Source organism: Bolinopsis microptera, chromosome 6 (assembly GCF_026151205.1).
Source record: "Bolinopsis microptera isolate Bmic1 chromosome 6, MBARI_Bmic_1.0, whole genome shotgun sequence".
Classification (NCBI taxonomy): Eukaryota; Metazoa; Ctenophora; class Tentaculata; order Lobata; family Bolinopsidae; genus Bolinopsis; species Bolinopsis microptera.
This window is the reverse complement of record NC_087077.1, coordinates 4111153-4254739: the sequence shown is the minus strand read 5'-3', so window position 1 is coordinate 4254739 and position 143587 is coordinate 4111153. Positions and strand designations below refer to the sequence as shown.

The 143587-nt window shown below is 38.7% G+C and overlaps 9 protein-coding genes and 2 long non-coding RNA genes across 13 annotated transcripts; 4 read left to right on the top strand and 7 right to left on the bottom strand.

Annotated features, from left to right (window-relative positions):
* The first annotated feature begins 20080 nt into the window (after positions 1-20080).
* Positions 20081-41224, top strand: LOC134816656 (uncharacterized). Its single transcript, XM_063825598.1, has 34 exons — positions 20081-20237; positions 20648-20849; positions 21113-21276; positions 24016-24130; positions 24258-24403; positions 24602-24776; positions 25043-25143; positions 27332-27429; positions 27596-27776; positions 28236-28351; positions 29091-29193; positions 30115-30258; positions 30537-30601; positions 30876-30981; positions 31268-31381; positions 32412-32517; positions 32653-32770; positions 33383-33541; positions 33683-33739; positions 33943-34071; positions 34207-34297; positions 34534-34656; positions 34877-35030; positions 35231-35328; positions 35492-35595; positions 36071-36188; positions 36342-36489; positions 36728-36803; positions 37012-37140; positions 38758-38825; positions 39036-39121; positions 39345-39533; positions 39682-40851; positions 40929-41224. The coding sequence occupies exons 1-23, from the start codon at positions 20198-20200 to the stop codon at positions 34891-34893; spliced, it is 2670 nt and encodes an 889-aa protein (XP_063681668.1). The 5' UTR covers positions 20081-20197; the 3' UTR covers positions 34894-35030; positions 35231-35328; positions 35492-35595; positions 36071-36188; positions 36342-36489; positions 36728-36803; positions 37012-37140; positions 38758-38825; positions 39036-39121; positions 39345-39533; positions 39682-40851; positions 40929-41224.
* Positions 35260-40221, top strand: LOC134817011 (putative adhesion G protein-coupled receptor E4P). The gene is made up of 10 exons (XM_063826084.1): positions 35260-35328; positions 35492-35595; positions 36071-36188; positions 36342-36489; positions 36728-36803; positions 37012-37140; positions 38758-38825; positions 39036-39121; positions 39345-39533; positions 39682-40221. The coding sequence occupies exons 1-10, from the start codon at positions 35260-35262 to the stop codon at positions 40219-40221; spliced, it is 1527 nt and encodes a 508-aa protein (XP_063682154.1).
* Positions 41225-41492: 268 nt separating the features above from the next.
* LOC134817010 (cell fusion protein aff-1-like) lies at positions 41493-43394 on the bottom strand. Its single transcript, XM_063826083.1, has one exon. The coding sequence runs from the start codon at positions 43392-43394 to the stop codon at positions 41493-41495; it is 1902 nt and encodes a 633-aa protein (XP_063682153.1).
* Positions 43395-43860: 466 nt separating this feature from the next.
* On the bottom strand, positions 43861-53292 carry LOC134816655 (uncharacterized). Its single transcript, XM_063825596.1, has 6 exons — positions 53066-53292; positions 52688-52863; positions 52410-52537; positions 51891-51992; positions 47230-47400; positions 43861-44277 (listed from the first exon to the last, which is right to left on the bottom strand). Exons 1-6 carry the CDS (start codon positions 53234-53236, stop codon positions 44156-44158), a joined length of 870 nt encoding a protein of 289 aa, XP_063681666.1. The 5' UTR covers positions 53237-53292; the 3' UTR covers positions 43861-44155.
* Positions 53293-54890: 1598 nt separating this feature from the next.
* On the bottom strand, positions 54891-57441 carry LOC134817033 (uncharacterized). Its single transcript, XR_010160462.1, has 2 exons — positions 57341-57441; positions 54891-57175 (listed from the first exon to the last, which is right to left on the bottom strand). It is a non-coding gene; the product is annotated as an uncharacterized LOC134817033 (long non-coding RNA).
* Positions 57442-61964: 4523 nt separating this feature from the next.
* Positions 61965-66323, top strand: LOC134816768 (uncharacterized). Its single transcript, XM_063825761.1, has 2 exons — positions 61965-62975; positions 65497-66323. Exons 1-2 carry the CDS (start codon positions 62025-62027, stop codon positions 65524-65526), a joined length of 981 nt encoding a protein of 326 aa, XP_063681831.1. The 5' UTR covers positions 61965-62024; the 3' UTR covers positions 65527-66323.
* Positions 66324-71365: 5042 nt separating this feature from the next.
* LOC134816367 (actin, cytoplasmic-like) lies at positions 71366-73974 on the bottom strand. Its single transcript, XM_063825180.1, has 4 exons — positions 73396-73974; positions 72988-73219; positions 72666-72853; positions 71366-71716 (listed from the first exon to the last, which is right to left on the bottom strand). The coding sequence occupies exons 1-4, from the start codon at positions 73895-73897 to the stop codon at positions 71511-71513; spliced, it is 1128 nt and encodes a 375-aa protein (XP_063681250.1). The 5' UTR covers positions 73898-73974; the 3' UTR covers positions 71366-71510.
* Positions 73975-75497: 1523 nt separating this feature from the next.
* LOC134816370 (glutaminase liver isoform, mitochondrial-like) lies at positions 75498-86800 on the bottom strand. 3 transcript variants are annotated; one of them, XM_063825190.1, is made up of 11 exons: positions 86655-86800; positions 86079-86190; positions 85764-85891; positions 85424-85553; positions 85134-85318; positions 84857-85024; positions 84407-84533; positions 76903-77118; positions 76524-76751; positions 76024-76162; positions 75498-75907 (listed from the first exon to the last, which is right to left on the bottom strand). In XM_063825190.1, exons 1-11 carry the CDS (start codon positions 86753-86755, stop codon positions 75735-75737), a joined length of 1707 nt encoding a protein of 568 aa, XP_063681260.1. In that variant the 5' UTR covers positions 86756-86800; the 3' UTR covers positions 75498-75734. The 3 variants fall into 3 exon arrangements, with proteins under 3 accessions (XP_063681260.1, XP_063681261.1, XP_063681262.1); XM_063825191.1 differs by having other exon boundaries at positions 86079-86181; XM_063825192.1 differs by lacking the exon at positions 86655-86800 and adding an exon at positions 86345-86518 and having other exon boundaries at positions 86079-86181.
* A 7419-nt stretch (positions 86801-94219) lies between these two features.
* Positions 94220-95822, top strand: LOC134816667 (uncharacterized). Its single transcript, XR_010160431.1, has 2 exons — positions 94220-94593; positions 95087-95822. It is a non-coding gene; the product is annotated as an uncharacterized LOC134816667 (long non-coding RNA).
* Positions 95823-99550: 3728 nt separating this feature from the next.
* On the bottom strand, positions 99551-101925 carry LOC134817009 (uncharacterized). Its single transcript, XM_063826082.1, has 3 exons — positions 101638-101925; positions 100187-101338; positions 99551-99604 (listed from the first exon to the last, which is right to left on the bottom strand). Exons 1-3 carry the CDS (start codon positions 101923-101925, stop codon positions 99551-99553), a joined length of 1494 nt encoding a protein of 497 aa, XP_063682152.1.
* A 2370-nt stretch (positions 101926-104295) lies between these two features.
* LOC134817232 (A disintegrin and metalloproteinase with thrombospondin motifs 8-like) lies at positions 104296-143281 on the bottom strand. Its single transcript, XM_063826365.1, has 6 exons — positions 143074-143281; positions 142432-142548; positions 139066-139236; positions 136591-136761; positions 104976-105341; positions 104296-104729 (listed from the first exon to the last, which is right to left on the bottom strand). Exons 1-6 carry the CDS (start codon positions 143204-143206, stop codon positions 104407-104409), a joined length of 1281 nt encoding a protein of 426 aa, XP_063682435.1. The 5' UTR covers positions 143207-143281; the 3' UTR covers positions 104296-104406.
* Between the last annotated feature and the right edge of the window lie 306 nt (positions 143282-143587).

Here is a 143587-nt window from a genome sequence, read left to right as displayed (position 1 = left end):
CACATTAATTGTGGACATTAATCTGTAGAGACTGGAGCGTACAACGCCAGTTTATTCAATTATTTGTGATAAATGTCTTGCTTAATGTCATTATCCAGCATTGACCTGTAAAAACCCAAAATCGCTGTCACGTGTCAATTACAGAAATATAGTTCACCTTCCCACCAAGAACCAGATCTCTAGCCAATAACTGCTGAATGATGTGTCGCAGAGAGTTTAAAAGTTTAAGGCTTGATAAAGAAATTTAAATGTTTATATTTTATAATATTTTGTAAATATTATTCTTGTTTACGTTTATTTCCCAGATTCCGTTGTACTGAGAATCTGGTTGAATTGATCATTGTTCATTATTATTATCATAGGGTCTATCTATGAATAACAATAAGCTAGGCAAGGAAAGACAGTTTTAGGTAAAGTTCATATTATATAAATAAAATAATATCACTCGAAACTTTGCCATAAGTATTTGGGCTATTTGGGCATAAATGACAAAATACGAAAAATTAGAATTGCATCGACAAAATTTTTTCGGAAATTTACGAATTTCACCTAGACTAAAATAACTTAGCTGTTACTTGTGGGCCATCTTTGAGAGGTTGAGTTTTAGCCATATCCTTATCCGTAACCAAGCCAACGGGTTTTGTAAATCCTGATCTGATGTACATGATAGTATATTTAAATTTTGTTTATATTAACACAAGCGGTGAAAGTATTAGCTTAATGCGCCGGTTTTATTTTACTGTTTTATTCTACTGTTCAAGTTTCTGGTGCACGCGAACTGTTTGCAACTTTACTTCGTTATATGATTGGTGACAATAAACACAAATTTAGAACCACCTGGGAACTTATTTTACCAAAAATACTAACGATTTTCAATTTTTTACTGAAGAATTAAAATATCTCGATTCGCGATGGTCTGAGCTCTTTCAAACCATCATTTACCATGTATTTTCCAGTGGAGTCATCGATGGTACGTCCATTAATAATCAAAAGGTTTTGCGACCCACAGACGTCAAGTAAAAGGTGTTTATTTCTATATTGGTGATTTTGTCCTGGCTGCTCATATTTAGAGGTATAAGTGTCACATCTGGTATCCCCATGAAGTCGGAAGACATGCCAGTTTCTGGAAAAAGCTCGAAATAAAAGGTGTTTATTTCTTTGCTCTCAACATCTGTGTTTTGGTGACCCTCAGGTCCTTTGATTACATACATTTTGTCCTAGAAAATCTGATTTTATCGGAGTCTTATACTTTTGAGAAAATTTAATGTTGTTCATTCATTGTGTAAATTTGTATGTAATTGATCGATTTGAAAGATTTCAATAAAAAAAATACCCCGGCACATCAGTTGAATGAATCAGAAAATGTTCATAAAATCCTAATTATAGTCAGGGTTTCGCCATATAAGAGCATTGCAATGCTAATAATACCGTCCTAAATATGTTACAATTGAATGGTGTGCAGTAGTTCCGCCGTTTAGAGAGTATCACAACAGCGGGGAAGTTGGTCGTTTAGCTCCGGACAGTCTATGCAACGTCTATGCAACGTCCGTGCAACAACAAAAGAACCGTCTATGCAACGTCTATGCAACGTCCCTGCACAATGAACACTCTATGCACACTCCCTGCACGGTCAGTCTATGCAACGTCTATGCAACGTCTATGCAACGTCCCTGCACAGTACCATATGAACACCGGCTACTAGCCGGCTACTAGCCGGCTAGTAGCCACTTTTGTAATAACAGCTCCTCAACTTCACATTAACAACCGGCTACTAACCGGCACTTGAAAAGTGGTCACTAGCCGGCTACTAACCGGCTACTAGCCGGCTAGTGACCACAAAGTGGCTACTAACCGGCTACTAAGCGGTCACTAGCCGGCTATTAGCCGAGCTCTAAAGCAGACCTATTAGTAGCCGGTTCTAAACCGGCTACTAGCCGGCACTTGAAAAGCGGTCACTAGCCGGCTACTAACCGGCTACTAACCGGCTAGTAACCACCAAGTGGCTACTAACCGGCTACTAACCGGTCACTAGCCGGCTCTAAAGCAGACCTATTAGTGCCGGCTAGTAGCCGGTTTGGAACCGGCTACTAGTAGGTCTGCTTTAGAGCTCGGCTAATAGCCGGCTAGTGACCGCTTAGTAGCCGGTTAGTAGCCACTTTGTGGTCACTAGCCGGCTAGTAGCCGGTTAGTAGCCGGCTAGTGACCACTTTTCAAGTGCCGGTTAGTAGCCGGTTGGTAATGTGAAGTTGAGGAGCTGTTATTACAAAAGTGGCTACTAGCCGGCTAGTAGCCGGCTAGTAGCCGGCTAGTAGCCGGTGTTCATATGGTACTGTGCAGGGACGTTGCATAGACGTTGCATAGACGTTGCATAGACGTTGCATAGACTGACCGTGCAGGGAGTGTGCATAGAGTGTTCATTGTGCAGGGACGTTGCATAGACGTTGCATAGACGGTTCTTTTGTTGTTGCATGGACGTTGCATAGACGTTGCATAGACTGTCCGGAGCTAAACGACCAAGTTGCCCAACAGGGGAAGTTGGTCGTTTAGCTCCGGACAGTCTATGCAACGTCTATGCAACGTCCGTGCAACAACAAAAGAACCGTCTATGCAACGTCTATGCAACGTCCCTGCACAATGAACACTCTATGCACACTCCCTGCACGGTCAGTCTATGCAACGTCTATGCAACGTCTATGCAACGTCCCTCCGTAGATGCGACCAAGGAAAATTATCTTTTCGTCCCAGGACACCTGTCATAACATGTGCTATTATAATGTCTCATAGCTTCAGTGTCCAATGTTCTCTCCCCGTTGTCACGTGACAGAGTCCCCCGTTGTCACGTGCCAGAGTCCCCTGTTGTCACGTGACAGAGTCCCCCGTTGTCACGTGACAGAGTCCCCCGTTGTCACGTGACAGAGTCCCCCGTTGTCACGTGACAGAGTCCCCCGTTGTCACGTGACAGAGTCCCCCGTTGTCACGTGACAGAGTCCCCCGTTGTCACGTGACAGAGTCCCCCGTTGTCACGTGACAGAGTCCCCCGTTGTCACGTGACAGAGTCCCCCGTTGTCACGTGACAGAGTCCCCCGTTGTCACGTGACAGAGTCCCCCGTTGTCACGTGACAGAGTCCCCCGTTGTCACGTGACAGAGTCCCCCGTTGTCACGTGACAGAGTCCCCCGTTGTCACGTGACAGAGTCCCCCGTTGTCACGTGACAGAGTCCCCCGTTGTCACGTGACAGAGACCCCCGTTGTCACGTGACAGAGTCCCCCGTTGTCACGTGACAGAGTCCCCCGTTGTCACGTGACAGAGTCCCCCGTTGTCACGTGGTAGAGAGTAGAACACTGCTACAATACCGCCACTTGAGCATGTCCCGTCGTCATATTTATACTTCAAATGTGCTTAATATGTCTTAATTTTACTTCACATGAGCTGAATGCACGAATGTGATAAGTCAATCAGCCGCAAATCACGTATTTTTATCATGCACGTCTTATTTGAAAGTCGATAAATTAGCATTTACGGAACAGATGCCAGATGTTTTATTCAAGAGTATAGAATAAGTGTTATATTGTAATAAAATAATATTCATTTACCATGGTCTTTGGTTTGTAATGCTGTCAAACTATTTAGTATTTGGAATTTTATTTTATTCGCTATAAACGATTTATATAAATAGATCATTATTTATGCCGAATACACAACAGACGGCTATAGTATTCAGTAACAATAACAATTACAAATTACAATTTTCAGCTGTCTCGTTATAACTTATAACCTATGTCCTTTTGTATAGGAAACATATTCCTTTAATTAATAACTTAACGACAATACGTCAGTTTTAGCCATGCCTGATTAGGAGATGTCGTTACTGCTACTAACTTACGACTACACGTGTGCTCAATACTTGGCTTAATTCCAAGTTTCCTAATTGAGGAGAAGGTTTCCCTATAATTAGCGATTATCCGATCTGTGCTGTTCTGTGGTGGTCTGTGTGCATACTTACAATGCTCCTGAAGTGATCCCTAGTCTCACTTATAATAATACGGTTATAGACTTTATGTCTTATTGCACTAGTTAGTGGTTACACTATATATCTTATAACTTTTATCAACTTTACGGTTATCCATTATAGACTCTATGTCTTAGAGAGGCCAGTCTCCCGCGCCGGGTTGTGTAACTAGAAGTCTTATAACTAACTTTTAAAACTGAATTTAGCTTTTACAGCTGGTGGTTTATGTTAACTAAAGACATTAATTTGGATTGCCACACTATTTGATAGTGTCTTAGAACTGCTTGTTTTTAAGTTCGGAACCGTTGTTATCGTTGGTATTATGACACTGGTCTACCTGATTACTTGATTACCCGTCCTTATTAAGGGCCGTCCTATTTGGTTCCCTGTCATTACGAAATATTAAGGATGATATTGCTGGGGAGGCGCCCGCGGTCTTCCCCCTGGACTGTACCTACCTATCTTGCTGGACTGTTAGCGCCGATTAGCGTTGAGGGGCTCATTGTCATCATCTGATTCATTATCCTGTATCCTCTAATTAATGTGCACCTCTAAAGAGGGCTGATCGGGGATATGAAGAAGGGCTAAGGTAGTATGTGTTGTCTGGATTGCTGGAGCCAGGGATAATGATAGTATTATTATAATAACACCCTCGTTAAGAGTACGTGGGCACGTGTTATACCACGTGGTGTGTTATCAGTATTAAGAGCAGCCTGGTAACAGTATTATCAGGTTAATAATATAGTATACCTGTTCTAATAAGACTACTATTGTGCAGGAAAAGGACAGTGCCCTAATGTACCAGGTCATCCTTCTGCGATGGGGTTAATATTAGCCCAGGAAATAACGAGATTTTGAAGTGTTGAACGTATAGTTTAAGCTCGCTCGGTCACTGGTCTAAGGGTCCAGGTCTTAGTGGTTGTCAATTTCGCAGCTATATTGTAGTGTAGTCGTACTATTGTGGCATTTTCTGGAGGGTCTCGCCTGGAAATTTACGAAGCAGCGGTCTTTGTCTCCTGGTCTTCGGAGGTTGATAAAAGAGGACTTCAATCCCACCTGAGGTCAAATTATTTTGTTTCTGTCTAGACAGGGCAGCGTGCTGTTGTAAACGACTTTGTGAGCTGCTTAAGTACCTTATTAACAATTAATTAGTAGTTGCGAGCATGATCTATAAATGTTCCTATTCATTGTCAGTATGAACACTGTTTCCCTTTGTTTAGGATGGTTTTAATCTCCTGCAAAGGACAGCGCAGGACGCAAGTCACGTTTCCCTCAATAAGTGCATTATTGGTATGTGAACCTCTCAAAGCACTTACTTTTTAAGAGCGATTGATCACTGTAATTAGGCATTCCTCGGCTTTGTCTCCCACTATGTTTTGTAGTTGTTAGCTTTTGTTAGTTGGTAATTATACTTACATATTATTATTAGTAGACCTTCTTGTGCTTGGTTTGTAGCCTGTATAGGGGAGCCTACATCTCTCTGCAGCTGAGTTAGAACAACGGTCCTGCAAATGTCACCCTCTTAATGGATAATTGGAGAGAATTAAACCATTTATGACATTGCACCAGAGAGGGTTTATTTATAGTTATGGTTATATCAGTTTTAAATGTCACGAAGATCTATTACAGTGTTTCCATGACTCGTGCATCTTTTCCGGCAAATTCAGTCACAAAGTTTAGGTCAGGTTTTAGAGTATTAACTTATTAAGAAACAGAATTATTTTCTAACAGAACGGTAACCATGAGTTATGTGTCTTACCCAATACCCATTTCTTTCACTCCATTAGAGCCGTGCAACGATGGAAGGGGGGGGGGGGGGGGGGGGGGTTGGGCAATAGTGTCTGGCTGAAACTTTGTTTTGCTATTTGTTCCTGCGGTGTTTTATTATTTCTTTAGTCTTCACTTGATGGTATTTTCTTAATTTTATGTGAACTTTATTGGAAATTATGATGAGCTCCTGAGAGGCACAGCATCTAGCTAAGTTCAGACTTCAGTCCCCTCTGGCTGGACGACTAGGGGTCCAGCTGTAGACACATTACGCTTATTTGTCGCTCATTGGTGATACTAGGTACCAACATTGTTGTATGTAAGCTTATAAGCCTGTACCAGTTCTTTAAGCACACCAAAATATCAGAGAACAGGCTGATTATCAACTGATATATATTTCATGCAGTGAAGATTGAAAAAACTATTCTAAGAAGACTTACAAGAAAACACAGGAAAAATCTCATTTGCAAGAAAGATGTTGTTTTTAATGCGAAATACTAGTGTTGACTATCTTGTCGTCAGTCAGCCGCAAACGGGAAACTCTGAAAATATCCAGTACTTAAGTAAATTATCCAGAGAAACTCTGAAAATTTCCAGAGATTTGTGTTATACAAATACAATGTTATCACTCATAACTCCTTCCTTTGCAAGTTGGACTGATAATGATTAATGATACATGATAAAGCCTCTAAACAAAAATCACCATGTTTCTTTAACCCTCCTCCAACCGTCATATTTTATATAGGATGAAGCGCTATAAACTATATCCAACATATTCAACGTGTGACTTAATTGCAATTGATTTCAGTGGCTGAATCACTGAACCATTTTGCACCTGACGTGATATCTAACATCAGCTTTTGTCGATGTTCCATGAAATGATTATAAAACTCCCTTTTAACACGTCAAAGCCTGAAAGCCAGTGGTATCTCACTTCAAAGACTGGCCGGTACCAGATGGCAAACCTAGAACCGGTCAAATTGATCTGAATTCTGTATCTCTGTTGGTTGATGTTGATATGGCCGTTAGTGGTTTGGTTGATTGTTCGAGTTGGGTGGAGGGGGGAGGGGGGTTTCAAGATTAGTGTTTTAGTTCCCTTGCACCTTTAATGTACTGGAATATAGAACATGATAATGCTGGGAGCTAGTAGAGATGTATAAACAATGTTAAATTGTGTCTACAGTCTGATTGGCGGTGGTTATGTAATTGTGCTAGTAACGTTGACTGCTGTGTTTTACACGAGGTTGGACTTGGATTAAGTAAGCCACACAGGATACATATTCCTACATGATATTTACCGGCCCCCTCCCTTCAGATCACTCACCTTTTTAAGCTCTTGAAGTTTTGACTAACGTTATTCTCGACTACACTCCATGTTGGATGTTGGTCTGGTTTCACGGTCTCACGGATTTGTAAATTAGTAAGTGCTGTGAATTATTGTCTATTTTTTCTCTATTTTTGAAATTACAATATAGTATCGAATCTTAACTCTGGATCTGATTTAAATTTCGTTTATCCGACGCGCCCATTTATTTGTAAAGTGAGGAGTAATTATTCGAGTATATTTGATGATTATGCCTATAATTTGTCGACCTGGCTGTTGATCCTATGAGAAGAGACTGATGAAATGATTTGCTAATCTTTAATCTATTACCTGGTGAGCCTTATTCATACATAACCTCTATCTGCAGGAACAGATCATAGCTGCTTACTTTGACATATTATAGATTTTCTTCTCGCTTAGGTTAGATTTTAAATGAAAAATTTGTAACATGATGCTTGCAATACGAATGTTTTGTGTCTAGTCTCGCAAAGCTTTGTCTCAATGTGATTGTTCGTGTTGATATTATATGATACAATAGGTAAAAATAAAATGGTTTGTTCCTCTTCACAATAGCGAGATACTGTGAATCTCCGGAAATATTTCGCACATCAATTAACATTGTATTCACACTGTGATATGTCTGATCTGTCTCAATAGTCAAAAACAGTAAAAGTCTGAAGTCACACGTGCAGCTCGACACTGCGCGGCGGTCAGCACGTGGAAAGAGCTCAGTTCACGTGCAAGTGTGTGGCTACTTCTTCAAGAAGTTGCCACGCACTTGCACGAGGCGGGCTCTGTAACGTACTGGGGCAAATGTTGACCACGTACGATTAATTAAATAATTAATTATATTTTCCTGACTTGCTGAAACATTTGCTATTGGGTAATCATCATTAAGTCATTATCAGCTGTATACTGACTCATGCTGGTGATTTTGGTTTCAGTTTTCATTGAAGATGATTGGAAAGACTAGTACGTGCTTTTAATTTAAAGACAGAATAGAGCTGCGACTATTCTCAGATATTAATAATTACCTTTACTCCAGGATATAGTTGCAACATTTTGTCGGCAATTCTTTCTCTATATTTATAGTGCAGGCAGCTTTTAATGCTATTGTTGATTGTCCTACCAATATTAGTAGATTTAGTCATATTCTCCAAGTAACACTGTGGAGCATATTTAATGTTATGCGTATAATAAAGCATAATACATGATATATTAATTTTATTTGATCCACTCAGGACTCTATCCCGCGTACTGTCCTCTAAATATAGTCTAGTATTTAGGGCTGCAGCCTGCACGATCGTTTAACGGGTGATACTCGTGAAATATTTGTTCCGTCGACGAGTCCAACTCGGCGCGCGTCCTGGTAGGTTGTAAACCTAGAACACGATCGTGTGCGAGGTATACATATTGTGTAATGTGTAATGAATCGAAGAGTTGAGAGACCATGAATTTTGAAACCGTGCAGTAGCAGTGGCGTAACGTTGCCAGTTGCCCCAGCCACCCCCCCCCCCCGCTGAAAAAGTGCCCCTCTGTTGGCGCCCTCCCCCCTTTTGGTGCCCCTCCATAAAATTGGACAAATCTCAGAAAAAGTGTGTTTGTAGAGCAAAACGCGCAGTTTTGCTAGTAGTAGTACCGTAGTTAAGTTTTTCAAAATTGTCCCACATTCAAACGACGATTTAGTCCCCCCCCCCCCCCTAAGATGGCCCCCCCCCCCCCCGCACAGCGGGGTCGGCGGGGCCCTTCGTTATGCCACTGTGCGGCAGCACCACCAACATATCGCCATATACTAGGAATTATAATCGACTGGAGGCTGGAGCCATCAATTGAGCGGTGAATATTCAGTATTTATTGACCTGTTCGTACCTGTTTGCTACCTGGTAGGAGGCATACACCGACAATTATATACTCAGCTCCCATTAGCAAACATCAAGTACATCTCGTTACAAATTCTACACGCTTCATCTACGCGTGTCATCTGATTTCAATTAACAATAGCCACTGTTACTTGTATTTTCATAACTTTTAGACTGCTACAGTGCGACTACAATAATATTTAAATAGTGTCTTGCCAAGCAGCTGCAATCAGATCACTGATTAAATCACCTTTTATCTGGAGATTTTCATATGAAACGGATAACTTATTGACTCACTGTATCCAGTTGTTTTTAATATAGTTAATGTTTCTTGTTATAGCTGATATGTGAATTTTTTGTTATCAGCTCAGTTACTTGACTGCTACCATTCTTACTACCATAGTTACCATGGTTACCAGTCTTACTACCATGGTTGCCAGTCTTACCACCATGCATGGTTACCATACCAGTCTTACTACCATGGTTACCAGTCTTACTACCATGGTTACCAGTCTTACTACCATGGTTGCCAGTCTTACTACCATGGTTGCCAGTCTTACCACCATGCATGGTTACCAGTCTTACTACCATGGTTGTGATGAATTTCTGGGCTTCTTTTTGTTGAAAAAATTCATACTAATTGGTAATGATTGTCATTATCTACAATCAACAAAGCTTAAACTGAGCTGCCATATTTGACATTATTATACATATTATGGCATACTTAATTAAGACCGGAAAATAGTTACCAGTCTACGTTCAGTTTCTCTAAACTCTAAATTAAACTATTTGGAGAGGGCCTCTACAAGTACAAGAGAGGAGCCCTCTCCAACTTTAAATTAAACCTTCTCCCGCGGTTATTATATTACTGTTCTCCTGTGGGACTGTAACATGAAATTGTGAAATCTGTATGCCTTTAAGCGTGTTTTAGGTTGTTCGGGACCAATGACTAGGTACTTGGTATCACAGTGCTGGCAAGCACGACCGTTGCATTTATTGTGGGTATACTATGTTCCCCATTTACTATTATACCCCCTTTACTATTATACCCCCTTTACTATTATACCCCTTTTACTATTATACCCCCTTTGGTACACGTTACAAGCCTCTTTTGTGCACGCGAAGCGTGCACTCCGGCCGGAGGCGGCGGCCGAAGGCCGCCGCCTCCGGCAGGAGTTTTCCAGGCATTAAGACTCATCGGAAGTCGTTCAGCAGATTTATTTTTAGTTCAAAACATTCTAATTTGATGTCAAAGATGACAGGAATAAAAAATAGTTATGTTCAGATTTTTAAGAAATTTGCATAAAATACTCGCCAGCACTGTTATACGAAATTCGGTAAAAAACCCAAAATCGCCATATTCAGGTGCCCTAAAAACCATGTTAAAATTGAGTTAGAGATCTGAAATTTTTCAGGGCGTCTAGACGTTGACCAAATTGACTGCAAAAAAACACATATACATACAGATATACAGATATATATATTCAGGGATAGACGCTTTGCCAGTCAATTGTAGCCTGTATTTAAGTGTCCATAGATTCAAAAGTATAAAAGATACAGCCATTTCCGACCACAGGTCTTGCAAATAATTGTTTACACTTTAGTTTACATTGTATAAAAAATTTATTTGACGTCATAAACACCCCTTGATGACGTCATCAAGTTAACCGTTTTTAAAACTTGATTTTTGACAAAGTAATAACTTTTAAAATTAATTTTAACCCATTAAGGAGTAATTTTATTCAAAATCTGAGGAAATTTTCATCTTAGATAATTGTTCAAGCATTCTGAAAATCTACCGGAAAGTTTTTCTAGCTTGCTCCTTCATAAAGATATTTGTCATTGAAGTTTGTGCTTTTTTGAAGAATTATTTTATAAAAACGTCAATTTTGCGATTTAGTATTCTTTGGTGTTGGGCCATGCCTTGGGTTGTGGAGCTCAGTTCTGCTTCCTATAGGTATAAATTGTGCATTAGGCTAGTTTTAAAGTTGAAAATCGAAAAGTTGCACACGTGGGGACACGCCCAAATTGATAGAAAATTGCTAAAATCACTGAAAATTGCTGTTTTCGTCATTTTCTGTCAACTTTAGAGTGCCGTTGTTATTACAGTTCTTCTTGAAATACTTTGAAACTTTGCATGCTTATCAAGCTATATATAAAACAATTACATACAAAAATTTACGGCGATTCAATATTGGATGCGCATGCAACGTCCGCTCAAAGTTTGCACGTGCGAAAGGTGAGAATTTTGCTCATTCGTGATTTCCAACAAATTCTGCTTTGCCACGACAGTTTAATGTCATTATATATGAATTTAATGTCAACTTGAATGAGTATTAAGTGGTATATTCAGTCAGTGATGGACCGATATGCTTACCTAAACACAAGGAAATGTTTTTAAAGGAAAAATTTCGAAATCGTTGAAACTTCCTCCTTATTATAATGAAGATATCAGTTTATATTTCGACTTTATAAAGTACCCTGACATTATAATCAAAAAGAAATGATATTTTACCAAAACCCATAATCATGGGTAGAGTGGACCGCTGCCAGTGTCTCTCTTTCCCAAACAAAAGGAAATGATATTAATTTGATTGACCGTTCTCAAATGCAAAATGATACCGAGAATGAAATCGGTCGCTCGCTTTTCCCATTCATTTACAATTGTAATAGATTAAGAAGAACTACCCAAAGGCAGCTGTACTCGGCAATAAAGATTCAATAAACTTCAGCTAATGCAATAAGTGATAACTACCACCCTTACCCCGAAATACTAGGTATCGACCCGAACGCAACCCAAAGAGATTTTTACAGCATCTGATTGACATGTAATCAATCGAAAATTATTACAATTCGTAAGCCGTGAATGAATGGGAAAAGCGAGCGACCGATTTCATTCTCGGTATCATTTTGCATTTGAGAACGGTCAATCAAATTAATATCATTTCCTTTTGTTTGGGAAAGAGAGACACTGGCAGCGGTCCACTCTACCCATGATTATGGGTTTTGGTAAAATTGGAACTAAAGAATAGTGTAAATAATAACTTGTTATTAGTCATGATATTCTTCCTCTATAAAATAATAGTTTGTTGCAGAGCTAGTCTTTTGTCCAGTAAGGCTACATCTCAAATATACCAAGTATTATGTTCAAGACGAAGTTGAAGATCCCCCGATTGTTCCTTTAGCCCCTGATCCTATTATTATATTCAATCTTTATACATGTATATATAATCAATTTTATTGTTTTAATTATTTTGATTGATGCTTATGAAGTAGCTCTGCAAGTTTCTCTCCATCATGACCACTCCTACGATGTTTTAACCTCGACTTGATCGAAACAGTTTAAAATTAATGGATATTTACGAACAATGGTCACATTCACTAACCGAGTTCAAATGTTGAGTAATTTACCAATTTCATCATTAAATGACTTATTTTCTCGCAATTACCCGTCATAGTTTCCGGATGGAGTCATTTTTCGCCACTAAACGGCTAAACGGAATGACTCATATTTATCCATCTGAGAAGGGTTGGTATTAGTGTTTCTGAGTACGTCTCTTAACTATCAAGCCGGTATTTCTTCTATTTTGCCATTATTTACTCTATTCTGAAATATATATTCAAATTTAGTTTTTCTTATTCCTGGTACGGTGAAAGACAGATAAATATCTCTACGAGCTTACTTAAATGTCGGCTGTGAAGTGTCATTGTTGTTTCAGAAACGGTTATAAACTTTTAAAAAGCGATGCTTCAGATTAATCACTAATTTTGTATTTATATCTGGCTGTTCGCGTCAAAACATCCGATCGTTTAAACAGATCTTTGATGTTGGCGTTAGTACGCGCGAGTTCAGGCCCTCTGGCACAGTGGCACCAGTTGTGACACGCCCCTCGCGGCTTCAACAGTCAGAAAAGTTAAAAAGTAAAGTGTCTGTTATAATCGTTCTGCATCTTAACTCTTGGAGTTGGATAGCTGCAAATGTGTTAACGCAAAAGTAAAGGAACTATAGTCTACGGGTGTAACTGTAAGGCTGTCAGAATGATGCGGCTGTCAGAATGAAGTTTTTATCAAAAATCAAATTACGTTGTTAGAAACTTTATTTTGGGCATATTAAACAGGTTTGCATATACTAAAAACACAAATAAACACTTCCATCACTGAAAGAAAGGCTAAAAATGATTTATTACTGAAATATTTGGAAATACACTTTCAAATTTTGACATTGCATAAATATGATATGAGGCAGTTTTGTGATCTTGTTGTTAAAGTTATCCCTATAAGACCTGGTACTGGTATATCAAACAACTCTAAAAGAATGCATTCATACCCTAAAAAACCCTCAATAAACATGTGTTAACAAATTAAAACAGAAAATTCAAACGGCTGTCAGAATGATGGTATGGCGGCTGCAGCTGTCAGAATGATGATATTCTGCATTCAAAAAAAGTTGATCAAAAACATCAGAAACAACCGATACATAAAAGAATGTGTTTATTTGTGTTTTTAGTATATCCAAACCTGTTTAATATGCCCAAAATCAAGTTTCTAACAAAGTATTTTGATCTTTGATAAAAACTTCATTCTGAGACAGCCGCATCATTCTGACAGACGTACTCCCGTAGATAGTCAGTATATTTATGACACATTGCACAACTTTTCAAACAGTAAAATATCCAAACAAAGCTGGGAAGAATTGCAACTACACTAACTGAACACTAACAGAACAATCCATGGTTACAAGCTCTCTCTCATAACTGCTTGAACTTCAATATGTTGGGCTCACAGAACAGCGCCTTAATAAACGCATGAATGGACACCGTGCTTCGGTTAAAGCCGGCAAATCCTCCTTTGTCCATGACCACTTTAATACTCCCGGTCATAATTTTCATGACGCCTCCATTCAAATTATTGATTTTATTGACCCTTCCTCTACTGAAGACCCTCGTCTGGCCTTAGCTGACAGGGAACTTCTTTGGATTAATTTCCTGAGCACTGCTCACCCTCTAGGTCTCAATGACAACATAAAAGGTTCTAGTAATATTTCTAAAAGCAACTTTAACGATATTTATTTTAAAAGTAAAATAAAAAGATATAAAAGAGGACATGGCAGAAAAAGAAAAACAAAAGCCATGAAGATAGAATATACAAAAGGACTCTCACTTTAAGAGAGATTGACAATAAATATGAAAGTTTAAAAAGAAAAATGTCTGAAAGCAAATATAATTTTTATAAAGATATAAGCAGCCTTCAAAAAGGCGAGCTCAAGCAACTTAGCTCTCATTCCCTCTGCAAATCTGGAGCCATTTTCCTTGTTATAAAATCTTTTGCTGACCAAGACAGCACTTCTTCTCCAAATATCACCTCTGTTAATAGCGAGTTTATCACTTTTCACTATTGTTCTAAAATATTTGATAAACTCCGAATAGAATCAGTCATTCGTGATTCTAGGATCTTGACTCTTCTCCCTCCAAACCTTACGCCTTTCCTTCCCTTAAAAGTTTACTATAAGTACGATATTCCTGTCGGGCGTAAGCTTTTTAATTATAATAGATTCCTTAAATCACTTGATAATACTACTATTTCCTCCATCTTGGAAGGTGATTGCCCCTGTTCCAGTAACCCTTATTGCTATCAGCCTCGAGGCCACATCATCACCGGTGACCTTGCTTTCATTGAGCACGAGGATTTAAGAGGCATCATGAGTTACGGTACCAAATTTAGGGAACCTGTGTCTGTTCCTCCTGAGCAAATCTTGGAGAGCCTCAACGAGTGTTCAGCCAACTTTGCCACCCGTATGGCTAGGAAACATGGACTTTCATGTTTGGAATTCCAGGATTGGAAAGATGAGGTCTCCCGGATCTTCACCAATCGCCTTAACTTCCTCTCCTCCTCCCCTAATAACTTCACTCCCTACATTTCCATTCTACAAAGGGATGATGTTAAATCTTATCTCGACAGTCTTTCTTCTTCTTTTATTATTTGCTCCGTAGATAAAGCTTCAAATAATTATGTTTTTGTCTGCAAGAAGTTTTATTTTTTAACCCTTCTCAACGAACTTGGCTACGATCTCACTTCTCTAGAGTGTCGTGGAAATTCTACTTATCATCCGGTTAACTCTGTAGAGGATGATATTATTCAGGAACATGTGAACTTCATTAAAGATAACTTTAATATTCGTGTTTCTGAGGACAACCTTTGTCTACCGAGAATCTTTTGGATTCCTAAACTTCACAAGAATCCTTATAAGTCTAGATTTACAGCTGGGGCCAGTAAATGTACCACTAAGCAGATATCAGTTGTAGTCAACAAAGCTTTAAAAGTTTTAAAAGAATACTTTTCCAAATACTGCAACTCTATCTACAACAATACTGGAATTAACTGCGACTGGAGCATTAACAGCTCTAAACAGTTCCTAGAAAGGCTGCCTAGACTAGAGATTTTTAATATGCAGGTATACGACTTTACCACTCTGTATACCAATCTAGACCTTCAGGTTGTACAGTCACTGCTTTTCGAGCTAATAGATCTCCTCTTTAGTAATACGAATAAATTTATTTGTGTTTCTCTGTATAAGAACAACAATTTTTTCTCTAAAAAGGAATATAACGGATACTTATGTTTTTCTGCTGATAAACTCAAAACAGCTATTACATTTATTCTGTTTAACACTTTTGTTTGTTTTGGGGATCAGATTTTAAGGCAAACGAAAGGCATTCCCATGGGAGGGAATTCTAGTAGCCAGTTCGCTGATCTTTCGCTAGGGAAGTGTGAATTCAACTACATGACACGCCTAATCAAAGAAAAGAAGTTCGGTCTCGCTAAGCTCCTCTCAAGAAACTGAAGATATGTCGACGACCTCAACACCATGAACTATTTGTATTTCTCTAACCTAATCAGGTCCATTTATCCACCTGACCTGCTTATGGAGAGGAGTGGTGACGACAATAAGTCCGTAAACTATCTCGACATCAACATCTCGATGAATAACTCCGGACACTTCGCCACCAAGCTTTACAACAAACTTGATGACTTCAACTTTCCTGTGGTCATGTACACCTTTCCTAACAGTAATATTTCCTCTTCTGTTGGTTATAATGTTTTTTATGGTCAGGTCCTTTGTTACTCTTCCATTATCTCTGACCTTGATTCTTTTCTGTGTTCTACCAACACCCTTTATAGGACACTTCTTTCAAGATGTTATAATGACAGACTCCTGAAGAGTAAATTCAGAAAGCTTCTGAAAGACCGACCTAGTATTCTGTACAAATACAGTATACTTAATGTCAGCGACATCCTTGACATCACATTTAACGTGGACAGGTGATCACTGACGAGTGATTGCTAGGGGGTCTTGGCACATTAAACCGGTACAGGTATTAAACCCCCGAAACCGGTGTGCCAAGTCATCTGCTGATGATGTTCACATAACATTCAATTTCCTCTTTCCTTTATTCCTTCCGTCTTTTCTTATACTTACAGTTCAGTTACTTTATTTCACCAGGTCTACCTAAGGATCAATTATTCTTTGGTGGGGTTTCACTTCTGGTATTGGCTTCATTCCCGTTCCTTTTCCTTATTCTTTATACTTATTTTTTTATATAGTTTAATGAGATTTCAAGCAGTTATGAGAGAGAGAGAGAGCTTGTAACCATGGATTGTTCTTCAAGTTGAAGTTGACAATAACATGCAATAAATATAACTGGGGGCCTAGTGCAGTAATTGGGGGCCAGCATTGGAAAAAAGTTGTGGTGTGTAAAAGGTCATACTTGTCAATTAGTTCATACACACAGCTAACATAGGCCCTAGAAATACCTCACAGCCCAATATATAAAATTTAAAAGTGTACTATTCAATACGGCTGTCAGAATGAAGGTTTTCTAAATTGCGATTATTGACTTATACCAAAATGCCAGGAATGTTTGATTTGGGTAGAATAACGCTGCAGATATGTGTTAATAACGATAGAGGGTCTAAAAAGATTCCTAGAGCCATGATGGAAAAATGGGGACAACTTTGTTTAGGAAAACTTCATTCTGACAGCCGCAGTCTTCCTTCTATGTTGTATAATTCCCCAAGAATAGTGATTTAGTTGACAAAAGAGGTGATATGGTATTGGTGTATAATTTACCTAACTGCCTGCAAGTCCAATATAAACCAAAAAGTTTTTTTTTGTAATGTAGCCCTCAAAATACAAAACTTCATTCTGACAGCCGTAGTCTAAAAAGGGGTATATTTCATGCCCATTTTTTTCCCTTTTACTGGCAAATTTTAACAATTCCAAACCCCGGGAAGGAAACTTGGTTCTTTTGCGATAGTCAAAACGCGACAACTAGCGCTGGATGGCGACAACTAGCGCTATCCAGCGCTAGTTGTCGCCATCCAGCGCTAGTTGTCGCTATCCAGCGCTGGATAACGCTGGCCAGCGCAAAATATATATGTTCGATAATTGTCGCTATCCAGCGCTAGTTGTCGCCATCCAGCGCTAGTTGTCGCCATCCAGCGCTAGTTGTCGCTATCCAGCGCTAGTTGTCGCTGGCTATGCGACACTGTCGCACGCGATAGTTTGCGATGGCCAGCGCAACTGGCCATCGCAGAAAACAGTTCGATAACTAGCGCTGGATAGCGACAACTAGCGCTGGATAGCGACAACTAGCGCTGGCCAGCGCTAAGCGATAGCCAGCGCTGGCCAGCGCTGGCCATCGATATCCAGCGCAAAATTTTTGCGCTATTACTCGTCAGCTAGCGCTGGCCAGCGCTAGCCAGCGCTAGTTGTCGCTATCCAGCGCTAGCCAGCGCTGGCCAGCGCTAGCCAGCGCTAGTTGTCGCTATCCAGCGCTAGCCAGCGGTAACCAGCGCTAGCCAGCGCAATGTATCAAAATCATATACTTGCGATATTACTCGGATGATGATTAATCACTTTACACTTGACTGTCACGTGCCTTTTTTAATCCATTCTCTGACTCTAGCTGGTTCTGAACGACTTTTCGAAACCCCAACCCTCTAAGTCTAATCTGATCCCAACCCTAACCCTAACCCAATCCTTAACAAAAACATATGCTGAAACCCTAACAATAACGAGAAATTAGACTAACTTCCTTATACGGTCATATCACGTGATCGATACATGTACAGTTTTTCGCCAATATCTCGTCAGGAGAGCATTTTAACCCTATGTCATGGGCCCATGGGGGTTGATTCGGAATTAGCGTCCGAAAATACATCGATTGAAGTTGGACACAACCATCGGGGGCCCTTTTAGAACAATCTCGAAGATCGACTGTAGAGTGATTTAGCACGCTCGATATTAGTATTACTCGTCAGCCAGCGCTGGCCAGCGCAGAATAGTTGCGATATTACTCGTCAGCTGACAGCTAGCGCTGGCTAGCGCTGGTTAGCGCTGGCTAGCGCTGGTTAGCGCTGGTTAGCGCTGGTTAGCGCTGGTTAGCGCTGGCTAGCGCTGGCCAGCGCTGGTTAGCGCTAGCTGACGAGTAATAGCGCAAAAATTTTGCGCTGGATATCGATGGCCAGCGCTGGCCAGCGCTGGCTATCGCTTAGCGCTGGCCAGCGCTAGTTGTCGCTATCCAGCGCTAGTTGTCGCTATCCAGCGCTAGTTATCGAACTGTTTTCTGCGATGGCCAGTTGCGCTGGCCATCGCAAACTATCGCGTGCGACAGTGTCGCATAGCCAGCGACAACTAGCGCTGGATAGCGACAACTAGCGCTGGATGGCGACAACTAGCGCTGGATGGCGACAACTAGCGCTGGATAGCGACAATTATCGAACATATATATTTTGCGCTGGCCAGCGTTATCCAGCGCTGGATAGCGACAACTAGCGCTGGATGGCGACAACTAGCGCTGGATAACGCTAGTTGTCGCCATCCAGCGCTAGTTGTCGCGTTTTGACTATCGCAAAAGAACCGGAAACTTTCCCTAGTTTTTAGGTGTTTGTGAAGTTTCTGGTTTAAAACAGCTGTTTTTAAAGATTTTGTGGCTTTTATAAAAACACCTTCATTCTGACAGCCTTACACCCGTATACACAGAAAAAGTTGCACAACGATGGATTCTTTCGTGATACTGCCAGTTCCCCGGGCCATTTACTTTCATCATTATTTTATACTCATGTATAATTTAGAGCATTTCAGGACTCTCTCTGTATATAAAACTTGTACAGTTCTACAGCGGATATCATTATTAAGGCTTTAAGGGGCTCAAATATACCAAATATTAGCCGCAATAGTCTAGTTAAGGCCCCAAACTAGATGCTGCCTTATTCAGCACCGTCCACGACTCCACATTGCACATCTTCATCAATTATTGCAGAGCAAGATCATTACTTGAATGCAACGTGAAGCTCTATAAAGTGAAGCTCAATACACTCTGCCTGTTTAAAATTCATTACTTCATTATCATGTTGAGGACAATTATTGCAATGCTAAGCCTAAATAGCTAAATAGCTAAATAGCTAAATATGCGCCACGCTGGACTTGTTTCTATATTTGTTGTTTGTTAATATCTTTATATAATTTCCATTCGTACAACAATTTCCCAATATTCCAATAGCTCAATAGGAATACTAGGGTGCAGCCCTGGTCGATTAGCGGATTGTTTGCAATTTGGCATACCCCCTCCATTATTAACCCACACTGCAGGAGTTAACCCTGTATAGATTGCAATTTGCAGTGCTCTGACGTCCCTGATGTTGCGATAGCTATTGTAGGCTTCTTCTTGCTTACAGGATTCCATAGAGGCTATGCAATATAAATACTAATTGCTTAATGTGAATTTAATGGGCCATTACCTCGTTCTAACGATTAAGTTATATCCAAAATAACATTCTCTAAATGTTCACTAACGTAGTTACTAGGTACAGGAGGTACTTTTTATATTGCCACATATTTGTAAATTCTTCTCGAACAGACTCTGAAGTCTGATGGTGTTATTGAGTCTCATTTGATGATTCTTTCAAGAAAGTTTTGAGAGGTGATACATATATTTACCTTCAGTAGAACATTATCATCACTGAGCTTATTCAGAAAATGTCTTGAACAATACAGATTCTGTTAAAATACCGTTAAATGCTCGACGCCTTCTACTTTATTAATTTCTCACTTCCTCTGATAGATGGAGCAGTTAGGTAGATTGTGTTGGCTCTCACTGGAATCCTGATACTTGTGGTACCGACCTTGGTTATCTTCCGAACTTACACCAACGACTAGTATTGGATCGGTCGTTTGACATGAAGCTATGTGGTTTAATCGCAATCTTTTCTGTTATCGGTAAGAAACTTTTATTTTCAAAATCTTTTTGTAAAAACTTATTGGTAGAAACCGTATTTCAAAAAACAGTATGTAACACTCCACACTGATATATCCTATATTTTATTCGATATGGCTCATTATAACTGATTAACCCCTTGATCACGAAGTTATTTACTGTCGTGCCCCCCTCCCCCTCTTCCGCATCATCTGGCAAAATTATAGCAATCACGATTGGTAATTTTTAAGGATTCATCGTATTTGTAACAACGGATTTATTCAATGGTGTTAATGACGAAAATTAGTTACGTTGCTGTTACAAATCAATGCACAATTAGCACTAAATCGATAAAGATAACTTGAGTCTGCTCTAAGTTGTTACCTTGCTTCTAACTCACTAACTAAGTTGTTACTCACACCCCTCCTTCCAGGAGTAACAGCAGGTTCCGAGTTTGTGTACGCAGTGTTCCCTATCAAGAGGCAGGTGGAATACAGAGTACCCCTGTCTAACAGTGGACTAGGAGAGACCAGGACCCTGTCGGAGCTGAGTCTCTGTGGCTGGGTGGTTCACTATAATGTGTATGTGAACCAGGACTCTTCTGTGATGACTGTGGGGGATCAGGGACAGTTCAGGTTACTTACTTACACAGTTACGAGCTACCAAGTTACCTGCTAAACTTTCTCTACCACAATATAACGCTTGCAGTGTCTACACTCTACTTTGCAATCGATTGATACTGACGCAGGCTAACCTGAAACCTATCTGTGTGCATGTTGATATTGAAGCAGGCTAACCTGAAACCTATCTGTGCAGGTTGATATTGACGCAAGCTAACCTGAAACTTATCTGTCCAGGTCGATATTGACGCAGGCTAACCTGAAACCTATCTGTGCAGGTTGATATTGACGCAGGCTAACGCGTATATAGATGTGGCTGGCTGGAGGAGTGAGATGATAGACCTGGTACAACCCAATACTGACTGGTACCACATCTGTGTAACCTGGACAAGTGTCCGGGGACAGTACAGGATCTACGTTAACGGACTCCTGCAACTCAGTGGTAAGTGTTACCAGGTTACCAGGTTACCAGGTTACCAGGTTACCAGGTTACCAGGTTACCAGGTTACCAGGTTACCAGGTTACCAGGTTACCAGGTTACCAGGTTACCAGTTTACCAGGTTACCAGGTTACCAGTTTACCAGGTTACCAAGTACAGGATCTACGTTAACGGACTCCTGCAACTCAGTGGTAAGTGTTACCAGGTTACCAGGTTACCAGGTTACCAGGTTACCAGGTTACCAGGTTACCAGGTTACCAGGTTACCAGTTTACCAGGTTACCAAGTACAGAATCTACGTTAACGGACTCCTGCTACTCAGTGGTAAGTGTTCCGTCTTTGAAACGACAGTTTCTCCCTCACTTCACCTCCATCATCTCCACATAGATGACTCCAGCTACCTCCTTCAGGGTAACCATACCCTAGAGGCAGGCAAAGCATCCTCATGTTATCCTTTAGTGAGCCGTCTAGGTCGAGCCTAAAAAAGTAAGAAAAAAAAGTTGGTAATCAAAAAGTCCTAGTTACCGTTGGTGGAGTTATAAGATACCTGCTTATAATAGCCGTGATTGCCCGGATTACAGTCGGTATTTCCGCGTAATCAAGTGTGACGGTAGATTAAATGACAAATGAGTTGTCAGGAATGAGGACATGGATTTAACAGTTACCAGGATAAGAAATGGGAAATATTATTTCACCATCTGAAAACAAAACGCAAACAGATTTTTTGAAGTGCTGTCAATCATAAATTCCAAATACAATTACAATTGCACCAACATCAAAATTGATTTCTTGTCTGCGTGATAAATATTGGTATCTGTCGAACCCTTCAGATATAATTTTAAACAATAATTGATATAATGCAATACTCTAGCAATAGCGTAGAAACATTCTATAACCTACATTGATCTGACAAACAGAGGAGATCGTGAGAATCACATGGATTGTTATTTACGTAGATCAGGGACAAAAGGAAATCGCGGCATGTGTGGCATCGCGATTTTTCCCATTCTTTGCGACAAATTTTATATGTCGTCTGTTTGGCTTGTCGCGGTATCGCGAGCTTTGGCCAAAACAATCGCGATTTTCTTTTGTCCCTGACGTAGATGCTCCCTACTGTATCATCAATAAAGACATGTTTCCATCCGAGGTTTAAACTTCAAGCTCGTGATTCGACCGAGAGGCGGTAAATCAAAGCTTGTCTGAATCTACTGGTCTTCTAGTGAATTATTAAGAGACGCATAGAAATATAATTATTTTTTCTTATAGTAATAATTATAACAAAAGATCAAATGAGCATTTCTATAATCTTGTAGGATCAAACTTTCTTTATGGATGGCTTTACAAATAATCCGGATTTTTGTCAGAACTCCTACAATAATTCAAAATGAGAAGATTTAAAATATCTAGACAGTCTTCAGTCTGATTGAGGATACAGGTCCCGAGAATTTATACAACCAAGACCACACTAGAGTCCATACTCTAGATGTGTCAATATAGATTTTCTAATACAGCAGGCTATTTCGGCTCAAATCAACATATGCCGGCGGTTTTTTAAATAATGATCGATAATAAAGATAAATAGCTGTTTATAACTCTTATCAGTTGCTCTTATCAGTTACAGTTTATTCACTACGTTTAAATTGACTACTTATCAGTAATCACACACTACATCATTGTTCTGTAATATAATGATATCATCGGTTAAATAGGGCAAGATTGAAAAATGTTTGAGAAATTGAATCTTTTTGAGTTGTTGAAAGGTAAGATTGGTAATGTGCCCACCCCTAACACTGCACTTGGAAAATCTGCCGCTTGTGAAAACAACGCCCGGCAACAAGGTCAAAAGGAAAGCGCGGCACGTGCGGAATCGCGATTTTTCCCATTCTCCTTGACAAATTTGTTAAGTGAGATTTGGAACAATGATAATATTGATCAATAGTTAAGACAATTAATCTATAATATAACGTTATAACATACCTTTGCGAACACAATATGGACAAAAACTCATGAGGGTAAAGGAAATATTGCTACGAACATAGTGATACTGATAATGAAAAACATATACAACGATGCCATAATGCTGGCAACATGCCGCAACCTCTAAGTAGCCACCTCTAAGTCGTACACACAAACCAACTAGCAAGTCGTCACCCTACAAACCAGTCTATCCCCAATTCATAATTCTATTTGTGCAAATACATTATCTTTTGCTGCGATTTTCGCCACGATTTTGCCTAGTTTGGCTTGTCCCGGCGCCGCGATTTTTGGCCTAAATAATCGCGATTTTCTTTTGTCTTTGCCTGGCAATCAAAAAGGCGGAGATAAACAAATCGGCAAACATCTGTCCCTAATATACAGTTTTAAACTAATAACAACACTACAAATCTATTATGTTTATTGAGTATTATGTAATGGGATGGCAGCGTTTCAACCAGGTGTAGCCAGTCCCTGGCTCTATAATATGAAGAATTTGTTTCACTTCTAGGTGAAAAGCTCGAATACATGGTTTTCAAATGATTCTCATTTTTCACAAGCCTTTCCTAGATAAATTGTCTTTCATCTGGGTCTTCGTCTGTCTTCTTGTTCTTTAAAAAGTTGTGCTCTACCGAACGATTTGATTTGATAAAGAATATACTAAAGTGATCCGAGTCAACCTCAGGTAACAGCTTTAGACGTGCGTCAACCGTGCGTCAATCAGCACTGCAGGCAAATTACCAAATTCCCTAATCTAAAGTTGTTTCAGGTTCTAACCTAGCAGCAGGGGAGTTGCTTGAAGACATAACCTCGTTAACTATCGGCAACAGTTCAGACAGTTATGTGTTTGCAGGACGAGCTTCTTACGTTCAGCTCTACTCAAGGTCTATTTTTAATGTTTTACTATTCCTTCCTCTGAGTTCCTGCTCATGAAATGCTGATTTGTTCAAGTTTTGCAACTCCGAATGATTCGCCTAAGTAATAATTGTTTCTCATTGAACATGGTCACAGAGTATTGAACCAGTCGGAAGTGTTGGAGGAGTCGTGCTCTCAACGGTGTGCTGCCTGCACAAGGTCCCTTCTTCTATCCTGGAATGAGATAGCTGCTCAAATATCCAGAACTGACAGCGTTTATAACGACGAGCACAGTCCGATCTGTGAGTTGAAACCTCTGATTATCAAATATGTATAGGAAACGTGACACAATCGTGGACATTAATTCAATTTTGTAGGGAACTTTACTCTTTAGCAGCAAATAAAATGACAACACTAGTTTGATGTACGATATGGTCCCCGTATTAATGTTATAAGTTTTGAATTTACTAACCTTGCCACTGATATAAGCCCGTCATCAGATCTGCCGCCTCCTTCTGGACTGCGAGTAGAGCTACAGAACCCCCAGAGTATCAGAGCCAGGTGGTCCCCCGTCAGCAGACAGTTCCAGTGGTACAATGTCAAGATATCTCCTTCTAACAGACTCCCCGCGCAACAGATAGTTTATACTACCGTCAAGGAGCACATCATTATCAAGTTAGTTCTTCGTAGATATTTATGAAATGGGCAGTATCCAAGAAACCCTACCCAGTTCGTGTACCAGTCCGTGGACTGGGTCGGGCTTCTTGGATACTGCCGTGAAATAGTGAAATGCACTTTGAAATCAACGAACCGTGCTTAATTCTACGGTGTATGTGTTATTACAATTTTAGTAAATCAGAGAAATTAGGAATAGGTGTTAAACTCGCATTCCTCCGAGCTTCGTTTTGAAGGGTTACGGTTATTAACCTTGTTTACTTCAGAGACCTGTCGGAAGATACTTTGTACCATGTGAGGGTCTCAACACAATCCAGATGTGGAACTGAGACCTGGTCTAACCCTGCAACTATTAGGACCATGGCTGGTAAGTAATGGTAATATTAGAGATAAGTGATAGTTAAGTGATGTAGTTTCCAGCTTCAGTATTTAGACGGTGTTTACCTGCAACTGCCCTGAACACTATTGTTAGAAGCAGTAGGTGATGATAGGTTAGAATAGCAGTCTACGCTACTATATACTCATATAAACGCAGGTAGGAGGTGCCGGCTATTTGTTAAGTTATTCCAGAGTCTGCGCATATTATACGTTTGGTGGCTGCATCTTGTTCAAAAAGAGCTTTGTCGTTTATTTTGTAATCATTAATATTCATGATTAAGTGCTGTTTAATATTTTCAAATTAGAAGAAAACTTTGTCTGATTAGGTTTCAGTTTTCACACTTTACTTACGTCACAGCAGCTTTACTTGGCATTACGTTACCATGTGCCCCCTTCCCCCTCCCCCCTCCGCTAAAATGTTTTGCCCCCCCCCCCTACTAGTTTGGTCCTTCAAAAAAAGAAAAGGTTTTTGGTGCACCCCTCTGGAAATGTACGTTACGTCACTGGATCACACTGACAGTGGACCTATAGACCTACAGGGGAACCAATTAGACTTGCGCCAGGCGTTTGGTGGGGTCTGTTGTGAAAGTGTAGCCACTGGTACTCACCCTGAAATCATTTAAAACTTGCACCAGCGTTTTGATGAGGCCTTCCGTGAAATTAGAGCTTTATTTGAAGTTATTATTTTGATGACTCAGAACTTTTGTTAGCAGAATTATCCTGTTTTAAGTATCTTGTTACACTACTGAAGCACTACAAATCATGAAAACATACCGCTGCACGTCCGAAAACGTCGGAATAATGCTTAATAATTGCAATCAGAAATTTAAAATATTTTGAATTTCGTCGCGTTGTAGTGTCCACGTACGTTTCAGTTCCCAAACTCGTAATAACTTACGACTTGTTGATTTCTGATAAATGGATATGACAAGAACAAAACCTGTTGATACTGATCTAGTCAGGTGATCTGTCATGGACATCGCATTTGTTTTGTCTTATTTGCGTGTGGTAACACAGCCATTCACAGTCAGCACTTTCCAATGCGGTGTGGAGAAAGTGCCTGTGTACTGTGCCTGTGTAAGATAAACAGTATTATTAGAAACTATCTTTTGAAACAGAACATTGTTATTCTAGGGAACAAAGGGTCATTATTGTCATGAGCCACTAGTCATTGTTATCAACTTAGCAATTACGGAAACATTGACGGCAACATTGACCGTCCCAACTGTTATCTTATTATCTATAGATTCTCCTATTTGCAACTTCGTTACTTACATGTTCAGTTTCAAACTTTTGGAGGCTTGAGGCAGCAGATCATGAAATTAGTGTTGTGTAAATCCTGTGAATGATACAAACGAATTTCCAGTTTTTTGAAGCACAGATTTACGTTCGCAGATACTTGTTTCCGTGCTGCAAAAATGTGAAACGGCATACCAACGCATGCCTGGTATATATTGGTTAGGTGCCAAAGATAAGTTTTTTGACATCTGTATATTTCTCCGGACTCGTTTATAGGAAATCAGGCTAGCTCCTTCCTGTTAACAACAGCTATTATTGTCCTGTTGTCCTGTCAAAGAGTAACTAATAGTAAACATATTCTGCTGCATGTCGGAAAAGGTATTTGTATACTAAACCTACCTGGCTACAGTTGTCACATCCAGCAGTTTCCAGACTTCAAAGCCGTGATAAAATTGTTTTCATTCTTAGTCTTACGTTTCAGCGTCCGAACTAGTTTTGATGATTTCTGAGTTTTGCGTTCGAGCTGAATACCAAACTTTAATTTTAAATTTATTATAAATACTGTTGAAAAGTTACAATCTTGAAATACTCTATTATTATTTTTCTATGTAGCCTCGTCAATCGTATGGTGATTCCAATCTTCAAGTTCCTTCTTTTGTACCTTGTTCAAGAAGCCCTCGCAAAGAGATCGGGTTATTATCCAGGTATTCATTAAGGACTTAGGACTCCTACTACAGTACTACAGTCATTAGATATTGGGGACCGTGTCATAAGTTTCAACCCCATTTCCTCTCATATTTTCTGACGGAAAATGACATATGTATAAAAAGTATCAATATGACAATTGAAGCTGTTCAGCCCTTTCCTTGTTAATCTATTTTTCCCTTTCCTGCCAGGTTATTAGATAACTAATGCCTGCTAACCCCTCCTCGCCTCAGTGCCGGATCCAGTGGGAGATCTGCAGGTATTGGGTACCACTAACAGTACTATAACAGTGAGTTGGAGCTCTGGTGAGGATGATGTCCTGCATTACAGGGTGGGTTCCACTTGCTACCCGGTACAGGGTTTACAGCTGTTATACTGACAGATTATTTGACATGTTGTACACTGTACAGTCTGGCTACTCATTTATTATTTCGAGATCAAGAACTTTTTCAATTCACCGTAATATGGGATTGATTTAAACCGGAATACCCCCACAGTCGGTAATATTTGCGACTGGGGACGGCTCCACACAGCGTCACAAGACCCTGAACAACACCTCCCTAAACTACACCTTCTCCGGACTCTACCCCAACACATGGTACACGGTGAAGATAGCCTCCTACAGCCTGCTCGGTATCGGGGAATACAGCGTCGTGACGGCTCTTACATCCAGCAATCGTGAGGAAATGATATAATCATATCACACTTTGTGGGAGTCAATGATTTAATATTTTACTTTTCTATTAACATTCTTGTTCTCATAAATTTATAACTGTTAAAATACGTGCGTGCACTTTCTGGTATGACAAATAGTTAAAATAGTCTAATCAGTAGTCAATGGCTGTCTCAAAAGACAATTGTACTGCTTCTCTTACCTATGACATATAACAGGCGGCGCTATGCTAAGACAAAAAAGATCCCCAAGTAAATTCTGGAGTTTTTAGCTGATATTGTAGCACTGAAGCACACTTAAAAGCTGCCTCTAAACGCAACTAAAAGCACTTTTATAAGTTTATCATTGTTTCGCGCGGCATTATCTTCAAAAGTTCAAAGTAACTACCCGTTTTTGTCGCCATGCTTTCTTACTTCTGTATATCAAAAGTCTTTGAGTGAATCCTAAAAAGCGAATCCTTTCAGCCGCTCCTGATGTCGACGTTACAATAAATATTGAGATATTGCCGGAGTTTGAGGTAGCGGTGAGCTGGGACGTGTCCGCGGATCCGAGCGAGTCTTCCTTCCTCTACAAGCTAACTGTGAGTACTGAGGGTAGTTGGTGACTAGGGGTAACCAGGGGTACGGTGAATAACTACTAACCAGGGGTACGGTAACCAGGGGTAACCAAGAGCGAGTCTTCCTTCCTCTACAAGCTAACTGTGAGTACTAAGGGTAGTTGGTGACTAGGGGTAACCAGGGGTAAGAGTGGGTAACTACTAACCAGGGGTACGGTAACCAGGGGTAACCAGGAGCGAGTCTTCATTCCTCTACAAGCTAACTGTGAGTATTGAAGGTAGTGGGTAACTAGGGGTAACCAGGGGTAAGAGTGGTTAACTACTAATCAGGGGTACGGTAACCAGGGGTAACCAAGAGCGAGTCTTCCTTCCTCTACAAGCTTACTGTGAGTATTGAGGGTAGTGGGTAACTAGGGGTAACCAGGGGTAAGTAGTAGGTAACTACTAACCAGGGGTACGGTAACCAGGGGTAACCAAGAGCGAGTCTTCCTTCCTCTACAAGCTTACTGTGAGTATTAAGGGTGGGATGCTTGCGGAGGGCAGTGATGTGTATTCTGCTTGTCACTGTGTTGACATGACACTTGTATCCTATATATACTTGTTATTGGCTAGCTAGCCTGTTATTGGCGCTCAAACACAGACACTCACGGAGTACCTAGTGAGAGTGATCATTGTACTGGTTATTGTGTGTAACAGGCTGTAATGTTAACCATAGTTCTATAAATATGACTGGGCAAAGTTGTGAAATATTCCAATTTATCAGATAAAGAAGCTGTCTGATAAATTAAAGAGGACCTCTTACTCCAAGCAGTTACCCGACTCTGGAGCAGAATTCAAGGTTGACGGGAAGAACACTCCTTTTATAGGTTGGTAAACTCCTGTCTCTCTTTTAACCCTCTCTCACTGTGACACTCCTGTCTCTCTTTTAACCCTCTCTCACTGTAACAAACCTGTCTCTTTTTAACCCTCTCTCACTGTGACACTCCTGTCTCTCTTTTAACCCTCTCTCACTGTAACAAACCTGTCTCTTTTTTAACCCTCTCTCACTGTGACACTCCTGTCCCTCTTTTAACCCTGTCTCACTGTAACAAACCTGTCTCTTTTTTAACCCTCTCTCACTGTGACAAACCTGTCTCTCTTTTAACCCTCTCTCACTGTGACACTCCTGTCTCTCTTTTAACCCTCTCTCACTGTAACAAACCTGTCTCTTTTTAACCCTCTCTCACTGTGACACTCCTGTCCCTCTTTTAACCCTGTCTCACTGTGACACTACTGTCTCTCTTTTAACCCTCTCTCACTGTGACACTCCTGTCTCTCTTTTAACCCTCTCTCACTGTGACACTCCTGTCTCTCTTTTAACCCTGTCTCACTGTGACACTCCTGTCTCTCTTTTAACCCTCTCTCACTGTGACACTCCTGTCCCTCTTTTAACCCTGTCTCACTGTGACACTCCTGTCTCTCTTTTAACCCTCTCTCACTGTAACAAACCTGTCTCTTTTTAACCCTCTCTCACTGTGACAAACCTGTCTCTCTTTTAACCCTCTCTCACTGTAACAAACCTGTCTCTTTTTTAACCCTCTCTCACTGTGACAAACCTGTCTCTCTTTTAACCCTCTCTCACTGTGACACTCCTGTCTCTCTTTTAACCCTCTCTCACTGTGACATCTTTGATATTAACTTCTAACGTGGTTCAATCAAATGTTTCAAGTTCTACATCGATCTTGATAGACAATATTTTAAATATTTTATCACCACGTTACCCCTGGTTACCCCTGGTTACTCCCCAGAGATAAAGACGAGTCTGAGAGCCCTGACAGTTAAAGGTCTGGTCCCCTACGCGGCCTATCACGTGTCAGTTGCTATCTGTCCGGACCCGACCTCCCTCTGTCTCCTCACCTCCCATCTTAATAAGATATACGTAGCACAAGCTGGTGAGGATACTATAAAACCAATTCGTTATAATTGTTTAGTATTTTAATATTTATAATTGTTTAATATTTTAATCTTTAATATTTATAATTGTTTAATATTTTAATCTTTAACATTTACCTGCATTAACACGTTGTCATCACTATTCAGAAATTTCTTGTAATTACCTTAACATTAATAGATCCAAATGTCTATTTCAACGAAATTGAAAGTTTTCATTTCCGTTGTATACGTAATAAGAATGAAATGTGCACGTTCTCTAAAGGTTTAATTCCCCCAGAGCAACACTACTACCAACAATTCTTCAGTGGAGGTCCTATCAGTCATAAGATAGTTCAAGACATGGTTAGTAAACTCTTTCTACATTTCATGTTTTCATCATTTGTATCCCAATTATTCCCACTCTTCTCCTACCTATGAACTTAACGCTATTTTATAACATCAACGAGAGTCCTAGTTCAAGAATACATTTTTTTTGTAATTAAACAATGAATGAGTGTTAAACTTTCAGTTAAATCTTTTTAACATTGGTAGAATATTTTATAACTTCATGGTAAAATATTTTCCTACAAGAACCCTCTCATTTGTTGTGCCACATACTACTACCCCGTCTCTCCAGGTGCAACATTTTACACAGAACAGCAACTTCAGCACACACTTCACTGTGACTAACATAGCCCCCACTTCCTTCTTGGGAAAACTCACATTTTCTAACCAGGAGGACGGTAAGCTATCAATACTACTAGTACTAGTAACTTATCAGCTATACTACTAGTACTAGTAACTTATCAGCTATACTACTAGTACTAGTAACTTATCAGCTATACTACTAGTACTAGTAACTTATCAGCTATGGTCATTAAACATGACTTATAATTTATATATTGATCTGTAATTTATCAGACTATTCTCGATCCTCATTTTAAATTATTATTACTTAAACAGAGACTTGTTACCCCCCCCCCCCCCCACCTCCCGCTCCCCTCCCCTAAAACTATTCTATCCTGCCAGGAAGTAACCTGACACAAGGTGAGATGTGGTACACTCTGTACCGGGCACAGGGCACAACATTCCAGGACCTTCTACTCGGCTCTTCCTTCCAGCTCTCTCCTGTCAGACCCTCAGGTACCAGCTCAGGATCATATTACTGTGTGATCGTCATGTGATCAGCTTGCAACAGGACTGTTAATCTTTTAGCCGCTATTTGTGACAAATTACAAATGAGAGTACGCTCTTTGTCCTGCACTTCGGGGGGGATGCAACGTCAATTAATGTCAGTATTCCATAAAAACCCCAAACTGACATTGACATTAATTGACATTAATTGACATTAATTGACATTAATTGACATTAATTGACATTAATTGACATTAATTGACATTAATTGACATTAATATGTCTTGAAATTTGAGATTATCATTATTTGATAAATATTCTAGATATTCACGTCTATGTAAGTTAGACCGGTTCAAAAAAACAAAATGTCCTTGAATAATTATGAGTATGTTCTTATCTGTTGATCCTTAGGTTCAAAGACCACCAAAAAAAATTTCAGCTTCCAACTCTTCCATCTTCGGTCCCCACCGGCCACGCCCATATTTTATTGGTTTCATATACAGGTAAAATATCTAGAATCGGCTTTTTTAGTACGAAGGAGTAATGTTAGCTGTTTAAGATTCGTTATTCAAATATAAATGTCATGATGGCATTTCGTTTAATGTGGGTTTTAAGTTCTGATGATGTTGAGAACCACGCCCTTGGATGGCCACGCCCATTTAAGAAAATTTAATTTCGGAAAACCATATTATTTTAGTTTTATTGTTTAATGATCTGAATTTTTTTCACATTTCACATTTCCATATGTGAAAGTAGTGAATAAATTGATGATATAAACGTTCTAAAGTGCTAAAAATATGGTAGAACTACATAATCTCTGGTCGAAAAATATTGTGTCAATTAATGTCAGTATTCCAAAATTTTGCAAAACTGACATTGACATTAATTGACATTAATTGACATTAATTGACATTAATTGACATCAATTGACATTAATTGACGTTGCATCCCCCCCTGCACTTCACTAGAGAGATATTTAGCTTTATTAAAGATCACTGGCCGCATTACTAAGTTACTAGTCGCATGACTCGCTCCTCAGGATACTGTGACTATCTAAACGACGAGGAGCAGGGTAGAGGTAACTTCACCTGGCCCTATGCCATGGAGGACACAATCACCACTTTACCTTGTAATCTTAACCACCCGTGAGTACTGAGTCATATATGTTATCGGGTTTTCCATTTAGATGCAGTGGTTAGAGATGCAAAAGTTGAGTTTTATTTTGTCTGTATCAATTAAAAATGGAAACTACTCTATAACAAGACTACCTGCTGTATCAGGAACCTGACAGAAGTGCGGAGCAGGAAGTGTGGTGTGGGAGGTTGGGAGGAGGAGGCTGACTATACACTGTGTCCCTACACAAAGTCTACTAGCGGGGACCTACAGCGACTACTTGATGTTAGTTTCAGTTTTATCAAACGCTATTGTAAAACCAGCATGTTTTAATTTGTGTCGGCAAACGAAATTGCACATAATACAGTGATATGATGTTTTGATTTATAGAAATAGGGAATTATTATTGGAACACCCGGGGGTGTTACACCCCTATGTGTAAGTGATAATTACATGAGTAATTCCCAGAAGCAATAAAATGCCTATTCAAGTATTCAGTAACTACAAGAACATTAGTGTTATTATATCCTGATGATATATTTCTGTAGGGGTGATCGTCCCCTACAGAAATACCTTCTAGGTGCCTGATTGGGGATTGCCTTTTAAGGATCACCCAAAAAACCTTTGAAGATATAAAATTCCTTTGAAGGAAGATAGACTTAGTACGCTAGTTTTAAAATGCGAATCTTTGCAATACATTAATTAGCCATCTGATTGTAACTAAAAGCTTGAAATGCAGACTGCACTGACATAACACCTACCTCAATGACTTATTGTTCCTACTCTTACTCTTATAGAGGTATCGACAAATGGTGAGGTGTAAAGATATAATTACAACATATTTTATATAAGTTATTATCATTGTTCCTCCCAAAGTTAAGACTTATCCTCCCCCAGACGGAGATAACGAACGTGGACCAAGCAGTGGAAGTGAGTAAGAAACTAACAGAGGTTACAGCGGGTACCATGACAACAGAGACTATCGGCATGGCCTCACAAGCAATCAGTCAGATAGTCTCCTCTGGGGTAAACCCTGATATTTCCTTCAGTGTCGACGTGAGTTCTGCTTTAGTGCTAAACCCTAAAAACTATGGTTCGGCTGATTAGTACTAGGCTGCTTCCTGTACTGCAGTGATCGTTGGTTTTTTAAAGCAATTGAAGGGTTCTTATTAGTAATTAGAATTTTCATCTTCTCAGGTAGCCGTTAATCTCGCAGGAGCACTTGGAAACATTCAATCACTGGATCGTGGTCAAGTGAGTTTAAACCTATTTTATCTTCCTATTATCATGAATTATAGGAACACGTTTAGTTAATTAGTGATACCTCTTTTGCGGATCAGTGAAATGGGAAACTTCTTGGTGCATTCGATTTAAAATTGTAAACGTATAAACTATACTGCTGCATCTATAGTCCTCTAATTCCTAATCTACAAATTCTAAATCTGTCCACTGAACAGCTGGCTCCGGAGGGCACTGCACTCGCTGCACAACAAATAGTTACTGATGTGGAAACTTACTGTCAGAACCTAACGGGGTCTGACTCAACGCTAGTCAACTACGCATCACCTGATCTCAAACTTGCTGTTGTAAGTATCTCCGCTTCAGTCTTCATTGTAATTTAGGTTTGTTAACTTTGTGTCTACGAGATCTGGAGACTAGACGAAAGTAAGTCTTGGCTAATTGTGCAAGTAAGCAAAAAATCCTCAAATTGTTCTTTCCAGGTAAAATTGCCCTCCGAAACAGATTCAGGCATTTTCATTGCAAGCAGTGCTGGTACCGACTCAGCGATGTCAATCGATTACAAGAAAAAAGGTATTTTATTGTTTATTAAATTCCACTTTGTATGATATTTAACTTCAACACATACCGTATGTGAGTCTAGAGCAAGTAAATGAACACAGTTGAGTCTCATATATTTAGATGCAGTAAAACTATCGGACTGCGACGAAAGGGGACTTGCCACCCATGGCAACATTAAAATATATCGACATCACTTCCTCAACAAATGTAATACATGTGTAGCGTTGCAATTAGTTTAAATCTGCCAGGTTCAGTCGGAGGAGCTGCTAGGAGCTATAAGTGTGAACATCCCCAACAAACTAGTCACTCCAGACTCTTACGTATTGGCAGTCATCTACAAGGACAAATCTATGTTCCCAGCCAACGACCAGGTTTAAAATCGTGTTTTAATGAATAATAGTGAGTAAAATAAATAATAAATAATATGAGAGATGGAAAATCTTCTTCAAACAGTTAAATCGTCATATTTGTCAGATCCTTCCCTTGAATAAATATTGATAAACTATTCGCTAAATATGACAATTTACATTATGGTACGCTTCCAATTTGTCTAATTTCCACACCAGGTTTTCTGAATACAACTTTTCTTAGGGGTTGTCTGGAGATGACTTCAACATCCCCATACTATCTTTGAGCGTGAATACGGTTAAAAAAGACTCTGAACTGGCGGAGGAAGTTGAGTTCAGTCTGACACTGAGTGGTACTGGACGAGGGAAACCTGTATGTGTTTACTGGAACACTGTTGGTTCGTATTAGTTTGTTAACTTCCTGTTTTTAGACATGTTTCCTCTCGATCGTGACTGCAGGTCTCCCAATGTTGAATCACTCCACTACACTTATAGAGGAGTAGAACTGACCAGTGACATCGAGTGTAGCTCATATTAATCATAAAATGATCACAGGCGCAAATATTGACTGATTTTTCAGCTTCAATTTTAATTTCAGATCAGAGTTGGAGTTCGGAGGGAGTGGTTATGGTGTACAGTGATGATAAGAGTATAATCTGTAAAACACAACATCTCACTAGTTTCTCTGCTATACTGGTACTTAGCCCCCCCGGCCCCCCTGCCCGGCCCCCCCCCCCCTACTTATCACCATATCTTGATCCTTATCATACTCCTTATCTCACTTCCATTCTAAATGTAGATATCTGCTAATAAATGTGAATACTGATAAGGTGAAGCTAGTTGATAACCACTATTTCAGTTACCAGCTCAAGACGACTACATCCTGTCTATCATCTCTCAGATTGGTGCTTCTATCTCTATAGTCTGTCTTTTTGCTACCGTCCTCCTCCTCTACATTGTCAGGTAATAATCCTTCCCGTTCATCTTGACTTATCAGCACTAGGCGTTCATCTTCACTTATCAGCACTAGGCGTTCATCTTCACTTATCAGCACTAGGCGTTCATCTTCACTTATCAGCACTAGGCGTTCATCTTCACTTATCAGCACTAGGCGTTCATCTTCACTTATCAGCACTAGGCGTTCATCTTCATTTATCAACAGGCGTTCAACTTGACGTATCAACATTCAACAGGCGTCCTTTATTTAATTAAACCACACGATACCGCAATAGCTGGGTTTCTAAAGATAAAGGAAATTCTTATATTCTAGGTGTACTTCAATAACTGTATGACAACATTGCCAATTGTTTAATAGCCTGAAACAGTGTGCGTGTGTACGTGTAACATGTGTACGTGTGTACGTGTGTGTACGTGTGTGTGTACGCGTGTACGTGTGTACGTGTGTACACTCCTCACTAACCGATGGTTGTTTATGCAGGTGCGTAAGAGAGTGTTTGTCTACAAAGATACACATCAACTTTGCTCTGGCCTTGTTCCTGGCACTACTCTTCTTCATGATAAACGGCAGTACAACTTACCCGGGCACCTATTGCAAGGTAAGAGTGTAGTGATGCCGTAATGCTCCCTACTGAACACTACAGGATTGTAGTCAGTGTTTGGTGAGTGGGTTAACATGAATGGATTTGGTACACAGGTTGTTAAATAATGTGTTGAGAGATATTATTTATCCTACCTACGTTCCCGCTCAGGTGATGGCAGGTATGACCCACTATTTCTTCCTGACTGCATTCTTCTGGATGAGTGTAGAGGCAGTGGGCCTGTACAGGGCGGTTGTTCTTGTCTTCACCAGCGCCTCCAACAATACCTTCCTCATCGGAGCTTCTATCATCGCTTGGGGTAAGTGAGGCTCACAAGTCACAACTCATTACTCATTATATGGATATGTTAGCTGCTTGGACCACTTCCAGATTTGTTTAAATTATGGGATGTTGTTGAAAAAATATTGGTGATCTTGATGAATGATTTAGCTTCGAATGACGATTTGGTATTTCTGAAGGACACCTATTTTAACCCTTGTACCTGGTGTCTGAAGATCAAATTGACTAATCTGGTTACTATTATATTTAATTTTCAGGATTGCCCGCTGTAGCAGTGATAGCACTGTTATCTCTAAAGGAAAACGTCTATCAGATACACACAAATCTGAATGTGTAAGTCGGGACACTGAAGCTTGTTTGTTCTTATTATTCTTCCTTCTTATTCACAAAATAAAGATAAAGTATTCTACGAACTGGTGGGCTTTCAGACTGAATTGTTTTAGCAACTTAATTTCGAGATAAGAGTTTGCCAACAAGGCAGCGACAACACCACTACAACACTACTAGTTACTACTACTATATTTACACCACTACTACCCAGGTGCTGGCTGTCACGTGACTGGATGTACGGAACCTTCTTCAGTCCCCTCCTGATAATGCTCCTCTTCAACTGCATCGTCTTCTTCAGAGTCCTCTTCACCGTCATGAGAAACAAACACTCCAGAACAAAGTTTGTAGTTTGAATTACTATCACTGATTCTGATTGTTAATTACCTTACTACTTTGTCCTTGTGTTCACTGTTCTTGTCTTGTACTCAGAAGTCGCATTTATAAGTGTCGATGTCCAGCCAGACAACCTTGTAACGTAACTGTGACACTGCGGCACTTGCGGCACTCTTATGCGGCACGTGCGGTTCCGCAGTGCCGCATTTTATACGTGATATAGTCGCCTCTATAACGCCTCTATAAGTGTGGATATCTAGCCCGTATAATCGCAGCTGTGGTATAACACCACGTCATACCTCAATCACCAGCACTTCCATCTCGGGGTATGTTAATCTGGGTCTGCTGAACCGTTATCTAATATTTTATCCACCAGATTACGTTATCTAATATAATTGTAATAATAATCATGTGATTATGGTAGCCCCTTATGGTAGCGGCGAACGGGCGGGTCACAATGAGGGGTCCCCCGCCACAATGCTTATCATAAAATGAGCAGTGGCGTAACGTTGGCGCCCCCCGCCGAAAAATCGCCCCTCTGTTGGCCCCCCCCCCCCCCCCCCCCCCCCCCTTTTGGTGCCTCCTCTCACCACCTGGTCAGCGGGGCCCTTCGTTAGTGTTACGTCACTGAACATGGGTACAGTGTGCCCAGAGCTCTGGGATGATTGTCAGATCTTTCGATTTAAAGCTGTTTTTATTGTGTCGATTTATAGCCCAAAATCTGATATTAATATTTTTATTTCTTTGATCATCACATCCCGACCAACTGAATTATAAAGCTGTTGCTAGGTTACAGTTTGTAAAGCTGTATATATATATTAGTAACATTTTATCTATTTATGAATATGATTGGAACCTGGAGTTACTGATTTATCAATTGGTCATTTTACTACTTTTATTTGATTCTTGAACTAAAAGCGTTAATATCTATTTCGATATTATTGGTAATAACTATGTATTAGTAAAGCTGGAATTTCTCGAGCTGCTGCCGTTAAAATGGAATTACCTACCGAATTAACGTACCACATTAAAGTTTTATTTTATCTGATAAATTCCAAGTCAAGTCAACCTGACATGGAGTTAACTTAGTAAATAGTTTATTGCTAATAATAATTTAACGTAATATCCAAATAGGATAAGTTAAAAATTTAACGTTACATTTCTGAGCACGCTTCTCCTCGCTTTCTTGTATTATTGAAGTGTTGAAGAGAATAGACCGCCGTAGTTCTTTGCTTTTCCTAGCCAACCTCCTTACATCATACATCGCTAGAATATATGGCTTGCAAAATTCAAGTAAAATATACTTTTGAAGTTGAAAGATGCTGCGAACTACTTCAAACTTCATTTCAAAAAAGAAACTTTTATAGATTTATCGAAGCTGTATCTCAAAGTATGCATACAAGAAGTCTAAGCAATTAGCAACAGTTGGTAAAAATCAACAACTCTGCTTCCTAAATCTGCCTAAAACATTTAGTATCATCGTATGTTCATGATCCATTTTTACGTTGAACAACAATTTATCTTTACGACAGCCCTGAAGTCTTGAAGGATTGTTGCTCTAAGTTTTCTTAAGAATGTTAACGGCTGTTTAATTAATGTGTAATATTTTAAATATTCCCCTCAGAGGTACAATGAAGCCTGGACAAAGATTGGTAGAACTGCGGATAATATTATCCATCATGACACTTCTTGGTAAATGAATATTTTAAATATATTTTTTAAGAGTATTTCATATGTGTCAGTCTTTTTAGATACACCTAATGAAATGTGAGTGAGTGAGAATAGTTAGTCCATGTACATTGTATGCGTGTCGAATCTATCTTAATAAAGAAAGTCAAATCAATTATTCATTTAACTGCAACGAAAAAAATTATAAAAAACGTAAAATAATTCTCGCTGCAGGGTTAACTTGGATATTTGGAGTTATCCAGATCTCTTATCCTCACATAGTCCTGGAATATTTCTTCGCTTTAACGAACACTCTGCAGGTACACATAGCTTCAGGAGCCTATTTATTTTAGGGTTGTGATCTTGTTAACACGTGCTCGGACTCAAACAAGACTTAAAACATCAGTGTTAACACTTAAAAAGACAACTTTCATACTTTATCATTTAAAGTTTAATGATTCCATGCGACAACATGATTTCTACTCTACCTCTCACATAGTTTATAACTGCTGTAAAGATGACTTCTAACTGAAATGACAACAGGGCGTGGCAGTGTTTGTGTTCTACTGTCTCTACAACCCCAGTATCAGACTAGCTCTCTGGAGAGTGGCTCATGGCAAGTCTATCAATGAGTCCGCCTCCAATAGTTCCTCTCACCAGAAGAAGAAGAAGAAGAAACGACTTAGTATCCGGCAAGCCACCCGTCAGAAGATCAGTATTGTTAAGGCGCATGTGAGTCACGGAGAATATTTTTACTTCCCTCTTTATTTAATTTGCATTAGAAAATATAAGTTAGGACTTTCCTGATACCAAACTCGACCCCCCTCCCCCCCCCCCCCCCCCCCCAAACTCTAATTCAAACGATAAACATTCCCCTTAGATTGACGGCAATCCATTCGCTTTCACCACAACAGAAGGTGGGGCCACGCTGAGGAAGATGGACAGGAAGAACTGGAAGAAGCTGAAGAAAAACGACATCCAACACACAAACGCTCAACTAGCTGATCCAATAAACCCTAGAGGAGCCACTGTGCTGTGTTCTACTGGCCCCTCCTCTATAACCATGCCCACTGCTCTTACCACCTGTTACTCTAGGGAATCATCCCCCGAGTTTAAAGAAATACCACCACCTAGCACACATGATGACGTCACTGCCCCTAAAGTTCGTGAGGTTACGTCTGAAAATGATGTCTCTCTAGAAAATATCGTAATGTTGGAGCTTGATAAGGACGATGTGGTGTTGCGGGGCTCAAGTGAACGGTGCTCAAGTGAACAGTGTCCAACCCCAGTAGAATCTCGACCAGAATCTCGGTGTTCAGATTCATCTCGCGAGCTGGATCAGTCTCAGAGCTCTTCGTATGATAAGTTGGAGGAGGATGAGGCTGCTACCATTTCTAATTCTTGTGGTCTAACCGTGTGAGACGTGCTTTTTATTGTAGATTGGATTCCGGATACACTGAGCAAGCGATATAAAATATCAAAAAAAACAGTGATAATCGTTGGAGTTTTAGTAACGGTTTAAAAACTTGTGGTTTCCGCTTTCTTTGGCTACGATACTCGATAGTGCTCACATTCGGAAACTTGTGGTGATCCATTCTTCCTTGTCACAGAGTATTGAGTAAACGATATTCATGACTAACGAATTACAACTGACGAAATGTATAAGTTATACTTATATGCTGTCAGAACCTGAACATATGATAACAGAACTGTTATGATAATTTTAAAAACTGTCTGAGATCAGTTTCAGATAGAACGTGCGAATCGCGCATTAGAGTTGTAACTTATGAAGTTCATTAACTTATAATTAATTAGAGTTGTAACCTATGAAGTTAATCAACTTATAATTAATTAGAGTTGTAACTTATGAAGTTATAACAAATTGGAGTTATAACTTATGAAGTTCATTGCATTGAGTTTTATTTGCAACTCATATTTTCTTAATTTGGAGTAACTGTACTGTTATGGAATGGATTTTTTGTGTGCTCCAATTCACTATCATTTCCAAGTTCCTACATAGTACATTATTTATCGCTTTTAACAAAGTTAAGTCCCCTGCTACACGGCATGTAAACAGGGATTGGCTAGTTAGAGGCGGTCCGTGTAGGCCTTACACTGTGCTTTCAGCAATACTCATAAGGCATGTGTGATTGTTTTAATTAGATCTATTCGATCGTAGAATTTGTAGACAAAAGAGATTTCAATTGAAGTTTAATGATTCCATGCCCTAACTTTCATTTCGATTAAATACTCCATAAAACATAATTCATTTGATTAAGTATTAATCCAATTCTTTCAATATACATACCACGGATTTTAAAACAAAAACCTTTTATCTCAATCTTTAATCCCGTAGAAAATTTAAAAACGTTTATTGTAAAAAATCTAATCTTGAAGAATTTAACATTTTACAAACATGCAAATATTTTGTTTCAATTTAGTGGCATTAACGGCCCATTCAAACTCATTACACGGTCGGATATTTGCCATAGAGCTGTAACTTTCTATCTGATAAGGAGTTATTACACATGGTGATATTCATTGCTCAATGTCCAAATCTTTTACAAGTTACAATCCTTTGTTCTGCATAATTCCTAATCTTGTCAACGAAACAAGAAGTATTGGTTCAGTGTTCACTTGTCATAGTTCGGTGCTTTCTCTTAGGAAACTGTTGCTCCTGATGCTTTCTCTTTAAAAACTGCTGTTTCTGCGATGCATCCGGGGTTGATTCCAGTCCTCTGATCTGCTTCCATCGTTCAGCATATCTTCCATGGATTTAGAAAACCCTACATCCTTCATATCATTAAATTCATCGAGACCCTCCGACTCAAAAAAGGATTTTATCCTTTTCATGCGCTTTCCATATACGGGATATCGTTCATCATCTGTAAACTGATCCTCCTTAGCACTTTTGACCTTCTTGTATACTTTAAACACGACTCCAACTATGATACCAATAGCTAGCAAGTAAGCCAGCGCCATGATTATTTCCCCTACCTCGAAGTACTTATCAAACCAGCTGGCAGGGTTTCCCATGTTGGCCCAAGTTCCCATCTTCAGGTAGCTCAAGTCCTCTATTTTCTTGTGAGCTAGATGAGCTGATGGTATTTTGAAGATATTTCCCTGCCTAGTTGTACACGATGGTTTCCGACAGGTCCGACGGGTGGATTCAGTACTGGGTGTTCTCAGGCAGACCCACAGTTTGGCTTCACATGCGGTTATAACTTCTTGCTTTATCACAAACTGTGAACTGAGACTGGGAACAGTAATAGTCAGATCCTCATCCACTTCCCCACCCTCAATCTTACCGATTATAACACCAACTGCTCTGTCGATTAACTTTATAGTAAGAATGTTGTTGCCGTAACTATCTTTTATTATCGCAGCTTCAAAATGACCAATCCTCGACAAGTCATGTAACCAAGCTGTTTCTGTAGAGTTCTTCCGGCGTGAATATTTCCCCTCGTACATTTGTCTATACGATAGGTCCACAGTAACTCTTCTAGAACTTTGGAGAGTCAGGTCAACGGAGCGGGAGTGGAATCCTGTGTTAACCTTCACTTCTTTAATCTCTGGGGCGTAGTATTGCTCTAAAGGAACGAGGTTATCAGTCAGCTTATAACCACTTTCACTTTCACTTTCTCCCAGAGACTCCTTGGTGTTGTAGTATCTCCCGTTGAACTCTACATCAGCGGAGCTGCTCCCACAGTTTATTGTCCTGATCTTCATAGCTGCATGGAAATCTGCCTCCCTAAACACTATCTCTCCTAGCTGGTTCTCTTTGTACCATCCTATCTTGCTCATATCATAACCGTGTAACTTGTTCAAACTATTTCCCAAAAAGTGGTGGATTTTGTCATTGTACAGGATATAGTCACCCGGTGAGATGGTTCTCTTTGGTGACCCGTCTAACTTCATTGTTATCTTGAAGAACTCGTCTAGTTCCATCTGAACACCAAGCTGACTGTCCATCAGTGGAAGTGTGTATTCTTCCTTTATGGTTAAGCGGTGTTTTAAATCTAGTACTGTTACGTTAAAGAGGAGACGAGATTCCATGGTGGAAAGCTGGATGACAGTAGCCCTCTGGTGCTGGTCTGGAGATATTGTAACCCTGCAACAGGTTGTAGCCTCTCCTCCCACCCAGACACACCCTTCTGGAGTCTGCCCTGTTGCCTGGACTACAAAACATGTCTCGTTAGTGATACCTCCAATAGTACTGGTCTTACAGCCACCCCACGCTGCAGAACAGTCCCGTCCTTTAGCTGCGGGACATACGCACATACACTCAGTCTCTATCACTGGTATTGAGAAATTGTAACCTATCTTAAAACCATAGCTCTGCTGTGTGCCGACGTATTTCACAGCATATAGTCGTTCTGCCACTATCTCTTCCTCAGGGTTCCTTATCTTTACTTTGTAGCACAAAGTCTCATTTAACGCTATCAGAGCAGAAGTTGCTTTAATGGTCCCTTTACGGTTGTCTTCATCCTGGAAAGAGACGTCTCCTTCAGTCACTGAAGAGGGCTGGAAACAGAAATCAGGAAAACTTGCGTTTCCTATGGTGAGGAGAAGTAGTAATACAGCACAATACATGACTATTAAAAGTAAAATGACGGTATTGTTAGGGCGTGGTATAAACCACAGGACGAGACCTGGCTGAAAGAAGCTTTTCTATTGTCCGGTCTAATGAAAAGGAAGATTGCATTTGTCGTGAGGCGTAAGAACATTGATCAGAAGACAAAGCCCATTTGTATCAATGGTTTATCAATGTCACGTGGCCTATTTCTCATCTTATTGACTGTACATGAAGGAAAAATTACATCACGTGTCATAATTGAGATTCAGAATCAATGGTCAATTAATCTCTAAAGTTAATTGTAGTGAGACTGATGTGTCTCGTTCACATAATTACAATGTCAGCCCTATTTGTGAGTATTCAATTAAATAATCTGGAAATAGCCAAGAGGCCTATGGTCACAGAATGATACGGTTAATGTGGGACTGAGAATAAGAAACAAATAACTTTTAGCTTATACTTATAGTAAAACAACTTTTTTACATTTAATTAACAAATTAAGACTGTGTCTATAGTCACTGTCACCTGTCTAAACAAATATGGTTGAGGTTCACCACTATTCAGATCTACAGATTGAGGCCTTTCGTTTCCTTTTTGTTTTTTCTAAAAGAAAAATATGGCGATCAGTTAGTCAGACATTTAACATTTTGTTCCAGAAAGTCATTTCAACAAATTAAAGCAACTACGCTACATCTTAAACATGAGGCAAATGATGCCTGATGGGTGACTGATGTTAAATTGAACCTCGTGTGTTTTAATTCGTACGCTCTAAGTTCCCTCACAAATTCGAGAGTAAAACTAAAAACATGAGTAATAAGAGTTGGTAGTTTAGCCAAGCACTATCTGATCTTGAAACGGTACCACTACCAGGACTCGTAGGACTTTCGTTTTCTGTTGGACCTGCGGAGTTTCAGAATTAGGAAAATCAAGTACCCCTTATTTCCCTAGTGCCCAGATTTACTCTGAGAATTTGTGTTCTTTGAGTTAATATTAATTAAACTAGGAAGTCCCAGTCCAAAACGATTAAACACGTAGAATGTAATTGTAAATGGGACAAGTAGAAATCTGAGATTTATAATTTCGTGTATAATATAGAAAATAATTGCGACATTATTAAACACTTCTTTAGTTCTTATATTGTTATACTTGAACTACAAGAGACTTCGACTGTTACGACTCTCTTAATGCACTCGGATCCAACAACACGCTAGAGATACGATGGATTGCAGCACACATCGGATTGTGGGGGAACGAAAAAGCAGATGATCTGGCCAAGCTTGGTACAACCAGTGAATCCACTTTGAAGTGTCCAATTCCACAATCCTACATCAAGCGTCAAATCGACAACAAAGTCAACAGACTGAATCAGGAAACTTGGTTAACTGACGGTCCCAGACACACCAAACTGACACTCGGCCACAAGCATGCCAAAATCATCAAAAACCTCAACACTACACTCAGCAAAAACAGACAAGATTACAGAACTGCAGTTCACCTCATCACGGGTCACTGCGGCTTAAACAAACACCTTCACACCATTTGCAAATCAAACACCAGTGCTTGTCCTATGTGCGGCGACGGAGAGGAAACTGTCTCACACTTCCTTGGACAGTGTCCAGCTATTGCCCAAATTAGAGGTCAATATTTCCAGGACTACTACCTCTCTGTCAATGACATATTCGACAACCAACACATCACCACAATTGTCAATTTCGCAAACCGCACCAAACGCTTAATTGTGCCGGAAGAGCTGGATCAGACCGGGGTGACTTAAAGTATTAGCTCATATGCTGTCTCGTCTCGTTTTACTTTTCCAAACCCAGCTGGCATTTAAGCGTATCATTTTGACTCATATATCATCTTACACCATCCTCCACCAATCACTCTGATTTCACCGGCAACCTTCCCCAAGGTTGCCACACCCCAGAGGTAGGCAGAGCATCTCAATGCTATCCTCTCGTGGGCTATCTTGGCCCAGCCTCTCTTAAAAAAAAAAAAAAAAAAATATTGTTATACTTGAAACTGAAAGAATTTTCATAATTTGTACTGCAGTAGCCTCGATCAGGCAAACCCCAGAGAAAATAAAGACAATTGTTTCAAGCAGCAGCTAATATTATCAACAGCTCTCGTTTGAGCTTCTCGAACATTATATTATCAATAGCCCCCTTCCTCATCTGTTCATCTGGGCCAGGGCTAGGCGGGAGTCCCTCAATGAGATCTATGACTTCTGAAAGTGAGAGAGGAGGGATATAACCGTGTAGTGGGTGCCAGGTCTGATCAGCAGATGTGAGGTTGGATCCTGAAGATGGTGAGGACACGTGGTCTTTATGATCGCACAACTGGTAGACCGGGGAGGGATCTCCTGTCTTGTTCGGCGTGAAGTTTGTCACTTCAAGATGAAAATAAGAAGGGGTGGTGTTATAGAGGGTAATTCCAGCAGGAGATAGGCAAGCAGAGGGATTTGTTGGGAGCCAAGATAATTCCCTCTGTTGTATCTCGGGGGAAAAGGTTTCGCTTTTAAGGGTAGGGGAAGATTCCAGAAATGAAGGGTCGATGTAAGAGGTCTGTTTGAAACAAGAGGAATTAGTGTTGACTGCTTTAGTAGAAGAACCATCTAAGTGGATAGCCATGTGTTTCTTCTTGGACGAGATATGACTGAAACTTTTGTCACAGTACTCGCATTTAAACGGCTTCTCCCCTGTGTGAGTCCTGAAATGCTGCTTCAAGTTACTTGACACGCTAAACGACTTGTCGCACCCACCAAAGGAACACTTGAACGGTTTGAAGCCTGTGTGAATCCTATTATGTCTCTTCAGGTTAGCCAAGTCTCCGAAGCCTTTGTTACAAACAGAACATTGGAAAGGTCTCTCGCCTGTGTGGGTCCTAATGTGGGTTCTTAGGTGATCTGGTTTGTGGAACGACTTATTGCATCCCTGGTAACTGCAAGTGAATCTCTTAGCCTGAGTTCTGAGGTGTTTAGGTGGAGGTGAAGAGGAGAGGAGCATCCGAGCAATTTGCATCCTCGACACGTCTGAGTTGTAATCATCAAACTGGGAGATAGAAACCGCGACATTGTATTTGTTGTTAACACTTTCATCATGATCCTTTGCAGACGTTATCATCTTTAACAAGAGTTGAACAAAAAGAAACTATTACAACGATGAATTGTTATTTTCACCATCTATTATTAAAGCTTTATACTTTTTTACTACAATTCTTGTCATGTTATTATTGGTTACAACCCACTCAGACGTTGGATCTTGATACAGAACTTTAACTTCAGGATTAGATCGTCAGGTTTCTCTGACGTTATGGCATGAGTTCCTGTTCGCTCCAGAACAACTAGGCTTGTTAGATTAGGTTGACAAGATCAGTAACCGGCTGATTAGATATGAGATCACCGGTATTTGGTGTAGAAACAGGGGTATTAGTTCAGATACAGGAGTGTTCGCTAATAAGAAACATGAGATTCCTGTTCCGGTTCGAAACTGTTCGGTCCTGATCAGGCCTATATTGCTGTTATCTTTATAGTCTCCTGTGATATGATATGGAGTCGAATCTATCCAGTTTGGTGATGTGAGAAGACGGCAGTGTCTAGTTACTCATGTCGAAGTCTTCATATATCTGTGTTAATATTTGCTCAGACTTTACAAAAGCCCAACAGGCAACAGCTAGCTAATTTCTTGAGTCAAGGCTCTTGTTTCGGTGTTACCTCGAGGCTTCATAACCAATAACTATCGAAGATTCGACGAAGAGAGAGGATGATGATTAATCACTCTACACTCGACTATCACGTGACTTGCTTGAACAGAGTGTGGAGAGGCTTGCATTAGTTATATATAAAAAACTAACTGTGGTTGCAGGAGGGTAGATCAGACAGTATTCCATCAATACACGTGACACCAGCTGGGCCTGACAACAAGAACCCTGTATTACAAGACACTGTGTACCCTCCTCCTGACTCCACCGTGGCTAGGCTTGGTGTGAGCAATCCCTCCGGTACACCAGGCTTCCCACACGGACCTGAAATAGGGACAATGTTATCAGGCAACTCATTGTATGTGATAACTGATTACTGAAGACTGTGATAATCGCCGAAATTAGGTAAGTTGTATGTTGTGAACATGAAGATATGTTCTCTAGTAAATAATAAATCATTCCTTGGCCTTGTTAATAATTACCTTATCGGACCTTATTTGGACGGACATTACATGAACGGACATAATTATGAACGGACATTAATATGAACGCTCGAAGGCATTCAAAACCATCAAAAATCCGAATTTTTTTGACTTTTTAAAATTTAAGCAAATGATTTTTAAATTCATTTTTTATACAGTAAGTAAGAAAAGCAGTCATTAAGCAGTAAAAATGTTAAAATATGTGTACATGATCAGTTTCTAATATCACATATCATCTTCATCAAATGGGTTTTCGTGCATGAAATAGTCCATGCTTAAAGCATCAGTGATTTCTAGCTTTATGGAAACCTTTTTTTATCAAACTACCCCGGTCCTGCATGTCAGTGTTAACTTTTACAAGCCATTCGGCGTGAAGTGGTTTTATCTTAGACAACTTATACTCTAGTAGCAGGGCATAGTTGAGTGTGCACTTCGATGTACACGATTTCTGACAACACAGGGTTGTTTGTTAGGTCATTCTAAACCAGAATCGTTTAGGTGGACAATTTGTTTCGCTAGAGACAACCCTACAGGGCAAATTTTCTAAATTACCCTCAGTCGCGTATACGGGATTTTCGTATTTCGGCTCCTAAAGGTCACAGAGACTTCATTTTTAGCGTAAAATTACCGCAGTGGCCACATTTATATACAACTTATTAATCAATGTATGGTCTAAAATTGTTTGTTCCCGAGATATCTGCAAAAACCTAATTTAAGCTCAGGCGTAGGCACCAATTTCATTAAATTTGTATCTCAGCTTCTGAAGGTCTTAGAGACTCAAACTTTGGCTTAAAATGACTGCAATACACATGTTTATATTGACACTATAAAGGTCACAAAGGTCCAAAATGCTTGCTTTTGGAAAAAATCCAGAAAAACTGATTTTCACTGGGGCGAGTGAAAAAATCTACTCTAGAAGCTAATTGAAATCGAGTGTGCAGTTTGGTGTCTACACATTTTCTAGAAACCAGGTCCTTTGTAAGTTCATTCTGGATCAGAATTGATAAGGTACGCAATTTCTATCAGTTATAGTTCCAACCCTAGGGGGGAAATTTCTCAATTACCCTCTGGCGCAAATATATGACTTTTGTATCTCGGCAGAACGTTGTAGGGGCCTCTCTTTTAGCTCAAACTAACTGCAAAAGCCACATTTACATACAAGCAATAGAGCAACATAGGGTTTATAGTGCTTAGCTTTGGAGATATTCATTAAAAACTGTTTTAACTTTCGTGCATCCTAAAATAGTAACATCAAACATGTTATTAATTTTGGAATCCTGGGCTAAAAAAGTCTTACAGACACTTTACTTGCAGAACAGCAAAATGTTCAGCATAAACACATTCAGATAATATTTATGGAGCAACACAATTAAGTTTCAGAAGCTCCTTCCAGCTATGAGCTATCTTATCTTATCCCCAAATGTATACATCTAACCATCTCTCTGGCTACTTCAAACTACTTCAATCCCCAAATTTATACATGAACATCTAACTATCTCGTTATAGCTACTACAAGTTGGGCTCTCTCCAGTACTGTTTGACTCTTATGGCCAATCAACTTCAATCCCACCTCATGAAGTAGAATCTACTTCTAGCTACCTTTAATTCTGCTACCTCTATGCCATGCCTATTCTACCCAGCTACCACCAGCACGTTATAATTTTAGCTCTTTCTAGCAACCTCTGAATGCTACCTCCTGCTCTATACAGGTACCACCAGTGGGCAGAAACCACCAATTCCAGCTCTTTTCACCTACTTCGGCTACATCTATTTAGCTACTACCGCAAGGCCCCCTGGCCCCTCCAACCTCTGCTCTTTCTAGCAAACTTAACTTAAGCTACCTCTTGCCTTTTATAGCACCGCCAGCAACAATTTATTCTGGCTCTTTCCGGCTGCCTCAGCTGCATTCAACAATTTCCAGCTCATTGAGGAAGAGGAAATCTGCTATTTCTAGCAACCTCTGAATGCTACTTCCTGCTCTATCTAGCTTCCACCAACATCCACTTATTGGTGTTAAGCTACCACTAGCACCTGCAAATTCTAGTCCTATCCAGCAAACTCAGACTACCTTATGCTATATCCAGATAACACAAGCACCCTCAAATTCTAGCTGGAGCCTGGAGGTAGCATGAATTATGTAAAAACAGATAGAATTTGAGAGTGCTCAACCAACTGAATATGGATGGATGTAGCCCGAAGTAGCTAAAATTTGTGGGTACCGTTTGCTAGTGTTAGCTGGATAGAGCAGAAAGTAGTCTGAGGTTGCTTAATAGGGATAAAATTTGCAAGTGCTGGCAATAGCTGAACAGAGTAGGAGTACGTCTGAGGTTGCTGGATAGGGCTAGAATTTGCAGGTGCTAGTGGCAAAATTTAAACAACAATTATTGGGTGTTGGTGGAAGCTAGATAAAGCAGGAAATAGCATTCAGAGATTGCTAGAAGGAGCTAGAGTGGAGGTAGCAGAATTGAAGGAAACTAGAAGTAGATTCTACTACATGAGGTTGGATTGGAGTTGATTAGCCATAATGGCCAAACAGTACTGGAGAGAGCCCAACTTGTGGTAAGACCGGGATCCCGGCTTAATCCCGATCCCTAATCCCGGTCTTAATCCCGGTCCTGGCACTTTTTCCCAGTCCCAGTCCCGGCCAAACAAGCGGTCCCGGTCGAGCCTTGGCTTTAACGAAATGGAAGCAACCAGGGAGATGGTCAGATGTATAAATTTGGGGATTGAAGTGGTTTGAAGTAGCCAGAGAGATGGTTAGATGTATATACATTTGGGGATACGATAAGATAGCTGGAAAGAGCTTCTGAAACTTAATTGTGTTGCTCCATAAACATTATCTGAATGTGTTCATGCTGAACATTTTGCTGTTCTGCAAGTAAAGTGTCTGTAAGACTTTTTTAGCCCAGGATACCAAAATTAATTACATGTTTGATGTTACTAATTTAGGATGCACGAAAGTTAAAACAGTTTTTAATGAATATCTCCAAAGCTAAGCACTATAAACCCTATGTTGCTTTATTGCTTGTATGCAAATGTGGCTTTTGCAGTTAGTTTGAGCTAAAAGAGAGGCCCCTACAACGTTCTGAAGCCGAGATACAAAAGTCATATATTTGCGCCAGAGGGTAATTTAGAAATTTCCCCCCTAGGGTTGGAACTACTGATAGAAATTGCGTACCTTATCAATTCTGATCCAGAATGACCTTACAAAGGACTTGGTTTCTAGAAAATTTGTAGACACTAAACTGCACACTCGATTTCAATTAGCTTCTAGAGTAGATTTTTTTCACTCGCCCCAGTGAAAATCAGTTTTTCTGGATTTTTTCCAAAAGCAAGCATTTTGGACCTTTATGACCTTTATAGTGTCAATATAAACATGTGTATTGCGGTCATTTTAAGTCAAAGTTTGAGTCTCTAAGACCTTCAGAAGCTGAGATACAAATTTAATGAAATTTGTGCCTACGCCTGAGCTTAAATTAGTTTTTTGCAGATATCTCGGGAACAAACAATTTTAGACCATACATTGATTAATAAGTTGTATATAAATGTGGCCACTGCGGTAATTTTACGCCAAAAATGAAGTCTCTATAAGCTTCAGGAGCCGAACTACGAAAATCCCGTATACGCGACTGAGGGTAATTTAGAAAATTTGCCCTGTAGGGTTGTCTCTAGCGAAACAAATTGTCCACCTAAACGATTCTGGTTTAGAATGACCTAACAAGCAACCCTGTGTTATCAGAAATCGTGTACATCGAAGTGCACACTCAACTATGCCCTGCTACTAGAGTATTAAGGTTAACCTTAACATCACGTGGAGCTTTCCTAGCACTGTTTCATTACCGCCCCTGAGTAATATGAGCTATAACAACGTCGGACAATGTCCTTGGCAACACGATTTACCGTAATATCTAGAGGCTGGAACAAGTTTGTCATGTTGGAACAAGTTTGTCATGTTGGCGGGGACTAGTTCATGAACTATGTTGTTGAGTGCCATAATTTCGTTGACTTTTTTCCGCCAAGTGACCCTTGAAAACATCATACACTACTACTAGTAGAGTTTTCTGTGCCTCCGGCAGACCAAGGAGAACCTTTCTGTCGTTAACTTACGGCACAATAAAGTTCTCAAAGTTGTCATATTCTGGACAAAAAGTTCGAAATGGAAAAATGTTTGACAAAATTTCAACGGACTTTAACTTGGACGGACATTAATTGAACGGACTTTATTTGAACGGACATTAAGATGAACGCTAGGGCCTCCAGCGTTCAAGTAATGTCCGTCCAAATAAGGTCCGATAAGGTAGTAAAGGAGCTAATTATAGTAATAGAACATACCACCGTGAACCCTGATCTGCTGAACAAGAGAGAAGCTATGAGTTGTCTTCTTGGGTATCTGATGGTGCATCCTCAATATACCGTCCTTACTGGACACTGGACCTGATAAAGAACACAATTCATTATTCAATCATTTACCTCACAAGCTACAGGAGCTGTTGCTAGGAGTAAGTGCTTAGTCCGAACACCGACTATATGACACGATATGTTTCTATAAGTATATATACCGTCCTTACTGCCACTGGACACTGGTGACTGGACCTGATCGTTAAAGTACACAATTCAAACATTTGCCTCACAAACCACAGGACGTTGCTAGGAGTAGGAGTATGACGTTTTGTAGGACGGGTTTCATTAGGAATCAGTGTTCAAAAATACCTCAATTTAATTTGATTTCAACTCCGTGAAGAGTGGTTAAATACGCTTTATGATGTGATGGCTGATGCTGCAATCCTCAGTTTTCAGCTATTACTTTTGAAATTCCACCAAAATACCAAATAACCACATATTTTACCGTACCCAGCCCATAACCCATCCTAAGATTTCCAGAGGGTAGATCCGAGTTGCTGATCGTATATTTACAGGTCATAACTCCGTCCACCATAGCCCCGTCTACTGCTCCTACCGCCACATTGGTTACTGGGGTTCTGGGGCGTTGGATCAGATCAATCTCCCTGGCAACCAATCAGCAGAGATACTGTCACAGCAACACAGCACGCAGTGAGTGTGACACTTCTGTATTATATTTTAATACATAGAGACTGAACAACGTCATAAGATTAAGATAAAGAACTCACCCCATTCCCTGACCCCTTGTAGGTCGCTTAGTTGCAGTGTAATTCTCACCATACTTATGACACACATACGCGGTCATACCCCCCATTCGACCAGTCAGAGAGAATCCAAAGGCGAGCCACAAGTCCGAGTAGCGAGGTAGGAGGTTATGTTCTGACCTGTTCCCTGATATCTGTATCTACGATGGAGAAGTGATCAGAAAGTATTGATGATTGATGGATGCGTCAAAAACAGATGCTTAACTTTAAACACTAAAGTGTAAAAATCACAATCTAATTTCTGATTTCTCATCGCACGCGGACTTTATCATGTACTACATAAGTACATAATAGATACTTCTAATAGTAATTTGTTGAGAACTAGAATATTACACCATGTACCGAAGTGGTACTAGCAGACTCAGCTTTGTACATCAGCAAGTAGCCACAATCAGCAGTGCAACCAGATGGTTCCGCTACACATTTCACTCCATCGTGGTTGCAGATCAGTTCGCCGAGTATCAGGGAGGGTAGCATAGTTTGATAAAACAAAAACCAGATAGACCCGGCCATTCTAAAAGAACTCGAGTAGAGAATAAAGTTAATTTTACCTGAGAGATAAATAACAAACTACATTAGTACAACATACAAATTCAGAGGACCGCGCGTCGATGATCAAGTGTACAATTGCAAATTGTTAAAATGATTACGTTTAAACGATCCCGTACTAGAATATGAAAAAAAGATCCGGCGGCTTAACAAATGAATGGTGATTAATTAAAATAGCATATGATGCTTGCGTGCAACACCGCCATCAATCATATAATATCATTACGGCTAAATGTATAACACTAACAGAGCATAAATGTACTGCTCAGCTTGAGCTATGCATATGGTTTGGACACTAGGCTAGATTACCTGTATACCATAAATAACATTTATCTATAGATAGGAGTTAGGACGTAGGAGTCTTATATGACATAAAAACCGAGAAAATATTCCCGATTCCAGGAGTGCTAGAATATTGTTGAAAAGTCTGATTAAAAACTAATCATGCAGAAGTTGACAATATTGGTAATACCAATGCTAAAGTAATAACGAGTTCATTTAGCTATAAAAACCTCATTAAAAGTATTTAATGGGATTTGGGCAACAACTCCTTCAGCTCAGTGTTAGAATGTAGTGACGAATTAGATTAGTTGCTATTTCTAATGCTCCCCGATCTCATAACAAACATAGCTCGCGTTGTTAGAGGTCAATATGCGATGCCAATAGTGGCGAGGTATTGTTGTGTACTCGGTCAGCTCAACAGCTAGGAACTAAAGATCTACAATTCCGAACTCTAGTGGTTAAGGTGTTTTATTAATCAACGAAATGTCCACACGTTCTAGAACTTGGTAGGTAATTAAATAACTGCAGTTTGGTATTATGCGGAACAGAGAGCAGTTGAATCTTAATTTAGTTGTCCCAGATGTTAATCTTCAGGGACAAAGTTAATGTGAGGAACATATTGTCCCACATCGAATTTCATCACGCATTAATTTGGTTTCAATTGTATTTGTAAGAATTGGTTAATTCTAAAAATATCAAAGTTCCAGACTGATTAATAATAATGTACCAGAGATTATTGTAGAGTGGATTATACAATTTTCTTTACTAATCTGTAACCAAGGACCTATTCGCAGAGTTAAGTTGTATCTTTTACGGTTTTTGCGGAAAGTCGTGTTAAAGGAGACAACCTTGTTACGTATTGAGGCACTGAGGCACTTGAGGCAGTACTTTGAGGCACTTGAGGCAGTACTTTGAGGCACTTGAGGCAGTACTTTGAGGCACTTGAGGCAGCACTTTGAGGCACTTGAGGCAGCACTTTGAGGCACTTGAGGCACCACTTTGAGGCCCTGAGGCACCACTTTGAGGCATTTGGGACAACATTTTGGGGCACTGCGGCACTCGAGGCGCCAATTTGCGGCACTCTCAAGTGTAAATATTTCCAAACATTGAAAACGTAATATTTAAATTTTAAACTACCCCATATTTATGCATCTTCAAGTTCAGCGGTGAAATGAATATCGTTCAACATTTGCCGTTAACTATTACATAATAGCAATACGCAGTAAGTAAGTTCTAATTTTGTAATGTTTATTTGTGGGTGTAGTTCACCTTGTACACGAATAAGACAATGGTTTTGAATATAGCGGTAAAGGAGTAATAAATAAAATAAGGCAAGTGAAGTCAAAGAATACAATATAATAATCACATCAATAATAAAAACATGGTATACTGTATAAACTATAGATACAATACGAAGTATGTAACACTTATAAATAGTTTATATTTGTTAGCACTTTGTCGAACACAAGAAATAACAAGTTTATATAATTAATTAAATAGAAGTATAATTTTAATTGATTGAATATACGGTACTGCCAAGTTAAAAATTTCTATCTGTCAGTAAGTTGCTACGATGAATTTGAAGTAACTTGAAGTTTTGGAAAGTATTATAACCAGTGAGCGAATGTTCTTAAAGATGTAACAAAAACAGCAAATTTAATCGAATGGTTGCTGGAGTGATACAGGGGGGGGGGGGGGGGGGGGGCAAAGTTAGTACCCATACGTTGGCCTTATCAGCTCGGTCACTGAGTGCAAAATTAAAATAATTCTTTCTGGTATAAAATACTACCAGTACCACCACTGGTCACCATCAGGGCACTGATGATTGGTATTGTTTTATACATATCATGATACGGATTGTATATAATGATGTGGAGGTATAAGACCCAACGTATGGTCACTGACTTTTGGCCCACCCTGTATATATTTATTATATATAGCATAATAATAATGATACATATGGGTCTGGGAAAACTAAAACATTCGGGACACTTAAGGAAGCCAAATCTCCAGTCAAGTTTTTATTGAAACTAACTTAATTAAAAGCCCTTTCAGAAATTTTACCCTGAATAAGTAAATGAATTTTCTATCATTTTAATTTTCTTCCCTAAAAGTAAAACCAGAAAGCCAGAATGTAAATGAATAATGAGTAAGAATTCCAACGTGTTACCATAGGTCTACTACAGTTATCAGCGGACAAATGCTGGTGCCTTGAAAAGGTGCCTCAAGACTTATCATTAGTGCCTCAAATTGGTGCCTCAACTGCCTCAACTGCCTCAATACGTATTGAGGCAGTGATATCTGTGTGGGATAGTGGTGGGTACTTTGGCTTCGCATGCAGTAGGTTAAGGTTCGATTCTGTTCACCACTAAACGAAAATATTGTTAGAAAGCGTTCAGATATATTTTAGTTTACTGCATGTGACAGAAATCTAGAAGATCAAAACGTATTATATATTATGTACTGTATTATGTATATTGTACCCGGCCATATATTATATAAATAATATTTATAAATTTAATTTGCGCGCACGTCACGTCACGCGCGTCACTGTAAAAAAAACCCAGCAGAGAATGTACTCGCGCGTTCCATTTCATAACTGGTTCCTGGATCAAGGACATAAAATGATTGCCAAAAATGTATCCTTATAATATAGATTTAAAATATCAAAATCACGTAGCCCTTTTAGAGAAACGTTGTTTGTTATTCTCAATCGATGAAATCATTCCAATCGATAAACTGGTACATTATTGAGATGACCTAACAGTTCTCGTTGAATCTCTTCACATTTCAAATGGTATACATGCTCGTTTGCTTGTAAAGGGGACATCTACTTAGGACGTCCGCCATAATTGCAGACTTTTTATACCACCTTCTCCCCCTGTACGGGTGTGTCCGAATTTACAAAACCATACGCATACATATATATCTATACACTAGATATCTATATCGTCTCGATTTATACATATATAGTAAGATATATATTCAAAATTTAAAATTTAGTTTTAACAAAAACACATTTATATTATATTTTAAACTTGACAAAATTCGCCCGGCAACGGGGAAGAAAAAACATTGAAAATCGACCAAAAACTGACCCTCTGGTAACACCAATTTCAGCTCACAAATGGAGTCGAAACCTCGCCATTTTTAGCAAGGTGTAAAAAGGGATAGGAATAGGATATGGCATTTTTAGAATTTTGATTAAGGCTTTAGATTTTCTATAATTAACGTCGGAAGTAAGGTGAAATATACGTTAGAATAATGGTGTTACTTTATCAAAGGTGTCATGCTTTATAAAACGTCATGATTAGCTCACATTTACGCTCAAGATTATTACTATTTATACCTTTGGTTGTGATTGATATCTTTTGATGCGGTAAAAAGTGTCGTTTAGGGAAACCGAATACTAACGACGTACATAACACTTCTTTCACTGGAAACGACTGACTATATTATAAATTCCTCTTGAAAACACTTCGACTGATTGATAGTTGGTTTTTTTGAGGGCTAAATAAGGTTCAAGAATCAATAACTTTATAGAACATCTATATCTCGTAGATTCGTTTTTCCATGTTGTTCACCAGAGTTAGGATAGTACATCATATGATTAATCAATGCCTGAGATTTAAATTAAATTAATTGAATTAGAAAATAGCAAGTACTCTGCCGAATTATCGACTAATCTAATAGCATATTAGCTGATCTTTATGTTTTTTACATTAAATATCATCACTACACCGTATAAATGACATTGATAACAATATAATAAAGATTGCAACTTACATATTCAAACTGGAAAGGGCGTTTTCGTGTCCTCTGTGCTGCAGTTTACCGACTACAGTCGCTGATACTATCCATAAAAGTAGAACCTGTTAGTGCAATGACATTCTAGGATAAAATTAGGGTTGAATATCTTGAAAGATTGCTCTGTCGCATCAGATAAGCATACATGTGCATTTTATATAATTATCTGTATTCTATTAGATACAACACATAAAATGTTACAATTTTCAGAATGTCAGAATACCCGAAAGTTTTGAATATTAATTGACATAATAAAGGTTTTCAATTATCAAGCCAAATGTGTGCAAAAAATTTGGAGTTCTTAGCTTAAAGCGTTCTCATTTTATGAAGACAATAGTGAAAAAGAGGGAGTGTCACGCCACGCCTACTGTAATTGGGCGTGGCTTACGAAACTTTCAGGAAATCTAAGTTTGACCCATATCTATAATCTCTGAAATTTTGGTGCAATTTGGAGACGAATTACGTGAGTTATTAAGAGGTTGCGTGTGGGTAGTCACTTATGGGCCACCCTGTATTATATTCGATTGAGGTGCCAAATTATGAATTTTGCTCATGCAGTATCATGGCAGTAATAAATAATTATAGTAATTCCAATAAATGAGACTTCGAAAATGATAAAATGATTAAAAAAAGTTGTATTAATGTATGAAATTGTAGAGAAGTAAAAGATTTACATACCGATAAGTTTTTAAATGATGACAGCTTCAACACTGCATTTCTGCATAAGCCGCTTTTTACAATAAATGTGAATAGTGAAAATACATCAAGAGCTCACGTCTTATACATTGTAAGACCTATAAAATTGGTGCTTTAAATAGGCAGATTACCTCAATAGTCGATACATTACAATAATCAACAATAACGTATTTGCTACCATAAGCTCACTTCCCTCACTTCTAAAGCGATGCTTCTATTCGGATTAGCAGTTCTAGTAGACTGTTAATTTGCAGCTTCCAAAAATTATCAATTAACAGTATTCATCAATTTATTCTATGCCGTTAATGAAAATAGCCAAAGTATAAAATAAATAAACAACTCGCTTTCGTAAGCTAAAATAAAAAACAAAAATGCCTTAAAACATCAGCTTTTTAAAATTATAAACTAACAACAATTAACAATTTATTATCGGCTGTTCATAAAAATTATTATAATAAACTACTCGCTTTCATGAGCTAATTTCTAAAACAAATTTCTAAAAACAGCTAATAAAAACTATCAATTAACAGCAATTACAAGTTTATTTCTACGGTGTTTACCCCGAATAAACAAATGATCAATACAGGGTGTTTCAAGACACGTGTTCAAATTTGAAATTATAATTTTCTATTTTACAAAAGAGCAAATTAAGTACCTGTCCCAAACCATCAGAAAAATCAAGTTTTGACCTCTTGACCCACTCAGGCCACTCCCTGGGGCCACGCCCATCCCAAAATAGCTAAAATCCAGGTAAAATCAAGACTGAGAATCTTTACCCCTGTATGGGATTTATGTTTCGTGGTATTTGAAACATGATTTGGTGATTAGATATGAAGAACCTGACCCAAACAATCAATTAAAAGGGGATTTGAAAACCGTGTCAAATCCCCTACAAATCCATACTAGAATCTTTACCCCTGTAGGGGATTTATGTTCCGGGGTATTTGGAACAGGTTTAGGGGTTTAAATAGTTAATACCTGTCCCAAACCATCAGAAAATCAAGTTTCGACCTCCCAACCCACTCAGGCCACTCCCAGTGGCCACGCCCATCCCAAAATAGCTGAAATCCAGGTAAAATCAAGATTGAAAATCTTTACCCCTGTAGGGGATTTATGTTCCGGGGTATTTAGAACAGGTTTAGGGGTTTAAATAGTTAGTACCTGTCCCAAACCATTAGAAAAATCAAGTTTCGACCTCTTGACCCACTCAGGCCACTCCCACTTCCCAGGAACAATGCACAACTATTTGTAGGGGATTTGAAAACCGTGTCAAATCCCCTACAAATCCAGACTGAGAATCTTTACCCCTGTTTATGTTCCGGGGTATTTGGAATATGTTTAGATGGTTAAATAGTTAGTGCCTGTCCCAAACTATCAGAAAAATCAAGTTTCGACCTCCCAACCCCCTCAGGCCACTCCCAGGGGCCACGCCCGTCCCAAAATAACTGAAATACAGGTAAAATCAAGACTAAGAATCCTTACCCCTGTATGGGATTTATGTTTCGTGGTATTTAGAACAGGTTTAGAGGTTTAAATAGTTAGTACCTGTCCCAAACCATTAGAAAAATCAAGTTTCGACCTCTTGACCCACTCAGGCCACTCCCACTTCCCAGGAACAATGCACAACTATTTGTAGGGGATTTGAAAACCGTGTCAAATCCCCTACAAATCCAGACTGAGAATCTTTACCCCTGTTTATGTTCCGGGGTATTTGGAATATGTTTAGATGGTTAAATAGTTAGTGCCTGTCCCAAACTATCAGAAAAATCACGTTTCGACCTCCCAACCCCCTCAGGCCACTCCCAGGGGCCACGCCCATCCCAAAATAGCTGAAATCCAGGTAAAATCAAGATTGAAAATCTTTACCCCTGTAGGGGATTTATGTTCCGGGGTATTTAGAACAGGTTTAGGGGTTTAAATAGTTAGTACCTGTCCCAAACCATTAGAAAAATCAAGTTTCGACCTCTTGACCCACTCAGGCCACTCCCACTTCCCAGGAACAATGCACAACTATTTGTAGGGGATTTGAAAACCGTGTCAAATCCCCTACAAATCCAGACTGAGAATCTTTACCCCTGTTTATGTTCCGGGGTATTTGGAATATGTTTAGATGGTTAAATAGTTAGTGCCTGTCCCAAACTATCAGAAAAATCAAGTTTCGACCTCCCAACCCCCTCAGGCCACTCCCAGGGGCCACGCCCGTCCCAAAATAACTGAAATACAGGTAAAATCAAGACTAAGAATCCTTACCCCTGTATGGGATTTATGTTTCGTGGTATTTGGAACATGGTTTGGTGATTAGATATGAAGAACCTGACTCAAACAATCAGAAAAACCAAGTTTCGACCTCTTGACCTACTCAGGCCACTTCCAGGAACAATGCACAACTATTTGTAGGGGATTTAAAAACCGTGTCAAATCCCCTACAAATCCAGACTGAGAATCTTTACCCCTGTAGGGGATTTATGATCCAGGGTATTTGGAACATTTTTAGGTGGTTAAATAGTTAGTACCTGACCCAAACCGTCAGAAAAATCAAGTTTCGACCTCTCAACCCACTCAGGCCCCCTCCCAGGGGCCACGCCAATGCCAAAATAGTTTAAATCCAGGTTAAATCAAGACTAAAAATCTTTACCCCTGTAGGGGATTTATGTTCCAGGGTATTTTGAACATATTCAGGTGGTTAAATAGTTAGTACTACCTGACCCAAACCATCAGAAAAATTTAGTTTTGATCTACCACCCCACTCAGGCCACTCCCAGGGGCCACGCCCATCCCAAAATAACTAAAATCCAGGTCAAATCAAGATTGAAAATCTTTAGGGGATTTATGTTCCGGGGTATTCGGAACATGATATGGTGGTTAAAAATAGTTAGTACCTGACCCAAACAATCAGAAAAACCAAGTTTCGACCTCTTGACCCACTCAGGCCACTCCCAGGGGCCACGCCCATCCCAAAATAGCTTGAAATCCAGGTAAAATCAGGACTGAGAATCTTTACCCCTGTAAGGGATTTATGTTCCGGGTTATTTGGAATATGTTTAGGTGGAATATGTTTAGGTGGTTACGTAAATAGTTAGTACCTCTCCCAAACTATCAGAAAAATCAAGTTTCGACCTCTCAAGCCACTCAGGCCACTCCCAGGGGCCACGCCCATCCCAAAATAGCTGAAATCCAGGTCAAATCAGGACTGAGACTCTTTACCCCTGTAGGGGATTTATGTTCCAGGGTATTTGGAACATTTTTAGGTGGTTAAATATTTAGTACCTGTCCCAAACCATCACAAAAATCAAGTTTCGACCTCTCAACCCACTCTAGCCACTCCCAGGGGCCACACCCCGCCCACCCAAAATAGCTGAAATCCAGGTAAAATCAAGATTGAAAATATTTACCCCTGTAGGGGATTAATGTTCCGGGGTATTATTTTTGGTATGACTTACTATCACCACTCATTCGAGGAATATGTTGAATCAAAGAATATTCATATTCATTTTTTCGAATGAAGGTTCATTATCGCATTTATTTGATAGTTTAGATAATCAAGTCGAGCCAAATTTTATAGAATTGTATTTGGCCATTCAAATTACGTTTGATCCAAAAAAAATGAGAGTTGTAGCTTCTCAGATGACCGAGATACGAGGCATAACGAGTTTATTCATTACGTGTGATCATGTGATTGGGTGACCCAGTTAAATTGCAAGGGAACCCAATTAGTAGTTTTATAGACCACATTTAATTTATTAACTTATCATACTTAGTATTTATTTTTTTGGTGACTGTATCACCTAGTTTTAACATTTGATAATTGTACAGTTTATTGACGACACATTGTGTTATGTATTGTATATTTGATATATATTGTTGATATATATTGTATTTGAATAAATGGTTAATTATATATTGTTCAGGTTTTGATGGGAAACTAGTGTATGACTTGTCCAACAATAACGCAAGCACATAACATAACATGGTGTCAGAAGTTAGAGGATTTTTCGAATGTACCCAGTATGAAAATGACCAGCCTTTCGACCAGTGGGTAGAAGAATTTGAAGACTCAATGCTTGCAAATTTTGGGGAAATAGACGACAGGCGAAAGAAAGCCATTTTGATGCAGCTGTGTGGGGGAGCCGTGAAAAAATTTGTATCAAGCCTAAGCAATGAAGCGAAAGCTTCATACAAGTTGATCAAGGTCGAGATCATCAATAAATTTAGACATACTGCAAACGAGACGGTAGAAAGACACATTTTTAACACAATGGACCAGGAAGAAGAGGAAACCATTGAAGCATTTCAAATGAGGCTTCGAATGCAGGCTAAGAAATGCAACTACACGATCCCGCCAAGAGAAATAGAAATCGATCTAGAAGGTGGAGAGAAGAAAAAGATCAAACTTGAAGCAGAGGACATATCAGAGAGCCTCATCAGAGACAGGATCGTAGTAGGAGTGTCTAACCGAGCCACGAAAACAAGGCTTCTTAGAGAACACAACCTCACACTGGAAACTGCAGTCAAAATTGTTAAAACCCAGGAGATGGCAGACAAGAGGATTCAAACACTGCTAGCTACAACTAACGCCAGCATAAATGCCATCGGGAGGAAAAGACCCAGACCTCAAAACGAACCATCAAAACCTCAAGTTAACAAGAGATACAAACCGCAAAACTCACAAGGAAAATGTGGTTATTGTGGGAACCAACACCAGTTTGGAAACCCTGAGCACTGCCCAGCGTATCGACGGACATGTTCAAAATGTGGAATGAAGAACCATTTCGCCAAGGTTTGCAGATCTAAAAGAAAGATCGACATGATCCACCAAGATTTTTGCGACCCTTCCGAAGAAGATCTAGATGCAGTGATGAACGAAGACGACAAAGATGACAGCATCTACACCTCGGAACTCAACATTGGTGCTATCTCGGTAAGTCAACGAGCAGTTGAAGAAATCAAATGTAGGGAATGGACTGAGCAAATTCTTTTAAATGGTAGAAAAACTCTTTGCAAAATTGATACTGGTGCTGAATGCAATGTTATCTCTAGTGTAGTGTTAAAATCGATTGTATCAAACCCCAAAATTAGAGATACTAGTATTAGATTAAAAGCTTATGGAGGAACTGGAATAACCTTTTTAGGTACTATATTGCTTAATTGTGAGATAAACGGTAATAAGCACAGAGCTGAATTTCATGTTGTACCATTTCTAGCCAGATCTATTCTAGGTTTAGAATCATTGATCAGACTCAATCTCATTAACCCGTTTGCGAGTGTACCACCGACCACAACCAGCTCGTCTAATCCAGTTCACACTAACCCCACAACACCTCATCACAGACCTTCACATCAATTTCAGGTTGATATTCTCTCTGGTAGACAAAGTCTAAGGGAGAAGAAAGAAGCAACACCCAAGACAAAGTCCCAACACGAAGATAAGATACGAGACCTGATGAAAGATCACGAAGATGTTTTCAAAGAAGACACGATTGGCTGCCTGTCAAACGTAAAATCGAAGATCAAGTTGAAAGACGGTGCACAACCAGTTCAACATGCGGCAAGAAAGCTAGCCTTCTCGATCCACACCGAAGTCCAAGAGGAACTGGAGAGGATGCTGAAGCTTGGAGTGATAACGAAAGTTGACGAACCCACAGATTGGGTGAACTCGATGGTGGTTGTAAAACAACCAGAGAAGCTAAGAATATGTCTTGACCCCACGGATCTGAACAGATGGGTCATGAGAGAACACCACCATTTGCCTACCCCAGAAGAAACGTTATCAAAGATAACAAATGCAAAATGTTTCAGCAAACTAGACCTCAAAAGTGGATATTGGCAGCTCCCCCTCGAAGAGAAATCCAGCAAGCTGACCACGTTCAACACTCCATTTGGAAGGTACCGATACCTTCGTCTTCCTTTCGGACTGAACAGCGCAAATGAAATATTCCAGAAGAGAATGACAGAAAAATTCGAAGGTTTCCCAGGCGTGTTGATAATATTTGATGATATCCTCGTATTCTCTAACACCTTCGAAGAGCACACGGCCAGGCTTGGAGCTGTGTTAGAACGATGCAGCCAAGTAGGAATAAGGTTGAACAAAAAGAAGTGCAAATTCCTGTGTGACGAGGTGAAGTATATCGGACACATTATCACACCGGAAGGACTCAAACCCGACCCAGAGAAGATTGTCGCGATAACTCAGATGCCTGCACCAGCAGACAAAAAAGGAATCCAGAGATTCCTGGGCATGGTAACGTATCTGGCCCGATATATTCCAAACCTCAGTGAAAAGACACACCACTTGAGGACCATGCTCCACAAAGACAAAGTATTCTGCTGGAATTTCGAGCAACAGAAGGCATTTGACGATCTCAAGAAGGACCTTACAGATGATACAGCTCTGGCACATTATGATGTCACTAAACCCGTTGAGATACACACAGATGCATGCCAAGCTGGTTTGGGAGCCTGTCTCTTACAGCAAGGAAAACCAGTAGCATATGCTTCAAGATCACTGACTGAAACAGAGAAGCGGTATGCAAATATTGAAAAGGAGCTACTATCAGTTGTATTTGGCTTAGAGAGGTTCAACCAATACGTGTATGGGAAACACGTGCAGGTATATACAGACCACAAGCCTCTGACTCCGATATCCATGAAACCAATTCATGCAAACCCAGCCAGATGCCAGCGCCTCCTGCTCAGACTACAGAAGTATGACTACAAGCTATCCTACAAACCAGGTAAAGATCACGTCATACCAGACACCCTTAGTCGTGCCACAGTTCCAATTTCCACTCACGACACTGTTTTAGAGCGAGAATGTGATCTTAATGTACACATGATTGTAGAGACTGTAAAGAGTTCGATGCAAATGAAACATAAACTTAAAATAGAAACGGCTAGAGATCCTTGTTTAGCTAAAATCACTGAATATATCACCAATGGGTGGCCAGATGACACACGGCAATGTGATCCAAATGTTACTCCGTATTGGTCAATGAAAGACCAACTGTCAGTTTTTGACGACTTAGTTCTGTTTGATGATAGAATTGTAATTCCAAAGGTTTTGCAAAATAATATTCTGAGAAAGTTGCATGACACACACCAGGGTCGTGTTAGATGTAAAGCTTTAGCTAGAAAGGGAGTATATTGGAGAAATATTAATTCAGATATCGACAATATGGTCGACAAATGTACTGAGTGTCTAAGTACACGGAAGCTTCCGATGAAAGTTGAACTCAAATCGCATAGTGTTCCATTGAGACCATTTGAGAAAGTAGGAGCAGATATTGTTACTGTTATGGGTCGGAAATATCAAGTTGTCATAGATTACTTTACCAAATGGATAGAAGTTAGCGAGTTATCTAGAAATCCGACGTCTGACCAACTTATTTCACATTCTAAGTCTATATTTGCCCGTTTTGGTATTCCTGATATAGCTTTTTCAGACAGAGAACCAATATACGCGTCGGTGGTAATGAGGAAGTTTTGTGAGAAATATGATATCGATAAGTGTTTTAGTTCCGCACGATACAGTCAATCTAATGGGCAGATTGAACGAGCTATTGGGCACGTTAAGAACATTATTACACGATGTAAAGGTAATTTAGATAATGTTAATATGTGTTTACTAGACTATAGAGCGACTCCATTGAGCCCTCAATTGGGAAGCCCCCATAATCTATTAATGGGAAGAGATGTTAAGACAAATTTGCCATATTTACAAAGCTCATTGGTAACTGAGAGAGACTGCAAAAACCGTAAATTATTACTCGATAGACAAGCAGCAAGTGCTCAATATTATAATAGAAATGCTACTAAATCTTTTGATATGTGTAACCCGGGTGATATAGTGATTTACAAAGACGGGAAATCTGACAAGACTTGGCGCCAAGCCAAAGTTGTGTCTGTTGACCGCAAATTTCGCTCATACACCCTTCTGAACAGTGTTGGAAATGTTATCACGAGAAACAGATCCATGGTAATCCAGGATAAAACTGGTAGAGGATTCTCGGCTTCTCATGATAAGTTCTTCGATACTCTTCAGACCCCCAGCCCACTGGAAGTACCAAAAAGTTGTGACCCCCGACTGATTCCAAAACCCATACTAGCGCCAAAGGCACAAACAGAAACTCCCAAACCAAACCCCTGCAGCACCCCAGCCAAATTAAAGAAGACCATTACTGTCCCTGTTACAAAATCTAATATGCCACCCGCGATAGCTAAGGAGTACAAACTTAGGTTATATGCCGAGAGGCATAATACTCAGCCGGTAACGTTGAGACGGTCTGAAGATTAGCGGGGAAGGCTGCCAAATAGTTTCTTTTTATAAGTGTAGAGTTAGATACGGTTAAAGAATCTAGTATACGGATGTTTTTATATTTATTACCATTAAACGAGACAATTTTAAGTAAATTCAGTTTTTAGTTTTTCCAGATTTTTAATTTATTTTAAATTATTTTGATTCCTCAACATTGTGTGTGCGAATAGATGTGAGAACAAAGAGATTTTGGAAAGGAGATGGAAGGCGCGAGCGCCTAACGCACTATTCCTGTGAAATTGTTGAAGGACGTAGGCACTTGCGCAGAGATAGCGCGCGCACGCGCATAGCGTGTGACGTGTCTTTATTTCGTTAGTTCCCAAAGAGGGAGATGTTATGTATTGTATATTTGATATATATTGTTGATATATATTGTATTTGAATAAATGGTTAATTATATATTGTTCAGGTTTTGATGGGAAACTAGTGTATGACTTGTCCAACAATAACGCAAGCACATAACATAACACATTGACTGAATGTTATTTTATATTCTAATTTATATTCTAGATATTTTATTTATTTTTCAACAGACGACAACTTCCTGTTTTTTTCTTCTATATTAGTTACTCATATCTCTTGTACAGACTGTTTTACAAGGACATTGACAGATGGTACTCACATTAGGCATTCATTATTGCATCTAAATTATTTCACTTGCATTAGGTTTAGAAATTTATTCTCTGGTTAACAGATTTCAAATGTTTAATTAATTTTTAGTATGACAGTAAGGTATATAAGAAGTTATTTAATTTTGCTTGGGCTATTATATTGACTATTGAGGTTTAATGATGATATGGAATTTGAATTCTATATAAATTTACACTATGTGGTTGGGGCATTTTGCATAGTAAATATGGTTACTACTCATATATATCATATTATTTGATTGGTATTCGATTTCTGATTATTTCTTAGGAATATGATTATTATATCTCAATTTGGCTTTAGGTAGGGTGCCCCGCTAAAAGAACTGGATTCTTCCAGGAAGCATCCCGTGCACAGACCTTGGTCTACATATATATTAAATTATTAACCATTCATTCTGTATGTGCACGAAAATTTATTTCAATTAAGGTGTCCTATCACACAATCACCCAATCAATTTTGTTAACGAGATACATAAAATGCTTGATAACTTCGTCATTTCAAATCCGTTTGGCCTCTTTTTTTTAGATCAGATGCAGCAACTAATTATCTACAGTAATCTGAAATAAATGGGCGTTTAGCATGTCCGGAAAGAATAATATAGGTGATTTAATATTGTGTGGGCGTAAAATATTCAAATTTTCGAACATTGGCGACGGAATCCTCAAATGAGTAGCTGTTACAGCATGCCATCTGCAAAGTTACAGGTCCAAAATATGAAACACGGTGGTGGTATAATACCCAACGTAACTTGTGCCACCTACCCAGGAACATAAATCTCATACAGGGATAAAGATTCCCAGTCTTGATTTGACCTGGATTTCAGTACCTTTGGGTGGGCGTGGCTCCTGGGAGTGGCCTGAGTGGATCAAGCGGTAGGAATTTGGTTTTTCTGATGGTTTGAGGCAGGTACTTCCTATTTAACCACTAAAACATGTTCCAAATACCAGGGAACAGAAATCTCTATAAGTGTGAAATCCCCTACAAATCCCCTACAAAAATCGAGGAAACGTGCTCTCATTTAGTGACATCTGCATTACAATGTGCAACGAAACAATTACTATCAAACTAAATATACGGTGTGAGCATTGAAGCTTTATGCTATGAGCGGCAACAAAAAGAGATGCGACCGAAACGTATCAGAGCATATTTGATATGAGACTAAAATTGGCGCAACTAAAAATTTGGTTAAATCTCCATATTGCGATTTCGAAGTGCGCGGCGTAGCGCGTACTTTGAAATCCAAATAAAAATTATTTTGGATTGAAATATTGGACAACAAAATTACAGCATAAGACAAATCTTAAGTAAAAAAATGTGATAAACAATATTGCTCTATCCAGAGCCCTTGCGCTTGCAGTAGCGCGCGCCCGCCTCACGGCGGTAAAAAGGGCTCTAGCCATGAACACACCCAACGATTTTGGCACCACTGTACAGTGGTGCCAAAAATTACCCTTTTCTTGACTTGTGAAACAAGCGCGCCCGCAGCGGCGCGAAAGCACATGGTTAGGTGAATAAACAATATGCTGTAAAAAAATTTCGTCAAAAATTTTAAGAACACGATGCCCCGCCCAATTTTCTGAGGTGATAATTTTGGGACTTTGACGGGCTATAACTTTCGCTAGGAACAGCCATTTGCCCAAAACTTGGTACCAAACGACTTTCCTCAATGAGACCTTTCCAATGATGTATAATATGTTGGGTTTTGAGACATAAAATGTTCATCCGCAAGTTGACGCTTTTAGTACTTTGTACTTGTAGCGCGATGCGTTACTGTGCCGCGCCGCGCACTCAATGAGGCTTCTCACAGCGACTGGAGCTAGATCGGCGAAATGCGCTACTGTGCCGCGCCGAGCTGCCATGAATTGACATCGTCAATTAAACTTTGACAAACCATAATTCGCCACCAATCAAGTCAAATTTTAATTTTAAAATATCAAAAGAAAGTAAAAGATTTTGCCAACACGAAAGGGGACTCCTGCCAATTATGTTTAATTATGAATAGGGGTCGGGGTGCACCATAAAAATAAACTTGCTCGGATTTAAAAAATTTTTGTACCATTGTTTTCTATACTAGAGACTGTGAGAATTTTCACAATACCAAATTTGTCAAAACTTTTTAAAAAAATCAGTGAGTTTCGCCTAGGTGCCATATTTGATGGTGCGCGGCTTTTGGAGCAAAATTAGCTGTAAAAGTCGCGTAATTTGACCAAATTTGACCAAATTCGTTGATTTTTGTCGTATTATTTGGATATATCTTCAGTTCCTTGAATGAGATCATTCTGAAAATTGGCGACGACCTTTTAATAGGGCTTTCACAACTGTCCGAAAAATTAAGTAGATATCGGAGTTGATATAATGATCAAAATGGGGCAAAATACGCTGCTTTTAGCTGTAACATAATGTTTGATGGTTGGATATGCTGGCCGAAATTAGCACTAAAAAACCATCCTACAGTCGGCACGCGCGGCTCACTGTCGATGGCGCACTACCTATAATATGAATTTGGTAAATCACCTTAATATGTTTTTTAAAACAATGCTTTAGGTGCATTACTTGTAGCTATTAATCTCTTGAACACAAATATAAAGTTTTATCAAGATTGGATGAAAATTGGCTGAGTTATGATCAAAACCTATAAGACCATATTTGGGCATGTGCACCAATTTTGATAGTAGAGCGTGCTCAATAACTTTTATTTATACTCCTACCTCAAATTTTTCTTTAAGTTAAAACTAACCTCAATCGTTATATTTTAAACGCTGATTTCGGAGCACCCCGCAATAGTAATACCAAATACATATAATGTAAAAGTGCTACCCTGTCGATGATGAGCATTGACCACATATATAAGTAATATGGTCTAATTTCTCGTTAGGGTTAGCGAATGTTCCAGTTAGGAATTGGGTTCCGGTTACTGTTAGGCCTAGGGTTACATTTGGAGTCAGATTAGAGGGATAAGCTGATAATCTTTTGAATAGTCACTCAGAAACACCTAAAGAGCGTGTTATAGTAAGTCACGTGATTGTCAAGTAAAGAGCTAAAATATTTTGATGACTGTTGGTGACAAAGTGAGAGTCTCCAATTAGTGAAACACTTAGTGAAACACTGAGTGGAAACTTTCATTTCGTCACAAACTATCATCAAAATATATGATCGACCCACTCATAATAGCGAATAAAGAGTACCAATATGAAGTTATAATGTATAAACCAACGTCCCATTTGAGTAATAATACGTAATGTTTAGAAATGAGCATCCAAATTCCAAATATAAATAAGAAAAATGTGTTACATTTTGAACCGTTGAACATTATCGGCACAATAATTTGGACGAGTACTGATTAATGATTAGTTTAGTTAGTCAGTTAGTGCCGAGATCAATCCATTAATCATCATAATATTATGTTTCTAACCTTGTACGATGGATTAAACAGGATTAAACAGGATTAAACATGAAATTACCAGAGAGAACACTAACGGACTCGTCTTGGCTATACAAGAATGAATAAATGAATAAATGAATAAATAAAATTATCAAAACTGAATCATAAAAATAGTAAAATTTAACCGTTTACAATTTCACGAAAATAAAAGAAGATCGTCTATAATAATTTAAGGTAATACAGTAAATAAAGTTCGAGTACTACATCTGTTTGCGAGGGTTAAGGGACGTTTTAGGAGGATTACGTAGATTTGAGGAGTCTGTAAGGTACTTCCCGAACTCTTTTATATGGGGTGAGTTCATTATTGCTCCATATTCTTTTAGCATCAACAGGCTTTTGAGGTTGTCAGAGAGGTTGGACCTGAGTTGATGGTAGTTGGGGCACTCAGTTAGGACGTGGTCTTCGGTTTCTAGAATAGGAGTTTCAAAGAAGGGGAGCTCCTCTAAAAAACGTATGACATCCGTTTCTGAGGAGCAGCAGAAGCGACACGTTTTAAGAGCTGTGTTGAGTTGATCTTTGGTGTAGCGACCTTTTTCTATCCTAAGATCGTGACTGCTAGATCGGAGTTTAGCAATATTGACGATGTATCAAGTGTTGAAAATCAGTGCCTCAAGTGCCTCAGGGCCTCAAAGTGCTGCCTCAAGGGCCTCAAAGTGGTGCCTCAAGTGCCTCAGGTCCTCAAAGTGCTGCCTCAAGTGCCTCAAAGTACTGCCTCAACTGCCTCAAAGTACTGCCTCAAGTGCCTCAGTGCCTCAATGCGTCACAAGGTTATCTGTGTTAAAGTTGATGCCGTGGTGTCAGTAAAATGGTACGGATATATTATTATCATATCGTCTCGCTTTACATATAGTAAGATGGTCAGAATTAAGATAGGACCCATTGAATTCCAAATGAGACAAAGTAATCATTGCATTAGTACAAAAAGCAATAAAAACAATTATCAATCAAATATACTAGCAGCAATGAACAAACTAAAGAAACACAATTAATGTAGGACAAAAAAGAAAACATCACTTTTCACTGATAATCCAAGAAAAACGGTTACTAATTTAGAAGCATTTTCTGTGGACGATGCTGGGACCAGATTCGTCATACTCCTGCTTGGAGATCCACATCTGCTGGAAGGTGGAGAGAGAAGCAAGGATAGATCCTCCGATCCAGACAGAGTATTTCCTCTCTGGAGGAGCAATGATCTTGATCTTCATGGTGGGAGGAGCCAGGGCGGTGATCTCCTTCTGCATCCTGTCAGCGATTCCTGAAAATAACCAGAAATAACCTGACTGTTCTTCATGTAAATAAACTCAGCAATCTTTTGATAGATTGGAACTATGTTGACAACATGCTCAGGAACTGTTCTGATTCTATGTTTTAGCTCAAGGGAGCATGTTGCAAGTAAATAGCTGGCTATTTTGAACCGTGTTCAACAGTCAATGCTTTGTACAGCAGGGTGTCAGAATTATTGGCGTGTTTGAAATGTTATGTGTATTTTATGATGAAATCAATATTTTTATTGTACAGCAGGGTGTCAGAATTATTGGCGTGTTTGAAATTTTATGTAATGAAATCAATGTTTTTCGACGGGTCATAACTTTACTTCTGAATATCGAAATTACAAGATTCAAAAACTGGTCTGTAGACAATCGTCTGAACTTTTTCTTAATTTCAGAATTTTGTGTTGATGTACCTCAAAACCCATAATTTAGGCCGTTATTTAAAGGGTCGATTCCATACTTGGTTAGATTTACGAAGGAGTAAGGGATTTATGTGTAATTTTTTCTGAAATTATTCTTTAGACTAAAGTGCACAGCTCTTTAGGCGATAGCGAAACATATAGAAAACTATCGATTTTATAAAAGCTCTCTTTCTCCTCTAACTGACGCAATAAAATATAGTCAGGCGGACTCATCCCGGAACTCAGGGGAAGCAGCCGAAGGCTTCAAGTCCAATAATCCAAATTTTTCTCTTTCGTCGTGATTATCGACGAAATTTAACTTTTTTCGGTCTTCATTTTTAGACTGAACTGTAGTATGAAGGATTATCTCTTGAATGATCAAGACTCCATAGGAAACTGACCCTCAGAAGTCAAGTAATGATCGTTTCTAAAAGCTTGGGTAAGCTAAAATTTTACGCAAAATTGTCTACGCGCCAATAATTATGAAACCCTGCTGTATAAACAAATATTAAGCAAAATTATGTTTCCTTACCAGGGTACATAGTGGTTCCGCCGGAGAGGACAGTGTTGGAGTACAAATCCTTCCTGATGTCAACATCGCACTTCATGATAGAGTTATAGGTGGTCTCGTGGATTCCGGCAGCTTCCATACCGAGGAGGCTAGGCTGGAAAAGAGCTTCTGGGCATCGGAATCGTTCGTTATTTACGCAAATAACCTGACTGCAAAGATGTTGAATTTTAGTTTAAAATAAGCTACATAATTATAAACAATATATTAACGCCTGAGTACTAAAATAAAGAGCATACGGTAAGCAGGGTCCACTTATTATTGTTCTAAAACTTTATCAACATACCCGTCGGGAAGTTCATAGGATTTCTCGAGGGAACTGGAACTGGCAGAAGTTTGCATTTCCTGTTCGAAGTCGAGGGCGACATAGCAGAGCTTCTCTTTGACATCCCTGACAATTTCCCTTTCGGCGGTGGTGGTGAATGAGTAGCCTCTCTCGGTCAGGATCTTCATGAGGTAGTCGGTCAAATCACGTCCGGCAAGATCAAGTCGGAGGATTGCGTGGGGTAAAGCATAACCTGTAATGTAATAAAATTAGATCAACTGAATTAATTCTCATTAAAAACAAATATTACAGCCTCATTAAAGTAAGCATTTCTTGAATAACATAATGGCTATGAATGAACTGAAGCTTGGAAATTTAAGTTTCGTTGCTTAATAACTGACCTTTATCATTTATAAATAAATAACTAACCTTCATAAATTGGGACTGTGTGGGAAACACCATCTCCAGAATCCAGGACGATACCAGTAGTTCGGCCGGAAGCGTACAGAGACAGGACAGCCTGGATAGCGACGTACATAGCAGGGCAGTTGAAGGTCTCGAACATGATTTGGGTCATCTTCTCTCTGTTGGCCTTTGGGTTGAGGGGAGCCTCGGTCAGAAGGACGGGGTGTTCCTCTGGGGCAACTCTCAGCTCGTTGTAAAAGGTGTGATGCCAGATCTTCTCCATATCATCCCAGTTGGTAACGATACCGTGCTCGATAGGGTACTTCAGGGTGAGGATACCTCTCTTGCTCTGGGCTTCGTCTCCGACGTAAGAGTCTTTTTGTCCCATGCCGACCATGACACCTTGATGTCTGGGTCGTCCAACAATGGAAGGAAAGACTGCTCGGGGAGCATCGTCTCCGGCGAAGCCGGCCTTGACCATACCGGACCCATTGTCCACAACCAGGGCACTTACATCATCATCCATAGTAGTAATTAGTTTTTGAAAACAGTAACGAACTCGAAATGATTATCAGTGAAATGAAATAAATAATGCCGCGGGATTGCTATAGCGCGCTTTTGAGAAATTCTTGGGAAAATTTGCACGACTTCCATATTTGGGCATAAATCGGTTCAAAAGTGCGCAAAGTTATTTTTATAAAATGTTCGTTCGCGTTTGAGCGCCTTTGCTGTTGCGCGCGGCATTCACGTTTATTATAATACGACATAAACGGATTAAACGGATTAAACGGATTAAACGTTAATTGGTCTAGAGAAGCCCTAACACTCCTGGCTTGACAATACAAGAAATAAGAATGAAATCATAACCTAGAAATCAGATACGAAAACCGTGAAGAAACAAATATCATAATTTAAGCTAAGTCTCTCGGGAAACGAAGTGCATCTATATTAACTAAGAATTTAGCAATCTCTTTTAAAAGCTTTGGTTGAGTGAATATGAGATCCATTCCCTCGAAGAGGTTGGTTTTAGCTTCAGGGCTAAGGCGGTCCCTGTTGTCTTGGTAGAGGGGGCAGGTTCTAAGCACATGAACCTCATCTTCAATTATGGGATCAAAGAAGGGTAACTCTGCCATGTACTCCAGAGTGTTCTTGTCCTTAGTGGAACATGTAGGACAGATACGATTTAGGATGTTGTTTCTTCTGACTTGTCCATGGCGTCCCGTTTCAATATTTAGGCGGTGAGAGCTAGTCCTTATTTGGGCTAGTCTTTTTGACTGGTTATATGGAAGATAGAGAGAGAGGTATTTTTCACAACCAAAACTTGATTTAATCGAATTGTAAAATCCAAGTTTTCTGTTGAGCTGTCTCTCTTCATCCCATTGCGTTCTAAAGCAAGAACGGAGAACATCTCGTTTCTGAATGGGTGATAGTTGCCTTTCGTTCGTTTCTGCCAGAAATTGATTCATCGACGTAATGCCGGAGTACCATGATAGGCCCATTTTCTTTTGTTCTGTGAAAGCATGTCGAACAAGGGCGTCCGATCCGGAAGTTTCCATGCTTTCTAGTCTTCGATATATATAATATAACGACTCTTTTCACTTTCAGACCAAAAATACAATTTAAACTAGTTGGAAAAAATTGCTGCGAATCATTTGACTAGATTTTTACAAGATTCGCACTACGAGTACGATGTACGAAAATTAAAAGGATTTTGCGAAATAATTGCCAAAGCTCTGCGTCCGTTTCGGTTTAGTTTTACAGTCTAATTCTACTTTAACCGCAAAGTGACAAAACTGTGGGATCTGCTAGATTCTAGAACACAAGTCCAAAGTCACAACCTGCAAAATGCTAATCGAGGACAATACCGGTACGATTTTTCGTGATTTTAAAAGTATAGAGAAGACATTCGATGTTCGACTCTAGGATTGTAGGTTTATAACCTACCTATGACCAAAATGCACGCCGAGTTGGACTTTGGTATTGGAACCGTCGACAGTCTTTGGACTTTGGAACAAATATATTACGAGTATCACCCGTTTACGTTAAACTCCAGGATTCTGCCAATATTAAATCTGCATCACAAAATAAAGAGTTGTGATTAAATTTTACAAATTAAATCTCACGGATTGTATAAAACAGTATGCATATGATAAAACAATTGAAAATATCTATCCAACGTCAAGTCAGTAGAATGTAAAAGACACACCGATTAATATCAATTAAATAATTACCCCATACTAGGCTCACGGATGGCGTGCTGAATCTTTATGAATTTATTATGTCTTAAAAGCTTAAGTGTTAAGTCTCATGATAAATGTCAGTCAAACTTAACAATTTTATTTGTTCAGTCTTCAGTACTTCAATCAGTTTCCCATGATTGTAACCCCCTTCTGAGCTCCCTTTCGCTGCAGAAAGACAACTATCTGCTGGTGACCGTACTTGTAGGCATCGTCTATAGGAGTGTTCTCCCATCTATCAACTGGGTTTATATCCACGTGACATTTGTCGATCAGGAACTTGACCACATCGAGCTGTCCTGTAGGTTAATGTTTGTTGAGTAGTGTCACTGTTTTACATGAACAGAATAGCAGTGCAGTACTGTTTTGGAAATACAACAGAATAATTGTTTAACGGAGTGATTATTTTACTAGCCTCCGCAAACTGCCAGGTGAAGAGCAGTCCTTCCATCGTAGTCAGGATAAGAGAAGTTAACTCCTTCTTTAAGGTAGCGGTATAGTGTGGTCATGGTTCCTTGGTAAGCAGCAAACAGCAGAATGAGACTCTGTTGGTCCTAAATGAAATAGTTTATAGCCAATGAAAACAAGAACATACAGGCGCATTAGAGTTCTTTTGCTGTACTATCTTATTCATAAGAAATGTTTAAAATAACGGAGTAGTTCGCTGTTTATTAGTCTCGTGATTGAAATACTGATAGTTGGATAATATCCGGTTGGACGAGACAAGGACAAGTGAAACAAGGAAGTTAGGAGTAAGGGCAAATTTTCGGCGTCAACGCCATCTTCAGGCTCAAATTATTTGTTATATAGTAGTGTTGAAAGTATTAAAACTAATACTTTCAACACTACTATATAACAAATTATTATCCAACTTATATCAGTAAATGTTTAAAACACTGAGAAAAACGCACAAACCTTGGTTTCATGGAAATCCTTTCTCCTAGGGTCCACTTTGTTTCTGGATCTGTCAGTGGGGTCGAACTGGTGGAAGACGAACCTATCAGTGAACAGCTTGCAGAACTGAACCCCCCTCACGGAGTTTCTGCTCCTATCAAGTCTGGGCGAGTAGATACACATTCCTAGCACATTGGGGATCACTACAATTAGCGCTCCTGACACGTTCGACTTGGCTGGTAGTCCGACCTAGGGATGAAGTTTTAGATAAATCTAAGAGCAGACTATGGAATACTACTGAATACTGACGGACAGTGCACCTTGATAGTGTCATAAACTTATCTAAAGATGAGATAGGGATAACATACGTATATTGTACTTGTGGGGAAAACTGTCTTACCTCGAACATGAACTCTCCGCTGTAATCGTTAACACCACAACAGTTCATCATGCTCAAACAATTTCTCACAGCTTCAGGGTACACCACCTTCTCCCCAGTCATAGGACAGAGCCCCCCAGATGCCAGGGTGGCAGCCATCACAGAAGCAGCATCACATGACATGTCTATAGCACTGAAGTGGATAAACAGCTCCATTGTCTGCTCTAACGAGTCAGCCTGTAATGGTTTGTTAGTTTAGCTGGTGTAGTCTAGCGGAAAGACATAATCACGCCAACTATGCTATAAGTAAAGATGTGGATCCTCGTGGGGAGGTGAGGCACATTTGTTTACTTTAATAGTAAGTACCTGCTCGGCAGAGGAAAGAGGTGATGCACATTTTGTATTATGGAACGCTTGTAACGCTTGTAACTCCTTCTTGTTACCCCCTTTGAAGGTCCCGAATAATTTTCTGAAAGAAAGCTTAAAAATAACCGAGAAATCGACCTTGTCATAAACTCATTTTGATGACTGTTCTTGCATTAATATTGCATGAGAAATCAATTTAACTAGCTATAAGCACATTAATCAGTCCCATTAGTTATTGTGAGCACCCTCATTCAGATTGCAATCACCCCAAGATAATCAATGCTGTAACAACCTGATGTTAAATTCGCAACTGTCTATTTTTAAAAACCTTTTGCCAATAAAGAAGTGTTTTAAATATATAAACTGCTTGTGAATATTTAAAATTTAGTTTATTGCTTAATAACAGATTATATTATAAATAATGAACTAACCTTCATATTACTGTTTAACCACATTCACAATCCAGACTACATACTCGGCCAAGCCGTTGAAAAAACTGGTGGACGTAGATTAGTGGCATTAGATTGACATGATTTTGCGGTATGCTTCTCTCGTGGTTTGTTGCGGAGCTTAGAAGACGGCGGGTTCCTCGGGCGCATATATCACCGTGACGAAGTGTATCCAGTTTCGCCGTTTTGCCAGTTAGTTAAGATAACTCGATAGGTTACTTTACGGCTTGTGTTACATTCTCTTGTTCATTCGTTGCACGGAAATCCTTTTTGTCCTCCCAAAATTTTTGGGACGAACAATGGAAGAAAAATGTTGTCTCGGGAAATTGTCTGCGTAGCTTAGTACCTACAATTATCAACAACGGGACTTAAACTATTCATGGAATAGTAATTATTTTTGAAACAGAACAACTCGAATGATATCAGAAATGATAATAATCCGCGCATCTATAGCTTAAAATAAAATTTGAGTTTCCCAGCCGCATTCAACTGTTCACCAACATAATGTATGTATTATAAAATGCGTCGCGTTGACACGCCTGCTGTTCCGCGGATAGTATAAAGCAAAATCAAGATCTTACTTCAGACAAAAAGCAATTTAAATAGTTGCGAATGCGTGCGTATCAATTGAAGTTTCATAATTTCACTACCATTACGAGACGAAAATAAAAGGTTTCGAAATAATTGGTTCTCGTTTTTTTTTTACATCTTTTAATAAGCAATAGTGAAAGTCAAAATGTGGGATTTGCAGAAAAACGATTTAGCGGAGACTCGGTGGTGGCGGATAATATGTCTTCGCACCGTATACCAATGCAACACGTGCTGCACGCGCGAAGGATTGACATTGATCAACTAGAACGTAAGTCAAACCTGTGTATCTGAGACAATACCGGCGCGATGTTTTAAAAGTATAGAAAGCATTCGTATGTTACTCTAATTATTTAACTACTATACAATACGCCAATTTGGACTTGGGCCGCGAGTTTTGGACTTGAAAATACTTACGATTAGTATCACCTTTACTAATAATTCTGAATTAACAGATACAATTAAGTTCACCGAGGCCAATTTGAAACAGAATAAATTTGCAAGCAGGTTGGCGGCCCAGAAAATAAGAATGTATAATTTTACAAATTAAATCTGCACAGGAATGATAAGAGCTTGATATGATTAAACATTGAAATTCTATAAGTAAATAGTAAAAATGTAAATCACATCCGCATAAACGATAAAAAAACTGGTCGGGCGGCAATCTTTGTTATTATGTTAAAGTAATTAATCTCATAAAAGTAACAACTACATTTATTTTTCAGTCCTCAAGAATCTCAACAGATTTCAAAGAACCCTTCTGACTCCTTCCGCAGACATTGGACACACACAAAAAAATGGGTATATCTGACATTGTCGTCAGGAACTTCATCGAGCTCCTTGGTTTGTTGTGAGTAGTGTCACTGTTATAATAAGATTAAAGCAGGCAGTAGTTTTTGAACTACCAAAATGTTAACTGGTGATTCATTTGCACTCCCACACTCAGTCATAGGTCCAGCCTGTCCTCGTTTCAGGATGAATCACTCCTCTAGCGTATACGTGTGGTTCCTGACAGCAGACAAACCCAGATTCATGGACCTCTGTTGTCCTAAGAATAGTTATAGCCCATATAAATCCATGAACCATCAGCCGCATAGCATCTTTTGCTGTACCTACAAAGAATGAAATACGGTGTGTCGCGTTTAATCTCGTGATTGGTACTTATTGGATATCCACAGTTCCAGACATGTAACCGCAGCTTATATACAGGCACATTTCTCGCGCAACGCATTTCAGTCTCAAATATTTGGTTATATAGAATTCTGAAAGTATACAATAACTGACATTGACATCTCTGTATACTTCAACCACTTATCAGGATAAACGTTTCGAAACTGAGAAAACGCCAAACCTGTAGTATAATCTTTTCCAGGCCACTTTTGTTTCTAGATCTGTATGGGTGAACACAACCACAGGAACATGTTGCGAAGAATAGAGTTTTGTCCTATCAATTCCAGTGACACATTTAAATTGAGGATCCACATTAGCGCTCGATGACACGTTCGACTCGGCATGACATAACCAAACTCAAGGGTGAAGTTGATAGAGCAACCTATGGAACAACGAACAGAGGGCCACGCCTTGATAGTCGTCATAAAAATCTAACGATCTTTCAGGGACATCGTATAACCGTATTGAAACTGTCTTCCGACATGATACTCCGTGTAACGTTCACACACCCACACATTCATCAGGAACAATTCGGGAACTGCTCGGGGACCCTCCCTCATGACATCGGACAGATCCCCAAGCTGCGCCATCACCCAGCGCATCACTGATGTCTAAGAACTGAGTGGACAAAAGTCCATATCTGCTCTCGAGTCAGTTCAATGGTAAGTTAAGTTTGCTTGCATGTATCTGAAATAATCACGAATCCAAATGTCCAAAGATTCATTTGCTAGGAAACCTTAATTGATAGTAACGATGTGAGGGTGTGACTGGCAGTTAAAGTTTACTTCAATCTAAATTCACTTCTTACAGGAATGCTGCGATCAACTTGGAAATGAACGTGAACTTGTAACTCCTTCTGTCTACGCCCGTTGGGATATAGCTTAAGATCCCGAGAATTGAGTTATTAACTCATTTGTGACTGTTCTCGCATTAATATTGCACTAAGTTAAGAAAACAGTCTACTTTTATTGTGACATATATTGTATCCAGACATTTTGATTTTAATCCAGCGATTGCTTTATTAAACTTTTGTCATAAAATTGTTTTAACGATGCTAGTATATTTTTAAGAAGTTTATGAAAAGTAAGATAGATTTATGATACTATTTTTGTTATCTCAACTTACAATTATAAATTATACCAATCCACCGAAAAGTTTGATAATAGTTAGTGGAGTGCGGAGTGATGTGTTTTGCGACTTAGAACACGTGAGGTCGAGTGGTATTTTAGTGGGATTATAGGGGATGGGACAGTTTTCATGACTATAGTGAGATGTATCTTTACCTTTGATGTTGGAGTTGGGAGTACACGTTGTAGTTACGGCTATTGTTAACATTATATGTTATTACTGCACGAGTGAAATCCATTTTCAAGATCTTTGGGAAAATAGAAGCCAATTTATGTTGGATAGATTGTGATTGATTTTTACTCCATATTATAAACTGAGTACCTTCAACCACAGGCAGGGAACCTACGTCAAGCTCACTTGACACGGACGTTTACCAGATTGTGTAAGGTTAAACCAAATGCTGAGGTCAACTGTTAATCCTTTAAATGGAATCTAAGCAGACGAAGACATAACGTGTAATTATGACAGCAAAAGCTGAAGTTCATATTGCTATGGAGATTAATAGTTCAAGTTTATGTCGGTATCAAGTTATTATCTATTAAATCGCTATAACAATACAGACTGTTTCAATATTGGTCCATTTTTTTACTGTACAACCCTAATACACATAAACGTACAACCTCTACCATATCCAGGATGCATCAAGAGAATAAAAACCCATGAGAATGAAAACCGATAAAATCGAACCTGGCAACTACCGAGCATCCCATCTGGCGAGGAGTCGGTGATTAATAAAACAAGTTCACAGAGTTTTTCGCAAGCGCCTGACCGTACGTTCGTCTAACCCCGGTCGCTAGTTTTCTGGAACGAATGCAACCTGGCCGTAACGGTCCCTACAAAGAAACCTAAAGTTTCTGGACCCTTGGCAGATTGTCCACCCGCAGATGTATGATTAACATTGGAGTCCTTCGACGAGGCCATAGGTTTTAAAAAAAAACGGGCGGCCCTAGTCCCGTGGAATACCTACAGCGACTCCACGTTCAACATGACCGGACAACAACTTTGGGAGTTGTCCTGACAGATAGTTCTTCGTCCTTGGGACCAAGCCGAAACCTACCGATCTTCGACATGATCAGCAAAAAGTCCCGAATGACGAGCCATTTCCTCCGTAGTAAAATTTTCAGCCTAATTCGCTTAGAGGAAGCACCCTAAGACATTTATCGTAAAATGTCATGCCGTAGTGACACATAAATGCGGAGCACCTAGAGCGGGATCATGTTGAACCGGCATTGGCATACCAATAAAGTGCTGTGGATTGAGTACTAATCACCAGGACGACCTATAAGTTCTCTTCGGAAACTCGTTTCCAGGACATCTGCTCTCATGACTCTATGAACGGTCCCCCACATGCTGTTATTTTAGAGACGGTTTAGGACAATTGAAGCGCTGCAGAACCGACTGCAACCCTCGTTTGTCGCCAAGCTGACCTCCACCTCTGCCGACCTGTGAAGAAACTCAGCTACGCAAAGGCCTTCCGACGTGTGCAGCAAGTGGTATGATCTAAAACTATCTGGACCTTGTTCCAAAAGTCATTACTTGAAAACATATGTCCACTCTACGGTGACGAGGTAATGTCTCAAGATAATTTTTTTACGGATGCTGCCTCAATTGGAAAACGGATGGCCCGTCGCTGCCACGGAAGCCCAGAGTCAATATTAGTTAAGTATCGGGCTGATTCAGTAGACCAATGTCTCTTATTTAATTACACAAGCACATTTATTAGTGCGTGTTAATTAAAATCGAAAAATATTGGTTAACGAAGTTCCATGAAATAAAGTCAAATTTAGTACGGTATTGGTGCTCAGAAAATTTTTTTACCACAATTTAATGCTGCGAAATGTTTGACGAAGAGCAGTTTTTTATAATTTTAGGAATTGGAGAGTAGCTTAGTATCATTTCCTTTACCTGAGAGACTTTGGAGATTTGTAGCGTACTAACCGCCGCTTTATCATTTATAATGGTGTATGTTTGACTGATTGTAAGCATTACTCAACCAGTTGAACCTGAATACGAGATTCAAGTGTTGGTAGTAAAAAAGTGCTAAAGGTAGTAGTTCTTGGACTAGGAGACAAGTTAATTTTGATGAAAGCCATCTATTGCTAGAGATCTATCAGTTATCCGATTGCTGAGATCGCATAAATGTGAACCTTTTTGCATTGTTCTCAGTTCTTACTGAAACCTAATTGACCAATCCAATTAAGCCCACTATACATGAAAACCGAGAACAACGAATAATCCTAACCAGGGATACAAAAGGGCTGCAGGTATAACCAAGTACATACGCGCGGTGAGTTCACGCCTAACGCGCGTGGGTTTCAAAAGCGGGATCCCTAAAAATGGGCCTGGTCACGGTTCCCTGATAATAGGGCTGTGTGGGCCTATAAGGGTTTCAAAAAGGGGCCTGTCACGTCGGAATCCTGGGTTTCCATGTCCGGACGAAAGTGGCCTGGGTTTCTCGTGTTACTGCCAGTCACTTGACTCATCAGAGTCCAAATGGAGCAGGTCAACGGTCTCAAGAAAGAGGCCATGTACTCTAGGGGCACCTAAAGGGCCTGAGTAACGGGTCGAAAAGGACCGAGAGTGAGTAAATCGCCAGATTTAGTCTTTACAACTCGAAGGAATCTTAAGGAAACTCTAAGTTACATGCGATAGAGCGGTAGAAATTGAAGCGATGTAGAGCGGATGGAAAATACTGCAACAAAACAAAACTACGCGGATTAACAAATTAAATTATGCAAAAATTGGACTTTCGGAAAAACATCCTCGGACAATATCTAGGATAGGGATGCCCCGCACACCGCATCCGCACCTAATTTAGTGACTCTCAGCTGCTCCTTGACATGTTGAGGAACGTGATGATCGAGGAGTGAACTATTTTCAGATATTTGAATGTATAATAAGTTTTATCAATTTTATCATCATTATGTGACGACTATTATTAATCATTGATTAAAAAACATAACTCACTCTTCAAAACTAACTTTACTCATAATTTATACAACTATAGCTATAAGTAAGTTGTGTGATGTTGCAGGTTTTGTAGTATTACTAGTCCAACATTTAGGTCATGTGATCGTTTTAGGAAACTTTCGCCCTTGTGTCATGTGATCGACCTCTTGACCGATTCCCCATTGCTAAATATCCGATAGCATATTGAAATTATTTATATTTGATGAATAATACTGTACTAATATTTACTTAACATATTATATTAGTATAATCAAACGCCTTTTAATTAATATTATCCCTTTTTGTACTTCTAGCTCGGTTACATGATTCCCAAGCTGTACTATAATTCACCCAGTGACTAAATCAACTATATTAGGAACTGAATAAGGATCAAAATGTATGTTGCTTGTTGCTCGTACTAACTATAAAATATCAATTTTGAGGTATAGGGAAATGATTATAGGTTCTGAAACCTAGTTAAATCGACTTTTCTTTCGTGCAATTTTAAGTCAAGAACAGTCATCAAAATGAGTAAACAACAACTGTCGATTTCTCGGTTATTTTTAACTAAGTCGATTTCTCGGTTATTTTTAAGCTTTCTTTCAGAAAATAATTCGTGACCTTCAAAGTTCAAAGGGGGTAACAAGAAGGAGTTACAAGCGATACAAGCGTTCCATAATACAAAATATGCATCACATCTTTCCTCTGCTGTCGCTGAGCGGGTTCTTATCCTTAAAAATAAACAAATGTGCATCACCTCTCTCCTCTGCTGAGCGGGTACTTACTATTAAAGTAAACAAATGTACCTCACCTCCCCACGAGAATCCACATCTATAGAATTAAACATGATATCTATGTGTTTCCATAAAACTCACGCTAGCCTCTTTGTTGAAACACCCGTTCTCTCGGAGGTAGTGCCCGATAGCGTACAGACGGTTAGAGTGGTCCTTCAGAGAGAGAGCTAGGGAATTGTTGAACCCGACAGTATCCTTCCCACAGAACCTGTAGAATAATTACAACTATAGTTTATCGAATCACCAAACTGCGATAATTCTGTCTCGTCACGTACCCATTTTCAAATGTATGCGACAAAGATTTCCTGGTATATGGAATGTAGTTTGTACGAAGATCTAATTTTCATAGTCTGTGTTTACAGAGTACAGACTATGAAATCGCAAGGAATTTTAAAGGAATGATTCTCCTAGCTCATATATCCTACCCAAATCTTAGTTTCGTGGTGTACCAGGAACTACTTAGAGATTATTCATTGTTATCCGACAAGTTTCAATCGCAAGGAATTTTAAGGAATGTGACAAATGACTTACTGTACACATTTCTTGTAGAAGTATTCAAATCTCTCAGAGAAGCAGAGACTGGGTTTCAAGAGGGAGGCTAGTGTCAGACCACCAGTGAGAAGGAGTGGGTTGTGGGGTTTCTTGTTCTTTAGGTTCAGGGCCTCTCCTTCTGAGCCACTCGGCTCCTTTCCTATGTATCTGTAGAGCAAATATACCGTCAAGTTAACGTCATTTTCAAGATTGGTGAGGTCAAATTATAGTATTGATTTAATTAACTTCATAGTACTGCAAGTGCACAGAAACTTACTCGTGGACATAGTCCACAGATTTCTCAGTGCATGTCAGAGCATACAGCAGAACTCGGTTCAGGTCCTGTATAGGAAATGGACACTTGGAATCACCGAAAGACAGCCTTTGTCCGTCAGTCGTACAAATTGATATCGCGTACTTTTCTGGGTCAACCTTAGCCATTTGCGGTGTGAGATCCGCCACCTGTACGTTTTTAGTGGTAAAATGAGAAAATGAGTTGAGAAGCTTGATATAAGTTAAAGCTATCTAACAGAAATGGGAGAAACCAAAAAATAACTCAGTTTTAACCTTGCCCTGTTTTAAGGGTCTGCACTCTTCGAAAATCTCCTTGATTATGGTTGAGAACTCGCCCCATTTTGGGATGATCAAATTTCCACAGAGAGCTTGTGTTATGAACACCATATTCGATGATAGACACCTGCAAAAAAGAAACTTATCTTTCTTAAAAAACGTTTATATTCGTTGGGAGATTATCCATATTTTTATCTTTTTAATCGAGCTAGGGATTAAATGGACCGAAGCTTAAAAGGGCGAAGTTTTGTTTTAAAATGACTTTAACTGTTACGATTTATTGATCAGCATTTCCTTCAAAATTTTAATTTCACGAGTGTTTCTCGATGGAACTCACTTCTTAAAGTCCTCCATGCTGAGGACCTCAGGTATGCTGTCAGGGTCCTGACCCAGAGCCTTTATCTTATCAATAGTGTCCTTAAAACGGGGGTCATGTAGAGGTCGCAGTCCGTTCTTGTTCAGCCCCTGAGGGTATTCGGACGGTTATACAGGAATCACCCTATATTGCAGATGAGTAAATAAACAGTCAAATTTACCTTAAACCAAGACTTCGCTCTTATGAAAAGTGAGGGAAGAACTAACAAAAGAAGTAGTTTCTTAAACCAATAAAATTGGTCAACACAATGTAGGTTTACTGAAAACATAATCTCACATGAAGGAACTTAGCAGTGGAGACATCAATACCGTCATCCTCCAGAAACTCAACCAGCAGGTTCTCGTCAATAGTGGTCCCAGCCACATTACTCACTTCCGACCTGGTGGAACTGTTACAGGTAAACTATATGACAGGGGTCATTGAGTTAAACTGGAGCAAGACAAAACACTGTACCTTCAAAAAGATGTTTGCATCGCTAAAATGTATGATAAGTGCTCATACATCTAAAAATGCCATATTGGTTAAAATCAATAACTCATTACTGGAGAGCAGAAGTGCTGGAATCTATTGAGTTCCCTCGAGGTCGTGACATTTCCCGTTAAAATAACACAAAGAGTAAACTAAAGGCAACCTGTTCAAAATAGTAGTGTAACTATATACCGAAAGCTGGAATGTGTATTGAACGCTTGAAATAATATTGACGTAGGCAGTAAAGTGATCCCTTCTTGATCTGGAAGTGCACTCGTAACTCAATAAATAACTCAGATGATCACTATAATCACTACAATCACACTTTAATTGAGTAACATAACCTAACCTGGTTAGTGGTTATTGAACGGACGTGGTACTTACTGAGCTCTGCTCGGCACCCCCAGAAACCCCCCATCTCCTAGTTCATTCTTCTGCACCATCAGACCTGACTTTGACTTGGATTTATTTTTACCCTTCACCATGATGAGAATTGTTCAAGAAGAAAACGCACAAAATAAATGGAAAATAGAAATATTAAAGTAGGAAGATGGTATGTTAAAACACATCTTTATTACATTAACAATGTTTCATGATAACGTGTTATTACTGAGAAGTGAAGGAACAAGATATAGCAGAACCAATCAGACAAGCGAGGAACCAACAACAGAGTTGTTGGTCCCGCCATATTCTAGAACTATGCCGCCATTGTTCTAGAATATGGCGGCCGATTCTGTGTGAACAATCATGGTCCGTGGGTAAGCACAACTAATTGAACAAATAACAAATGAGGGTATGAGGTGAAGCTTTGGATCGGGTGTAGCCCGGTCACGTATTCTCTACATTCTTCACATAATATTATCTATAAAATCAAATTAAGGAGTTAATATATTGCGTAATAATAAAACAACTACTGGCACTGCAAAGTGCCGCCAGCACATCAGTCAGGGACTACAGGCACGGAACACGGAACACTAATTCCAGTGAAATGAGCGTGTAGACTGTAGTTGTAGAAGAGGGCGGAGAGAGATTGGAGGTGACAAATATATGGGACATCAGGGCAACTAGCCAGGTGGTATATAGGAATGATACCTGAAAAAGAGGTATGTCTTCACAAGCATGCAATGGACCGGAATATAGACTAGCCTCGCCCACGTATATGTGGTGTGATGGGGGAGGGGGGGGTCATTATAGGAGGACTTTTTATATTTTCGGCTAATAATGATAGAGGTACCAAGCAATTTAATTGAAAGAAGCGAAAGATCATCCGAATCAATATTTTTCCGAGACTGTAAGCTTAAAGCTAAAGAGCAGATGTTCAGATTGATACCGAAGATTAATGAGTGACAGTACAAACTGACAAACTGATCATCAAGCAAGGACACAAGATTGTGGGCAGCGAGATTAATTAAACCACAGTATTGTGACTGTGTTAAGTATTTGGAAACAAACCAGAACACGCTCTACAATCAGTTCTAATCAAAGCTTGACAAATTGTTATGCACGACAAGCATTTATCGTATTCGTAAACTTTGTTGAACTTTCCGTTCCATTTGTTCCGGGGAACAATATTTGACGAAAGTTGATTATCTCAAGAACTGACCAATAGAATTTCCTTAAACTTTCAAGATAGTTATATGATAATAAGACGAATAATCTGTGCAAGTATGGGCGAATTTCTATGTGCCAAATGTGAGATATCACAAGAAAATATCTCCAAATCGGTACAATATTTGGAACAACACGACAAGCACTTATCGTAAACACATGCACTTTATAGTGAAATTATACAGGCGGTAAAACTAAAACGTACACTATTTTAATCTAGCAATTAACTCAATCAGTTGCAATAACTATAAAAAAACATGTCACATTTGCTGAACTATCGAATATAAGTGCAATCATAAGCGACGGATATATCCGGTAGGGCCGGTTTACTGAATGAACACTATCACCACACAAACAGGTGGTTTGGTAGACAACTAACACAGGCATGTTCTGGTTCATACAAAATAAGGAAATTGAATAGTTTACCAATACCAATGAAAATGTTGGCTTCGTTATAACTAGTTGGTACAGTTACCGGTGATATTGAGCAAACTGGTAGGCTGTACAAATTCCCAAACGTATCATACGCACAACGCATCAGATCATATTTATTCATAAATAATTCTCAGATCCCCAGGAGAAATCAAAGAAACCATTGCGGAAGCAGAATGTCCCAGAGGTCAGACTTCACACAAAAACTAACACTATAATTATATTAACGCGTGATACTCGTAAAATATTTGTTTCAAATATGAGACCGTCGACGAGTCCAACTCGGCGCGCGTCTTGGTAGGTTATAAACCTACAAACACTATATACAGATAAGAGGACGTATACAGATAAGATGACGTATAAATGACGTATAAAATGACGTATAAGATGACGTAGCTTATATAAGCTAAGCCGACAAAGCTTATATTAGGTGATTGTTACCGATTAAAGCAGAACCTTTGTCAGTTCGTACTGGTATGGGTCACTTTATTGTTTATACAGGGTGTTTCAAGACTCGTGTCCAAATTTTGAATGGCCCTTAAAATCTAACAAATAGGTCAAACAGTTCGACTTTTGTTTTAAATCATAATTGTTACATTCCAAAAATACATACATCAAAAATATCCCAAATATTTCATCAACTCTCCGAACGAAGCTCCCTTCCGGCATAACAGGTTTGGAACCCTCAAATCATATTGTCTAATGCACGTTTTACCATGTCAAGTTTCAATTTTTAAGCCTCCCTTCTGATGTTGTTTTTCGGCTGTTCTAATTTTTTGGGACTTGATCTGAATTAACACGATCTTTAAGATAACCCCCTAAAAAGAAATTAGCCGGATTCAGGTCAGGGCTGTAAGGAGGCCAGCTGAAGTCTGTTTTCCAAGACTTCAGTATTTTTTGTAGTAGGTACAGACTACAGTCAAACCTGTTTATTAATATTACTATACCGGGTTCCTCGTGGTGCCCGCTATAGAGAGGCAAGGTATTGAGAGGTTTTACTATATATCATTTCATCGTCTGTCCAAGCCAATCAAAAATTTGAGAAAAAGTGATAAATAAGATTAAAACCACAGGTCACCACTCACGAGATATACCACTAACTGCATTAATCACGGCTTACTCCTCCTTTCATGCAAACATTTATAATGTAATCTGTTAAATAAACACAGCGTGAAGACGTGCCTACTTCACAAGACCTAGTAACCAGATGATCACTTCAGACTTCTAGAGAATATAGAGATCCATGTCCAGAGGTCACTGTTTATAAATCATAGTTTAAAGATCCCTGTATAGAGATCTATATCTTATTCTATCAATTTACTGCCTGGTAAGCAGTACTGGTAGTACCTGTAGTACTGGTAGTACCTGTAGTACTGGTAGTACCGGTAGTACCGGTAGTACCGGTAGTACTGGTAGTACTGGTAGTACCGGTAGTACTGGTAGTACTGGTAGTACCGGTAGTACCGGTAGTACCGGTAGTACTGGTAGAACCTGTAGTACTGGTAGTACCGGTAGTACCGGTAGTACTAGTAGTACCGGTAGTACTAGTAGTACTGGTAGTACCGGTAGTACCGGTAGTACTGGTAGTACTGGTAGTACTGGTAGTACTGGTAGTACTGGTAGTACCTGTACTGGTAGTACTGGTAGCACTGGTAGTACCGGTAGTACTCGTAGTACTGGTACTACCGGACCTTATTTGAACGGACATTACTTGAACGCTGGAGGCCCTAGCGCTCATTTTAATGTCCAAGTTAAAGTCCGTTGAATTTTTTTCAAAAGTTTTTCCATTTCGAACTTTTTGTCCAGAATATGACAACTTTTAATTTCAGTGTATTTCAATAGCTACCAGGGACAAAAGGATTTCGCGGCATGTACGAAATCGCGAAATTTCCCATTCTCCGCGACAAATTTTATGTATAGTTTAATGTATAGCCTGTTAAATTTCGCGGTATCGCGAAATTTGGCCAAAATAATCGCGAAACCCTTTTGTCCCTGATAGCTACCATTAAACTAAACTATATTGTTGAATCAATGAAAACAAATTATTATAAAATTTTAACGATCTAAATTGTAAATATCACATTATGGCATGATCACTATCTTGATTTAAAGTTTTTGCCCATGCAGTTGATCTACAAGGGAAAATCAAATCAATCTCTTCCTAAGTATACATTTCCGAAAGACTTTGAGGTTCTTTTTAATGAGAAACATTGGGCAAATGAATCTACAATTATAAGTTTTATCGAGAACATCATAGTGCCGTATGTTAACGACGAAAAGGTTCTCCTTGGTCTGCCGGAGGCACAAAAAACTTATTTAGTATATGATGTTTTCAAGGGTCACTTGACGGAAAAAGTCAACAAAATTATGGCACTCAACAACATATTTCATGAGCTAGTGCCTATAGTCCCCGCCAACATGACTAACTTGTTTCATATTTCAGCCTCTAGATATTATTATTAGTATATTACGGTAAATCGTGTTGCCAAGGACATTGTCCGACGTTGTTATAGTTCATAATTCATGTTACTCAGGGGAGGTAATGAAACAAATAAATGCTGGGAAAGCTCCACGTGATGTTAAGGTTAACCTAAAGTTGTCTAAGATAAAACCACTTCACGCCGAATGGCTTGTAAAAGTTTACACTGAAATGCAGGACCGAAGTAGTTTGATAAAAAAGGGTTTCCAAAAGGACCCATGCTTGTGCAGGAGCTGCATTTGCACTCAATATCTGTGTTTTGGTGACCCTCAGGTCCTTTGGTTACATACATTTTGTCCGAGACAATTTCAACTTTGACAATCCATGCTTAGAGGACAATATTATATTTAACTAATTCATTGTGTAAACTTGTATGTAATTGACTGATTTGAAAGATTTCAATAAAAAAAAAGCGGGTATTACTGATGCTTTAAGCATGGAATATTCAATGCACGAAAACCCATTTGATGAAGATGATATGTGATATTAGACAATAATCATGTACATATATTTTAACATGTTTACTGATTAAAGACTGCTTTTCCTGCTTACTGTATGAAAAATGGATTTAAAATCATTTGCTAAAATTAAAAAACGTGAAAAAAGATGAAAAAAATTCGAATTTTTGATGGATTTGATTGCCTTCTAGCGTTTATATTAATGTCCGTTCATAATTATGTCTGTTCAAGTAATGTCCGTCCAAATAAGGTCCGATAAGGTAACTCGATTCCGATCGAAGTTGTAAATTATTGCAAAACTATGCAGAGCCATTAGATAGATAGACCAAATACCAATTAATTAGCGTCACAGTTGTCAATTTTTCCCGATTCAGGGCACAATTTAATTATTAATAGTTCCTTGATTCGCATGTAAGCTTATTTTATCACTGGCTCGTTTTTACTCGGAGCCAAAACTGGGTCGTAATACTAAACGCGATAACGAGCAATACTACTACTAGGTCTAGAGGTCTGCTAGAGGTGGGGGGAGGGGCAGGTTGGCTTTTCTGAATTCTTTTTAAAAATGTTTTTCTGGTAACCACTTTTCTCCACAATTTTGCACTCGAAGCTTCCCCTTGTAATGCGATCACAGAAGGCAGCTGGCATGAGGCCTCCCTTTTCCAAAACGATCTCGGAAGCGGGAGCTCTCGATATGGGAGGTACGTATCGAAAATGACTCGGACCGAAAATGTTTTCTGGAAACCACTTTTCTCGTTTTCAAAAAAAATATTTAGCCGGATATCCGGTCGGTTCCTAATATGGTAATTGATAAAATACACAGTCTATGAATTACAAGTTCCCGGTACATTTCGAAATCTAGCTGCATCAGTGAAATTGAATGTGGGAATACACAGTGCACAGCTATCCAAACGATAAATATAGTTTAAGAAACGGGTGGCTAATAATTGGATGCTTGTAATAAAATATAATATATTTTAACTACGCACTGATTATAATTCGATACTGTAGACATGAGATTCCTGATTCATAGAGAACTAGCCGGGGCAAATATGTCGTGGCAACTACTATAACTCTATCACTATACGTATAAAATAAACAAATGCGAATAATAAACGGAGAAACATCACTGAAATCTTATTACCTATGGCTATACCTTGAGCCCTTTAGAAAGAAAAGAATTTAGACCTGATGGCGATTTTTCTCACCAAGTTAACAGAGCCTGTCACCCCAATTTTATTCGCATTATTATATTAGACGAGACTAAATAGTGCCTCCAATATACAATTTATTTATACTTTTATAGATTGCAACGGCCCTTAAGCGCTCGAAACATCGACTTTAATTCTATTTTAAGTCTATATAATTATCTGCACCCGGGAATTAAAAACTGCAAAATCTTGCAGCTTCGGGAAATTAAATTACCACAATGATATCAGAGTTCAGACTACGCAATATGTAAGTCAACGAAAATAAATCCCATGGAAAAAGCGCTCTTGATGAATCGCTAATGAGAGCGGGAACTGGAAAAAGGACGGTCAAGCAAAACCCTTGCAAATCTGATCGAAGATATTCCCTCTAAGAGTTACTCCCAAGCTCCCACACTGTAAAACACTAAATCATGTCGAGTCCTAAATAATGGTGATCAGTGCAGACCAAACAGCAAAGCCAAAAAAAAAAGAAAAGGGGGGACCCCCAACCCATGTAGATTGTAGGCGTAGCTGAGACACCTCACAGCAAGTAGACCAAAGTGGCTCTTGCTTGTGAAAGGTGTATCACTCCCCGCTTGGTTCAGCTAGGCCTGATGGGGTTCTCTTCCAATTATTCAATTAGACAGTTATATATAGTATAGCCTTCTGAAGCAGCCCACACTGATCATGAACACATATTTTAACATTTTTACTGCTTAACGACTGCTTTTCTTACTTACTGTATAAACATGGATTTAAAAATCATTTTCTGAAATAAAAAAACGTTTAAAAAAATGAAAAAATTCGGATTTTTGATGGTTTTGAGTGCCTTCTACTAGCGTTTATATTAATGTCCGTTCATAATTATGTCCGTTGATCATTTAATTTCCGTCCAAATAAGGTCCGATAAGGTATATATAAGATATTATATATACTACTCAACGAAGTAAAATAACTTTGGACCAATTTGTGCTTGAAACTGAATATGATTGCAGATTTGGTCACGTATCACTGGGCGTGTCCTGGTACAGCTCTATTGCGACTGTGACTTTATCATGATCTTTTAAAGATTACACTACGATGTATTTATATCCTATAGCAAATCAGCGATAGTTAATAAAGTGGGGTTTAAGCAGGGCTATGTTTGGGATGCTATTCTCGTCACGCAGATAGATTTAATAGTGCCACCAATGTTAATATTTAAATATTACTCATCATATTTATCATATTTAAATCATATTTATAAGAGATATTATTTTCTTCATGTTCAACTACATCTCTATAACATATCTACATCTCACATCTCACTGTTAAATCAATTTGATTATATCCTGACAAGCACTATTTGTAATTTGTTATCGTAGTCCTGGCCACTGTATGATATATATATAAGTATACAGCGTCACAAAGGTTAAAGTTGCTTGACAATTAGTTAAATTGGGAGTAGTAGCTTCCTGGAAACGCCTGTCAATCATATATATTTGAGTGTAAACAAACTGATTTAAAATCTCATACTTACATCACAACTCTGTCCTATAAATGTCGTCCACCCGGATAAGTAGCTTCACAGCTGATTATCAATATCGTAAATCACGAACAGCCCTCGTTGAACATATCGCTGTTTCTAAAAGATCACTGATTTATGCCATGCATTACTCTACATATACCCTGGTACATCGCATTATCAAACATAATATTAACAAATCTTAGCTTTTCTCAAGCACTATCAAATATCATCAATGGCGATTTTAAAGATTGCAGAGTTTTTAAAGCGATTAATGTGACTCAACGGTTAGAGCATGCACTACGAATTGAGTGCAGTGTAAAGAGATGTCTTGGTTTCCGTTTTAGCTTGCGTTCGTCACTACCCAAGCTCACTCAAACGTCTTCCAATTTCGAATTAAATTAGGTTCGCGCCCATTTACTTAAGGAACTGAAACCGGTTCTTATCAGTCGGAATTCACTGCTTCATGGTTGAATGGTCGATGAATTTTGAGGAATTAGCTCAAGAAAGAACATCAGAGGAAACAACTGAAATGCGGACAAGGAAACGCAAAAGATCTAAATCTCCAGGATCAGTCGTCAAAACCTCTGGGTCTAATAAGAAAACACAAAACGAAGCCTTCGAAAGTCTCCCAAAACTGAACAACGGTGAAGAGGTATGGAATTTTATAAATTAGCTTAATAAATTAACCATGCTGAATCACATTATTTTCTAGAGTGACAAAGCTTAATGATCAATATATTTTGTTAAAGGGAAATCGTTTCTACAAGCTCCTATGCTTGAGCTCCAATGCTGTTTTATCCACTTACACCCAAAACCGACTACTACTACTAGTGCTAAAAATGGTTTAACGTTTTTTACTGAATAAATATGATAATTGGCAAACATTTCTGCCAATACGCTGTGGGCTAAAAATAAAATCGACAAAGAAATATAATTTAACAAAGTGGTTCTTCAAATTGTGATGAGTGTTACTGTTACATTACAGTATCACATTATACACTGTTAGCTGTGATGTGTGATGGTGCGGTCACCCCAAAATAAACAAGTGCATAATCTTAATGGTAATCATGTACACAAAAAAAGACATAGCCTCGAGATACGTCGTTTTCATGGGTTTCTCAAATTAATATTATAAAATATTTCAGAGCAATGGATCTGCTATTAAATCGTTCGCCAACGGGCGGAAGAAAACGGGCCACGACATGGACAAACTGCCAATAATAACAGAGAACGGAAAGTCGGGATGTAATTTACCGAATCTGAAGAAGAATTCCTCCAGTACCAAGCTGGCCGAGGATGGAGCAGACAAACTGCTCTCGCCGGAACTGCTCGTCCTGCCTCATGTAAAACCAGTCCAGAACTCTAAACCTACTCGCAAAAATGTTTGGGAATAGTTTGACGAGATTTACTTGAAGAGCAGAATTTTTCGCAAAAGTTTATCAGTACAGCAACCTACTTTGTATGTCAAAAGCCATCACACATCATCTACTATGATCTCAGCTTTTAATGTTCATTTTAAACTGAAGATGAGTTTTTCCTTCACTGGTTTATATATAAATTACAATATATCTTTGGTTAATTAATATCTTCAGTTGTGTGTCTAGAAATGTGTGTTTTGATTTATTTGACCAAATACCAATACCATGTTTAGGTAGTTGAGTTTGACATCAATTTCAGTACTCGGCACTAAGAATGGAGACCGAAGAGTAGTCACGATCTGGTCGATGACAATATTTTGTTGCTCTTCCGAATCCATGATGGCGATAACGATATTCTCGAACTTTTAGTTTAAATAATATAACTATTAGTTTAAACACTATTACTACAAAGTACAATATAAAAGATTGTGTTGAACATTATATTAATTTAACTATTCTTGGAGAGCGGTGTTTTTGTTGTATGTTATCCAACATATCAGTGATAAGTTGTATCTTGTTTCCCTAAATTTTATAAGCATTAATCATTAATGCTCACTTCGAACGTAGGTATTATCAACCGGCTGTAAAATCGATTTATGTAAGTTTAAAATGTTCAAAGCCTAGCTTAAGTTAAAGATTTGAACTTCAAATCTTTAACTTAAGCTAGGCTTTGAAAAAAATGATTCTGAGTAATGATTATCTGTAGCCGTGTATAGCATGCAGGGTTTTAAAATCTGTGAGAAACATGATGAAGCATGATCGAAACCGTTCAAGCGTGTTATCTAATCACTGAAAAAAACGTATAACATTAACTTTTAAGTTTAACTAATGTATTTTGAATATGGTGACGAAGTTGAACAACGCGAATCATATTCTAAGGACTTCAGGAGCGTCATTTGATGAACTGGACTACGATAGTTATTACCCATGTTGGCACCTCTTTTTTATGATCTCATTTTGCAACAATTACAAATTAAGATCAATTTATTAAAATTAAATTTTGAGAAAATTGAGATCACTGAAGATGATTGTTGCGTTTATAACGTTTACCGAGCCACTGACAAATCGCGAACAATAGATCATCAATTTATCCATTAGTATCTGCGGAAATGGAATTATTAATTCTATTAAGCAACAGAATTGTCAACAAGTTTTGGCGATATCATATATTTTCCAAAACTTTTAAGCACATTTCCAGAGAAATACTGAGAGCATCAATAAATCAAAATGCCCAACTCGTGCCATTCGTTTTATTAGTATTATGTAAAATTTACGCCTGTTTTCATCCATTTATTACAATTTCTTGAACCAAAAATATAAAATATAGCACGTAATTAGAATTAGAATTGCCACTGTCGGATGAAAAATCAATCAGGCATTACAAGGAAAATAGATGACACAATCGTAAAGTAACCGATCTATTTTGGCACAATATTTGGCATCATTTAGTTACCGGATAAATATATTCTTGTCCATCTCTAATCTATTAAATCTAATCTATTAAATCTAACATGCGCTTCTTTGACAGTTTGTTTTGAGTTAGGTGAATTTTATCAGAATATCGGTATCCTGCGAAGTTTTTCAGCCGTCTGTTATATTTTGTAGGTGCGAAAATAAAGTATACGGAAGTAAGGTGGAAGCCATAAAAAGAAAGTGCCAATAATAGAGAGAAGCGGTTGATATGCTTAGTGAACTGTACCAATCAGTAATTACTTAGTAGAAAGTAAGGCTTTATTCAGTTAGCTGAGAAGGGGGGCTATAACACAGCATTTTAATAATACCTTCTGTAAAAGTAGTAAAATGCAAGAATTTAGTAATCATCCAACTTTGAGGTTGTAAATATTGGGCATGTTGAGTGTCAAACCTTTTGATTTAGTAATTTCCTATCACTAAATACTTCACACCCAATACTGTTTACTAGAAAAGTAACTACTTAATGCCCCTCCCTATGGCGTCTGCTAGATTTATAAGCTGATTGAGTTACTGCTTTTCCTAATTGAATACCCGTGCCTAGCCAACTACTGGCTACTGGCAGGGGTACTGCCCAATTATTAGCTCGCTCTACCACTACCAGTTAGTGCGTGCCTCGTGAGAATCTACCAGTAGTGCGTGTCTCGTGAGAATCTACCACTACCAGTAGTGCGTGCCTCGTGAGAATCTACCAGTAGTGCCGTGAGAACTTTCTTATTCCAAGTTTTGAAGTTTGATTTTTACTGTCGAATCGATCAATTATAGTTGTGCTACATTTTTTATGCTCATTATTGCACACTGTTGAACTAACGAAGAATACGATTCTATACTAGGCGATTGATTAAAGATTAATTGAATTAATTGGTAGAATAAGCATTTCCTTTAAGGTTACATCACGTGATGCCACCATATTTTTCATTGGAACAGAGCGTGTATCGTAGCAACCATTTCTTTCTGGATACGAGATCTGGGAGATTTTCTGTTGGGTTTACTGTAGACTAAACGACGTGTTTGTTCTCAGTTTTGTGCAGTCTGCAGCTGTAGGTTTTCGGTTTTTTGATGTAATGTGGTAGATTAACAAAAACTTTAGGATGTCTTCATTTTACTATCGACTATTCGGATGCGCTAGAGTGATGCGCCAAACGATATTTATTAATCCAGTTAGCTACATATCAGTCGTCAGTTTTAACCGAAATCGTCGTAGCTTTTTTGATATTTTGAGAGAATCATCAATTTCTTGTGGATTCTTCGATATACATATTACCTAATTAGCATCACTTGATATCAAAGAAGATTATGTTAATAAATCACTCTACCATCTGAATGGGAGATAACCTTTGTTCAAGTAGCTAAAAAATGGTTGATGCCCTCTGCTTACAGAAGCTAATAAGTAAATAAGATCTAGCTTAAAGAAATCTTCTGTTGAGCATCCCTTTTCATGAACTCTTGTATAATATTTATTGTGTACCTCAGATAATGGCTGCAGTTGTTGTTTTGTTTCTCAGTGTGGTGACGATTGTGGCATCCCAACAATGTAGGGACGGCTGCATGTCCATTACAGGCGATATACCCTCGGAATTAAAGGTAATCCACTTTCATGTCATAAACTATTTTGAGTCTTGACCATAACTTAGTTTGAATAATATAATTAAATAACTAGAGGGCATGTTTAATGAGATCTGATTGTTATAGGAGACGTGGGTAGGAGGGTGGGAGGATTGTTCAACTGCTAGTTCAACCACCTGCCAAGACAACGACCAGTGTGTCCGAGTTGTTCAGAAGTAAGTTCAACAAATTACAAATACATCTCAGCCGAGAAAATCTGGCCGTTAAAAAATCAGAACTATAACACAATGATTACACTAGAAGCTTGAAATCAAGAGGTCAACTTTTTGTGAATTGCTTACGTTCATCTCAGACAGTAATCTTGAGTTGTAGCTGATTAAATAAAAGCATTATTTTACCACTGGATGGCTATTAAAACTAATTGCAGTGTTGTCAGATAAAATTGGAGGCTGACTATCGTTTTTAGGTTCTCTAATTATAATAAAAATTCACAATTAATAATGATGTCCGACGCCAATTTCTTATGACAACACTAGCTTACTAAACAAGTATATCACATCACAGAATGAGTGTTAAGTCAGATGAGGACGATAGAGTGTACAACTTCAAATCCTCCCTGACATTCTGTGGTCAGAGGGAGACCGGAGATAGAGTGTTCTGTCAGGGACACGGCTACACTTATCAGGGTAAGAGAGAGAGAGAGAGAGAGAGAGAGAGAGAGAGAGAGAGAGAGAGAGAGAGAGAGAGAGAGAGAGAGAGAGAGAGAGAGAGAGAGAGAGAGAGAGAGAGAGAGAGAGAGAGAGAGAGAGAGAGAGAGAGAGAGAGAGAGAGAGAGAGAGAGAGAGAGAGAGAGAGAGAGAGAGAGAGAGAGAGAGAGAGAGAGAGAGAGAGAGAGAGAGAGAGAGAGAGAGAGAGAGAGAGAGAGAGAGAGAGAGAGAGAGAAAGAGAGAATTCATACTGGTTCATACTTTACAGCTACGGCGTTTTTAATTCAGAGGAATAAATGTTTCGAAGGGCATTTATTTCTAAACAATTTTACGGTCAATCCCAGCTTTTTCTCATGACCGAGTGACACCAAGCTCAGTGAGCATATCGACTCATGACGATACTGGAAACTTCTGGGGTTTACAAGTTATCGTTATTTTTTTTTTTTTTTTAGAGAGGCTGGGCCATGATAGCCCACGAGAGGATAGCATTGAGATGCTCTGCCTACCTCTGGGGTGTGGCAACCTTGGGGAAGGTTGCCGGTGAGATCAGAGTGATTGGTGGAGGGTGGTGTAGGATGTTATATGAGTCAAAATGATACGCTTAAATGCCAGCTGGGTTTGGAAGAGTAAAACGAGACGAGACAGCATATGAGATAATACTTTAAGTCACCCCGGTCTGATCCAGCTCTTCCGGCACAATTAAGCGTTTGGTGCGGTTTGTGAAATTGACAATTGTGGTGATGTGTTGGTTGTCGAATATGTCATTGACAGAGAGGTAGTAGTCCTGGAAATACTGACCTCTAATTTGGGCAATAGCCGGACACTGTCCAAGGAAGTGTGAGACAGTTTCCTCTCCGTCCCCGCACATAGGACAAGCACTGGTGTTTGATTTGCAAATGGTGTGAAGGTGTTTATTTAGGCCGCAGTGACCCGTGATGAGGTGAACTGCAGTTCTGTAATCTTGTCTGTTGTTGCTGAGTGTAGTGTTGAGGTTTTTGATGATTTTGGCATGCTTGTGGCCGAGTGTCAGTTTGGTGTGTCTGGGACCGTCAGTTGACCAAGTTTCCTGATTCAGTCTGTTGACTTTGTTGTCGATTTGACGCTTGATGTAGGATTGTGGAATTGGACACCTCAAAGTGGATTCGCTGATAGTGCCAAGCTTGGCCAGCTCATCTGCTTTTTCGTTCCCCCACAATCCGATGTGTGCTGCAATCCATCGTATATCTAGCGTGTTGTTGGATCCGAGTGAATTAAGAGAGTCGTAACAGTCTCTTGTAGTTCTACTCCGCGTTGAAAGTGCGGAGAGAGCGTGAATAGATGATAGACTGTCAGACCATATGATGATGTGTGTGTTGGTATATGTAGATAGATATTTGCAAGCTTCAATGATAGCGGTGAGCTCTGTTTGGTATACAGTGCAATAATCAGGGAGCTTGAATGATCTTTCTTCAAGGGTGGTGTTATTGTTGTCAGTTGTGATGATATAGCCAGCCCCGCATCCTGAGTCTGTGAGTGACCCGTCAGTGTAGCAGGTGATCGTTTCACTGGTAATGTTGTCGATGGTGTTTTGAAGTGAATTTCTATATTCAGTGGTATCGGCTCCAGGAGTTGTGACGGTGAAGTGCCGTCCCAGCATCATGGTTGGTGTTGTTAGGTCTCTCGTTGCTCTAGGTGGGATAATGAGGTCTGCCATGAATTGTTTGTTGATAGTGGTATGATTTTTGATAGTTCCCTTCCTGAAAGCGATAGTTTCAAGAGTGAGGCTGCCATAAGCTTGTAGCCTGGCCGCACCCTTTGCTGCTTCGCCTTGCAGGAACAGTATGATGTCAGAAGTGTCGGTGAGGTGATTCAATGCGATAAAAGGTGTGCTTGGCATGGCACCAGACATCATTCTGAGTGCCAATGCCTGAACACGTTTGAGTTTCTTCGCGTTATAGTCCGTTTGAGTGGCCCTGATCCATATACTACAGCAGTAGGATAGGATTGGACGGATGACAGCCGTGTACATCCATTTGCATGTTTTGGGGCTCATACCCCATGTAGGGCCGACAGCTCTTCGACATTGCATGAGGGATGCCGTGGCTTTTTTGGTGGTGTTGATGATATGTTCATTGAAGTTGAGTTTACTGTCCAAGGTCACTCCTAGAAATTTAGCAGACTTGGAAAGACCTATAATGTTGTTGCCAACTGTTATAGGTCTTAGAGTCCACTTACTATTCCAGGTAAACATGACTATCTGAGTTTTAAGGGCGCTAATAGATAGCTCTTTGGTTCTGCACCAATTTTCTATCGTTTTAATAGTTTTGCATGTTCGGTCCCAGATGATGTCTAAATCATCCCCTTCCGCTAGAGACAACAGATCATCCGCAAAGGCTTGCAGGTAACCCGGGATGTCTTTTGCGGTAAAGGAAAGGAGATCGTCGACTACCAGGTTCCAGAGAAAAGGAGAGAGAATGCCTCCTTGGGGGCAACCTCGCCTATCCGTACCCTTCTCGACTTATCCTTATGATTTAGTGTGATGAATCGATTGGTTACCATGTTGATGATCCATTGTGCTGTAGCCAAGTCCACTTTCGTGGCCTTGACTGCTTCAGAGATAGCCTTGAACGAGACATTGTCGAAGGCGCCCTCTATATCTAGAAAGACACCTAGGACATATCCTTTCTTGGCTATTCTGCGCTCAATGGTGTGAGTAACTTTATGAAGTGCCGCTTCTGTGGAGCAGCCCTTCTTAAAGCCGAATTGTCGTTTGTTGATATCATTAGCTATGTTGAGGTCATGTTGCATATGCCATAAGATCACTTTCTCCTGCAACTTTAACATCACAGGCGAAAGAGTGTTATCGTTATGTATCATTTAATCATTTAATTATATAAGCATGAAGACCTTATAGTCTTCCCTAAGGACTGCAATCATCTTCGAATTGCAGGTTTCATGTCTAGGTTTTTTTCTTTTATGTCGAGGCGGAAAAGGTGCAGAAGACCACCTACTCCACGATGGAATCAGAAACAATACAATATAGAGAGAGAGAGAGAGAGAGAGAGAGAGAGAGAGAGAGAGAGAGAGAGAGAGAGAGAGAGAGAGAGAGAGAGAGAGAGAAGAGAGAGAGAGAGAGAGAGAGAGAGAGAGAGAGAGAGAGAGAGAGAGAGAGAGAGAGAGAGAGAGAGAGAGAGAGAGAGAGAGAGAGAGAGAGAGAGAGAGAGAGAGAGAGAGAGAGAGAGAGAGAGAGAGAGAGAGAGAGAGAGAGAGAGAGAGAGAGAGAGAGAGAGAGAGAGAGAGAGAGAGAGAGAGAGAGAGAGACCGGGGATACGCTACACTTATCAGGGTAATATTTCACTAACACAACAGTAAAAAAGGAAGCTAGGCAGCACTTAAAACACACTGGATATCTAATATATTTCCGTGTAGTGTGCTTCGGCACAATTGCATTTATTGATTTTATTCAGACGTTAATTCATTGAATCATCTTGAAAATATCCCCAACTTATTATCTGAATAAACTAAATGAATTATTGAATCTCACTTCCTTTCCCTCTCAGACCTGAACACGAACGGACTACAGCTGAGTTGTAAGGTGGAGGACGGAGCAGAGAGAGAGCAGGAGGAGGAGGAGGAGGAGGCAGTAGTTGAGGAGGTAAGCAGTAACCCTTCTACAGGATATAAAGCTGTGTGCTCTGTCCTGGTGTTGGTTCTACCTCTATTACTACATTAGAATTTAGCAGTCATTCCTTCTACTTACACTTGTCCTGAGAACCCTCAGTGTTCTCTGAGAAACCAGACCATTTTTAGGACTTTTTAAACATTTGAGATAAACATACAAAACAACAAAAATATCAGTTTTTCTTTTGAATTGGGAACAAGATGCTCAACACGACAATTACAATACACATTTCCGTGTAATTTCACGGGGGAGTTCCGCCAAACTATATTGCGATGGAGCCTCATCGTAATACTAATAGTACCTTGGTTGATACCTTGATACCTTGAATTGATATATTATGAACAATGAACATTGAACGTGCTTTATTAGTTTATTTGCTTAAAGACTTTATAATTTGCTTGAAGACTTTATAATTTATATCAAGTTGACGTAGTAGTAAATTTAACATTTAAACAGTAGAACATCTGATCCAGACAAGTTAAACTCCCACATTATCCTAGTTTAATTAATTTTAATTTGGAAGAAGTTGAAAGTCGGTGTTTGACATATTTATCAATAGGAGAATAGGTACTAAATTGCAATTCATATACTCAAAGTGATGTAGTTTATTGAATTATTACGAATTTAGGTACTGAAGATTATGTTTGATAAATAAATTAAAACTTATTTGATTGTGGTTATTTGTTTGGGGTTATATATTCGTTAAATCCGTTTATATTTACTAATTTAAAACCAAGATAGAATTTTCGCAGTTTCAGATAGTAGATAATAGTGACTATTATATAGGGTGCGTAAACTTTATGGTCTGCACTCTCCGATCCTGTATCACCCTGGATTCTTTTCGACGTATCACTATCTTTGTAAACGGTAAATACCTTCTAGTCAATCTCTTGCTACTCCAAGTCCCCTAGGATATCTTATCCAAAGTTCGTGCTAGTTATATAATACATGAAATATATTTTTGTCTGCTTTCATACTAAATAAAATTGTTGTTTTCTTGAAATTGTTGTTTTCTTGACTGACCACAGGGCCACGGACTTTCCAGTTTGAATAGAATATCATTTTATCTGTATTCATGCGAATTAGAATCATTTCAAAAACATGACAGTGTACAATGATGAATGAAACACTACAAATCTAATGTTAAACTTTTGACAATTTTAGTCACTATACTACCGCATAAGCTTGCGATTTAGTTCTAGTTGGCATCTACATCTATGGCGTAACGTTGCCTGCATGCTGTTGGCGCCCCCAGCCCCCTGACATACTGCCTCCCCGTTTGCATTTTGGCGCCCCTCGCTAAAATTGAACAAATTAGATGATTTTACTTTTAGAGGATACTTCGGTAAAATATCAAAAAAGTGTGTTTCCAGAGCAAAACGCGCAGTTTTGCTAGTACCGTAATCAGTATGCAGTAATTAAGCTTAAGTTTTACGAAATTGTCCCACATTCAAACGACGATTTGGCGCCTCCCAGCCTCCCTTAGATTGCGCCCCCCCCCCCCCCCCCACAGCGCGCGGGGTCGGCAAGGCCCTTCGTTACGCCACTGCACTGCAGTATTTGTATATGAGAAATATCAGACATTAATTGTAAAACAGTAAGGCTAAGCATGCATCGTATTTTATATTTTAAATATCATTCGTTCAAAAACTGATCGTCTTTGTAAGGTAATCACCGACCGTCGTGCGACGGTACCATATTCTTCCCGCTACAACTCCATCTGCCTTCACAGTCATGTTAACAAAAACCCAGGTGTTGGCGGTTGTGTTTTTGATCTTTACTGTCTTGAGTATCCCAATATTTTTAAACTCTTCAAAGGAGCATTGACTTTGAGATCCTTGAGAACGGTCTGCCGAGCAGTCGTGTGGGCTGGTTTCACCCTCAGTTCCAATCAGGGTAAAAAGATAGCCGCTTGGATTTCCTCCGTCATATTGACCAGTACCGGTTTGTTGTATGATAGTGTACACTAATAAAACAAATATTAATAAAACAAAAACTACATTTTCTCCTGAATAAGTTGAGTTCAGAAAGGACCGGGCAAAACTTTCTTACGACACCAAGTAAATTGGTGGAAAATTAGATAAGTGTGTCTGGTGGGTAACGATAAATAAATAACGGTATTTTCAGGTTCAGTATTGAACGTACATAACGGCAAAATCTCCTTAAAACACAGTGAATTTTAGCTCATCACAAACAATGAAAGTATTCATACCTATGTTCGTATTCAAGCTGATGGTTTTTGTACGCGTACCGCCGTAATCACCGACCGTCATGCTACCGTGCCATCTTCCCGCTACAACTCCATCTACCTCCACAGCCATGTTAACAAAAACCCAGGTGTTGGCGCTTGTGTTCTCGATATCCACTCTAAAGAGTTGCCCGATATTTGTATCATCTTCAAAGGAGCACTGACTTTGAGATCCTTCAGAACGGTCTGCCGAGCAGTCGTGTGGGCCGGTTTCACCCTCAGATCCGATCAGGGTAAAAAGATAGCCGCCGCTTGTAGTTCCTCCGTGAGATTGACCAGTACTGGCTTGTTGTATGATAGTGTACATGATAGTGTACACTACATTTTCTCCTGAATAAGTTGAGTTTAGAAAGGACCGGCCGGCAGAACTTTCTTACAACACCAAGTAAATTGGTGGATAATTAGATAAGTGTGTCTGGTGGGTAACGATAAATAACGGTATTTTCAGGTTCAGTATTCAGTATTGGACGTACATAACGACAAAAACTCATTAAGGGGGGGGGGGGGGGGTTCAGCCTGATTTGTTTTGTGAAACTTGGTTTCGAGATAGTAGTTGACCAACAAACTAGGACCGGTGACCAAACTTTTGAGGGGGTCCCGGACCCCAACCGCCAAACGGTGCCCGCGGGGCAGCCACGCCCATATTTGGTCCAAATTTGGTCCAATTTAGCCAAATATCCTGAACATGCCCAAAGTCCCGATTTTAGGTGCTCTACTTGTAGCTAGTGATCCCCTGAACTCGTATATGAATTTTCATCAAGATTGGACAAAAATGACTGAGTTATGAGCCAAAAACCATATGACCATATTTGGGCATACGCACCAAATTTGATCGATTTTGGCCCATAAATTGATCAAATATCAATATTTTTGAATGAAACTAACTTTATATGGAAGGTAAGCCTATACTACACATTCTCTATGATTATCAGCTCAATATCTACCTAACTGTGTATTCTGTGTTCAAATATTTGCAAAAAAATGAACAAAATCGCCCATATCTCAGTTCGCGATATTTGCAAAACTGACTTCGCTCAAAACAATTACTCAATAGAGTTTCAATATTTTTCATGAAATTTTCAGAATCGACGTAGAATCGCCTCATGACCTTAATATATATAAGTTTTGTATTGGAATTTTGAGTTAGGCCTTTTAAAAAATTTGGCGGCCAAATTCTGAAATTTGCCGGGCATTTTTCAGAATTTGGCCGCCAAATTTTTTTAAAGGCCTAACTCGAAATTCCAATACAAAACTTAAGGTCATGAGGCGATTCTACGTTGATTCTGAAAATTTCATGAAAAAATATTGAAACCCTATTGAGTTATATTGTTTTGAGCGAAGTCAGTTTTGCAAATATCGCGAACTGAGATATGGGCGATTTTGTTCATTTTTTGCAATTATTTGAATACAGAATCCATAGTTAGGTAGATATTGAGCTGATAATCATAGAGAATGTGTAGTATAGGCTTACCTTCCATATAAAGTTAGTTTCATTCAAAAATATTGATATTTGACCAATTTATGGGCCAAAATCGATCAAATTTGGTGCGTATGCCCAAATATGGTCATATGGTTTTTGGCTCATAACTCAGTCATTTTTTTGTCCAATCTTGATGAAAATTCATATACGAGTTCAGGGGACCACTAGCTACAAGTAGAACACCTAAAATCTTGATTTTGGGCATGTTCAGGGTATTTGGTTAAATTGGGCCTAATTTGGACCAAATATGGGCGTGGCTGCCCCGCGGGCACCGTTTGGCGGTTGGGGTCCGGGACTCCCTCAAAAGTTCAGTCACCGGTCGTAGTTTGTTGGTCAACTGCTATCTCGAAACCAAGTTTCACAAAAAAATCAGGCTGAACCCCCCCCCCCCCCTTAAAACACAGTAAATTTTAGTTCATCACAAACAATGAAAGTATCCATACCTATCATATTCAAGCTGATGAGATGATGGTGACCACGGACCGTCGTGCGACGGTACCATCTTCCCGCTACAACTCCATCTACCTCCACATCCATGTTAACAAAAACCCAGGTGTTGCTGTTTGTGTTATCGATAATCACTCTCTTGAGTTGCCCGATATTAAAATCATCTTCAAAGGAGCACTGACTTTGAGATCCTTTAGAACGGTCTGCTGAGCAGTCGTGTGGGCTGGTTTCACCCTCAGTTCCGATCAGGGTAAAAAGATAGGCGCCGCTTGTAGTTCCTCCGTCAGTTTCACCATTACCGGTTTGTTGTATAATAGTGTACAGTACATTTTCTCCTGAATAAGTTGAGTTCAGAAAGGACCGGGCAAAACGTTTCTTAAGACACCAAGTAAATTGGTGGAAAATTAGATAAGTGTGTCTGGTGGGTAACTATAAATAACGGTATTTTCAGGTTCAGTATTGAACGTACATAACAGCAAAATCTCCTTAAACACAGTAAATTTTAGTTCATCACAAACATGTTTGTGATGAACTAAAATTTACTGTGTTTTACTGCAATAAAAGTATTCATACCTATGTTCGTATTTAAGCTGATGGTATTTGTAAGGACGTAAGCACCGACCGTCATTTTACCGTACCATCTTCCCGCTAGAACTCCATCTACCTCCACAGCCATGTTTAAAAAAACCCAGGGGTTTGCGCTTCTGCTCTCGATCTTCACTGTCTTGAGTTGCCCGATATTTTTGTCATCTTCAAAGGAGCACTGACTTTGAGATCCTTTAGAACGGTCTGCCGAGCAGTCGTGTGGGAAGGTTTCACCCTCAGTTCCAATCAGGGTAAAAAGATAGCCGCCGCTTGTAGTTCCTCCGTCAGTTTCACCATTACCGGTTTGTTGTATAATAGTGTACAGTACATTTTCTCCTGAATAAGTTGAGTTCAGAAAGGACCGGGCAAAACGTTTCTTAAGACACCAAGTAAATTGGTGGAAAATTAGATAAGTGTGTCTGGTGGGTAACTATAAATAACGGTATTTTCAGGTTCAGTATTGAACGTACATAACAGCAAAATCTCCTTAAACACAGTAAATTTTAGTTCATCACAAACATGTTTGTGATGAACTAAAATTTACTGTGTTTTACTGCAATAAAAGTATTCATACCTATGTTCGTATTTAAGCTGATGGTATTTGTACGCCAAGCACCGACCGTCATTTTACCGTACCATCTTCCCGCTAGAACTCCATCTACCTCCACAGCCATGTTAAAAAAAACCCAGGGGTTGCCGCTTGTGCTCTCGATCTTCACTGTCTTGAGTAGCCCGATATTTTTGTCATCTTCAAAGGAGCACCGACTTTGAGATCCTTTAGAACGGTCTGCCGAGCAGTCGTGTGGAAAGGTTTCACCCTCAGTTCCGATCAGGGTAAAAAGATAGCCGCCGCTTGTAGTTCCTCCGTCAGTTTCACCATTACCGGTTTGTTGTATGATAGTGTACAGTACATTTTCTCCTGAATAAGTTGAGTTCAGAAAGGACCGGGCAAAACGTTTCTTAAGACACCAAGTAAATTGGTGGAAAATTAAATAAGTGTGTCTGGTGGGTAACGATAAATAACGGTATTTTCAGGTTCAGTATTGAACGTACATAACGGCAAAATCTCCTTAAAACACAGTAAATTTTAGTTCGTCACAAACAATGAAAGTATTCATACCTATGTTCGTATTTAAGCTGATGGTATTTGTAAGGTAAGCACCGACCGTCATTTTACCGTACCATCTTCCCGCTAGAACTCCATCTACCTCCACAGCCATGTTTAAAAAAACCCAGGGGTTGCCGCTTGTGCTCTCGATCTTCACTGTCTTGAGTTGCCCGATATTTTTGTCATCTTCAAAGGAGCACTGACTTTGAGATCCTTTAGAACGGTCTGCCGAGCAGTCGTGTGGGCTGGTTTCACCCTCAGTTCCGATCAGGGTAAAAAGATAGCCGCCGCTTGTAGTTCCTCCGTCAGTTTCACCATTACCGGTTTGTTGTATGATAGTGTACAGTACATTTTCTCCTGAATAAGTTGAGTTCAGAAAGGACCGGGCAAAACCTTTCTTAAGACACCAAGTAAATTGGTGGAAAATTAGATAAGTGTGTCCGGTGGGTAACGATAAATAACGGTATTTTCAGGTTCAGTATTGAACGTACATAACAGCAAAATCTCCTTAAAACACAGTAAATTTTAGTTCATCACAAACAATAAAAGTATTCATACCTATGTTCGTATTTAAGCTGATGGTATTTGTACGCCAAGCACCGACCGTCATTTTACCGTAGGTACCATCTTCCCGCTAGAACTCCATCTACCTCCACAGCCATGTTTAAAAAAACCCAGGGGTTGCCGCTTTTGCTCTCGATCTTCACTGTCTTGAGTTGCCCGATATTTTTGTCATCTTCAAAGGAGCACCGACTTTGAGATCCTTTAGAACGGTCTGCCGAGCAGTCGTGTGGAAAGGTTTCACCCTCAGTTCCGATCAGGGTAAAAAGATAGGCGCCGCTTGTAGTTCCTCCGTCAGTTTCACTATTACCGGTTTGTTGTATAATAGTGTACAGTACATTTTCTCCTGAATAAGTTGAGTTCAGAAAGGACCGGGCAAAACGTTTCTTAAGACACCAAGTAAATTGGTGGAAAATTAGATAAGTGTGTCTGGTGGGTAACTATAAATAACGGTATTTTCAGGTTCAGTATTGAACGTACATAACGGCAAAATTTCCTTAAAACACAGTAAATTTTAGTTCATCACAAACAATGAAAGTATTCATACCTATGTTCGTATTTAAGCTGATGGTATTTGTAAGGTAAGCACCGACCGTCATTTTACCGTACCATCTTCCCGCTAGAACTCCATCTACCTCCACAGCCATGTTTAAAAAAACCCAGGGGTTGGCGCGTGTGTTCTCGATCTTCACTGTCTTGAGTTGCCCAATATCTTTATCATCTTCAAAGGAGCACTGACTTTGAGATCCTTTAGAACGGTCTGCTGAGCAGTCGTGTGGGCTGGTTTCACCCTCAGTTCCGATCAGGGTAAAAAGATAGGCGCCGCTTGTAGTTCCTCCGTCAGTTTCACTATTACCGGTTTGTTGTATGATAGTGTACAGTACATTTTCTCCTGAACAAGTTGAGTTCAGAAAGGACCAAGTAAATTGGTGGAAAATTAGATAAGTGTGTCCGGCTGGTTCTTTTATTCACAGTTTGGAATTAACCATAATCCGTCTAAGAATGAATCACCCGATTCCATTAATTTCATGAAGAAACGAACATAATCGATACTAATAATCTCAAGATGTGTGTTTGTGTATGTGTTCGCGTGTAATTTCCGAACGGCTTAATCAAGAACATGGTAAGAGATATGGGACTGGTTTTTTTTGGTATAGTGCCGACAAAACTCTGACGAAGCCAAATGAAAAAGATTTTTCAAATCGGTCGGTGGTAAGTGATTTAATTGATCATTTTATGACCCTAATGTGATACTAAAGTGTCTCAGTACTGAGTACTGGGTACTAGGTACTGGGTACTGGGTACTGGGTACCCGGTACCCGGTACCCGGTACCCGGTACCCAGTACCCAGTACCCAGTACCCAGTACCCAGTACCCAGTACCCAGTACCCAGTACCCAGTACCCAGTACCCAGTACCCAGTACCCAGTACCCAGTACCCAGTACCCAGTACCCAGTACCCAGTACCCAGTACCCAGTACCCAGTACCCAGTACCCAGTACCCAGTACCCAGTACCCAGTACCCAGTACCCAGTACCCAGTACCCAGTACCCAGTACCCAGTACCCAGTACCCAGTACCCAGTACCCAGTACCCAGTACCCAGTACCCAGTACCCAGTACCCAGTACCCAGTACCCAGTACCCAGTACCCAGTACCCAGTACCCAGTACCCAGTACCCAGTACCCAGTACCCAGTACCCAGTACCCAGTACCCAGTACCCAGTACCCAGTACCCAGTACCCAGTACCCAGTACCCAGTACCCAGTACCCAGTACCCAGTACCCAGTACCCAGTACCCAGTACCCAGTACCCAGTACCCAGTACCCAGTACCCAGTACCCAGTACCCAGTACCCAGTACCCAGTACCCAGTACCCAGTACCCAGTACCCAGTACCCAGTACCCAGTACCCAGTACCCAGTACCCAGTACCCAGTACCCAGTACCCAGTACTCAGTACTCAAGGCACCTGAATATGGCGATTTTGGGTTTTTTACCAAATTTTGTATAACATGCTGGCGCGTATTTTGCGAACATTTTTTAAAAACCTCCACATAACTATTTTTTAATCCTGTCATTTTAAACATTGAATTAGAATGTTTTGAACTTATATTAAATATACCTGCTGAACTACTTTCGATGAATCTTAATGCCTGAAAAACAATAAAGGGGTATCTTACTATATATAAAGCGAGACGATATATATATATATATATGGATGGATGGATGGATGGATCCGTACCATTTTACTGACACCACGGCATCAGCTTTAACACGACTTTCCGCAAAAACCGTTAAAGATATACGACTGAAACGTTTTTGACTCATTGACTGGGTCAAATGCTTTAATGGCCTCCAAATCAGCATGAATAAATAAAAAATTGTCCAAGAAATAGGAGTTTTAGAGCCCAAAATTTGGACCACCAAGTGGTGCCACAAACGCAAATTAAATAGGTAATAATTTGACCAAAACCCATAATCATGGGTAGAGTGAACCGCTGCCAGTGTCTCTCTTTTCCAAACAAAAGAAAATGATATTAATTTGAGGAACCGTCCGCAAATGCAAATTGATACCGAGAATGAAATCGGTCGCTCGCTTTTCCCATTCAATAAGCTTTATTACAATACGTAAGCCGTGAATGAATGGGAAAAGCGAGCGACCGATTTCATTCTCGGTATCAATTTGCATTTGCGGACGGTTCCTCAAATTAATATCATTTTCTTTTGTTTGGAAAAGAGAGACACTGGCAGCGGTTCACTCTACCCATGATTATGGGTTTTGGTCAAATATCATCTCTTTTTGATTATAATGTCAGGATAATTTACACAGTCGAAACTCGAAACTTAATAAGGAGGTAATTTCAACGATTTCGAAATTTTACCTTTGAAAACGTTTCCTTGTGTTTAGGTAGGCATATCTGTCAATAACAGACTGAATATAGCACTTTTTACTCATTCAAGTTGGCATTAAATTCATATATAATGCCATTTTAATATCGTGGGAAAGCAGAATATATTCGAAATCACGAATGAGCAAAATTCTCACCTTTCGCACGTGCAAACTTTGAGCGGACGTTGCGTGCGCATAAAATATTGAATCACCATAAATTTTTGCATAGTGTTATTTAATATATAGTTTGATAAGCATGAAAAGTTTCAGAAGATTTCAAAAAGAACTTGGATCACAACGGGACTCCAAAGTTGGTAAAAATCGTGAAAATAACAATTTTTAGTGATTTTAGCTATTTTAAATGAATTTGGGCGTGTCCCCACGTGTGCAACTTTTCGATTTTCAACTTTAAAACTAACCTATAACACAATTTAGACCTTTAGGAAGCAAAATTGAGCTCCACAACCCAAGGGATGGCCCAACACCAGAGAATACTAATTCACAACTTTTGTGTTTTTATAAAATTATTCTTCAAAAAAGCACAAACTTCAATAGCGAATATCTTTATGAAGGAGCAAGGTAGGAAAACTTTCCGGTAGATTTTCAGAATGCTTGAACAATTATCTAAGATGAAAATGTCCTCGGATTTTAAAATTTAAAAATTTCCCCTTAATATTTTTAAAATGTTTTAAAAAATTTGGGTTTAAAATTTTTTGTAAAAAATTTTAAATTTTTTTTAAAAAAAAACCCCTTAAATTGAGGGAGGGTCATCAAGGGGATGATGTCCGATAAATTATTTTTGGGAATTTTAAGAAAACCAAAAGTAAAAAACAATTACCCTTTTAAAACCTGGGGGGTTTCAAAAATAAAACCTGTATCTTTTTATTTTTAAACTCAAACGGAAAATTTAAAAATGTAGGTCAATTTAACCAAAAAAAAGGGGTCTATCCCTATATACATATATATATATACATTTTTAAAACCAAAAAAACCCAAAAAATTGGGGGTAGGAGGGACCGTCCGCCCCCAAGCCCGGGGTTTTTTTTGAAATTTTTTTTAATTCTCTTATCGCTGCTTTTTAAAACCAAGCTGCGCAATAAAAAGTAAAATAAAACGGGGTTCAAAGATGTGATATAAAAAAGTGCCCTTTTCTTGCCCCCCGAAACCCACGCGGTGCTTGCTTTGACCGTCAGGGTCCCCCCAAAATCATTTCATACATTGTTTTTTTAATTAAAATTTTTTAATTTTAAATATTGAATTCCCATTTTGAAAACTTAAAAAACTGGGTCGTTTTTTTAAAAATTAAGTGGGAAAATTTTTAAATTCCCGATATTTTTATCCAAAACAATCACATAGCCCGGTAACAATCCCCAAAAATTTAATAAACCCTGTATCACAAAATAAATAAAACAGGCATATTTTATGAAAAAAAAACACGTAAATAATTTTTAAAAAACGCGAGGGGCCCGATAAAAAGCAAGACACGGGAAAATTTCTTTAAAAAACAAAACATTAAAAAACAAAATTGTTTTTAAAATTTTCCTTTCCTTGTTTAAAAAAACCCAAAATTTGGGTAGTGTTTTTAAAATTGTTTTTAATAAAAGTAGCGCTGAAAGTAAAACAAAAAACCAGAAAAAATTTTTAATTTGTTTTATAAAGGGAATAAAAATACGATTAATTTTTAAGTGTATAATGATATTTAAATTTAGAAATTAAACGCCCCCCTCCCGGAAAAAAGTAAGAATTTTTTTTTACTTTTAAACCACAGTTTTAAAGTTTTTTTTAAAGCCCGGGCAAGCGGGGATTTTTTCCCCCTTTAAATTTATGTTTTTACCCCGGGCCCTTCATTTTTTTAAAAATTTTCAAGGAAAACTTGCCCAAAAAAATTTAAAATAATTTTTTGTTTTAAAAAAAAAAACCATAACTTCATCTTTTTTTGATTTTTATTCTTTAATTTTGGCACTCTGACCCTCATAGCGTTTTTAAATTTTGACCCAATGCAGATAAAGCTTCCAGGGGCTTTAGTTGCACGGCGACGTTTTTTAAATTTAATAACCCCCATTTTTTTTTTTGAGGAAAATCAATAAACGGGGAGTTTCCCCGGAAATTAAAAAAAACCTTAAAGTTTGGGAGGGCCACGTAATAAAAAAAAAAGGGGTTTATTTTTATATTTTCCAAACTTGCCCCGTTTTTTGTAAAAAAACAAATCCGTTTTTTTGAAAAAAATTTTTGCTAAAGAAGTTTTCGAAAGCTAAATTTGGGTGATTTTGGTCCCCTTTGACGGTTTCAAAGAAAAGCAACCCCCCCTTGTTACGGGCCCAAGAACGGCCCATTTTTTTATTTTTCCCCTCTTTAAACCCCGGTTTTTAATAAACTTTTTTGGGCGCACTTTTTTGAAAACGCAGTGAAAAGGGTAGCATTAAAATTTTTCCCAAAAATTTGGACTTGAGGCGAGGGTTTCCACCCCTACCCCAATTTTTGGGTTTTGGGAAAAAATATCACCCTTTTTTTTGGGGGTTTTAAAACCCACCCCGGAATTTCACATGTATATTTTTGTTTATTCACTATTCTTTATTTAAAAAAACAATATGAATAACAAGAATTTAAAAAAAAACCAGTAAACCATTTTTTAAAAAAAAATAACTAAAATTTAACAATAAGGGGCCTTTTGGATCTGAGTGAAACAAAAAGAGGCCCCCATCGTAGGCTGCGAGTTAGGGGCCCCTTGAATTTACTTCAAAAAAATTTCCCTTCTTTTTTCACTTTTATAAAAAAATTTTAAATACGAAATAAAAAATCAAAAAAATATTTTTTAAAAGTTTTACTGAAAAACCAAAAAATATTACTTATGCAAAATTAACAACAAGAAAAAAAATTTTTAAAACATCAAAATTTTAAAACAAAAAAAAATAAAAAACAAACATCAACAAAATTTTACATAAAAAACCCAGTAAAAAACAAAAAAAATTGCACGAAAATTAATAAAACCCAAAATCGAAAATTGTATCAATTTGCTCCCGAAACAAATTAAAACATTTTTTTCCCAAAGAAATTTTTCCCAATAAAAAATAAATACAGATTTGCGGGGCCGGGGAGGGGAAATTAACGCTTCAAAAGCAGCCCATTTTACATGATTTTTCATTAAAAAGGCCGAATACATCAAAATGGGTAAATTGAATACCCAATTTGCCTCCCGACCAAATTACAACTTTTTTAGTTGCCAAAAATTTTTCCCATAAAAAGAACCTTTGCCCAGACGGGCGAGCCGGGGAGAGGCTTTACGCTTTCCCCAAGCACCCCCATCTTACATGTTTTTTTTTTAAAGGGCAGATATAGCTTTTCAAAATGGGTTAAATTTTGAAAATCAATTTGCTGGGACAAAAATTTTTTTTAAAAAACATTTTTAGTTGCCAGAAAATTTTCCCCCAAAAAAAAAGGGGAAAAATTTGGGACAACGGGCCGAGCCAAAGGAGGAAATTCCCGCTTTTCCCCAACCCACCCCAAACCTTACATGATATCTTTTTAAAGGCGGGATAAGCATAAAAAATCGTAAAAAAAATATTAAAAATTTGCCCGACAAAAATTAAAACTTTTTGGGTTTTTTTGGCCAGAAATTTTCCAAAATTTAAAAAACCAATTGCCCGATTTGGCGAGCCGGGGAGAGGCATTACGCAAATCAGGGGGATAGTATCAAAAGGGCAGCCCATCTTACATGATACCCAATTAAAAGGGAAATAAGGTAAAAAAAAAATGATTCCATCTTCTAGAACATTTAACCCCCTAATCCTGATTTTGACACTTTGGGTTTAAAGTTTTGCTAAAAATTTCTAAGTCAAAATAGTTTCTTTTAAAAATTTTTGTACTATGGGGGAAAGTTTTGGAAGGGGTCGGGCCAGTTATTATTTTTGGGATTTTTCATCAGGGAAGAAGACACCCGGGCCCAAAACCCATTTTTTTGGGAATTCGGATTGACCCTCAACAAAGGGTTATATTCATCGGGTATTCAAATCTCCATTGACAACAATAGGTAGCTTTCCCCTTGAAAAATATCCCGATTTTAGACTATCAGTTTTTTTGGAACCCAAAAAAAAATTGGGCCCCATTCTAACAGAAACCCCAAAGGGAATTGTGACTAAAAAATATAACATTTTGCCTTTTTTTTTTTCCCCTTTTTTGGGGTTAAAAACTTTTTAAACTCCCCCCTTGGGGTCTTGGGTTGGGAAAAGTTTTTTTAAGTACCCTTTTTTAAAGTGAGTGGCAACAAATTTTCCCTTTGGTTTTTCTTTGGGAAAAAATTTTTGGGGGGGTCAAAGTGCAGAACCTGTACAAGAAAACCAAGTTTTTAAACCGTTTAAACGCTGAGATATTTTAAGATTGCTGTCATACTAATCGTAAGATTTTTTCTTTTTTTAAATTTTTGTTTTTGTTTTTTTTTTTTTAAAAAGGGCCAGACTCCCAAGTCAAAAACACGGGCCCAGTTACCAGGGGGCAAGGGGTTTATTTGGGGGCTTTTTTTTTTTCGGGGGTTCAACCCCCCCCCCCCCCCCCCCCCCCCCCCCCCCTGGCTACGTGCCTGAAAAGCCCAAATCCCCCAAAAGCCTTCTCATTTTTTAAAATTGATTTTATATTATTTTTAAAATAAAACCAACCCCCGTTTTCTTTTTGTCGTTTTGATGCCCTTTATACCAAGGGATTACCAGGGTTGCCGACCATAGCAATTAAACCCATACGTCATCGGACCCCCGTATTGTTTTTTAAATTAAAGTGATCCCTGGGGGTGGGGGGGAAAGAACTTTAAAACCTGTCTAAAATATATATTTTTTGGGAAAATTTGCATTCGTTTTTTTGCTTTCCCCTTAAACCCCTTTTTATCAGTAAAATTTCCCCAACCCCAAGAACAGTCGTTGCTAAAATTTTACGAAATAAATGGACAAAAGGGGTAAAAAGAATTAATAGACAAAAACGTCAATTTACTTTAAAAAAAAGGGGTTCAAAGTAAAAGGGCCCTCTGGGCAAATGTTTTCCCTTTTTAATAAAAACTTCAAGAAATCCAATTGAGGGGCCGACGCCCACGCACACTCCAAAAGAAACCCCCCAGTAAGGTCCCATCCCTGTACAATTTGGGCCCCGCTTTCCTAAAGCCAAACCATTTTGTTCCCCGGGCAATATATTTTTAAAAGGTTTAGCCCCGGGGGTCAACCAAGATCAGGGGGACTTTTCCTAAGTTGGGGGGGTTTGGGGTTTTCCCAACCAAAGAGATCTCAAAAAAGCTTTTTTTGGGGATTTTGGCCCCCTTTAAAACGGGGGAAAACCCAGGGGCTCTCCTTTATACCCCCATAAATTTCTTGACCCGCTCACAAACCCGCATTTTGGAAAAAAATTTTTTCGTCGGGAATTTTCCCCGCGTGAATTGATTTATGGTGTGCTGATTTTTAGCTGAAATTTAAATTGGATTTCCCTCTCACCCATTTGGGGCCTTCCCTTTTTCCCTTTGTTTTGGGGGAAACTGTTTTTTCTTGGGAAGGGCTTTTTTTGGTCATCTGTGTGATTTTTAAAAATATCGTAAAAGGTGGGCCTTTTGGGTTTTTTTTTTGCTGCGCCCAGTTTCGTACCAAGGGCGTTCCGTTTTTTTTTTCTTCGGCTTTCTTTTTTTCCCTTTTTTTGTTTTCAAATTTCGGGCTGACCACCCAGTCATGAAATTTATACCTGCTGCTAAAATTTGGGTTTTTACTTTCAGTGGGACCAAAATTCTTGATGCTAGATGGTCAATTTTTAACCCGGGGACTCATCTATGTTTAAACCAAAAATAAATCCCTAAAAGAGTCTTGCACCTCCCTTAAACCCGGACATAAATCGGGACCAGTTGCAAAGTTTCCATAGTGCCTAAATCGCAAAAACGGGGACCCAAAAGACATCCCCCTGCGCTTTGGGGAAAGGGTTTGGGGGGCTTTACCCGGTGTGATAGGAAACTGTCGGAGGGTGGGGGTTTTTATGACTTTTCGAAAAAACCCTTCACTTTGCGAGAAACCCCTCTTATTGCAACATCGCCGTCAAACCCCTTTAAAAATTGGGCAAACCCTTAAAAGTTTCAACCCGATTAAAGTTTGGGCCCGTCGGACGGGCCGCCCCGTTTTTTTTGACATTCCCATAGCACCATTAACGAGTTTTTTCCCGGTATCAATTTTTTTCTGGCTTTTATTGGGGCCCACCCTCGCTAAAAAATGGGGGAAACTTTTCAAGGTGGGGCTGTATTTCGGGGAATCACCCAATTTTTTTCAATTTTCCCAAAAACCCGCATCTAATCCCCGGGTTTTTTTTGTCATTCTTTGTTCGGGCCGCCCGCTTCTTTCGCCCGGCCCTTTAAAATTTTTAATGGACCCGGGGAAAGATTTTTTTTCACCCCCTGTGGCTTTTTAAAAGATTCCATCATTTTTCGTTTGGGTAATAGACGGGACAGTATTGGGGAAAACTTTTTTCTTTTTTAAACTGAGGTATAACAACGTTTGACCCAAAAGGGGTTGGGTTTGGGCAGTTCGCATGGCCCCTGCGGGGGTTAGCCGCTTTTTTGCGGGAATTTTAAGGTCTTTAGCCCTTTCTAAAGGGGCCAAATACAAAACCCCCAAGCATACCACCATTTTTCTTTTAGCATCCCATTTTCCCCGTTGTTTTTATAGTGGTTCAAAAAACTAAAAATTCCCCCCAAAAGGGGGACTCGGGATTCTAAGGCCTCCAGTTAAATTTTTGGCTTCGCCCCAGAAAAATTTCCTGAAAATTGCCTTTTTGCCATAAAACCAGGGGGCAACTGTGAAGTTCCCCAAAAGGGACAACAAACGGTTTTTCCGGGGGAACCCCAAATCACCCAGCACCGAAAAATCTCTTGCAATTTTAAAGGGTTTATTAAATTTCCAACTTTCTCTGCCGCCCACCAGGGGCAAATTTTCTCATCGATAAAAAAGCAATGCAAGTTTTTTGGGATTTTACATTTCCCTTTTTTGGCTGCTTTCAAATTCTTCTTGAGTGGGGTTTTATATTTTTGGGCCAGTTTTAAACCATGTTTCAAGGGGAAAACAAAAAAGACTTAAAGCTTTTGTCCCCCACTTTTGTTTGGGGAAAAGCCCCGTTGGGCAGTCAACCCCAATACCCGTTTGATTCTTTCGAGGTTTTTTTTTCTGCCCCCCAAAAAAATCCCCTTTTGAAGGGCTTTTTTTTTAAAATAAATTTTCCTGTTCCCCCAAAACCCCTTACATTTTAAATTGAGGGGTCGAGGCACCCCTTTTTCCCCGGGGGCATTCTTTGCCCCCTTTTGTCGTCCAAAGGGTTAAATATTTTTGGGTTTGACTTTGGGGGGTTACATTTCTTTTTTGATCTTCGTTAAATTTTTTTAAACAAACCGATTAAATTTTCCCCCATGAGATTTTTTTCCCCTTCTATCGTTGACTTTTTCTAAAAAATCTCGTGGGCCGGTTTCAAACCTTGTTTTTCCGAGTTTCGATTTTCATCCTCAGCCTGTGAAGGAGTAAGCTGTCCCAGAGGGGGGGCCATTTTTGTTTTTCTGCTTCCTTTTTTTTTTTCTCTCAACCTTTTCAATATTGTCTTCTTGCTAACTTTTTCCTTTGGGCGTAAAAAAGCCCCTCGACGGCACCCAAAAAAAACCCATCGCTGTTTTTGGGTTCGGAGGCTTCCCGATGTCCGTTTCATCTCCCCAAAGGGGCTTTATAAAGAAAATAACATGCTTTTAATAAAAAGCTCAGGGTCAGTTTTTAAGGGAAATTAGTTGTGAGGTAAATAAAGGGGTTTTTTTTTTTCCCCGTTGAAGATTTCGTATTATTTTCCATCTTCACTTTTTGACCCTTTAAATTATATTTGGGTCTTCGTCTTTCTTTTTAAAACTTTTCGGGTTTCCCCCTATCGTTTTTTTTCGTATTTTAGGGGGACAAAGCCCGTAGAGGGGCATGCTTTCAAAATTTTTGTTCGAGGCCTTTTTGGGTTTTAAAAAAAAACCGTGCCCCCAACGCCCAAAGAATAAAATTAGTGCTGTCAGGTTTTTCTGTTTGCGGGTAAAGTCCCCAAGGGGTTCCCCCCAAAACCCTAGTCCTACGATCGGGGGAGTGGGGGAGGGGGAGCCAAAAAAAGGGTTTTTTGAGGATCTCCTTTATTTTCGCCACGTTTTAAAAGGATCCGGGGTAGTGCTTCATTTTCCCCCCTTTTTTTCTCACGAGTTTTGGAAGCTGTAACCCGCAAACTTGGAAAGAATCTGATACAATTTTTTTGGACAAAATTTTTTCAATCTGCTTCACCCAATGTTTTACAACACTCGTTTCCCCCTTTTTGTTATGAAATTTGGAAACATACTGCGTGATCGAGTGACTGTCTTCCGCAAGGAATTGAATGCCCAAAATTTTTTCCCTTTTCCCAAAGGGGAAAGGGTTACTTTTTGGGGTTTTTTTTTTATGGGGTTTTTTATCCTTTTTTTCTTCTTCACTTCTTGGAAAATCATCCCAAATCGTTGTTTCCCCTCCCCCCTTTGTTTTTCTTCCAATCAAAACTCGGGGGGAACTTTCATAAAGGGAGGGAATTTCTGTGTTTTTTGGTTTTTTTTGGGAACCCAAACTACGGGGCCCGGACTTGCTTTTTTTGAACTATTTTTGTTGGTTCTTTGAAGGTTTTTTGGGGCCCTTTTTAAAAATTTTTCTTAACCCAATCCCGGTCTACACGAATGATTTTGGTACCCAAACCCACTAAAACAAAAAAATGTTGCTTATTCCCCTGGATCGGGGTTTTTTTGCAGTGTTTGTTTTTTTTTTGGAGGGAGCTTAAACCCTTTCCGCATCAAAAACTTTTGCCGATAAAAGGGGATTTTTTATCAATCCAAAAAAATGTGTAAAAGGGTGAATTTTACCTTTCCGAAAATTAAATATTCATGTCTCAAAAGTATGACTTGATTTTCCCCAAAAGGGGTTTTTGCATAAATTTTTATAAATTTTTTAAAAGGCTTTAAAAACTTTTTTTTTGGTTGTAAGTTGTGAAATTTTAACAGGGCCTTATTCAGAAAAAACCCGAAGGGAACAGGTCTTTCTATATTAGGTTTTTGTAAACGGGTTTAAACATTTTTTTAAATGTTAAAATTAGGTCTTCCCCTTGACTCTTTGGGGGCCTTAAAAATGGGGGCCCAAAAAAGGGGGGGGTTGGGGGCCCAAACTTTTCAAATTTGCCCCTTTAAAGGGGTTTCCCGGGGGCATTTTCCCCAAAAACCCTTGTGTTTTTGGGAAACCCAAACCCCTCAATATTTTGTTTCCTTTTTTAAATTAATGCTGGATCTTTCTTTTTTGATTTTTTGACCCAAAGTCCCCCCGCATCTGGGTGCCCCCATGCCTTGTCCCTTTTTTTGGGCGTGGGGGAAAAATCTAGAACGGTTTTTTTTAAAACGCTCATTCTCACCGGGCTAAGTGAAAAAAAATGCTGTGGGTTTTCTTCGGTTGGCCCCCATTGGGACTTTCGGGGTCTCCCACTTTTCGTTTGCAAGGGCTTCGCTTTTTCGCCCCCCCAAAAACCCCTCCCTTCCACCAACCCCCCCACCTGAAGATTTTCGGGAAAAAACCCCAAAGGCGGGTTTCCAGCTTTGTGTCTGTCAGATCTACGGGGATCATCTTTCCAAAATCTTCCCCAAAAATTGTTTTTAGTCAAACCCATTAACTCAGGATTATCGTCGAGGGGGTATCCATACCAGTGACGGAATTCTTCATTTTTAAATTCCTTTTTTAGTCTTTTCCCCAGTCCCTCTCTTCCCTCATTTTTCCTTTTGGCCCCTTTTTTTTTTTCTCCAAATTTTCCCGAAATTTTACTCCCCGAAAAAAATATTTGGGCTTGAAATTTCTTTCCCCCGCTGCTGAAAAAATCTTGGCAATGAACCTGAAGCTGATGTATATTTAGGGAATCAAACACTACTTTCTTTTCCCCCTTTCCCAAAAAAAGGGCGAAATGAATTTCGCACTTTTTAACACACCCATGGGTTTTAAAATAGTTTGCCAAACGCCAGGTAGAAAAAGTCCTAAACTTTGGAATTTCAAATGGGATCAACCCGGGCTTTTAAGATTTACGGGGGGTTTTATTCTGGGTGACGGGTTTTTGTTTCTTCGCGAGTTTTTTAAAAGGGTGCTATTTTTGCTTTTTAGATTTTTTTGCAATGTTTACAAAGGATGGACTTTCCTTTAAAAGCGGTTGGGAAAAAGGGGAAAAAAAATTTTTGGGCCCCTATAGGGCATGTTTTTTGGTTTCTTAAAAGTGGCCCCCTTTTTTTAGCAAAATATTTTCAGGGAAGTTCCCCCGTAGAAAGGGGTTTTTTTCTTTTTTATCTTTTTAAAACCCCATAAACCCCGAACATTTTAAATTTTCCCCCCCGCAAAGGGAAACTCCAAATTTTCCTCAAAAACCCCTTTTTCGAGGATATCCTGGCAGAAGGGGGAAAAATGGTTTAAACAAAAACTTTTGCACCCCCCCCATCTCTACGGGAAATTCCCTTATTTATTAAACTTTTTATATAGCCCCCGTACTTTACAGTACGGGCATCAAGGGTGTAGACCTTTTTTTTTTATTTTGAGTGTTAGAGGGTCGCGGGGGGTTTCGTAAAGTGTGATAGGCCCTTTTTCTTGACTTTTTTTTCAACGTCCTCGTAGCATCCGGGCCCAAAATAAACTTTCCTTTCCTCCCTTTATAGAAAACTAAAAAGGGGCAAAAATTTTTACTTTTGGGGCCCATAAAAGAATTTTTTCCCCCCACTTGCCTCAAATTTATGGCTATTCCCAAACCGTTTTTAAAACCCGCCTTTTGTGTTCCCCCCGGGGTTTTTTCTTGAGGGGATTTTTTTTGAGAAATTTTTTTTAGGAAAACCCGAAGGGGCACCTTTTTTTGGGTTTTGGGTTTGAAATCATCTTCTGGGGAAAACAATTGGGTGATCCCCATTTTTTGGAAAAAAGACGTTGGAACGCTTGGAAAGTGTAACAGCTGGTAACCTAGTGTGTTCTTTTTCCCCAAACGCAACAGAAATTTTTAAGGGCTCTATCTCTGTTTAAATTTTTTACATCTTTTATGGCCAAAAGAAAAAGCAGAGGGAAAACCCTTGCTGGTTTTGCATCCCCCGCCATATGCACCACCCCAATTTTTGCGCAAAACAAATTTCCTTTCCCGCCCGTTAAAATACTAGAGACATTTTTTATCCGGGGCCCTTTTTCATTGCTGGGGCTGGGTTTCTGAAAAAATTCCATAAATTTTTTTTTTTATAGGAGGGTCCTTTTTTCGGGCAAGACTAATTCCCCTATTCCCTTTAAAGTCGACACTTGTTTACCCCTCTTTAACGGGTTTTTTAAAGAACCCCAAATTCCGCCCCTTAAAACTATGCTCTCATTCTCTTGAAACTAAATTTTACTGTCCCCAAATTATTGGCGTGGTTCCTCATCAAAAACTGATTTCACCCATCCCGTCTGTTTGGGTTTATTTGGGTAATTTAGCTGAAATTTTTTGAATGTTCCACGAAGTGAAAATTGGGCCCATTTCTTGGGAATATCATCGTTTTCTTTCCGGGTTTCCCTTTTACATAAATTGTCAAGATATTCGTTTATTTTTATCGGGAACATCTTCCCTTTTTTTTCCGCAGGGGAGGGGATTTTTAGGGGGAATGGGAAAAGTCCATGTTTTTCAAGGAAAGTTTTAAAAATGTTTTTATGGCCCAACCCCTCCCTTTGGGTTGACGGTTTTTTATCGAACCACGCTTTGAAGTAACCCGAGGATGGGAAACGGGGGGATCTTGACTTTTTTTTTTTTGTTCAAAGCAACCCAAAACCCATCAAAAAAGGCCCCCTTGGGGAAACGCTCCCTTTTCCACTTCAATATCCCTATCAAACCCCACACTCATGTCAAAAAATTTTCACCCTTTGGGTTTGGAAAAGTTTATTTTTTTTTTTTTAAAGGGGGGGTTGTTCTTCACGAAACCAATTTTTTTTTGCCTTTTTAAAGACTTTGTCCCCCATTAATCAAAGATTGCCAAAAATTTCCTGTTTTTGTTTGGGAGGGCCATGAAGGAAAAAAATAAAAAAATTTTTTGGATTTTAAACCGTCCAAGAGGCACCCCCCCCGCAATTCTCAACCCTTCGCCGTTTTATTTGGGGCCGGGGTGTGGAAAACTAAATCCTTTGGGCTTTCCGCCTTTTTTCCCTTGTTTTTGGGGGGGTTTTCCCAAAAAATTGGTCCCAGCCCTTTAAAACCCTTTGGGAAAATTGGAAAATTTTTCGAATGAACATACACCAAACTGGGGCAAAAACAGCAATTTCCCCTGGGGGGAAAGATCCCCTTTGTTCATCCCGTTTCCTTTTCCCCCGGGAAAACCTTGGAAATTCCCCCTTTTTCCTTTAGTGTGACAGTAGTTCAAATTCTTTTGCCCCCCCAACGTGTCAACTAAACACCCCCCCAATTTTTTAAACCATTCATTTTGACTGCAGGGAAAATGGAGAAGAAGCATTTTTTCTGATTGACGATGTTCCAAACCCTTTTTCCCCGAAAGTTATGGGTTTTGGGTTTCTTAGGGTTATCCTCGGGGCAGCCTTTGACAAGGGGAAAAGCAAGGCACCTGTTTTGGTTGGCGTTGACCCGTAGTCCCGGAATTCTAAAAATTGGGGTTTTGGGAAAAAGGGCCCTTTCCAATATATGCTTCCCTTAATTTTTTTGTGGGGGTCTCTCAAAAAACCCTTTAATTTTTTTTCGCAAAACAGGGGGGGCGTATTGCATTAGTTTTAATCAAATACTCGTATTCCCCTTTTTTCCGTTGCCGTAAACCAAATCCCCCAAAAAATTGGTCGGGTGTTTTCAAATTTTGTTTCCCCAGTTTTTTTTGATAATCGAGCCCCTTTTTTTAAATGGACACCAATTTTTCTCAGCAGAAAAATTTAAATCACTTGAAACACTTGTTTCTTCCCCCCCCCCCTTTAAAAAAAAGCTTTCAGGGTGATTTCGCTGCTCGGAAATATCAAGCTGTAGATTTTTTAAATTTTGCTTTTTCCCAACCCCCACTTGTTGACTCTTGAACGAATTTTCTGGAAAATTTTTCCCCTTCTAAATTTTTACACCCTTTCCAAGAAGTCCCTTTTAACGGTTAAACCCCAAAACCCCACAGGGGAAAGCAGCCCGGGAGTAACATTTTTGTCCTTTTTTTTTTTTCCCCTTTCCCCTTGCTCTTTTTGAAGCCTTTTTGGGGCCGAAATGTGAAAACTCCCTCTGAAAAAGCTGTTTTTTAGAAAGGGAAAATAAGGTTCCGTACCTTTTCTGTGACCTTTTTAGCCAAGGGTGCTGTTTATGGGGGCTTTTTCTTCAGATTTGTCCCAATTTTCTTTTGTTTTAGAAGCTGCTTTGGAAAGGCAATTCAACTTATGACAAAAGGGCCCTAAAAAAACTTTTAATTTCCCCGATCACGGGGGTTCAAAAAAACCCCCCTGGGGGCTGTATGCGACAAAATTTTTTTTTTGTAAAAGGTCGGTTTTTCCTTTTTTAAAAATTTAGAGGGTGGGTCCCTTTTTTAATGATGCCCGGTTGGGGTTTTAATTTATCATTTTAAAAGCCCATCATCAATCGCAATAACGGCATTTTTTTCCAAAAGTTTGCCCGCTCTTTTGGAAAAAAACCCCATGAACGTTTTTTTTTATTTTTAATTGGGTTTCCCCTTTTTGAAACATATGGTTTGGTTTTGGAGGGAAAACCCCTTTTTTTGAATCCCTTGTCCCTTTTTCCTTGTGTAAAAGGAATTTTCAATTTTTTATTGTTTGCGGGTCGTGTGGGTTCCCTTTTTCTGTTTTTATGGCCTGCCCCCCTTTTCAAGCATTTAATTTTATGTTTATCGGCAAAATCTTTCCCCCAAAATTTTTCAAAAAAATCTGCTTCGGGGGAAACCGGTTCTTTTTAGGGGGGCTGCGCTAATTTTTCTTTCTTTGAATCTTCATAAAACCTTCCGTTTTTTTTCCTGGTTTTGGTTTTGGGCCCAACCCCTTTTGAAGTTTTTCCCCTTTATTCGTCGTTCAATGGGGTTTTACCCGATTTATATTTTCTTACTGCTTAAAGAAAATGCAGATCTGCCGGGGGGGGGGTTTGTACCTACTTTGTGCTTTTTTTAGTGGGAAATTCCCGCCGCCGGGAAATTGAAGGGACCTACTTTTGCAGATCTGCCGGCGGGAGAAGGGGTTTTTACCTACTTTTGTTTTTTTTGTTTTTGTGAAGATCTCCGCCGGGGGGGAAAATTTAAGTACAACTTTGTTTAGATCTTTCCGCCGGGGGAAGGGGAAGTTTCCTACTTTGGCCCTTTTTTTTTTTGGGGCAGATTTTTGGGCCCCCGGGGGGGAGAAGAGTGGTAGCGAATGTTTCTTAATGCACGCTTTTATTTTCTTAGTTTGATTTTTTTTCACTTTTTATTAGGATCTTGCTCTTCATTTATTAGGGATTCTTCATCCCCTTGTCATTTTTCCCTCATTGAAGGAGAGCTCTGTCTTTTACTTTTTTCCCTTTAAAAATTTTTTGCTTTTTTTTATTCCCCTTTTAAATATTTTACATTTTATTGTTTTTTCCATTTATCTGAAGGAGAACTTTGGTTTTTTTCACTTTCCCTTTCGAAAAAGGGTATCATCTCTCTGATTATCTTTGAAAGAAAAATTCCCGCTGCTTTCGAAACTGTCTTCTTTGGGGAAATCTGAAATTAAAAATGTACCCGAATTTGTTCACATGAACCCGCATTAAAAGAATAATCTTTTTATTATTATTACGATTATAACAAACATTGGTGGGGAGGGCTTTAAATATATTCACCTTTCGGGAAATTTTTAAAAAAATAAAGTACCGACGCCCTACATGTAGTAAGGGTATTTTGGCCCCAACATACGACAGCTGTGCAGCGAGGCTGCTATTCGCCCCCAAAAAAACTTATAAAATTCAAACTAGCAATGTGATTGATAGAAACCCCCATGATCTAATCATTTTTAATGGGTTTTTTTACCTTCTAATCGCAAAGTAAATTTGATAAAGGCTTAAAATATCCCTTACATGGAGGAAATTTTCCCTTCATATTGAGACTGTGAAAAAATGTTAAAAACTGGGCCGGATATTATAAATTTTAAACTCAAACCCCAATATGCGTACGTTTAATTTTTACAAAAATAGTACAGTGCGTACTTTTTTTGGGCCCAAGTGTTGATTATTTTTGTTTTTTTAAAAAAGTGGCCCTGTATTTTGAAAAAAGTGCAAAAGAAAAAAACATTTTTAAAAATGGGGAAGAAGGGGAAAATTAAGGGGAAATTTAAAAAATTGGTTTTGGGAATTTTTTTTTTGAACCCTTTTTTGATTGCATCATGCACGTTAAACTTTAATTTTTTCTAATTAAAACTGAAAAGTGCGGCTTAGATTGAAAAAAATAACCCAAAAAAAAATCGAAAAAATTACCGAAGGTTAAAGAAGCCTTCTAATGTCAAAACATTGAGGTCAAAAATACTTAAAATTAAACTTTAAGGGCCGGGGGAAAAGAAAAACTGCTCTATCAAAAAATTTACCACATTTTTTAAAAGTAATTTTTACCTCAACTTATAAACACAACTCTTATTTAAATTTTCTTACCTTTTTTGTGTACGGGGAAAAAACCAGAAGTTTTTCTTTTTTTTTATTTTTCCCTTTCCCATTTTGTTTTCTCCTTCGAAATTTTTCTTTAAAAATCTTTTTGAAATTGTTGTCTTTCCTCCTTCCACTAATTCTTTGGTGATTTCGCACTGAAATGAAATTTTAAGAAACCCCCCAAAATGAAAACCCAAATTGTGTATATAAGAAGTTGGTTTTATTCCCAAATAATTTTTTAAAAATGAAATTTAAATAAATTTTACGACTAAAATTACTTTAGCTGGGTTTCTTTCTTCCCTTTTTTCAGTCCTTTTTTTTTAATTTTTTTCTTTTTCTTTGATAGATTTTTGTCTTTTTATAATTTCTTTTCGTCAAACTGCCTTTTTTGTAAAATGGAAAACTCTAAATGTAAAAAACCTTTCCTGCAAATTTTTCTTCTTTTTAATTCCCTTACAATTATCCCCCTGTTTAAATACCCTTTTGGGTATATTTCAAACGCTACACAACGTTTTTAATAAAATTTTTTTCTTTGGGGAAAGGGTTTTCCAATTAGTCCTGGAATTTGGGAAAGCGCATTTTAAAAAAAAATTTAATCAAAAAAAATCCCAAAAAATTTCCCAAAAAAAGAATTTTACAAACTTTTTTGGTTTTTTTTCTTTTTTTTTGTTTCGCTTTAAACTTTTGTTTTTCTAATGGGTTTCTTTTTTTATGCCCCACGCTTCATCCCCTGTTGTTTCCTTTTTTCGATGAAAAAGACATTCTTCCCCGCAATTTTGTACAATATTATAAATTTAATTTTAAAAAATTATGTTAAATAACCCTATATTTGAAAAAAAAATTTTTTTTTCTGCGGGGGCAAATTTAAATTTTGTTGTATTGGAAAGTGTAAATTTTTTTGCGAACCCCCAAAATGAATTTACGCTTTCACAAAATTTTTACGCTAAAAAAAATCGAAAAAAAGTTAGGGTAATTTTAATTTTCCCAAATCGGACAAACCCGTTATTGGGGGCCAAAAAAATTTTAAACCCTTAAAATTTTTTTAATTTTTGCCCAAACGTTCTCGTAGGCCTTGTCTTTCGAAAACCCCTTTTGGGGGGTAAATTTAAATTTCCCAAAAGATAGGGGAAATTTTGTTCTTTCATTGTCCCTTTTTGGTTTTTTTCTCCCCCTTTGCTTTTTTAGGCCCGCCCCAAAAATTAAACGTAATTGTATAGAAAGTAAAAAAATTTAAATTTATTTTTAATTTCCCTTAATTTTAAAAGGAAAAAATAATCGTACTTTTAAAGCTTTTTTTATTTAAAATTTTAAATTTAAAAAACTTTTTGTTTTTTTTTTTTTTCTCCCTTGGGGAAACTCGGGGCTTGTTTGGGGTTTTTCCCTTTACTGTTTTTTTTTTGGGTTTTCCCCTACAAGAAATCCAACCCCGGGTTTTTCGTCTTTTTCAGAAAAAGTACTCGTTTTCCTGTAATTTTTTTATCCCACTTAAAAAAAACTTTGGGCTAATAATCTAAATCAATCGGAGTGACACATTTCTAATTTTATTTTTTTTTTTAGTTACAGCCCAAACCCGAAAAATTTTAAATTAAAAAAAGGAAACCCAAATAAAAGGGGGGGGTAAACATTTTAATGAACATTTTTACAACCCCCCTTTGGCAATGACAATTTTTTTTTGGAGCTTCAGAGGATTTCCAACCCTTTAAAAAGCGTTTGGGTTTGAGACAACTTGACTCCAAAATTCCTTTTTAAAAAAAATGGGTTTTTTTAAACGTTTTTTTTAAAATACCCCTTTTTTTGGGAAGGAAAATTTAAAATTTAAATTTTCAACCCCAAAACAGGCCCCAAATTTAACCCTGCAACAATATGATAAAAAAATTTTTGATTATTTCATTAAAAAAATTTATTATGGGGGGTTTAGGTGCAAGTTCAGCTTTTTAAAAAAGTGGCGGGGAAAAATCCCTTTTTTATAAATTTTTTAAATTTTTTTCATTTTTAAACCCCCGGGAAAAATTATTGTAATTAAACGGGTGTCACCCTTTTTTAAAAAAAATTTTTTAAATGATTTTTGCAAAAGGGTTTTAATTTAAAAAAATTTAAAAAAAACAATATCACTGTTTCCCTTTCTGAAAAAATTTGTTTTTAATTTTATTTTTTCGATGAAAAAAAGGGGGTTTCAGCAAACCATCCGGTAGTTTTTTTAAAAACACTACGGTATTTCCCTTTAAAATTTTTAAAAATTTAAAGAAGCCCTTTTAAAACTGCAATGTTTTTTCAATTTCATTTACACAAAAACCCCAAAAAAATACCCAAAAATTTATAAACTTTAACCAAAGGGGCCCCAAAATTTTTCGATAAAAATTTTAAATGAAAATCTATAAAAGTTTTAGAGGTTTTTTTTTTTACTCACCCCGCCCTTTTAAAACCCCCGGAGTTTGTTTTCTAGGGCGCTTTTCCCCCAGCTGCACTGGGTCTCCATTATTTTTTAATACCCCATGCGAAAAGAATTCCGTTTCCCCCTAGCTTTGGGAAAAAGAATGTTTTTATTATCAACTTTCTAACGTGAGTCTTGATATTTTCGCCCAAAACCCCAATGACTCCCAAAGAGTAAACTTTGACAAAAATTTGAAAAAAAATGTTTAAAAAAAATACAATTATTATAAATACCCCATATAATAAAAAGTTGCTATGAAAAAAAAAAACGATGCAAATATTCTGTCGAATTTTTATTATAATTGGACATACCTTTATTTTTATTTTTCTCTGACCAAAGGGCCCTTATAAGTTTTAGCTCCTGGGCTTTACATGGGCCCGGGTAAATTCACGATTTCAAATGTTTTTCCACTACAAAAAAAAATAGATTATTTTGGGTTTCTGAAAACCTCCTATCTTTATATATTTAAATTTTAAAATAAACGGATGAGAAAAAAAGGACAAATCCTTATGTATTTTAACCGAATTTTTTACGTTAAAAGGACATCCTAAAATTCCCCAAAAAAACTTTTTTTTTAATACAAAAAAAAGATGAACCCAAAGGGAAACCGGAAAAAGAAAATGATGCCCTAATGCCCATTTTTGCCCGAAATAGAACTTTATATGTAAAAACTTGGTTTTTTAGTTGATTCCCCAAAGAACATTTTTTGAGGGTAAGCCCTCTCCAGTCGAGCTTTTTTTAAAGTTTTTTTTCTAAAAGTGCAAGGGCCCCCCCCAAAAATTTTAAACCAACTTTAAAAAAACATTTCATTTCTGAACACTGTTCCCTATCCCCCAAACAGGCCCCAGGTTTTTTTAAAAAGCTGTCTCGATCACGTGACATGATCACCGAAATGAAATAATTTTTTTTTGGGAAAACTGAAAAAACTGACGCAAAGAACCCCAAAAAAAAATCAAATTTAATTAAATGAAAAAATAATTTTATAAAGGGGCGCCCAAGGGAAAAACTTTTAAAATATGGGTTTTTTCACATTTTTGCCACGTTTTAAAAAGGCAGAAAAAAGAAGGTTTCCCGGGTAATGCGAACCGTGAAATTTTTTTTGACTTTTTTCAGGGAAAAAGGCCAAAAAATCAATTTCTTTTCAATAAAGGGAAAAAAGAGGGAAAAATAAAATATTTTTAAAAGGGTTTTTTTAACCCCAAAAGGGCCAACTTGAAAATTTTTTTGTGACACTGAGGCGAGAGGGGGGGGGTTTTTTTACTTTTTTTCTACGTAGGGCTGCTAACAAACCCGGTTGAGCTTTTTTTTCGTCACAATCGCGGCACCCAAACGCGTAAAATTTTATTTTCCCCACATTTAAAAAATTTTTGGGCCGTACCCACCTATATGGGTTCCCCAGAAACCCCTTTTTTTTTACGTAATTGTACAAAAAAATTAAAAAAACCACAGTTCCCTTTTGGTTTCATTTTTCAAGTTTAAACCCAAAGGGCAACCCACCCAAAATTTCCCAAAACTAACGGGTTTTCTCTGCTTTGGTGAGGGGAAATTTTCGGGGGAAATATTTTTTAATATAAGCAAAGGGAAAATTTAATTTGTTTTTAAACCATTTAACGTCCCGTTTTTTTAAAGCGTGAACTCGACCTTTTTAGTTTTTGGGAAACCCAAATTTGCGGGTTTTCCCCCAGTTTCCAGTAACAGATTTTTTGTTTAAAAAGCCTTTTTCCTAACCCCATACCCATAATTATTGATTATGATTTTGGTAAACGATCATCTCTTTTTTTTTCAAAAGTCCCAAGGTTTAACTGGTTAAAAAAATTAATAAGTTTTAAGTTAATAATTATAAGGGGAAAGGCCAAAATTTTTTTTTTAACAAATTTTTTTTTAAAAAAGCCCCTTTAAAAAATTTCCCCTTTTGTTTGAGGTTTGCATATCTATCGATCAAATTTAAAAGAATTTGGTTTAATTTAAATTCTTTCAAGTTTGGGATCCAAATTATATAATTTATTTTTTTTACTGTTTTTGGGAAAGCAGAATAAATTTTCCCCAAAACACGAATAAACAAAATTTTTTCAAACCCTTTTGCACGTGCAAACTTTGAGCGGGGCTTGCGGTGCGTATTTCAATAAAAGAAACCCGGTTTAAAATTTTTTGGGAGAGTGGAAAATTTTAAAATATAGTTTATAAAACATCCCAAATTTCAAGGGGAAAATTTTTAAAAAGAAATTGAATCACCAAAAGGGACCCCCAAAAGTTGAAAAAAAAAATCGTGGGGGGGGGAAAACCCAAAAAAATTTCCCGTGATTTTTTTGCTATTTTTAAAAACAAATTTTGGGGGTGACCCCACGTGTGCAAAATTTTCGATTTCAAAATTTAAAAATAGCCCTTTTTAACACAATTTAGACCTTTTGGAAGCAAAAATTTAGGGTCCACAATCCCCAAGGGGTGGCCCCCAAAACCCGAGAATTTTTTAAAAACCCCAAAATTTTGTTGGTTTTATAAAATTGTTCTTCAAAAAAACCATTAAATTTTAAAAAGCAAATATCCCTTTTTTGAAGGAAAACAAGGTGGGAAAATTTTCCCGGTAGATTTTCAGAATGCTTGAACAATTATCTAAGATGAAAATGGGCCTTTAGATTTTTTAAATTTTAAAATTACTCCTTTAAAGGTTTTTTTTTTTTAAAACGATTTGAAAAGTTTTTTATACTTTGTTTTAAAAAAAAAAAAAGTTTTTTAAAAAAAACTTAATTTGATGACGTCATCAAGTGATTTGAAAGGGCCCTTTTTTTAAATTTTTTTTTTAATATAAAGGGAAAAAAGAAGGTTAAAAAACAATTTAAACCCTTTAAGCTTGTGGTTCAAAAAAGGGCTGTATCTTTTTTTTTACTTTTTTTAATCTACGGACACTTAAATGTAGGGTACAATTGACTTGGGCCCAAATTTTACTGCCAAAGCGCCCCTTTTTATATCCCTTCTTTTATATGCTTCACCCACAATCTGTTTTTAAAAAACAGGGGGTTCCCGGGGAAAAAACCCCCCCTTCCCCGATACTCCCGAAAAAAATTTTAAATTTTTTTTTTTCTGTCGATTTGGACGGCCCAGGGCGCCCTGCAAAGTTTTTTAGATTCTAACTCAATTTTTTAAAGGTTTTTTTAAAGGGACCTGAAAAATTTGGGGATTTTGGGGGGGTTTTTTCCCAATTTGTATAACATTTCGGGGCGTATTTTGCGCAAATTTCTTAGAAAACCCCCACCCCAAAAATATTTTTTATTTTCCCGTCACTTTAACAAACGGCTTACAATGGGGGGGAAACAGTTTAAAGGGGGGGAAATAAATAAAGGGGGGGAAATAGTTAAAGGGGGGAAAAATTAAAGGGGGGGAAAAGGGGGTTTTTTAAATTATAGTTAAAAGGGGGGGAAATAGAAAAGGGGGGGGGGGAAAAAAGAAAGGGGGGGAAAAATAGTTAAAAAAGGGGGGGGGAAAAAAGAAAAAGGGGGTTTAAAAAGTAAAAGGGGGTAAATAGTAAAGGGGGGGGGGAATAGTAATTTTTGAAAAAAGGGGGCGGTTTATTCTTGCCAGCCCTTTTTGATATAGCTTCAAAAGACAATCTGTTTTAAAAACCCGGGTTTTCCCGGGGAAAACCCCCCTTCCCCCTTAAATCCTGCAACATGAAATTTTTTTTTTCAGTCGATTTTGGAAAAAGGTTTTTTTGAAAGCCCCCCCTTTCAAAGTTTCAGATCCCCCTAACTCAATTTTAAATGGTTTTTTAAAAACACCTGAATATGGGGGATTTTTGGGGTTTTTTCCCCCAAAATTTTGTAAAAACCCTGCTGGCGGGGTAATTTTTCGCAAAATTTTCCCTTTAAAAACCCCCCACTTAAAATATTTTTTATTCCTGTACATTAACATTGAATTTGAATGTTTTGAAAATTTTAAAAAATTTCCTGCTGAAAACTTTCGAAAGAGTTTTTTAAGCCGGGGGAAAAAAATAAAAAGGGGGTAAAAATTGTATGGGGGGGTAATAGTGTTGTGAATATTAGGGCAACACGGTTTATGCTTGCCAGCATTGTGATTATCTTAATCTCTTGAGTCTTGACACCATTTTAGGGTTATACGGGTTCCTGCTAGAAATAGTAAAGGGGGTAAATAGTATTGTGAATATAAGAGCGACGGTCATGCTTGCCAGCATTGTGATTAGAGCTGGCACAGAATTTATAGACACTGTTATTAAACATGGAAACAGGCACAACTAACATACCAAACCTTACAGTAAGGCAAGGTGATGACCATGCGGCCTTCCTAGTTTTCCACCTCTTGCCATCCTACACATACCATAAAATACATACCTTATAGCACTGCACTTAGAAACTTCAAACTTGCTTCTGAGCATGATGAGAACATACAAGCACGAGTACAATACACTAGCTATCTTGAGGCAACACTAACTTAATTAACCAGGCCTTTGATAAAGTGGAAACCAAGAGCAGGCTCTCCTATTAGTATTATCAACAACTGAGACAGAAGGAGGATGACAGTAGCAAAGGGAGACTCATTCCCCTTATAACAGATTTCAACCCAGGTCTCCCCAACATAGGACGGGTACTAAACTCCCACAAGCACATCCATCGTCTAGATCTCGAGCTTTGCAAGGTGATTGACCCTAATGGTATTTTCACTTCTTTTAGAGGGACAAAAACACTTCAGGATATTCTTATTCATAGCAAACTCCCTCCTGTTGAAGAGCAAGCTGTAGAAGATCCAGGCCACGCCTCTCCAGACACAGCTGAGGATTCTGATTCTGGAGGTTGCTTCCCTTGTGCTAAGAAATGTGATCTCTGCAAAAACTTCCTGAAACCATCAACCACCATCGGCAGTCTTCACACCGACCAAGTATTCAGTATCAAAGGACGATTGGACCAATGGTCTATGGGCATGTAAGGTTTGTTCATTGAATGTGATACCACACTACAACCCCTTCTCTGGGATGATTAGTGATGGTGGTCATAAATTCTACGATGATGAAGGTGGATGTGACGACGAAACTATTCAAAAAATTTCGAATGTTCTAGACCAATGTCAGATCTACTCTACAACTGATCTTAATGGGGTAGTCAGGGAGCTTCAAAACTCATGTAATCTTTCATCCACACATAACACTCAAAATTCACATCCTACTTTGTCAACTTAGTTGGTAACAAAACCAACTTCGATTGTCTTAATGTTGAACTCAAACGGATTGAACTAAATTTATCTGTAATTGGTATCGCTGAAACAAACACAGATGAACCTCTTAAAGAACTATACAGAATATCGCAATACAACAGTTTTTATCAGGTCACTTAGGAAAACAAGCTGAAAGGGACTGGTGTTGCCCTCTATATAGCAAATCACCTTAATGCAGAAGTCATAGAAAATCTTGGCTACTGCACGCCTGATATTGAATCAATCTTTGTTAAGATCACTCAATCATCCAGCAAGCTCACACTCATCTCAGAGGTCATCTATCGCCCTCCAAATGGTGACATTCATAATTTCCTTAAGTCATTTGATCACATATGTAAACTCCTCCTAAATCTGGTGTACGTATAATGGGGGACTTTAACGTTGACCTTCTTAAAGCGAATGGCGACGCTGGTCATGACAACTATAGTCTTTTTGAAGAATGCTTATTTAGAAATGGTTTCGCCCCCGTTATTTCGATACCTACACATTAGAGACCAAATTGCAAACCATCTTGTATTGACAACATCCTCACAAATGATCCTGGTAACTGCATGTTCTCTCAGGTTGTATAACAGATAGAATTGGTGACCATGCTCCAACATTTAAATTCACTGACATCGAATTTGAGGTTAGACTAAGCATATGTAAACAAAGGGAGAACTTTTGGCAATTAACCAGCTTAAAAATTTAAAACACTTTGGAGGGATGAATGTTAGAGAAGAAAAATGATTTTTTCCTGCATATTTTATTTTCTCACCTCTACCACTCATTTGGGATTTTCACCAACCAATAATTTGAATTGCTGAGTTACGTAAATTTCTAAATTTTTAATTTCTATTTATTTGATTGATTGCACGATTGATATTTTTAATAAATTTACTAACATGTCTTTATATCAGGATGACTGTGAAGGTATATTTTACCGATATTTAAAGTCAACGCGTTGTTTTACTGACAGTAGTGGCTGACTAACAATATACGTATTTTAAGTTCCGTAAATTAATTCTTTTGTTCATGAATTATTCGAAAATATCCGCTTCTATAAAATTTGAATGAAAAAGACAGGAATATTCCATTTATACACGTTACTGTACAAAACTATTTCATCCTTGATAGATTTTTTCTCGAAAGAAATTATTTTCAGGAAGCACCTGTAGATATGAATCTTTCAAATGAAGATTTTACATCTATAAAAACTCGGAATTGGTACGTTTTATAAGAAAATTACCTGGGCAAGGGTCTTCGTTACATGTTTGAGTTTCGGAATCGTCTCCTTCACATTCTTTACCACCATTACTGGGAGCAGGGTCGTTACATTGTCTGGTTTTGGTTTGGGTTCCTCCGTCACACTCAGCAGAGCACTTAGACCAATCTCCAAAAGCACTGTATCCTCCATCAACTGAAATTAGATAGAATGTAATTTGACCAAAACCCATAATCATGGGTAGAGTGGACCGCTGCCAGTGTCTCTCTTTCCCAAACAAAAGGAAATGATATTAATTTGATTGACCGTTTTCAAATGCAAAATGATACCGAGAATGAAATCGGTCGCTCGCTTTTCCCATTCATTCACGGCTTATACGAATTGCAATAGGTTTCGATAAATTACATCGATCACATGCTGTAATAATCTCTTTGGGTTGCGTTCGGGTCGATACCTAGTATTTCGGGATAAGGGTGGTAGTTAGTGAATTAGCTGAAGTTTATTGAATCTTTATTGCCGAGTACAGCTGTCTTCGGGTATGGTAGTTCTTCTTAATCTATTACATTTGTAAATGAATGGGAAAAGCGAGCGACCGATTTCATTCTCGGTATCATTTTGCATTTGAAAACGGTCAATCAAATTAATATCATTTCCTTTTGTTTGGGAAAGAGAGACACTGGCAGCGGTCCACTCTACCCATGATTATGGGTTTTGGTCAAATATCATCGCTTTTTGATTAATGTCAGGGTACTTTATAAAGTCGAAATATAAACTGATATCTTCATTAATAAGGAGGAAGTTTCAACGATTTCGAAATTTTTCCTTTGAAAACATTTCCTTGTGTTTGGGTAAGCATATCGGTCGATCACTGACTGAATTTGCCACTTTATACTCATTCAAGTTGGCATTAAATTTATATATAATGACATTGAACTGTCGTGGTAAAGCAGAATTTGTTCGAAATCACGAATGAGCAAAATTATCACCTTTCGCACGTGCAAACTATGAGCGGACGTTGCGTGCGCATCCAATATTGAATCGCCGTAAATTTTTGCGTGTTGGTGTTTTATATATAGTTTGATAAGCATGCAAAGTTTCAAAGTATTTCAAGAAGAACTGTAATCACAACGGCACACCAAAAACAGCAATTTTCAGTGATTTTAGCAATTTTTAATCAATTTGGGCGTGTCCCCACGTGTGCAACTTTTAGATTTTTAACTTTAAAACTAGCCTAATACACAATTTATACCTATAGGAAGCAGAACTGAGCTCCAAAACCCAAGGGATAGCCCAACACCAGAGAATACTAAATCGCAAAATTGACGTTTTTATAAAATAATTCTTCAAAAAAGCACTAACTTCAATGGCAAATATCTTTATGAAGGAGCAAGGTAGGGAAACTTTCCGGTAGATTTTCAGAATGCTTGAACAATTATCTAATGTGAAAATGTCCTCAGATTTTGAATAAAATTACTCCTTAATGGTGTAAAATCAGTTTGAAAAGTTGTTATTTTGTCAAAAAATCAAGTTTTAAAAACACTTAATTTGATGACGTCATCAAGTGGTGATGATGACGTTAAATTATTTTTTGATATAATTGAAACTGAAGTGTAAACAATTATCTTTAAGACCTGTGGTCGGAAATTGCTGTATCTTTTATACTTTTGAATCTCCGGACACTTAAATTCAGGCTACAATTGACTACATTTGACTGGCAAAGCGTCTATCCCTGAATATATGTATCACGACAATCTATCGTAAAACAGGGGTTCCAGAAAACCCATTTCCCGATACTCCTGAAACACGAAATTTTTTTTACAGTCGATTTGGTCAACGTCTAGACGCCTTGCAAAGTTTCAGATCTTTAACTTAATTTTAACATGGTTTTTAAGGCACCTGAATATGGCAATTTTGGGTTTTTTACCGAATTTCGTATAACATGCTGGCGCGTATTTTGCGCAAATTTCTTAACAACCTCCACATAACTATTTCTTGTTCCTGTCATCTTTAACATTGAATTAGAATGATTGTAACTTAAATATACCTGCTAAACTACTTTCGATGAGTCTTAATGCCCGAAAAACAATAAAGGGTTATAAAAGTAAAGGGGGTAAATAGTAAAGGGGGTAAATAGTAAAGGGGGTAAATAGTAAAGGGGGTAAATAGTATTGTGAATATAAGAAGCACGGTCATGCTTGCCAGCATTGTGATTCCTATCACAATAATATGGCTGCCATCAAGATATGCATTTTAAGTTCCGTAAATTAATTCTTTTGTTCATGAATAATTCGAAAATATCCGCTTTTATAAAATTTGAATGAAAAAGACAGGAATATCCCATTTATACACGTTACTGTACAAAACTATTTCATCCTTGATAGATTTTTTCTCGGAAGAAATTATTTTCAGGAAGCACCTGAAGATAGGAATCAGAATCTTTCAGATGAAGATTTTACATCTATAAAAACTCGGAATTGGTACGTTTTATAAGAAAATTACCTGGGCAAGGGTCTTCGTTACATGTTTGAGTTTCGGAATCGTCTCCTTCACATTCTTTACCACCATTACTGGGAGCAGGGTCGTTACATTGTCTGGTTTTGGTTTGGGTTCCTCCGTCACACTCAGCAGAGCACTTAGACCAATCTCCAAAAGCACTGTATCCTCCATCAACTGAAATTAATTTAGATAGAATGTAATTTCTATATCACAAAAATATGGCTGCCATCAAGATATGCATTTTAAGTTCCGTAGATTAATTCTTTCGTTCACGAATAATTCGAAAATATCCGCTTTTATAAAATTTGAATGAAAAAGACAGGAATACCTTATCTGACCTTATTTGGACGGACATTAAATGAACGCTGGACTTGGAGGCCCTATAAATGTTCATCTTAATGTCCGTTCAAATAAATTCCGTTCATTTAAGGTCCGTCCAAGTTAAAGTCCGCTGAATTTTTTTCAAAAAATTTCCACTTCGAATTTTTTTGTCCAGAATATGACAACTATGATAACTTTATTGTGTCGTAAGTTAACGACGGAAAGGTTCTCTTTGGTCTGCCGGAGGCACAGAAAACTTTACTAGTATATGATTTTTTCAAGGGTCACTTGGCGGAAAAAGTCTCTTTTCCACCCTATCAACTTATCCAACTTTTAACCTGCTACAGCTACGGCGTTTTTAATTCAGAGGAATAAATGTTACGAATGGCATTTATTTCTAAACAATTTTACGGTAAATCCCAGCTTTTTCTCATGACCGAGTGACACCAAGCTCAGTGAGCATATCGACTCATGACGATACTGGAAACTTCTGGGGTTTCATGTCTAGGTGCGGAAAAGGTGCAGAAGACTACCTACTCCACGATGGAATCAGAAACAATACAATAGAGAGAGAGAGAGAGAGAGAGAGAGAGAGAGAGAGAGAGAGAGAGAGAGAGAGAGAGAGAGAGAGAGAGAGAGAGAGAGAGAGAGAGAGAGAGAGAGAGAGAGAGAGATAGAGAGAGAGAGAGAGAGAGAGAGAGAGAGAGAGATAGAGAGAGAGAGAGAGAGAGAGAGAGAGAGAGAGAGAGAGAGAGAGAGAGAGAGAGAGAGAAAGAGAGAGAGAGAGAGAGAGAGAGAGAGAGAGAGAGAGAGAGAGAGAGAGAGAGAGAGAGAGAGAGAGAGAGAGAAAGAGAGAGAGAGAGAGAGAGAGAGAGAGAGAGAGAGAGAGAGAGAGAGAGAGAGAGAGAGAGAGAGAGAGAGAGAGAGAGAGAGAGAGAGAGAGAGAGAGAGAGAGAGAGAGAGAGAGAGAGAGAGAGAGAGAGAGAGAGAGAGAGAGAGAGAGAGAGAGAGAGAGAGAGAGAGAGAGAGAGAGAGAGAGAGAGAGAGAGAGAGAGAGTTTGGGGCAAAGAACAGCACCAGTGAATTGGGGTTATGTTTCTTCACATAATTGTGAAATGACCGCGGTAAATCGGGGTTTGCGCGGTAAATGAAAATCCCAAATTGATGCGCGGTGAATCGGGGTTTTACTATACACATTATTATGCTGTAAAAAACATTTGCAATTTCCATAACCGGGAGTTCTACTAGATAATCCAGGGTATAAATTCTACTAGAATTTTACGATCACGAAGACTTCAACACGACGTATCGTATTGTATACAATAATTTTCAAATCAAATATAATAGATAGCTAGATTTGTAATTAGTTTTAAAATACTAATTACAACACTAACAAGAATTTCGCCGCGGTAACACCACGCACGATCAAATTTCCCTACTGCCTACAATGTTATTGTTCTACTTTATTGTATCCCAGAGTGGTGTTTGGCGCACGTGATAATCGTTTATATTATATTAGGCGTGCAGAACTTGAACAAGAAATGCGGCCGCTTTTCTTTTGTGGATGGCCGCTCAATTTCCCGATCCGGGATGAAGTATTCTATCATATTCCATACCAGTACCACCTGGGGACCCCAGTCTTTGCTGTTTATAAGCATGCAGATATGGCGGAGTGACAGGCCGAGCGCCGCCCAGTTGATATAATTCTATATTGAATTTGAAAATCGTGTATATTTCTATGTAACTATATGTTTATTGTTTATGCAACCTGACACGGATCTGTGCAAAATAGTAATACTAACTCAAAATAATAATACAATGCTATCAATTAGTCCCTATCGGGATGCGTACATGGTAAAATTAACAATGTACTTGAACATTTCAGCACCGCGCGCCAACAATTGTTTAATTCAGATGATCGCGCAAAATAACTTTGCGCAGGCAGACACGTGGGCGATAACTAGACTGGGGGCGAGGGCACGCACGCACGCACGCACGCACGCACGGTCGCAAAGCTACCATATAAAAAAGAAACCTCGATCGCTAACCCTTGTCCTTGACTCTTTTGTGCCTTCGGCACTTTGAGTCATGGATCGGGAAAAAATTCTGCGCGCATCTGAGGTGTCGCCGTCGATCTGTGTATGTGGTTTGGTTGTAGATCATTTCATACTTTGCGCGGTTTTGTTTCGTGTTAATAGCAATAACGATGCGTATCATGTCACCGGTCACGTCATATTACTGCATCGTATGCCAACTTTATTGACTTGTGACTGTAATAAAATATTCTGCCTCGTCTTAGTTATTATTTTTATCTAATATAAACTAATACATTATGATGCTTACTCGACACATCTATACTTATAGCACCATTGATTTTCGAGCCTTTTATTTGATATACGAATACGATTCTTTAAAAGCATACCGCAATCTTGATATTAGCTCCTTGAATGTAAATGTAAAGTAACATCTGTTCTCAACTATGTATTTCTATGCTTTTTACCATTCAGTGTCGATTAACTGTATAATAATCAGCCACGAGTTTATCAGCTGATATCATAATTTTATTTGTTTTGACTTGCTGAATTTTATCACTCGGTAATTAATTAAGCTTGTCTCACCAAAATAACACTTAAATTTATGATTGATCCGTGTGTAACAGTCGTCAAGCACCAAAAACTGGTTGCTATGCCTGTAATTAAATAACACATAACTGGCGTCGCGCGCGCAAAATAGACTCCTTTTATACACATAATTATAGGGGAGCGGTCTATATTGCGAAGGAGCAGACTTTTGTCGACATCGTAGGACCGCCGGGCCACCTCATATATCCAAACCCGATTACTTATTCCCTACGATCTTTTTGCCTTCGGCAAGAGTAGGGAAAAAAATCTATTATAATTAGATGTACTTTGTGGATGACCGTAAAAAGCCGAAACTACAGTTAAGTCGCAATTAACGGGTACGGTAGATTCGAGGTACGTCGTTTTCATGTTTCCATAATCTGCACCATTAATCTAGGGGATAATAAATATGGCAAAGTTTACTCACCTTTGCATTCGTAGTTACAGCTTTCCAGTTTTCTTTCCATAGCAGAACATTTCTTTTTTCCCTTCTTTTTCAATTTCAATTCAGATGAGGACGCACACCCAAGGTTTGAAGTAAATCCTGAGTGTATTATTTTAAATAAAATGGTTTGATAGAACTGCAGGCTGGTGTTCTTCTGTTCTTGGAGGCAACTAGGTACATAATATTGGAATTTATTTGAACATTACCATGGATTCTTATTGTGCGGACTATTAGTATTAGTGAAATGTGGCCATATCGTTCATATTTATAAATCATGACCGTTCAAATATTAAGTCCGTCCGTGAATTACAGTCTTTTCAACTCAAATGTCAAAGTTCATTCAAATATTTTCCCAGACGCATTCCACTGCAAATTTATTATCTTAGATATTTCTACTTTTTAATTTCAGTAAATTTCAGTTTCTAATTCTACGGACTAAATTAAAAAAATTGTTTGAAAAAGTTAAATAAGTAACAAGATTTGTCATAATGTTAATGGGATCATTTTCTACGGCTTTTTGTAATGTTTATAATTATATAATCATGTGCCAAAATGCCCCCTCCTGTACTACTGACTGTTCTAGTTTTACTACTAGATACATGGTTATTGCTGGGAAAGTCTTACCAAGATTGAGACATTTCTTTTTGTACTTCTTTACCATCTTTTTCATTTGTTTATTGGAAAGATTGCAGTCATTTGCAGCAGTCAGCTCAAAAACAATCAACAAAAAAGTCAACTTGACAAAAACCGTAGCCATTGTGATTTTTTACTAGTAGTAGTTACTAGGTGGTACAAAACTATCAACACACCGATAGAGAGATAAATGATAAGTGAAACTGTGAGTTGAAGATGTTGAAGATGTTGTCGCATAGTGCCATACTCCGCATGAGGGCGGGAATGATAATAACAATAACACAACTCAGTGGCGTAACTTAGGGCCCCGCAGACCCCGCTGTGCGGGGGGGCGCCGTATAAGGGGGGCGCAATTTTCCTGAATTTTAGGCCCTTTCACTGAAAAAACGCCTTGTTTGTGTATTTCCCTGTCCAATTTAGCGTTCGGTCGACGCGAAAAAAATATTTGGGGTACCCTTTTTTGCTTCAGGGGGGCGCAAAAAGCCTTAGGGGGCGAGAAAAAAAG

Coding starts and splice junctions, on each gene's coding strand:
- LOC134816656 (XM_063825598.1), top strand. CDS start 20,198: ATGAAGCTATGTGGTTTAATCGCAATCTTTTCTGTTATCG. Junction 30,602..30,875: donor ATAAGATAGTTCAAGACATG/GTTAGTAAACTC, acceptor CCGTCTCTCCAG/GTGCAACATTTTACACAGAA. Junction 33,740..33,942: donor AATCACTGGATCGTGGTCAA/GTGAGTTTAAAC, acceptor TCCACTGAACAG/CTGGCTCCGGAGGGCACTGC.
- LOC134817011 (XM_063826084.1), top strand. CDS start 35,260: ATGGTGTACAGTGATGATAAGAGTATAATCTGTAAAACACAACATCTC. Junction 35,596..36,070: donor CTCCTCCTCTACATTGTCAG/GTAATAATCCTT, acceptor TTGTTTATGCAG/GTGCGTAAGAGAGTGTTTGT. Junction 39,122..39,344: donor CTTTAACGAACACTCTGCAG/GTACACATAGCT, acceptor AAATGACAACAG/GGCGTGGCAGTGTTTGTGTT.
- LOC134817010 (XM_063826083.1), bottom strand. CDS start 43,394: ATGTATTGTGCTGTATTACTACTTCTCCTCACCATAGGAAACGCAAGT.
- LOC134816655 (XM_063825596.1), bottom strand. CDS start 53,236: ATGGCCGGGTCTATCTGGTTTTTGTTTTATCAAACTATGCTACCCTCC. Junction 52,864..53,065: donor AGTCTGCTAGTACCACTTCG/GTACATGGTGTA, acceptor TCTCCATCGTAG/ATACAGATATCAGGGAACAG. Junction 51,993..52,409: donor TAGGATGGGTTATGGGCTGG/GTACGGTAAAAT, acceptor GTTCTTTATCAG/GTCCAGTGTCCAGTAAGGAC.
- LOC134816768 (XM_063825761.1), top strand. CDS start 62,025: ATGGTGTCAGAAGTTAGAGGATTTTTCGAATGTACCCAGTATGAAAAT. Junction 62,976..65,496: donor TCAACATTGGTGCTATCTCG/GTAAGTCAACGA, acceptor TAGCTTTTTCAG/ACAGAGAACCAATATACGCG.
- LOC134816367 (XM_063825180.1), bottom strand. CDS start 73,897: ATGGATGATGATGTAAGTGCCCTGGTTGTGGACAATGGGTCCGGTATG. Junction 73,220..73,395: donor CACAGTCCCAATTTATGAAG/GTTAGTTATTTA, acceptor ATTACATTACAG/GTTATGCTTTACCCCACGCA. Junction 72,854..72,987: donor TCCTATGAACTTCCCGACGG/GTATGTTGATAA, acceptor ACATCTTTGCAG/TCAGGTTATTTGCGTAAATA.
- LOC134816370 (XM_063825190.1), bottom strand. CDS start 86,755: ATGGTGAAGGGTAAAAATAAATCCAAGTCAAAGTCAGGTCTGATGGTG. Junction 85,554..85,763: donor AGCATGGAGGACTTTAAGAA/GTGAGTTCCATC, acceptor TCTTTTTTGCAG/GTGTCTATCATCGAATATGG. Junction 76,752..76,902: donor GCGGAGAGTTCATGTTCGAG/GTAAGACAGTTT, acceptor CTTCATCCCTAG/GTCGGACTACCAGCCAAGTC.
- LOC134817009 (XM_063826082.1), bottom strand. CDS start 101,925: ATGTTAAAGTTGCAGGAGAAAGTGATCTTATGGCATATGCAACATGAC. Junction 101,339..101,637: donor CACAATGGATCATCAACATG/GTAACCAATCGA, acceptor CTTAAAACTCAG/ATAGTCATGTTTACCTGGAA. Junction 99,605..100,186: donor AGCGTCAAATCGACAACAAA/GTCAACAGACTG, acceptor CCCCAGAGGTAG/GCAGAGCATCTCAATGCTAT.
- LOC134817232 (XM_063826365.1), bottom strand. CDS start 143,206: ATGGCTACGGTTTTTGTCAAGTTGACTTTTTTGTTGATTGTTTTTGAG. Junction 142,549..143,073: donor AAAGAAATGTCTCAATCTTG/GTAAGACTTTCC, acceptor TAATACACTCAG/GATTTACTTCAAACCTTGGG. Junction 105,342..136,590: donor TAACGAAGACCCTTGCCCAG/GTAATTTTCTTA, acceptor CAACTTATTCAG/GAGAAAATGTAGTGTACACT.